This window comes from Equus asinus, chromosome 17 (assembly GCF_041296235.1).
Source record: "Equus asinus isolate D_3611 breed Donkey chromosome 17, EquAss-T2T_v2, whole genome shotgun sequence".
Classification (NCBI taxonomy): Eukaryota; Metazoa; Chordata; class Mammalia; order Perissodactyla; family Equidae; genus Equus; species Equus asinus.
Genome location: NC_091806.1, coordinates 32,719,391 through 32,841,286, shown reverse-complemented (window position 1 = coordinate 32,841,286; position 121,896 = coordinate 32,719,391). Strand labels below are relative to the sequence as shown.

The following is a 121,896-nucleotide window of genomic DNA, read 5'->3' as shown; positions in this document are numbered from 1 at the left end:
ACGCACAAGTAAAACATTGTCCTTAAACAGAAATATTCGTGGGCCTGCCAGGTGGCGCAGCAGTTAAGTTCACTCCTTCCGCTTTGGTGGCCCAGGGTTTGCTGGTTCAGATCCTAGGTGCAGACATGCCACTGCTTAACCAGCCTTGCTGTGGCAGGCGTCCCACATATAAAGTAGAGGAAGATGGGCATGGATGTTAGCTCAGGGCCAGTCTTGTCAGCAAAAAAGAGCGGGATTGGCAGCAGATGTTAGCTCAGGGATAATCTTCATGAAAAAAGAAAAGAACCCAGAAATATTCAAACTGATCACCTAGCTGCTTACTCTTGGTTCTGAGTTACTTCTAGCTTTTAGAAAATAAACCTACCTTTAAGGACAGGGGTTTTCTACCAGTGAGTATATATATATATATATATATGAATTTGCTGTAGACTGGGAAGATTCTCAAAGAGGAATCCCCCAATTAGTTTGACCAATTATTCTTTGGAATAAGTGTAGTGTCCTCCAAGGTGATATTTTCATAAAGACAGCAATTATTTTTCCAAATAGGTTCTAGCATGCACTTCTAGGATTGTCAGAAGGCTGCCAGCCACATGCTCCCTTTTTTGTGACCAGTAGAGGGAGAAAGAGTATTTTTCTCTAGCTTCGCAAGCAAAAGTCCTGAGATTCGTCCTCACTGGATGAGCTTAGGTCACATACCCACCAGTGATTTTTGCCCGGGGAATGGATTGTGCAGCTTGGCTTAAACCAAACTGGACAATTCCTGACATTAGAGGCAGAACTAAGTTCCTGAAAACACAAGGACTCTGTGGGCGACGTGAATTCTTAAATCTGAGTACTGATAAGGGGGGTAATGAATCTTGAATTCATGTAACTATATGTTCAAAAATGAAAGCACTATTAAAATGTTTCTGAGTTTCAAGGTAATACAGAAGGTAAGCAAGTAGATATTTCCAGTGCCCCAAGGGAACACGTCTGAGAACTCTACAGAATTCTAAAGCAGAGGAAAACCAGCAATGATGGTGTCGTGAGGAACATGTGGCAGAGCTGCCGTCTTCCCTGGGCCCCCAGGGGCACAGCGTTAACAAGTATGAAAAACAGCTTCGGTCTGGTAATCTGAAAAGGGAGATCTTCCAGCTGAAATAAAGGTGAGAAAAAGTAACAGTTTTCTTTAAAGGGAAGGGTCTTAGGGGTAAGCAGGTCCTTAATAAGGGCAATGGTGGCAGCCACTAAAATACAGGACTGAAAAAGCGACTGCCTGCCTCCAAAATACTGCCGGGGCTGTGTTACTAGATAAAACTCCCTGTCAGGGCAGCATGTAAGTGCTGAATATCCAGAGCTCAAAGTACAAGTGGAAACCTATTGGGAGTCACTGGATGAGAAAGAAAGAAATCTCAGATAAGTTCTGGTGCTTGCTTGTGCTTGTTGCAAATATATAACTTTTCCAGGAGGCAACAATGTCTCAAATCTATCCTGTAAGAAAGAAGACAGTTTATGCAAGAGGTTCTTCCTCCCTGGTTATGGTAAATGTGATGCGGGGTCTGTGAGCTGAAGAGTCGAAAGAAAGATTTCTTGGACTCTCAAGGTCTGGCAGTAGCGCTCTTTTATTTAGAGAATAGTGTGGAATAGCATGGGGACAGGACCCATGGACAGTGAAGAGCTGCTGCCACTGCTGCATGGGAACAGGACCCATGGGCAGTCAGAGCTGCTGCTGCTGCTGCATGGGGACAGGACCCATGGGCAGTCAGAGCTGCTGCTGCAATGTGTTGAGGGTTAGGGCTAAATTTATAAGGCGTGGGTACGTGACTTATTTTTACTGGAAAAAGAAAAGATGATGTAAAAAGTCATTAAATGGTTTCAGTGCAGATGGGGTCTGGTTATTGCGTGGTCGTATAACTTTAGATATGAATCTGGTCATATAGATCGGCATGTAGGCGAGGATGCCCTGGGCTTCTCTCCCTGGGGCAGCCTTAATCCACACCATAAAATCCATTGGGTCATATAGATCAGCATGTAAGCCACATCACCTTGGGCTTCTTTACCTGGGGCAGCCTTGATCCACATCAAATGCACAGTGCCGAAATCAGTTTCCTGTGGGAAGATAGCTCCTAACTGAGTTTAGTTTCATAGACCAAGGATTCTGGACAATTACATAGATTCAGTGGCATTCTGGCGACAGCAACCCATCTTCCCTTGCTATTTTGTAGATCAAAAAATCTCAGCAAGTACTGTATTCTAGGAACCATGTTTTTGCCTGCATAACTTCCCCATTCCAGTGAGAGATATCTCAGATCAAAGGTGCTGATGAAACAACTCCTGTAGCTGAGAATGAACAAAGAAATCAAAGAGGATTTAACTTCCTTTAAACTTTAACTTAGAGGAAGTGAGACAATTTGATGTTGGATTTTAATGCCTTTGGACTTTGATATGCTATGTTAAATAACATGACTGAACATAATTGGGGATGTGAAATAGAATGGGAGTAAATTTCTCAGCATTATTTTTTTTCAGTCTAGTTTCTCCACAAGGAACCATATCTCTCCCATTTTGGGTCGATGTAGTTAAGTGGGGCTGACTTTACCTATAACTCCTGGGATGCACTCAAATCTCAGGCTGACCAGTACATTCGTCTTCTGGACCAAAGTGATTGGATCAAGGGTAGACATGTGACCCTAGAAAAGCCAATCAGATTGCTCCCCAGAGCCTTTGCTAGATTTATTGGGAACAAGTTATTCTCATTTTGTTAGGATTCTAGCTGTAAGGACAATTTTAAAAAACATTGCTGCTAAGAAGTATATGTATTATCACTTAGGGGCAACCTGCCCAAGAAAGAAGCCAATACAGAGGACAATAGAGCTGAGTCATGAAAAGGTGATGTCTTCTTTTTTATGAGCCACTCAGTCTTACCGTGTTAGCATCTTAACCCCAGACTGGCAAGTTATGTGAGCAAATAAATTCTTTTTTTTCTTAAACCGATATGAGTTGGAATTCTGTCACCGGTTAATTGAGTGAGCAGAACAGACAGATTCTCTCTTTTACAAACTTAAAATATTGTGAAAGAATGAAAAATGAATGAGCAAATAAAGTCAGTCGTGGCACAGAATGTACATCACATGTCACAAGGAAAAACAAGTAGACATAAATACTATCTGACCACTTCCCAATGCTTTTTACTTTAGAGCACAGTAAAGAAGAATCCTTGCTCTATGAACGTAAATGGAATGAGGAGCTATCTTTCCACAGGAAATTAATTTAGGCACCATGCATTTACCAGAACCAAGGAGGAGGAACCTCCTGCAAAAACTGTCTCCTTTCTTACAGAATAGATTTGAGACATTGTTGCCTCCTGGAAAATTACAAGGAAACATTTTGTAATTTAAGTCTGAGGCATCCTGTGGATAGCTCATATATTTAGAAAACAAACTTCATGTTCCTGTCTAATTCGTTAGTAAAGTTGAGTCATGTATATCAATATCACTAAGCGGAAAAAAAGGAGGGTGAGTGCTGTTATCCTCTAAGACACAAAAATGTGTTGGAAATCATGTTATACATGCTGCTTTATCTAGTGTGCCTCCGTAGAAAACTATTAAATCTTTAATGTTATTGTAATGCTGTGTATTTGTAGTGAAAAATAGTTTAAAAAAACCTCAGTGTCCTACTTGCAAACAAAAAAAGAAAGATAAATTAGAAAATTATAAGAGAATTGGATTTCCACTTATCCTGAAAGTTGGTAGTTGAAGAAAATGGGTTTACAAGAGCTTGAGTAAGAGAAAGAAGATATTTATAGTGATTCTGAGAGGAGATCTTAGGGACATTTTTCAGTGCTTTGGAGAATGAGGGTGGATTTTCATTATGTCCAATAACACTTGGAAAATATGACTTTCCTCTCCAGGGGCTCTTGCATTTTCAGACATGAGATAAGAAATATCGGAGGCTCAAAAGTAAAATGAGGAACTTAGATGGAGAGAGATTTTCCTAAAATAATCTGAAAATGTTGAAAGAGATGGAAAGTGGAAGGGGAGAAAGTTACAGGATATTTAAGAGAACATGTGATCTGGGCAAAGTGAAATTTCCAGAGCTTCTAGCAAAGGAGGAAACATGGGAAACAAGAAGGGTGACATAGAACACACTCTCTGTGAGGAAAAGAAAAGGAGTGGTGGCAGAGGGTGGAGTCTGTCACTCAGGTAATCCCCTTACTAACTACTTATGCTGGAGTGTCGCTTACTTTGTGTTTTCCTAGAAGTGGACCCTGAGACTAGGATTTGTGCACAATAGTCTATTCAGGAGGGGATCTCTGGATGTACAGGTGGGAGAGTGGGGAAAGGAAAAGCGAAGGAAGCAGGCCAATTCAGTGTGCATTAATGAGCAGGTTACTGCTGTGGGAAGTTGGAGATCAATATGCTTGAGGCCGTCTGAGATTTGTTGTAGAACACATGGATATCAACCAATCCCCCTACCCCACCTCTTCCTCCTCTAGCCTGCCCTGTCTGCAGGCTGGACATGCTTCTGTGGCCAAAGAAAGCCCTTAGTCTAAGTCATAGGTGCTTGAAAACATCAGTGTGCTTTCAGGAAGAATCAGTGTGCATGCACTGGTGAGTGACAACACACATGGGGTGGGGCGGGTTGGGGGGACTTACAGCATCTCTTGGGGAAAGTTATGAAGGGGTAAGCATATCAAAACAAATTCATAGGAAAGGTCTTCAAATCATTGATAATCATGATACTTTGAATGTGTGGTAAGCTATTCATTTGCAAAGCTTTAAAATATTCTCTGCTATAGGAAGCTTAATGCATTTCATCTTGTGTTGTAATGGTGGAGACGATTGAGGAAGGAAGGGAGTGAACAAGAATTATTATTTCCATTTTACTTATGGAAAAAGTGACCAATTACATGAATAAGCCAAGATCACTCAATTTTAGTGATAGCATTAGAACCAGAACCAAAGTTTGTTTAGTCCTTACCTGGGGCACTTTCTCTTATGCTCCACCCTAATAATCTAAAGGACATCTCAGAAATATGGTGCACGAGGTGAATTTTCAAGGGACAAGTCAGGGTACTGGGGCAGGAAAGTGATCCATGTTGTAGTCTACACTGTTTTTGAGTATAGTGGGAAGAAAGTAGCCTTGGCACCAGGCAAATCAAAGTTCAAATGTTGATTCTGCCACTTACAAAACTGTGTAAATCTTGGTTAAGCCATCTTAACTCTCCAAACTTCAGTTTCATAATAATATGCTAAACGTGGGTAATAATACCTCCCACGTGGGTTTGCTGTGGGGATTAACCAAGATAATAAGTGAGAAAGGGTTTTGTAAACCGCCAAGAATCATACATAAAAGGCATTAACAAAATAGTCCAAGAGATGTGTGAAGAAGTCAACATAGCTTCCATCTCTAGCATTTCCATGGAGACTGTGAAACTGTAGCAGGCTTATAGTTGGTTTTTTTTCTCATTTTAGAAATCTTTTTTAAGGCTCAGGATGAAAGCTGTTGGAATTGGAAATGCTGCGAGATTAGGACAAGAGCTTGAGTTTGAGCTCATAATCTTTCTTTGCAGCAACATATTGACAAAGTAATGCTTAAGACGGAATGATTTCCATGGCACAGGAAATCCATCCAGTTGGCTGCTTCCCACAGATAGGAAACAGCTAACCCAGGTTAAGGAAGCAGAACCATGGGAAAAAAGTTTAGGAACCTTCCAATATTGTGACTTTCACTGCCTGTGAATGCCCTAACCATAATTTGAGGGAAATTCCCAGGCAAATCCTTGTCATCATTATTATTTGTACTAGTCTGCTAGTCCACCACAACAAAACACCGCAGACTAGGTGGCTGAAACAACAGAAATTTATTTCCTCACAGTTCTGGAGGTTGGAAGTCTTAAGATCAACAGATTTGGTTTCTCCTGAGGCCTCTCTCTTTGGCTTACAGATGACTGCCTTCTCTGTGTCCTCATGTGGCCTTTTCTCTGTACATGCGCCTCTCTAGTGTCTCTTCCTCTTCTTAAAAGGACACTCATCCTGTTGGATTAGGGCCCCTCCCTTATGACCTCATTTAATCTTAATTACCTCTTTAAAGGCCCTATCTCTAAACACAGACACATTGGGGATTAGAAGTTCAGCATATGAATTTTGTGGGGACACAATTCAGTCTATAACATTACTTAAAAGAATGCAGTGGCAAAGGTACAAGTCCACATGCTTTCTGATCACCAGCTAGGTCGTGTCGCTCTGTTAGCTAATCCCAAACTCACCAACAGGCAAATTTTGGTTGTTTTTTAAAAATAGACACTTTTTTATATCCACAGCCGATGTTAGGCATGTAAATATAGACCCTGCTAAATATTTAATATTATTAAGCTTCTGTGACACAAGTATGGTTTTGAGGCCAGCAACCTCAGCGTCTGTCTTCCTGTCTGTCTGGGTGAGAGCCTGATCTTGTTGGGTAATGCACTGCCACCATTTGTGTCTGCATTTCTAGCAGCTTCTTTTTGGTCAAGGAATATAGTTCTTTTACTCTGCCCTTTTCTAGATTGACGTCTAATTTGATATCTTTTTGGACTTTGATCAGTTCATCCATCACTTGTTATTTTAACTGATGTAGTTCAAGTTTTATTTTCTCATTTTATGCTCTGAGAAACGAAAATTTGCTCTTCTCCAAAATAATCATACCCTTTTTCACATTAGCAATCTGAGACATTATTTGCTGTGGAATTATATGCTACTGCATGGCGACCATGGTGACCATATCTTTTGTAGGCGATATTCATGTTGCCTACCATAATCTTGACCAATTCACGCTGGGACTTAAGATGAAGATTAAGATGAAGAAGAAGATTTAAGATGAGAACATGATCAAACTGGGTTCTAAAGGAGACAGATGAGATGGAAGCAAGAGCCCAGATGAGAGTGTTATCCTTAGGAATCAGGATGGTCCATCTTTTATGATTATATATGCAAATGTGCTGTGATGCAGCTGATGGGTGCTGGTTTCTTTCTCAAAGGTGGGAGGGAGATATATTTCAAGGCGCCAATTTAAAATGTTCCTTTTTATTTTTCATTAGCAAGTAAACCCTCAGGGTTTACAAACCTACAAATAGATAATCTCCCATTTTTGTTTCTAATGAGAAGCATACAGTGCTTTTTTTAAACTACCACATCTGGTGATCTAAATGCTAGTTTGGTGAGTTAAGGGCAAATAAATTTTCCTTAAGTGAGCTCCTCCATTAATATCTCTGTGCCTACCCCAATTTACTAAATAGAGTATAAGATGGTATTTGCATAATTTGGTAGGCTCATACTGTCTGCAGGCACTGTTCCGGGTTCCAGGAGAAAGTCTAAGACAAGTAAGACATAGTCTCTGTCCTCAAGGAGCTGACGGTCTAGGAAGAGTCACCCCTTAGGAGCTTGTCCATAGAGGATGATTCCCTCCCTGGCAGCAGAGCTCAGGGTAGCGAAAGACATAGAGACATGTGAGGAGTGAAAATATTAGGTTCTGGGAAAGGAAACAAAAGGAGACAGATAATTTATAGAACCAAATACTATAAGGCAATTTGAAAAAATATTATAAATAGGACACACATTTATTTTTCATAACCTCAGAGAAAAACTTCTCAGTGGAGATGACTTTAATTTAATCTTCAAGTGAAAGAGATAAAAGGAAGATATAAAATTTGAGCATTCCAACCCCAGGGAAAAGCATGAAGTAAGGCAAAGGGGAAAATGTGTATGGTGTGGCAGGAGGAGAAAGGATCTTGTTTATTTAGGATCTACCATGTGCCAAACACTGTGGTGGGTGCTTTTGGGCACGTGTGGATAGAAAGGTATAAAGAGCAAATAAAACTGGAAAAGTTGATTGGGGCTAGTTTGCCTTGAATGTCAGGCTGGCAAGGCTGCACACATTATCCTGTAGGCAATAAGTGATTCATTGTGGTTTTGAACATGGTGGATTGAAAGAGAATGAGAGGCAGTGGGAGGTGTGAGCATTCATGAGCTGAAGTTCCAAGCTTCCTGTGCATGGTCCATTACCAAGATTTTACTTACAAACACAGCTTCAAAGATAAAATTATTAATAATTTGAAGATGGCAACTGCAGAGCACTAAACCCAGAGTATGGAGTGCTTCTGAGTATGGAGCCCTGTGTGACCACACAGGAGCATATCTTTGAAGCTGGCTCTGGAGTGACCTTTAAGAATATTGTTTCAATAGAATCGGGGTAGAAATAGTTGAGGCTAGAGTGCAGTGGACTTAGGATAGAATGAGAAATGATGGGGACCACTCTTGATAATTTTGATGTTAGAAAGAAGGATACTGGTATAGCACAAGGGTATACTGGAGTGGGAGAAAGCCTTTGGAGGGTTTTAGGGGAAGGGAGGGCTAACTTAAGCATGTTTGTGGATAAATGGGGTAGGAGTGAGTAAGGGAGGTTATAAGGGACGGGGAGTAATTGCTATAGTAAGATCTCATACTTGTAAGTAGAGATAGAGTCAACAGCATAGAACAGAGGTGCAACCTGGGAAAAAAAGAGGGAGGTTTTGAGATAAGAAGGCAGAAGTGGCTTAAGTGAAGACGCTGAGGTGAAGTTAACATTGGATGGCCCTAACCCCAAGGAAGGAGATGAAGATGTCATCCACAGAGAATACAGATAGCTGAGTGCAGGAGCTGAGGCACCAACAGAAGTTCAGGAAATTCCGGGGAAATTGATGGATAGAAACAAGTCAGGAGTCTTAGAGCCACGAGTTTCAATTATGCTGCTAATCAGCTTAGTGGCTTTAGGCAGATCACTTCACCTCTACGAATCTGTTTATTCCTTCTAAAATTAGATATCTACCAAATAACACATATTTATACGGTGCTTAGTATGCTAAGTACTTGACATCTATTAACTTAATTCTCACAACAACGCTATAACGAGAAAGAGAGGAATGGAGAAGCTAAGTGACTTGTATGAGCCTTCCAGGCACTAGTCGGGAGAGGTGGGATTTGAACCCATGCATCTGGCTGAGGGGACTGTACTTGTCACCTCTGGGCTACAGCATCTTGTGTGCCTTAACGCCTGGTGATTTCTTAGGTCTTAAAAAATGCTGACATATAATGTGGACATGAAATTAACTTTTTCGACAGACTAGTAGCTTCTTGATTCGTCTTGTAAGTCCAAGCCATTTCTCCTCCATGAGCTTACTGGTCAGTGCTACAGTGGAAGACAAACTCTCATTTTTCCCAGCCAGCACCACTAGGAAGGGCTCATCACAGGAAAGGTTTGAAATGGCCGCAAGGTGGCAGCATTAACTCAAAGATGGACGGACAGAAACTGCTATCCGGACTTGAACTAACCCCAAAGTCACAATTGGCCCCTTTCTTACTCTTAATTTTTCTAAAAACCCAAGATATAACTACTTGAAGGTGAAGTTACCATTTGGTCTTATGAGGAGACCAATAGTGAAGGAGCCAGAGAAGTCAAAGTGGAAGTGTTCCCCCAGGAATTAAGAGCCTTCCGGAGAGAAAATAAAGAAGACATTTTCAGTGCCAGAAGAACTGATGAGGCTCAAAGAGATTAATAACTGACCTAAGTCATCTATTCAGTAAGGATCACATTCCAGGCCTCTCACTCACCAAACCCAGGACCATCCCACTTTTTCTCGCATTGGTTAAACAAAGTAATGAGGAGGAAATATAATCTTTGAAGTTGGATGCATGGGATCAGGAGATTAGATGCTACGAAATTCCAAGAGCAATGAGAAACATCCTTAGCCTCATATCACTTAGCTTGCCACCTACTCGGCCACTTCTCATTTCTTCTTTTGTCAAATATATTTTAATTTATTCCAACAGGAAATTTTTCCATGAAAATATTTTCATGGAAGAAAAAGAGAAGGTAAATAAGCTTCACTTATTACATTTTTTGTAGAGTTCTGTGAACATTAAGATACTACGTTTCTCATAGAGTTCTGTGAACATTAAGTGAAATAACACACACATAGTACTTAACAAAGGCCTGAAATATAGGAAGCATCCAATACATGGTCATTCAGTAGGGATTGAAATAGAATCCTTTGCTTCCTGTGAGCACCATGTTAAAGCTAATTTAAAACCAAGTTGATTGGAAAAAAATTTCCTGAAAGTGTTTTGATCCATAAAGCTCCTTAGAACTTGGGGTTCTTTGGTCAGAGTTGGTTTTAGACAAAATGGAGATTCTGATTAACTTTATTTTCTATATTTGGTATTTTAAAATTTCTCCCAATTTAGTATTAAAGAGCCAAATCCCAGAACTCACAGGAAGTCTTCCGTGGGCGGAGTGGGGATGGTTGGACCCTCCAGCAACTTTGAAGGCATTTTTGATGGAACTTGATCATCCATAATCTTAGCGTGCGCTTGAAGAATCGGGGCTCCCCCTGGCCTTTAAGGCTCTTCCGTATCGCAATAATGTTTCATTCCCTCAGGAAAGTGATGTTTTGAGTGGTTGTTTGCATGTCTCTGAGCTCTGGACTGGGGTAGGGGCCTTAGGGAACTTCTCTCCAGAGGGTCCCGAATCTACATACGTGCCAGGCAAGGCAACTGGCCTAGCTGATCCCAGCCCATCATACGGTTTGATATAACTCACTCAGGCTCTGAAACACACTGCAATGGCAGCTGAACTGCCTTTACACTTTTACCACACAGCCTCAGGAAATCTTTCAGTATTTGAAATCTGAGGTCCTCAGAGACTGAACAGCTTTTCTTTTCTTTTTCAGACTTCAAAAAGTCCGGTAGTTGAAGGCAGTTCTGAATGGAGATCTCATAATTCCCAAGGAAGTAAGTATGTTTTCCCTGACCTTTTTTAAAGAAGTATTCTTCACTTTGTGGGAAGAAATAATGGGTTTATCTAGGAGAAAGGGGCTCAGAAATAGGGATAAAAAATGACTCAATTCCATTTTTTCCCACTCTCTTCTGTCACGTCTCATAAAAAATTGAGACGGACAGAGCCTGCCATAGGTAATTTTGGGTCACTGTTTCTTTGACAGCCACTGACATAGTCATTGCTGAATAGAATGTTCCTGCCAACTGGTGTTAATAAAATCCAGGAACCAAGTTCATATGATTGACTGTTTAATAGCAAGACAAATACGCTAGTTCGTATTGAGCACCGACTATAGACTACACAGTGACTGGATTTTCCTATATTTTGTCTTAATTAATTTTCTATTGATGGAGGGAAATTGACTTGCTTACAATGACGCAGCTAGTAAGCATTAAAGCTATTATTCTAACTCAACTATTGAGCTTCTAGCCCATTCATTCAAATATTTAACAAATATTTAACAGTCTCTTATGTGCCGGGCACTAGTTTGGGTAGTGAGTAATGATGCACAAAACAGTGACAGATCTTGTCTCTTTCTTCATGGAATTTAATCCAATAATCGTCTGTTGAAAGTCTTCTTTGGAACTTCCCAAATGGGATGTGATGGATGGGGGTGATTGTTCAAACCCCTTTAGAAACAATTTTGATGAAATGTCTATTTCATCTATCTTGGTGGTTTAGACTTCTCTTTCTCTCTTTAGAACTATAATAATCCATAAAATTAATGTTTTCCAGCTTTCAGCACACTTTCTCATTTGTGAAATATTAAATAAAACAGTCTTTCACATACTGTCTTTAAATGTTTAAAAAGTGTATTCATTTTTCCAAGACTCTTTCTGATATTTATTTTAGGCCCATGCAGAAAAGCTTGGCCATTGCAGGACTTGGGTGGGAGGCAACATAGCAGCATCAGCAGCAGCAGCAGGATTTGGATTCAGGCCTTGCAACCCTTCAGGGATGCTGCCTGGCAAAAGAAGCCTTTCCTGTCTCTGCACTGACTCCAAATTTCTCTTTGCTGCTCTGGATCCAGACACGTTTATTAACAGTGACTGCAATGCATACTGGAAAGGGTTGTCCATCAGGAGAGCATGGAAAGTACCTTGACTGATAATTGCTAATGTATGAAGACGGCAGTCTGGGATATTTCCATATTGGGAGCATGTGATAGCTGCTAGAAATCAGACCTACAGCTTAGGAGACTATAGTCAGGCAGTCAGTATTAACCAAGGAAATTGATCGACTCAGCGTTTGAGAAGGTGTTTTAGAAAATAATTCAGAATCCACACTAAGTCAGCTGTCTTTGATTCTTGGAGTTTTTCTTGGTTGTTTATCCGACCTTGTGTTGGGAAGAGGCTGGTTTATGAGATGGGAGGGTGTACATCTCGTTAGTCAAAGGACCACAGTGCTTGGCAAGCAGTTTTCTCTTCCTGGACTCCCCCTACCAGTGAGCAGTAATATTTGGCTACAGCTCTAGACCCTGAGTTAGCCATTTATCTCACCAAGTCTCAGTTTCTTCACATATATATCTATACACAAATATAGGTATTAACATATATATGTATGTTGTAATATTTATAATATATGTAATTCATGGAATTGTGATTAAATGAAGATGTGAATGTACTAGAGTTTTATAAACTTTAGAACAGTGGTTCTCAACTGGGGCCAATGTTGGTCCCCCAGGGAGGTTTGAGACATTTGGCAATGTCTGGAGGCATTGTTGCTGTCACAACTGGGGAAGGGGGTGTGTTACTGGCATCTAGTGGGTAGAGGCCAAGGATACTGCTAAACATCCTGCAATGCACAGGACAGCCTCCTCACGCCCACACCAAAGAATTGTCCAACCCATAGTGTCAGTAATGCCAAGGCTGAGAAATCCTGCTCTGGAGGATTATACAGATTGTGCGATTAAGTATTTGTGTGACCTTGAGGGCCACCACATACCTCAGTTTCCTAATATGTAAGATCAGGAAACTGCCTATTATAGATCACAGAATATTGTGTCTACTAATTTAGAGAGTGCACACACTTGCAAAAAGTCAAAAGAAAGAAATCAAAAGAACAGGATAAATGTAATGGGAAGGACTGTTGGTTGGGAAGTCAGTTGGTACATTACTGGTTGGAAAACTGTCAATAAGCAAAAAAGTGACCCAAAATGGGAAATTCTAAGAATTTATCCTCAGGACAAAAAGAGACATGAGAAGACATCAATAAGGGTATTATTCACTAGAGCATTGTTTGTGAAGGTGAAAAATTGGAAACGAGGGAGTGGAGTATCATCATGGTTCTTGTCCAATAGTGTTTCACAAGCTGTTTGAGCCAATTCTTGTGAGGCCACCCACAACTCGTGTGTGTAATGGTCATCCAAACAGGATGGGCTGGCTTGTCCCCTTCTTCTTGTGGTATAAAAATGGCTTCTTACCACTGTGATCACTGCAGTTGCTTTCCAAGGTAAGCCAAGTTCAAGCAGAGCTGTGGCAATTTTCTCCTTCTAGGCCCTTGTTTCTTCCTGTCTCTCCTTTCTCCACACTTTTTCTCTCTTCCCTTGGTTGAGCCTGTTCCCACTCACTCTGCTTCCAGGGACACGAAAAGACTGTAAAGACCTCAGGCGGAGGAAAAACAATAGGAGCGAGACAGGGCACTAGAATTAGGACACAAGCCTTTCTCCATGCCTGCTTGTCCCCAATCTCACTGTTCCTTCTGAATGGTTTTCATACTACAAGTCTAAGCTAATATATCTGCAGGAAACACCAACCCAGCGAAACAAGAGAACAATAAGCTGTTTGTTGTGGGGTTAGGTAGCTTGAAAAAATATTTAAACACTTTGCTATTGATGTTCTTTTCAATTCACCCAATATTTATTTACATGTACAAGAGGCCATGGGATGCTGGGTGGGCGAGAGGGGATGAAGACAGTGACCCAAGGGGCTAGAGCTAGTTAAGGAGCTTGGTGTTTGCCCAAATAATTGTATGAATCAACTGAGACTCAAGTGCTTTTCAGAGAAGAGAGGACTTAATTGTAACCAGGATCAATAAAGAAGACTTCCGAGACGAAGTGGAGATATATATATCTCCATGTAAATGTATAAATATAAATTTCTATTGAATCACTGTTGAAGGACAAACTCATAAAGACATTAAAAGTTGTAGTTAAGAGCTCTAGATTTAATATCAGACAGACCAGAGCTTTAATTCCACTTCCAACACTTCCCAGTTATGTGACTTTGGGCAATAGTTACTATATTATTATTATTTATAATAATAGTTCTTCAGTCCCCATCTAAAAGATACTAGATTTTAGGAGCAGATAGTAGCCAGGAAAAGGAATCCAAGTATAAAATATACTGCCAACTGGAAATAATCCACATAAGAAAGCAAAATGTTGTGTTTGCTTATTTTATATCATAGAGCATTGTTTATAAAGATGAAAAATTGGAATCGAAAGAATGGAGTATTATCATGTATACAGTTTATCCTTGTGTAAAATGAGGAAAACAATAAAATCAATCCCAAAGAGCTGGTGTGAGGATTAAGTGGGTTATCTATAAGTAAAGCCCTTGGAGAAGTGCCTGGCATATTGTAAGATATTATGATTTCTATGATTAATACCGTATAATTATATGTGCATAGAATATGTCAGGTAATATCCATAGAGGCTATATCATTGGGAGTGAAATAAGAAGACAAGAAATGAGGGATTTCTACTTTTTACTTCATACTGTTGTCTTTTTGGTTTTTTAAAATTGAATAAATAAACCTTAAAAACTATCCTACCAGACTCATCATAATTTTTATATGATGTAAACAGAATAATTCAGGCTCTGAGCATATAGATTTTGGATTCAGACATATAAAGGTGTGAACTTTGATTCTGACCCCTACTAATTAGGTTATTTTGGTTAATATTAAGCTCCCTGAGCCTTAAGTTTCTCATCTGTAAAATGAGCATAATACCACCTATCTCACAGGATTAAATGCTGTAATATAATGGAGGGGTCCAGGATGTGCCTTACACATAGTGCATTCTTCATATATATTAGTTTTCTATTTTTATATCATTCCATTATTCCTCTTATACTTTCATCTGAGTTTCCTTGACTCCTCTTCTTTAATCATCAGGCTAAATTCAACTTGACCTTAATGGAGAATAGCACAGAGATGGTAGAGTTCATCCTCTTGGGATTAACAGATGACCCCAATCTTCAGGTTCCTCTCTTCCTGGTATTTTTGTTTGTCTAACTCATCACTCTTGTTGGGAATGCTGGGATGATGGTGATCATCTACTCAGACTTTCGCCTCCACACTCCAATGTATTTCTTCCTCAGTAACCTTTCCTTTGTAGATCTGTGTTACTCATCAGCCATAGTTCCTAAGATGGTGGCTGCATTGCAGCCAGAGAACAGAGTCATCTCCTACAGTGGATGTGCTGCTCAGTTCTTCTTCTTTGCGGGTTTTGGCACTGTTGAGTGCTACCTCCTGGCCTCCATGGCCTATGACAGTCATGCAGCAGTATGTAGGCCTCTTCATTACACCACCACCATGACAGCAGGTGTGTGTGCCCTCCTGACGATCGGCTCCTATGTCTGTGGTTTCCTCAATGCTTCCATCCACACTGCAGACACCTTTAGACTCTCCTTCTGTGATTCTAATGAGATTAATCATTTTTTCTGTGACATGCCTCCACTCTTGGCTCTCTCATGCTCTGACATACGCATCAGCGAGTTGGTTGTCTTATTTGTTGTGGGCTTCAATGTCTTTTTCACCCTCGTTGTCATCCTTATTTCCTACCTCTTCATATACATGGCAATTCAAAGGATGAGATCTGCCAAAGGAAGGAAGAAAGCCTTCTCCACTTGTGCATCCCATCTCACTGCAGTGTTCATCTTCTATGGCCCAATGATCTTCATGTACTTACATCCCAGCTCCAGCCAGTCCATGGACACAGACAAAGTAGCATCTGTATTTTACTCTGTTGTGACTCCTATGCTGAATCCTTTGATCTACAGCCTTAGGAACAAAGAAGTTAAAAATGCTGCCTGGAAAATGCTCAATAAATTTTACCCCCAATCTTTAAGTGTGAACAGGAAGTAGGCAGGTAACTAAGGTAATCCCTCAGATCTAGATGCCATCCTGACTTTTTGAAGTTTGGCAGATTTCATTTCTTTCTTCTCCAAGAATAGTGGTTGCTTCTGCTATTAGGAGAAATCATAAAAGCAGAAGATAATCTTATATTTATTGAGCAATACCATGAGATGTTTAAACTCCTCTTGCATTTAGTTTCTTGACATAGTTTAAAGCAGAAGATCAAAGTATGAACTGAATGCCCTGAATTTCCCCTTTCCTATTTTTATTTGGAAGAAATTTCCATTCACTATTAAAATTTGGGGTAAGAATCACATCTTCATTGAATAATATTTATCAACTGGAATGCATAGCGTTATGCTTTTCAGTTTTTTGGTCCATGGGTTTGAAAGTTAAAGTTTCTAATGCTGATGAAGGGTGTTTCAATATTTTTGAAAATGTCTCAGAGAAGGTTGTAATTTAAAGGACAGGGCAGTGGACCAAGAGTCAGGGTGACCCTGTATTAAATTCCTACAATCTCCCATCTGTCTGTGCCCACCCACAGTTGCACAGCCACTCATCGGTCATGCACCTCTGTATTCTTCATCTCCTTCTGTTAAATTGTTGGAGCAACTTTGGTAGGAAACTATTAGCATGTTGTGTACGTAACAGTTTCAGTAGATAAATTGCTTAAACTTTAACCTGAATAAACATATCTTTCTTTAGAGAGCTCTCACTCTGTTCTATACTTTTGGCCTTTGTCTAGCATAATTACCAAAACTTGCAGAAGGTTTGGAGAAAAAAAGTATTTTTCCCCCCAAGAACTGTAAAAGAGGATGTTTGCCTTCTGAGTTAAATGGTTGCATTTCTCAACACCCTTAAGTTTGGTAGATCTATTATGAATAAACATAATAGCATTCCGTGCCCTTTTTGCTTCTGTTTTTTCAATAATTCAGTTCACTTCTGGATCCCTGTTGCATTATGAGTCTCTGTAATTAGATACTCAAGAATAAAAAAGCCTGTGGAATTTTACTTCGTAAGATGTGAATGTCATGATGATGCACAGCTCAAGTCCATCTTCAGGTCTGGTCTCATGTGCTAGATTGTGTGAGCAAATGTGTGTGCGTGGGAAGGGAGTGGTGATTAATTTTACTTTTCACATATAAACTCTTAATGATGTTTATAGCTACAGTTAGTCTAAGTTACCAGATATTTCATGATTTCAAGATCTCAAAAAAAAAAGGAATTTTTATTTTAAATGTGAAAACTGGAAATCTTGATGGGCTAAATCAGGGGGCTTAGAAGGTCAAATTAGTTTTGAGATTATCAAACTTTGTTATGCATAAGACAGCCTCTGTCTGAAGAGGGTTGATCATTGGTCTTATGGAGAGAGGAGCAGAAAAGGGGTTTGGGAACATGAGGCCCACCTATAGGAAAAACTTTTTCTGGTACAAGGCCATCATCACTTAAAGAGATCAGGAGCATCTCCTGGATCCAAGACCTTGACAACCTAGACTTGCCTCATATATCCTCTCCTTCCCTATTTAGTAGTGAGGCCTAACTAGTCACATACCTAGAAGAATGGCCTTTAAAGACCAGGATCCACTTCACATAGGAGTCCGTCTCAGGGACTTAGAGAAGTTACAGAGTTCAAGGGTGCCCAGATTTGGAAATGAGTCTGGGAAGCTTCTATCAACCTCTGAGTACATTCCAGTCTTAGATTCTTTTCCTACTTGATTGATATAATTGACTTCTTTTCCTCTTCTCCTGTTCCTCCTTTTCTACTTCCTCATTTTTCCTTCTCCCCCTTCTCTTTTTCTTCTTTTTCTTTTCGACATTTTCCTATCCTCAGCCCAAACAAGAACATTCCTCACCACTAAGCTATTAGTTCCCTGTGAAAATTAAAGTCTGTGGTTTGTAATCATAACTAATACAGTACACTGTAAGGTGTGTTTCTGGGTGCATTTCTTTATGCCTCTACACCCCAGTTTAGGCAGAAAAGTATGTGGATATTCTAAGAATTAAAGGCCTAAAGTCTACATATTTTCTGTTGAAGTCATCTCAAACTAGTGTTGGAGTTGACTGCAGATGGGTGTAAAAGAATACTAGATCTAGTATCAAGAGCTGGATGAAAATCCTCACTTTTCTTACAAGTTGTGTGACCTCAAGAAACTAGTTTAATGTCTTTGAACCCAACATATACGATAAACTGTGAAGATAACATGAAATAAAGTATGTGAACATGCCCTTCATAATGAATGCATGTTTGATACAACTGAGATTCCTGTAACAGCTCTCACTTATCTGTCCTTGTACTTCCCACTTCGGGCTCCTGAGCTCCCTCACTCTCCCCACCCCAACCAAGTCCAAGCCTTGATTTCCACTCATTGTTTAGCTTCCTGTCCTCAAATCTCCCAGTTCTCCAGCAGACACAGTTCAAGCTGACATTACACAAGAATTCATTTACAGAAGCTACTCAGAAGGAGACATCTCGTCGCCAGTAAGACATCAATTTACAGAATACACATTACTGTGGGGAGCTTTTCATTTCTACTTGGGAAATCTGTCAAATGGAGACTAAATGCTGATTTGGTTATTAAAAACGCCCACCCTCTCCCTGCAGAAATGGTCTGGTGAATGAGAGACGCTGTGAGTAAGGCTGATAGCTCAAGATAGTGCAATAAAGGCACACAGGAAGATTTCCTTTCTGAAATGTCCAAAAATAGAATGTGAAAACAAAAATCAGGACAATTATTTATATCAGGATAGATTATCCTTTTTTTTTTTTTTTTTAAAGATTGGCACCTGAGCTAAGAACTGTTGCCAATCTTCTTTTTCTTCCTGCTTTTTCTCCCCAACACCCCCCCACCTCCAGTATATAGTTGTATATTTTTAGTTGTGAGTCCTTCTAGTTGTGGCATTTGGGACACCACCTCAGCATGGCCTGATGAGTGGTGCTATGTCTATGCCCAGGAGCCAATCCAAACCGGTGAAACCCTGGGCCGCTGAAGCAGAGTGTGCGAACTTAACCACTCAGCCACAGGGCCGGCCCCCCTAGATTATCCTTTTGAAAAAAGATTCAAGATTGAATTGTTATGAATAGCAGGCTCCCTTTGTGAACTAGATGACTTGTTTAGCTTTATGTATAGGGAAAGGTAAATTAAAATATCAGCAGTCCTTAACAATTGAAGCTAAAATTACAGAATCATTGACTCTTTAGCCCTCCAAGACTCTTTAAAAATAGTCTAAACCGAGCCTCTCATTTTACAATTGAAAACCCTGATTCCCACAGTTTAACATGCTTAAACTCACAGAGAACCAAATCTTACCTGACTCTTATTCATCTTTTACGTTCTGCACAGTTCTTGATGTATCAAAAGACATTTTTGCTTTCATTTGTTCACCATGAGGTAGACTTTTTTTTTTTTAAGGAAGATTAACCCTGAGCTAAGCTGCCAATCCTCCTCTTTTTGCTGAGGAAGACTAGCCCTGGGCTAACATCCATGCCCATCTTCCTCCACTTTATATGTGGGACGCCTGCCACAGCATGGCTTACTGAGCGTGCTGTGTCCCCACCTGGGATCTGAACCAGCGAACCGTGGGCCACCCAACTGGAACGTGTGCACTTAACCACTGTGCCACTGGGCCAGCCAATCACCATGAGATAGATTTTTGTGCTTCAATTTTGCAGTTGAGGGAACCAAAGCTTTGAGATGTTAACTTACCTTCCTATGGTTAACAAGAGGAGCCAAGATTTGAACTTAAGTCTTGCCTTCCCTGCTCAATTCTCTGAGAAAAGAAAAGTACCCTTATATTTTAGTAAATTTCAATACAGACTTACTTGATGTATAAATCATTTACAGAGAGTTTTTCATAAGTCCCTGCCATAAGTCCCTGTGGAAAGGCCCTCTGGAGAATACAAACAAATGTAAGATGATAAGATGCAATTCCTACTTCAACCAAGCAAATCCTCCTATATATATGGTGACTGATGTAATTCACTTTGAGTTTGATGACTCGGTGTTCAATAACTTTATTGGCAGGAAGTTTTCCTATACTCTATGGAACATGAATGGATCAGGGCACATTTCTTCTCAGTCTCAATGGTTGGAGTTGGTTCTTTGAATGCCGTGGCCCACAGAGGAATAGCCAATGTTTGCCAAACACAAGCTGCAAGAAAGGCATGGTGTGAGGTCTCCGATGGAACCAGGAAATTTACAACATTGCTCTTCCTTCAGGAGCAGCTTGCAAACGGTGCAGTGGAACAAGGCACACAATTCTAGATAAATGACTATTCAAGGCATTTATGGTAATTGACAAGTAAATGGTATAGAAAATAATGATTGGACCTCTCCAGAGATGAGAAAGAATCCCATGGACAGGAAAAGCTCCCTGGAGGAGGTAGAACTTGAGCCAGGCTGTGAAGGAATAATGTAGAAGGAGTCTGTTATTCCAAGATAGAAGACTTAGCTTCTGGTCAAAACTCTAGCACTTGCCGGCTGTGAGAATGGAAAAGCCATTTCTGTATGAGCCAATTTCCTCATCATCAAAGTGGAATAACAGCAGTAGTTACACCTTCCTCAAGGGTGTTGTAAGGGTCAAATGAGACAATGGGCAGCAAAGCATTTTTAAAATTGCTACCTTCTTTCTAACATTCGTATTGGTGCTGGTAATTATATTACAAGCAGAGCTAGATGAGGAGTTCCTGACTAACAGAGACACACTTGAACTGAGGTATGGAGATGGGATTGCACATGGCAGGAGCTTCTGTTGGCAAGAGCTTGTAAGAAAGGTAAACCACTCAGATTAGAAATCAGTGAACCACCAACTCCTCAGTTCATTACTTTTATGGTAATTAGGACTCGTTCTCATCAATGGATGAAGAGCCTGTACCTATGAGAGCAATTGTGGTCCTATAGAGATGTCATGCTTATAGAGAGACTTCTGTAGGATCCCACCACTCAACTATCCAGATCCAAGGCAAGAATCCTACCTCCTGTTTATAACATAGAATTTCTCAGTTGTTGGTCTGTGTAGTGGGATAAGATATTTGTAGCATATTTAACCAGCAAAAAGTTAGTGTATACGCATGTATGACATATATATATATATATATGTTTTTTCATATATATATATATATTTTTAAAAACTTGCTACAAATAAATGAGAGAAAGACAGATGACTCAATAGAAAAACACAAAATTTAACCAGACTATTGTTGATGTTAATTTGGCTTATTTCTAGTCTGAGGGTAATGATGAACAATGCTGAGGTGAATATTTTGGTCATGTACCTCAGTGCACATATGCATTCAGCTCTCTTGGGTATATATATCTGAAGGTGGAAGGGTTGAATTGTAGGTTATATACATTTTCGACTTTACTAAATAATGTGACACTCTTTTCCAAAGTGGTTGTACTTCCATCCATCAACAGTGTGTGAGAGTTCCCACTGCCAACGCTTGCTATTACTGGGCTTTTAAATTATGCTGATTTGGAGAGAGGCTCATGTTTTTTATTGGTGTCTTAACTTGCATTTCCCTGATTAGTGATGAAACTAAACACACTTTTGTGTTTTTTCCTAAGTGTTTCAGCTATTTTTCTATTGTTGTATAAAAATAAAGCAAAACCACTAACAGTTACAAAGAGAATGTGTGGGAGTGAATATATGGAGGCCTCTGCTCTATTCCTGTCTTGGATACTTGGATGATGGACACATTGGTGTTTGCTTTGTAACTATTATTAAACTCAACCTAGATGTCTTATGTACTTTTTTAGTATGTGTGTGTGTATTTATATATATACACACACACACATACATATACATATATATCTATATATATCAGAGTGAATATATATATCACATTAAAATGTTTAAAAAGGTAAATCAAATATAGCTCCTGTATTCAGAGTTTATATAAATTTCTATTATGCACTCTTCTGTATAAGATGTATTTCACACTACAAATGTTAAAAAAAAAGATATATCCAACAGAGCTCCTATATTTAAGAGACACTCCTGCAAGGACTGTAGAGTGAATAATAGACAAGCCCTCAGCCTCAAGAAATTGAGATAGAGTAGAAACGTAAGATGTTAAAAGATCAGGGGAAAGAAAACCCCTCAATAATACAAGAGAAGTCCATAAGAATTTCAACTAGTAAATCAGTAGGAAAATGAATAATGCATATATGTAACTTTAATTGTATGTAGAAAAGGGTAAAAATCAACAGGAGACATATATAAAATGCTATGATAGAATAGAGAAAGAATAGATCCTGAAAGGGGGAGGAATTGAAGAAAATAACATTTGCCCTGGACAAGATAGGTAGATACAGTGACAGGGGAAGAATGCTATACAGATCTATTTGGCCAACAGTCTTCTGTTTGCCTGTAGTGTAATATTCATGAAGAGAAATAATGGAAAATAAGTTTGGAATCCTATAACTTGGTGTCCAACTTGTTGGGTATTCTCTTTCAGTTTGAGATTTTCAAATTTAAACTACAGATTCAAACTCCAGAGCTAAAGGCAGAATCCCAAGTATTGTAGGAGAACATTTAGAACAGTTCTGCTTATGTATCCATGTTAAAGTAAAACATTTGTTTGTTTCATGCAAATTATTCAGAATTTTATGTGTGAGCACATATCCACCTAAAAAGTTATTTAAGCACCTGTTGTAGCAGACATTGGTCAGATTTTGATGTATCTAGAATCCATTTTACTTCTTAAAGTCATTCTAAATTCCTTGGAGACTGATCTCATAATCATTGGGTTGATGGGAGAAGAATTGCCTGTGCCTGCCCAAGTCTATGGAAGCCACGGTGAGGAGAATCCTTCATTCTCTGCCCCTATAGAGAAATCCCTAAGGAGAAAAGCATTCAGGTACATAGAGGGGCAGTCATGAGTCCTTAGCTCAGCCAATAACAAGTTCCCATGCTCCCAAATTTGAATCTGAAGCATATGATGCAAAGACATCATGAAGGCTTGGAGCTCATTTGCCCTAGTGATGGGATTCTGGTTGGGCCATTCCAGACAGGAGATGGTTTCTTTGCCACTAGCTTCTGTTCCTTAGCCCTCTGAAATGCACTTGGTTCCTGCCTTTTGCCCAGTTTCCCTTTGATTCTGTGAACTTTTGGATATCCTTTCAGTTACCTCCTTTTTTCTCTTTAGCCTGAGTTGGTCTCTGTAATAAAACATAACTGATATCTCAAGCACAAAAAAAAAAAAAAACCACCCCTGCAGGGACTGTAGAGTGAACAATAGTCAAGTCCTCAGCCTCAAGAAATTGAAAGATAGAGTAGAAATGTAAAATGTTAAAAGAGCAGGGGGAAGAAAACCCCTCAATAATACAAGAGAAGTCCATAAACATTTCAACTAGCAAATCAGTAGGAAAATGAATAATGCAGAGAAAGTATTGTTACAAAATTTAACTTACTTCAGAAAGTGAAGAGATTACCAAACCATACATTTTGTAATCATTTTTCCTTGCTAACAGTGCTGATAAAGATCTGGAGTTATTGGCACATAGAGATGAAAGAGACCTAAGGGCTATTTTTGTTCCACTGTTGCATGCTGCGTGTTACAGACAAGGCAGCTGAGGCCTTGGGAGGGGAAGTGGCCTCTGAAATTCTCACATCCAGGAAGTGCCTGAGACAGGTCTTTCACCACTGCAGACCACTGCATATACCACAGTTGCCCTGGCTGCTAGCCACAACCCATTTCGTGCTTGCGAGCACCCACTTAATTTGCTTCTCCCTGAGTGTTTCTGATAGTGACACCCTTTGACCTTACAAACACATTACTGCTTCTCTCTCCAGATAATGGTCACTTTATACCTGAATGACGTGTGGACCTGGTTACAGCTGGAGAGAAAGTCATATCCAAGAGCCAAGTTAATTGCAGCAACCTCTTCTCTTTAGGTCCCTACTTAGCCACTCATCACATTTCCCCTCTTCAAATCCAAGCATCTCTTATGTCAATAACAGTGTCTCCCATAGAAGATGCCATGATGAGCTTCCCGGACATCATAGCTGAACTCCCTCCAGAAATCATCTTCAGCTGAAAGGAGCCACCTCACTCAAGGTTACAACCCCTCCCCCAGGTAACCTGCATCCAAGACTTGTCAGTGAGGGATATGAAGGCCTGGCCTCCTTGTCTTGTCTCCTTGAGACAGGTTCTGAGGGCCATCCCAGCTCCAGAGTTCTGAGGGATTGGCTGAGGCTGTTGTTGTGACTGCATCATAGCCCTACTTCTCACTCTGTCTGATCCTGCTGCCACCTCTCCCTCACAGGAGCTGTTCCCAAGACTATTCCTCAGTGAGCCACCTGCATGCAAATATCAGTCTCTTATATCCCAGCAAATATGATCTAAGTCACGTCACCCCCTCTCAATTCTATGAGAAATTCTGCTGGCCAAATAATATGTTTTACTTATTTTAGTATTGTGATTTGTGTTGCTAACAATCTTAGAGATAAAATCTTAAATCTTCAGACTTGTTTTCTGAAGTAGGCAGAAAAGAATAGCCCTGAGGTAGTGCACACAACATTCATATTCCCTAGAGGTGTACAGAGTCTTAGAGGCTACCTCCTACCTTCCCCAAATATTTCCTGAGGGTTTCCTATATGCTAGGAGCTCTGCTGGGCACTGCCACTTCGGTTTCTCACAATTAGTCTCTTAATATTTAATTTATTGTCCTAGTTTTATAGTTGATAAAACAAAGGCTCAGGTATTACTGAAGGTCAATTAGCTGGAAAAGTGTCACCATTTTCCACTAAGTGATAGTGGTTTGAGAACAGGCAGTCTGTCATCTTCACCTTTATATCCATAGCGCCCAGCTTTGTACCTGGCACATAGCAGGTATTCAATGTTCTTATTGAATGGATGAATGATTGCACATCCAAAGAAAGGGAATTATGATTTCACTGAGCACCTTTATCATGCCAGATATGTTTTCTATATTTTAATGTACATTATCTCCTAAAAATTCACAACAAATCTGTGAGGGGTGTATAAAATTTCCCATTTTACAGATGGTAAACTGAGGCTCAGATACATAGGTGCTAAGTGGTCAAATCGGGATTCTAATCCACTCTGTTTTTTGACTCTACAGGCCTTCTACTGTATCTTGACCTCCCACCATCTCCTGTTTCTCAGATGAAGAAACCAAGGCACAAAAGCTTTAAGTGGCTCTACTTAAGTCATATTGCCAGAAGTGGCAGCGCTAAGGCTAGATCCCAGAACCCCAGATGTTTCATGTCCCACTCCACAACATGAACTAGCTCTCCTGCTCAGTGTGCTCAGAATCAGCTGGACTCTGGCTGCCTTTTCCAAACGGGATCAGTGGAATGACATTCTCACTTAGATCGCAGAACTCCTCACCAAATATAAAACTGAAAATGTAGGCCACCTGCCCATGTGATTGTATTTCATAACTCAGAACTAACAATAGCTTTCAGCTTGCTTGGCCTGTTTATAACATATTAAAAACTTATATTCAAATTCATTCGCCTCTTGGATTAATGTCAAGATTATGGCTTTCCAGGTTTCTTTCTCTCCCTGTCTCTCTCTCACCCAGCAGGGCGTGGATTATGCTTGTCCAAGTTATTTTCCCCATGAATTACTGACTGCTTATTTTCAAAGATGAATTTCATGACCTTATTCTCTTTTCTGTACCTGCAGAATTCATTTTGGGAGGCAGAAGAGAGAAGCAGTTAAGAGAGCAAGTTCTAGAGCCAGATGGGGGTTAAGGCTGTGTCTTCTTGGGCAAGGCATGAAACCTGTGTCTTAGTTTCCTGATCAGTGAAATGGAAGCAAATAGTGCCTACTTCCTAGGATTGTTGTGAGGATTAAACAAAATAATTCATGGCCAGCGTTTAGCTCAGTTTCTGCCACAGAGAGAGTACACAAATAGGATAACTGAAAACAAAAATCAACAAAACGAAAAATCACCACCACCTATCATGACCAATTTGTCCCAGTTTACCTAGAGCTTTCTGAATTTAGCACTGAAATCCCAAGTCCCAGGAAACCCCTCAGTCCCGGGCAAATTGGAACAGTTGGTTACTCTATTCCCTATTGATGAAACCAAGAAAAGGTTTCGAGTTATTCACTTGTTCATGAAGTATTTATTGATAACTCATACATTTCAGACATCTAGATAGCCAAAGGACAAAAATGAGTCCTTACAGAATGCTCAAGCTAACGAGAGAGTCATGAAAATGGGTAAATTGCATATGGCTCTCCTGAGAGTCGGCACAAAATGTTCAGAGAGTATAACTCTGAAATGCACTGCTCCCAGGAGGACACTTTGTAGGAATTTCATGGACTAGACACTTCTGTCTAATAAAAAATATTTTTCCCAAACACTACTGCTATGGGGAGGTAATAGGTTTATATAGGAAAAAGCATTTCCATGAACAAGTAAATGAAACAGCTGTTTTTTACTGTAGGACTTCTCAGTGTCTTTAATAGGCTAATGAGCATTTGACTCTCTAGGATGGGGGTGTTTTAAATATTTTTTTCCAAACCTTTAAAATTTTTTGATAACATGGACTTATGTTTAGGACTTATGGAATGATACCAGCATTCCACAAAACTTTGACAGAAAGAAAATCTTGGTGGTTATCTGGCATTAAATGTAGAAAGCTCAGACTAGGGAGAAAGGCACCAAATTCTGGCTCCTTGTAAATAGAGCAGCAATGCTTCAGTCATAATAGTCTGAACTGTGGTTCTTAACCTTTTTGGGGTTCATGAACCTCTTTTGGAATTTGAGGACCACATAATACACAGAGGATCAAAAACTCCAATCTAGAGGCTTGATCTTTGCAGAGCACACTGGAAAGATGCTATGTCTCCTTAGAAATTGAAAAATTTTGCTCTTTAAGAGAATTTTGAGCCTTCATATCAGCAGAAATGGAAAAGACCTCTGCAAAGACTGAAGTAAATTCTGACACAAGACAGAAATATTCAAGTGTAGACTAGAGTAAAGGATAGTGTGGAATGTACAAAAGCAGTACGTAGACAAAATAATAGTCATCACTTTGATATATTGAGTGCTAGCTATTACATGCATTACTTTATTTAATCAGGAGGTAGTTTATCATGGTAGTTTAGGCTGTGGGTTCTGAAATCAGACATCCCAGTTTTGAACATTCTTTTCACCATTTACTGGTGATGCAACTCTGGGGAAATTAATAAAATCTCTCTTAGTCTTAGAATTCCCATCTATAAAATGACAATCATAGTTGCATCTTTTTCTTAAGACTTACAGAAATTACGTGACAGAATTCTTCCAGCCTAGTGCCTAGCTCAGTAGACATTAGCTATTATAATTATTAATATTTTTATTAGGCGAGTACTATCATCATCTATATTTCATAGAAGAAGTAACTGAGGACAAGAGTGATCTCTAGTAAATTAATCCTATCAACCACACTCGCCTCAGAGATAACCATAATTCATTAGTGAGGAGGAACTAGAAAGCAGTGTCATATTTCAGCCATATTTTTTCCTCAGAAGGAATATTTAAATAGAACAAAGTAATGTAATTATCTCCTTCTAAGTTATTTTTATCTGAATCGCCACTTACCTATGTGAATCCTATTTATATCTTTGTGAATCACATGTTTATCTATAGGAATCATATCCACAAGTGTGTGGGTTCTCTCCTTGAGTCAGATGTGACTTAAGGGTATCTCTACACTTTGGGGACACTCAGAGTTGTTCTTAACAAGAGTTATATAACCTTAGGATACTCTCTTCCGATTTAAGAGGCTTTCTTGTGTTTCTAGGACTTGATGCTGATGTCATTCCTCACGGGCTTAGGCTTCCTCTGATCTCTCTTCTGTTCAGTCTACATGGCAGAAGCAAAAAAGAGAGTGAGTGAGAGAAAAAGAGAGAAAGAGAGAGAGTGAAAGGAGGATGAGAGAGAGAGAGAGACAGAGACGGAGAGACAGAAAGAAGGAAGGGAGCCGCTGAGATATAAATATTTTGTGACTATTTTTTTGAAAACAATTAGTATGAGAACTAGCCTAATAAAAATTTTTAAGTGCACGATACTTTACTGTTAACTATGGTCACTGTGTTGTACAGCAGACCTCTAGAATTCATTCATCTTGTGTAACTGAAACTTTATACCCATTAAACAGCAACTCCCCAATTCCCCCTCCCCCAGGCAACCACTGTTCTACTCACTGTTTCTATGAGTTTGACTGTTTTAGCTATCTTATATAAGTGGAGTCATGCAGTATTTGTCTTGTGACTGGCTTATTTCACTTAGCATAATGTCCTTCCTGTAGTCTCATATGGCAGGATTTAGTTCTTTTTCAAGGTTGAATAATATTCCATTGTATATATATACACCATGTTATCTTTATCCATTCATCTGTTGATGGACATTTGGACTGTTTCCATATCTAGAGTATTGCTTAGAAGCAGAGAATAGAATGGTGATTGCCAGGAGCTGAGGGGAGGGAGAAATGACAAATTGTTTCTCAATGGGTATAAAGTTTCTTTTATGTAAGATAACTTCTAGAGATATGTGTACAATGCAGTACCTATAGTTAGCAATATGGTATTGTTGACTTTAAAATCTATTCAAGATAGATTTCATGCTAAGTATTCCTAAGAAAACAAAACCCACAAAAGAACACAAGCAAATTTTTGGAAGTGATGGTAAATTTAGTGGTGATATTATCATGGGTGTATGCATATGTTCAAACTCATCAAGATGCACATATTAAATGCATGCAATGTTTATGTATCAGTTATACCTCAATAAAACCAAAAAGCAAAAGTAAGATCATGTAAGAGCAGGAGAATAAAGCAGTCTCAGATTTGTCAAGTATTGACTGTGACGAGCCATCACTCTTGGTGCTTTACATTTTTCATTTTATTTAATTTTCATAAAATCTTTCTAAAGTTTATGCTATCCGTCCTATTATTTAAATGTGTAAAATAAAATTTAAAGGCAATGAATGACTTGCTAAACAGCTGGTACAGGCAAATCCAGCATTCAGACTTGCTGTCTGACTTCATAGCTTGTGTTCTTTGCAAATTGCATTCCTCATTTCTTCTAAATGATCATTGCCAGATGAAGGTGTAAGTTCCTTGACATCAGGGAACAGTCCAGTTCATCTCTCCATCTCTTGCATCTAGCCTGAATGAAGAAGATGGTCAGTAAATATTGGAATGAATATGTGCAGTCAGTCGCATGCCAGTCTGAACAATATCAGTTCTCCATTGAAATGCTATGGAGCATTCACTTTGCCATTTGCCCTAATCTACTAATGTCTTCCAAGATATGTATTTTTGGCTGCTTCTGAGGACTTATTTCTCTAGAAGAAACAAACCTCTAATTTAGAAAATGCCTAAGAAATGAAGGAAACTCCCCTAGAATTTGCTGTTGGCTTTTCCTCCTTCTGATAGCATGGACAAACTTCATTGGAGTATGATGATTGTCTGTCTGAGTGGATCCTGTGTTAAGGTATTTCTTTCATATCAACTTTCTGATTTATCTTGGGCTGACTTAGTTCCATTGTTGGGAAAAAAGTTGCTTCTTCTCCCTTATCTGCCATTTGAGCTGCACTCTGTAATTCATTCCATCTTTTTTTTTTTTTTTTGAGAGAGGAATACCGTTTACTCAAAGAATTATACTGTGTGGGTGCTCATGTATTGAGTGTTAAACATGATTGTACGAAAAGTGTGTACTGGACAATTTTTGATGGTGAGGATCACAAATGATTGCTTCTCTTTTATATGCTAGGCAGGGTAATTACAACTCAGAGATGAAGCTAACCTATGGAACTCTGAGATTGAAGCAATCTCCAATATAGGACTTTACTTTTGTGCGGATGGGGAATGTAGGTTCATAAAGTTGAGTTAATCATACTCTTAGTTCATGGCACTCTATTTTAATTGGTATTTGAAAATCCCTCTATTCTATTATTTAACTACTTTCCTCCTTAATTTCAACCAACCCCACCCCTATTTTCTTTGCTGTAAAGGCACTAGCTCTAATATATTTAGACATATGACTTTCCTTGAAAATAATACAGTGTTGATTTACATGTATGATTTAAATTTACTAAAACAACAGTAGCATTAGGTAACACCTCTATCATGTCACATAACTATCTTTTCTTGTGGTAAGAACAATTAAGATCTAGTCTCTTAGCAACTTTGAAGTTTAATAATACAGTCTTGTTGACTATAATCACTATGCTGTGCATTAGATCTCCAGGATTTATTCATCTACTGTGGCAAGTTTGTACCCTTAAACAACATCTCCTCAATTTCCCCTTGCCCCAGCTCCTGCTAACCACCATTTCACTCTCTGTTTTTACAAGTTCACCTTTTTAAAGTTACACATATAAGTGATATCATAAACTATTTGTCTTTCCCTGTATGACTTATCTCATTTAGTGTAATGCCCTCAACTTCTAGCCTTCTTGTGCAAATGGCAGGATTTCTTTCTTAATCATGGCTGAATAATAGTCCATTGTGTATATATACCACATCTTCTTTACTCACTCATCAGTTGACAGACAATTAGGTTGGCTATTGCAATAATGGTGCAATAAACATGAGAGCACATATCTCTTTCATATTCTGTTTTCATTTCTTTTGAATATATACCCAGGAGTGGAATTACTGGATCATAGTTTTATTTAGTTCTATTTTAATTCTATTTATTTCATAGTTCTATTTTTTAACTTTTTATTTTATTGAGGTTGTAACACTTTATAACATTGTAAAATTTCAAGTGTACAGTATTATTTATCAGTCACCATACACATGTGCCCCTTTATCCCTTTTGCCCACCCCCCAACCCCCTTCCCCTCTGGTAACCAATAATCTGTTCTCTTTGTCCATGTATTTGTTAATCTTCCACATAGGAGTGAAAGCATGTGGTTTGTGTCTTTCTCTGTCTGGCTTATTTAACACTACATAATACCCTCAAGGTCCATCCATGTTGTTGTAAATGAGACCATTTTGTCTTTTTCTATGGCTGAATAGCATTTCATTGTATACATATACCACATCTTCTCTATCCAATCATCAGTCAATGTGTACTTGGGTTGCTTCCACATCTTGGCTGTTGTGAATAATGCTGCAATGAACATAGGGATGCATAAGTCTCTTTGAATTGTTGATTTCAAGTTCTTTGGATAAATACCCAGTAGCGGGATAGCTGGGTCGTATGACACTTATATTTTTAATTTTTTGATAAGTCTCCATACTGTTTCTGAATCCATTTCATCGTGCTCACCCCTAGTGGCCTAATTTTTTATCCATCACCATACATATGTGGCCCTTTATTCCTTTTGCCCACCCCCTAACCCCTTCCCCTCTGGTAACCACTAATCTGTTCTCTTTATCCATGTATTTTTTATCTTTCACATATGAGTGAAATATACAGTATTTGTCTTTGTCTGGCTTATTTCATTTAACATCATACACTCAAGGTCCATCCACGTTGTTGCAAATGGGACAATTTTGTTTTTTTTTCATGGCTGAGTAGTATTTAATTGTATATATATATACCACATCTTCTTTATCCACTCATCTGTAGAAGGGCACTTGGGCTGCTTCCACATCTTGGTTATTGTGAATAATGCTGCAATGAACATAGGGGTGCATAAATCTCTTTGGATCATTGGTTTCAAGTTATTTGGATAAATACCCAGTAATGGGATAGCTGGTCATATGACATTTCTATTTTTAATTTTTTGAGAAATCTCCATAGTGTTTTCCATAGTGGCTGCACGAGTTTGCATTCCCACCAGCAGTGTATGAAGATTCCCTTTTCTCTACATCCTCTCCAACATTTGTTATTTTTTGTCTTGGTAGCCATTATGACAGGTATAAGCCACTATCTCATTGTAGTTTTGATTTGCATTTCCCTACTGATTAATGATGTTGAATATCCTCTCATGTGTCTGTTGGCCATCTGTATATCTTCTTTGGAAAAATGTCTGTTCACATCCTCAGCTCATTTCGTGATCTGGTTGTTTGTTTTTTTGTTGTTGAATTGTATGAGTTCTTATACATTTTGGAGATTAATTTCTTGTCAAATAAATGATTTGTAAATATTTTCTCCTAGTTGGTGGGCTGTCTTTTCATTTGTTCATGGTTTCCTTTGCCTTGAAGAAGCTCTTTAGTCTGATGTAGTTACATTTGTTTCTTTTTTCCTTTGTTTCCCTTCCCTGAGTAGACATGGTATTCAAATAGATGCTGCTAAGACCCATGTCAAAGAGCGTACTGCCTGCATGTTCTTCCAGGAGTTACATGGTTTCACCTCTTACCTTCAAGTCTTTAATCCATTTGGAGTTAATTTTTGTATATGGCATAAGATAATGGTCTACTTTTTTTTTTTTTTTTTTTTTGCATATGGCTGTCCAGTTTTCCCAACATAATTTATTGAAGAGACTTTCATTTCTCCATTGTATGTTTTTGGCTCCTTTGTCAAAGATTAGCTGTCTGTAGATGCATGGCTTTATTTCTGGGCTTTTAATTCTGTTCCATTGATCTGTGTGTCTCTTTTTGTACCAGTACCATGCTGTTTTGATTACTATAGCTTTGTAGTATATTTTGAAGTCAGGGATTGTGATGCCTCCAGCTTTGTTCTTTTTTCTCAGCATTGCTTTAGCTATTCAGGGTCTTTTGTTGTTCCATATGAATTCAGGATTCTTTGCTCTCTTTCCATGATGAATGTCATTGGGATTCTGATCGGGATTGCACTGAATCTGTAGGTTGCTTTAAGTAATAAGAACGTTTAAACTATGTTTATTCTTCCAATCCAAGTGCACGGAATATCTTTCCATCTCTTTATTTCATTATCAATTTCTTTCAATAACGTCTTATAGTTTTCATTGTATAGTCTTTCACTTCTTTGGTTAAATTTATTCCTAGATATTTTACTTTTTTTGTTTGTGATTATAAATGCGATTGTATCCTTGAGTTCTCTTTCTGTTAGTTCATTATTAGAGTATAGGAATGCAACTGATTTTTGTAAGCTGATTTTGTACTCTGCAAGTTTTCTGTAGTTGTTGATTGTTTGTAACAATTTTCTTGTGGATTATTTAGTTTTCTATATATAGAATCACGGTGTCTGCAAACAGTGAGAGTTTCACTTCTTCCTTACCAATGTGGATACTTTTTATTTCTTTTTCTTGCCTAATTGCTCTGGCCAAAACCTCCTGTACTATGTTGAATAAGAGTGGCAAGGGTGGGCACCCTTGTCTTGTTCCTGTTCTCATATGGACTACTTTCAGTTTTTCACTGTTGAGTATGATGTTGGATGTGAGTTTGTCATATGTGTCCTTCATTATGTTGAGGTACTTTCCTTCTATACCCACTTTATTGAGAGTTGTTATCATAAATGGATGCTGTAGTTTGTCAAATGCTTTCTCTGCATCTATTGAGATGATTATGTGACTCTTATTCCTCATTTTTTAAATATGGTGTATCACATTGATTGTTTTGCAGGTATTGAACCATCACTGAATGCCTAGTCTAAATCCCATTTGATCATGGTGTATTATCCTTCTAATGTATTGTTGTATCTGGTTTGCCCATATTTTGTTGAGGATTTTTGTGTCTATGTTCATAAACTATATTGGCCTGTAATTTTCCTTCTTAATGTTTTCTTTGTCTGGCTTTGGGATCAGGGTGATGTTGTACTCGTAGAATGAGTTAGGAAGTGTTATGTCTTCTTGAAATTTTTGTAATAGTTTGAGAATGATAGGTATTAAATCTTCTTGAAATGTTTGTTGGAATTTTCCAGAGAAGCCATCTGGTACAGGACTTTTACTTTTGGGGAGGTTTTTTGTTTCTGTTTCAATCTCTTTACTTATGAGTGGTCTATTCAGATTCCCTACTTCTTCTTTATTCAGTTTTGGGAGGTTGTATGAGTCTAAGAATTTATCCATTTCTTCTAGATTGTCTAATTTGTGGTGTATGGTTTTTCATAGTATTCTCTTATAATCCTTTGCATTTCTGTGATATCCACAGTAATTTATCATCTTTCATTCTAATTTTACTTATTTGAGCCTTCTCTCTTTTTTTCTTAGTGAGTCTGGCTAAGGGTTTGTCAATTTTATCTTCTCAAAGAAGAAGCCCTTCCTTCACTGATCCTCTCTACTGCTTTTTTGGCTTCTATTTCATTTACTTCTTCTTTAATTTTCATTATTTCCATCCCTCTGCTGACTTTGTGCTTTGTTCGCTCTTCTTTTTCCAGTTTTGTTAGGTGTAGTTTAAGATTGCTTATTTGAGGTTTTTCTCTTTTGTTAAGGTGGGCCTGTATTGGTATGAATTTCCCTCTTAGGATGGCTTTTGCTGTATCCCATATGAGTTGGTATGGTGTATTTTCATTTTCATTTGTCTCCACATGTTTTTGTTTTCTCCTTTAATTTCTTCATTGGTCCATTTGTTTTTCAGTAGCATGTTGTTTAATCTCCACATATTTGCCACTTTCCAGCTTTTTTCTTAAAGTTGATTTCTAGTTTCATAGCATTACAATTGGAAAAGATGCTTTATATTATTTTGATTTTCTTAAATGTATTGAGGCTTGCCTTGTTTTCCAACATATGGTCTATCTTTGAAAATGTTCCTTGTGCAGTTGTGAAGAAGTCATTTTCTGCTGTTTTTGGATGGAGTTACTATATATATATATATATATTTAGTCCATCTGGTCTAGTTTTTCATTTAATTAAACTATTTCTTTGTTGACTTTCTGTCTGGATGATCTATCCATTGATGTAAGTAGTGTTTTGAGGTCACCTACTGTTATTGCATTACTGTTACTTTCTTCCTTTAAGTCTGTTAATAGTTGCTTTATTTACTTTGGTGCTTCTGTGTTAGGTGTGTATATATTCATGAGTGTTATGTCCTCTTTGTGGAATGCCCCTTTTATCATTGTATTCTGCCCCTCTTTTTCTGTCATTGACTTTTTCTCTTGAAGTCTACTTTGTCTGATATAAGTATGGAAATACTTGTTTTCTTCTGTTTGCCATTTGCTTGGAGTATCATCTTCCATCCCTTCACTCTGAGCCTGTGTTTGTCTTTAGAGCTGAGATGTGTTTCCTCGAAGCAGCATATTGTTGGGTCTTGTTTTTCAATCCAGCCAGCCACTCTGTGTCTTTTGATTGGAGAATTCAACCCATGTACATTTAGAGTGGTTATTGATATATGAGGGCTTAATATGGCCATTTTATCTCTTGTTTTCTGGTTGTTCTGTATGTCCCTTGTTTCTCATCTCCTGTATTTGTGACTGCCATTTCAGTTTGCTGATTTTCTATGATGGTTTTCTATGTATTTTTCATTTGTGTCTCTGTTCTGATTTTTTTGTTTAGTGGTTACCATGAGGTTTGTATAAATTATCTCATAGATGAGATAGTCCATTTTCTGATAGTCTCTTATCTCCTTAGCCTAAGCAGGTTCCATCTCTTTCCACTTCCCTGTCAAAGTTATTGTTGTTGCAACTTATTCCGTTTTGTGTTGTGAGTTTGTGATTAAAATGAAGTGATAATAGTTATTTTTGATGCTTTCCTTCCCTTTATTTTTTATGTCATAATTAAGTGTTTGCTAACCTGTTCTGAGGGAGAGTTGCAATTTTCTGATTTTGTCTGCCTATTTATCTCCTTGCTCAAGGCTTTTTAAATCTTTTGTTTTTTTTTCAGGTTGAAGGCCTTCTTAATCATTTCCTGTAGAAGGCGTCTTGTGGTGATTAACTCCCTCAGCTTTTATTTATCTGGGAAAGTTTTTATTTCTCCATCATATCTTAAGTGTAGTTTCACTGGATAGAATGTTCTTTGCTGAAAGTCTTTGTCTTTCAGTACTCTAAGTATATCATTCCACTCTTTCCTAACCTGTAAGATTTTTGCTGAGAAATCTGCTGAAAGCCTGATAAGTGTTTCTTTGTAGGTTATTTTCTTCTGCCTTGCTGCCTTTAATGCTTTTTCTTTGTCATTGACTTTTGCTGGTTTTACTAATAAACGCCTCTGAGAAGGTCTTTTCACATTGATGTAATTAGGAGTTTTATTGTCTTCATTTCGTTAGGAGTTTTATTGTCTTCCTTTTGTAATTCCAGCTCCTTCCCCAGGTTTTGGAAGCTCTCACCAATTATTTCTTTAAACAAGCTCTCTTCTCGTCTCTCCCTCTCTTCTTCCTCTTGAATACCTATAATCCATATATTGCTTTTCCTAATTGAGTCATATATTTCTCAGAGAATTTCTTCATTTCTTTTTAGTCTTAGTTCTATCTCCTCCTCCACCTGAAGCAGTTCTATGGCTCCATTCTCTAAACTACTAATCCTGTCCTCTGTAATGTTAGCTCTGTTTTTTAAGGATTCTAGATTGTTTTCTATCTCATTCATTGTGTTCTTCATATCTTGAGTTCCTGCTTAGTTTTTTTAGAGTTTCAATATCTTTTGTGAAAAATTCCCTCCATTCATTAATGTCTTTCCTGAGTTCGTTGAACTGGCTTTCTGAGTTTTCTTGTAATTCATTGAGCTTCTTTATGAAAACTTTCTTGAATTCCTTATTTAGATGGTAAATTTCTATGACTTCAGGGTTGGTTTCTGGACACTTGTCATTTCCTTCTGATCTGGAGTGTTAATGTATTTCTTCATGCTATTTGATGGGGTGGACCTTTGCCAGTGCATAGTGGTAGTGTCTGGTTGTGTATTTCACTTGCCATCACTTGAGGCGAAGGAGCTGTGTTTTCTGAGCCTGCCACATCTGCTGGCATTTGTTCCCTCTCTGTTGGAATCTGTGCTGACCAGGCCTGCCTGCATTTGCCTGCTGGCTGCTGCTGTCTCACACATGCAGGTACTGGCACTCTGATGCAGATCCCTTGCCCTGGCTGACAGGCCAAGGTGGTACACCAGGTGAAAGGGGGAAGGGGACACTCTCTTTCCCATGCTTGCTGCATCTCTGCACTCACTGGCAGACCACCTGGGCTGCTCAACTGGGTGGGAGCAGCCCATGGTGACTGAGCTGGGAAGCAGGGGCTGGGAAGCAACTCTGAGAATGAAAACTTTACTGGGGAGGTCTGCCTTTTACCCTATATCCTCTCAGAGTTGCACACTGGCTGTTGTGTGAGTTCCCGTGCCCTGTATCACTGCCACTGAGGAGGGGGAGGAGAGCTGCTTGCCTCTTTCTACTGCTTCTTGGAGGATCCAGTACCCTCACCTTTAAACATATTGCTGTGTGGATCTCTTCAACGTCTATTGTGTGATGTGGATGTCCAATGTTGGTTCATGGGTGTCTTTTTCATTGTACCTTATGGGGTGGTACTGAATGGGATAGTTTTCTTTATTTCTTTTTTCAGATATTTCATTGGTAGTATACAGAAAAGCAACTGATTTCTTTATATGCTGCAACTTTACTGAATTTTTTGATTGGTTTAATGGGTTTTGATTGAGTAATTAGGATTTTCTAAATATGAGATTGTATGTTTCATCCCTTTACTCATAGGTAGTCTGATACTGCAGTGGGTTGAAAGAGTGTAAGTTTCTTCTCTTTACCACTGGACTTTCAAAACTTTTATTTATTTATTTTAAAGATTGGCACCTGAGCTAACATCTGTTGCCAATCTTCTTTTTTTTTTCCTTCTTCTCCCCAAAGCCCCCCCAGTACATAATTGTATATTCTAGCTGTAGGTCCTTCTAGTTGACCTATGTGGGATGCCACCTCAGCATGGCTTGATGAGTGGTGTTAACGGTCCATGCCCAGGATCTGAACCGGTGAAACCCTGGGCCACCAAAGTGGAGCGTGCAAACTTAACTGCTCAGCCATGGGGCCAGCCCAGAACTTTGATTTTTAAAAATCCTTTCCAAAAACGTTATTTCAGATGTCACTAATGTTTTAAAATGAGAAAATTTGTGCCCCACAAGGTTACAAGTTTTGAAATTATTCAATTAGTGAGCAGTGAACATAAATCTTGAAATTAGGTTATCTGATTCCACTTCCAATACTTTTTCCGCTAACTCAGTAATACTGCTATACAATTTGTAAGTTATTGTTGAGTTTTTCTTAACAGAAACCAAGATACTAGTGATTTAACTAAGAAGGCTATTTCTTTTTCACATAAAAGTCTGATCTATTCCAATTAATATGGTGTTATATAAAAAATAATTTTTCCGGTCTTTGTCCTGCATTCCTGTCATGGAGCTTCTAAAACCCTTGGAATTTTCTGATAGGAGTATCTTTGTTATTCGTGAATACCTTGGGTCACGCTTGAGGTTATACTAATGAAATGACTAAGGAAGAAAGGTCAACTTGGGGCTCTGAGCCAGCCTGAATTCCATGGCATGGAAGAGAGCTGGAGCTTGAGTTCAATCACATGGCCAATATTCAACCAATCACGTCTACATAATGTAACCTCAATAAAAACTCTGGGCATTGAAGCTCCATGGAGCTTCCTGTTTGGTGAACACATTCACCTGCCAGAAGAGTGATGTGTCTTGATTGAACAAGGAGAGAGCCCAGAAGCTCAGCATTCAAACTTTAACTTACGTGCAAAATTTATTTCTCTCAGTCTCTTATTTTGGCTGGTCCTGATTTAAATCCTTTATGATAAAACTGTAATCATAAGTATAGTGCTTTCCTGAGTTCTGTGAGTTGTTCTAAGGAATTATCAAACTTGATGGGCTTGTGGAAACCCACAAACTTGTAGCCAGTCCGTCAGAAGTTCAGGTACCCTTCTCTGGATAACACTGCTTCTCTAGTGGGCTCCACACCACCAATAGCAGGAGTAAAAAGGGAGCATGGGACTCTGCATGCTCCTATCAAAGACCTGCACCCTCCCTTTCCCACACCAATCTCATGCCTGGTTGTCACTGTCAACCTGGAGAACTTGGGACAAATCTCATTATTATACTTATATCTCTGTCACTCACCATGAAGCTGAGAATCTCAGATCAACCCTCGACCTCTAGTAAGTCATGTCCATATCTCTTTATATCCTTTTTTCTGACTACAGCTTCCACTCCTGCCCAAATCCTGAGATTGTTCCACTACACTATCTGGATTTTATAGTCCGTCATCAATATAACCCAATATACGCTTAACCTCTCCTCTGAAAGTTCCCTTTACCTACTTAGTCTAACTGAAATCTGTGTCTTGGGGCAGTGCTCCCCTTACAGTCATCTCAAGTGGTGGCAATTTTCATTCTCACTTTCCTTTTAGCACTATATTGCCTCATATTCTTGATTTTGTAACATTATAATACTTTGATTTTTTGTTTTCTCTAAACTCCTATGGTGGTGTTAATTTAGTCTTGTGGATTTAATATATCTGTAGTTTGAGCCATTAGAAACTGCGAATATAGTTCAAATTAATATAATCTCTTTTTTTTTTACTGTTCTATATCTTTCTTTTTAAATTATTTTTAAAATTTTAATTTTTTTTCCGATGTACATCATATTTCAAATTCTGGATACATTACATCATGTTCACCACCCGAACACCAATTATAGTGCATCCCCTCACATGTGACCCTAATCACCCCTTTTGCCCTCCCCCCTCCCCCCTTCCCCAATGGTAACCAACAGTCCAATCTCCAATGCTATGTGTTTTATTTTTGTCATTTTTATCTTCTACTTATGAGTGAGATCATATGGTATTTGACTTTCTCCCTCTGACTTATTTCACTCAGCATAATACCCTCAAGGTCCATCCACGTTGTCACAAATGGCTGGATTTCGTCATTTCTTATGGCTGAGTAGTAGTCCATCGTGTATAAATACCACATCTTCTTTATCCATTCGTCCCTTGATGGGCACCTAGGTTGCTTCCAAGTCTTGGCTATTGTGTATAATGCTGCAATGAACATAGGGGTGCAAGTATTTTTATACTTTTGTGTTTTCAAGTTCTTAGGATAAATACCCAGCAGTGGAATAGCTGGATCATATGGTAGATCTATCCTTAATTTTCTGAGGATACTCCAAACTGCTTTCCATAGTGGCTGCACCAGTTTGCACTGCCACCAGCAGTGAACAAGTGTTCCCTTCTCTCCACACCTTCTCCAACATTTGTTGTTTACTCCCTTGTTAATTATAGCCATTCTGACCAGAGTGAGGTGATACCTCATTGTAGTTTTGAAAATCAATATAATCTGATGAAGCCAGTCCAATTGTTTATGTAACTCTTTACTTGGATAGCCAAAAGGATTTGCAAACTCAGCGTGCCTAATATTCAGTGGTCTCTTGTTATTTCCCAAACATCCGCTTCTTCTATACCATTCCTTGTATCATTATACAAAAAAAAAAATGGAGTCATCATTTTTCCCTCTTTCTCTGATGCCCTATTTTCTTTTTTCCTTTTTTTTTAAAGTGTGCTTTTTTTTTGGTGAGGATGATTGGCCCTGAGCTAACATCTATTGCTAATCTTCCTCTTTTTTTCCTCCCCAAAGCCCAGGTACATAGTTTTATATCCTAGTTGTAGGTCATTCTAGTTCTTCTATGTGGGACGCCACCACAGCATGGCTTGACAAGCAGGGTGTAGGTGCGTGCCCAGGATCTGAACCAGGGAACTTTGGGTACCGAAGTGAAGGGTGTGAACTTAACCCCTTGGCCACAGGACTGGCCCCTGATACCCCATTTTCAATCTATCAGGAAACTCAGTCAACTCTACTTTTGAAGTATAATATATCTGCAATTAGATAATTTCTCATTACCTCTCTCACCAACACCCTGATCCAAGCTAGCATCATCTCTTGCACCAATTCATGAGATTAATGCAAATGATAATGAAATAGGTGCAATCACGGGATCCCAGATTTCATTCTCACATAGAGGCCCTCCTTAACCTCACCTATGATTTGGATCCCTAGATAGAGCCTGTCACTATCTTCAAACAATAAGAATAAGTACGTTTATTGGATGTTTGTTTAGGCAGGCGATATTGTTGGCTCTATTTTACAGATGGGGAAATTGAGGCTCAGACACCTTAGTTAATGTGCAAGATGACTCAGAAAATAAATGAATTCTTACTTGGCATAGCTAGACTGGACACTAAATAGGTAGGCGAGGAATATTGTGTGAAAAATAGATGACGTTATTAAAGGAATATGAGTAGAAAGAATTGTGCACAGAAGAAAATGGAATGAACGAGGATACAGGATATTAAATTTCACACGTATCTGGAATCCTTCTATTACAACATCCCACTAATCCATACATAGACCAATAACTCTGTCCTAGTGATAATGTGTAAAAACTTACAATGCTAGTTTGCATTATCAATCCATTTTGATAATCAGTTCAAAAGAAAACTGATGGCTGACTGATATTGAGCAATACCCGAAATCAGCCATTCAGTTTATGGTGGGGCTAGAAATTGAATCCAGCTGTCCCGAGTCTGGACTCACACTTTTAACTTTTATTCTCTAGCCGTCTTTATTCCTTGTACATGAATTTCTATAAAATCTCATTGTGTAGTAATTACACATTCTATGTATCCTATTATCCTGTGAGATATTGGAGGCTAGAACATGTTATATTAAATGATCTTTCGCTAGCATATAATAATGAGCTTGATACAATGGTTATGATGGCAAAGTGGTGATTGAAATGAAATGAATTGATTCACACTAACATATTTTATCGCATGACTATTTTGCATCAGTGTTTGAAAATCTGATTTGGGAGGCCAAAATATCCTAGTCATTACTGATCCTCTGATTTTGCATGTCACTTTCCTTCCCTGCACTTTAGTTCAATCACTTGTGCAGATAGAAGATTGGGTTATATTATCTTTAAAATCCTTTTAGCTAGAACACTTTTATGTTTCTATCAATAATTAAAAATTGCATTTTGTTGTTATGCCCGTGTTAAATTCAGAGAATACTGATATAAGTTATACATTGGACATGATGGCGCTAAGCACAGTTACTATCCAGATCCTCTTTTCTCATTGCTATAGGGCATTCACATAATCTACAATGACCCCAATGGAGACCAGTTCAGAGGTGGCTGAATTCATTCTTATGGGGATAACTGATGACCCAGAACTGCAGATCCCTCTTTTTATAATGTTCACTCTCATCTACCTCATCACTCTAGTTAGGAACTTGGAGATGATCCTGTTGATCCTACTGGGCTCTCGTCTCCACATTCCCATGTACTTCTTCCTCAGTAGTCCCTCTCTGGTGGACTTTGGTTACTCCACAACTGTTACTCTTAAAATGAAAGCTGGATTCCTTGCAGGCAACAAGGTCATTTCCAACAATGCATGTGCTTCTTGGATGTTCTTTTTAGCAATCTTTCTCATTGTAGAAAATTTTCTCTTGGCCTCAGTGGCCTATGACCACCATGCAGCAGTGTGTAAACCACTACATTGTACCACTATCATGACAACAAAGGTGTGTCCATGTCTAGTCATCAGCTTCTATGTCCTTGGTTTCCTAGAGGCCTCTGTTCACACTGGAGACATGTTTAGTCTCTTTTTCTATAGATTGAATATGGTTTATCACTTGTTCTGTGATGCTCCTCCTCTCCTGACTCTCTCTTGCTCAGACAACTACATCAGTGAGATGATTATATTTGTTTTGGTAGGAATCAATGTCCTCTTTTCTAACTTGGTCATTTTGATCTCCTCCCTGTTTATATTTGTCACCATCTAGAGGATGTCTTCATTTGAAGGATGCCAGAGGCCTTTTCCACCTCTGCTTCCCATCTCACTGCCATCTCTGTCTTCTGTGGAACAGGCATCTTAATGTACTTACAGCCCAGCTCCAGCCATTCCATGGACACAGAAAAAATTGCATCTGTATTCTATGCCATAGTCACTCCCATGCTTAATCTGCTGATCTATAGCTTGAGGAACAAACAGGTCAAGAATGTCTTTAAAAAAGCTGTGGGGAAGGTAGTGTCTTCTATAGGATACATATATAGAATCAACAATAAGACATTCATACAGCTCAGATCCATCTAGGGGAAATGTTAACCTGCTAGACCAACAATTTTGTAAATTCCTGAAGTACTTTTCCCCAGTTCTTTATTAAGTCTATAAAGTGTATGTCTTGACAAATATGAGATCTCAGGAATAATAGCTTAGGAAGAATAAACCACGAATCTAGAATTCTTATTTCAAAATTTCTTCTTAATTACTTTTCATTATTTCATTTGTTTACATAACATCCACACTCCCATATGCATACTTACAGTCACATACATATTCAAATACATTTCCACACACACCTCATTCGTGCAAACCTTGTGTAACTCACACACCCATGAAGAGACAGAAAAATGAGTTCAACAGATAAATGAGATTAGTCTATTTTTATAGTCTAATTTAAAGAAATTATTTTGGTCCATGATAATACATTCTTAAATATGAACATACACTTTTTTAAATTAGAAATAGTCCTTATGTATACGATTTTTAAATTTTATTTTTAAAAACTCTTTGTATGAAAATATTTTATTTTGTCACTTAAAATTGGTGCCAAACACATTGGGCAGAGGTTTGTTACTGATGGTTTTGTTTGTTTTGTTCCTTTTCAATGATAAAAAATGTCATTATGTGGGCATCTTTATATAACTCAATCAATTCGTTATCAAGAATCAACATCTTTATGTGACAATTTTAATAACAGAAGCAGACAAGACTATAAGAAAAGGGAAACAATAAAAGGAAAGCATATTTTAATTCACTGACATAAAAATAACAACATTTCATTTTAAAGTAAAGCTTGACTCTTTGTCTTCAGATAGGACACATTTTGTGCTCTTTCCTTCACGTATACAGTCAGGCCATCAACTTATAGGTCGCTATTCAGACTCAAATTAAGTGTTCACCTGACTGTATTTGCTGGTCTCTAAGAATAATCTAGCCTAGCTTTTTAATTTTGGTATGTTAGAGTGCTAAGAATCATTCAGAGGTATGATAACAATTATAAAAAAAGTCTTTAAAAAAGGAAAACATTATTTTATTGAGTCTAAAGAGGATGTATTTAAATTATCAATACTCTGTATATTGTATTTTCTTTGAATATTTCCTTTCTGGCTAAACAAATTGGAACAAATTTAAAGAACATATAAAAATATATATATTTCTAAATCTTGGACTCATGTGGGATGAGTGAACTATACTTTTTTCCATGGGCCATCTAGAATCTAGCATTTAGGACTCCTGTGGTTTGATGTGAAGTGCCAACATGTCTTGTAATGGCATGGTAGAGATATTTAAATATATGGGACATATCCTTCAAAACCAAGTGAAAGATCATAGCAGCAAATTGTCTCTCTTGATAGAGAAGGGTTTTTCTTTTGTAGAAATGGAAATGGGATAACCTCTTTCTCCAAGTAATCCTCGTAAAAAGCTAAAACACACCCAGAGTAATTTAAATGTAAAGAATGAGGGCTGGCTACGTAATTTACAGAGCCTAGCATAAAAATAAAAATGTAGAGGCCCTTGTTAAAAATTTGTAATAATTTCAAGTTGGCAAAAGTGGAGCATTAAACCTGGTGCAGGGCCTTCTATGCACATGGGCCGTGTGGCTGCACAGGCTGTGTGCTCATGAAGTCAGCTCTGAAGAGCCCTCCTCTTCTTAGATGTGCTCCTTTAAAAATTACAACAAAAACAGTATATTTAGCTTATACAGTGGTACTCCCTGGCAGGATTAGGCTCTTCCCATCTACATGGTTATAAACTCTGGCAGTCTTTTAAACTAAATTATGTGCCAAATTTCTTAGTCATAAACTAACCCATAAGTGAGTTAAGATCACTCTATATACATCTCCCAATTCAATCTACTTCTCTTTTTAATAACAATTATCACAAAATAACTCTATTTGTAGTGTAACTTCTCTTATTAACTACTCTATGTTAGGTTATAGACAGCTTCATGAGGGCAGTTAGTTGCTATGTTTGTCCAGTGATCTTTTGAAATGAATCGACTTGAAAATTCCCTTATATCTGAAAGAGGAAGGAAAGATGGGACACTTTTTAAAAATTAACTTACTGGATGACTAAGTATTTCAGATTATCACCTTTATTTAGCAAATATAAATTTGCTGAAGTAAACCCAATTTTCTCATACTGCTAGATATTATATCCATATATTGTCTGCCAAATATCTATTTATCTATCTATCCATCTATCCATCTATCTATCTTCTCCCAACTATATCTCATCTCATTCAATCCTCTCAACTATGCTATATATTATCAAACTGTGATGTAGGTAACATTTTTATTCCAACTTTACCACGGGTGATTTCCAAGGGTCCCACAAGTAGAAAATTGAGAAGTCTGATATTTAAAACCAGATGTGTTTCTCTGCGCAGTCTATGCTCACCACTACTACACTATACAGATGCCAGTAACAACATAGATCTAGAAAAAGAAAACGGTTCCAATTCACTTACGGTAGTAAGAACAGCAGGTATTCCTTCCAGGACAAGAAAAAAACATGTTAGCCGTGTGGGATGGTGATGACTGAGACAAGAACAGGCTGAATACATTGGTGTGGGAGTATACCCCTCAGTCATGTCTCAGTAGAGTAGAGAGCAATTATTCACAACCTCTAGGTAAATCATAGGAACTACTCACAGTAACATGGGTCTTTAAACCCCCAGACTATAAGTAATTATTTTTGGGTATGATGGATACTCCTTAAGAAATGGTAATGAGTTTTCGCACAATGCCACATGTTCCCAAATTAATGGGAAGAAACAGTTTCCAATATGAAGCTAATTTTGAATCCCAGTGGTCATTGCTTCTGACAGGAAAGTATTTGAGCTATCCTTATAACCTGTCTGTGCTGGTCATGTGATCCAGACCAATAACTCTGATGATAGTTTTGGTGTTGGAGATGAGTGCTTATGTTTTGTTTTGTTTTGTTCAGGTTTTGTTCATGGAGGACGCTGAAATGGAAACTGTCAAGGAAGTGGTCTCGCTACGTATGCTATAGCCACACTGGCTTCTTTTAGATTCTGCTGACTTCCTTGAAATATGGAGTCTTTACTACTACACTCTTTATTTTGCTTGGAATGATCTTTCTCACACTGGCTCTTTGTCTTTTTGGGCCTGACTGAAATGTTAACTTTCCTGAGAGAATATTCTGAGCAGCCAATGTAAAGTAGACTTCTTCTTTTCCCTCTCGTTTTCTATGTATATGTACATGATTATTCTATAAATAAATACATGCACACACGTATACATGGCATTTTGTTCCACATGTAGTTTTATGGTTCCTACAGTGTTCACTTGTTCAGTGTCTATCTTCTCCATTAGACTTAAGCACCAGGAATGCAAGAATGATGTTTATTTTGCGTGTGTCTGTATTCTTAGGGCTCATCGTTATGGCTGAAACACATTTGAGATCAACAAACAGTTGAATGAATTATTTCTTCTCAATGGTACAAACATTTAAGAAGAATTAAGCAAAGCACTAATTCCTGGGCTCCAATTGTCTTGTTTAATGACAGAACCTTCCTCTCCATCCTCCAATATTTATGTCAAATTGCAGTCTTGGAGGTTATGCTGTGGCTCAAATTGCACATTATCAAAGAGAATAACCGCAAATAGTGTAAATGCACCCAGGATCTCCCTCAACAAGCAGAGCTGGATCCCCATAGACTCTTTAATAACTTGTTCCCTAGTTATGTGAGATAAAAAGTTTTGTAGCCCTCATAGGATATTTGTCTCCTGAGAGTTCCATGACCATATAACTCCCTCCTGGATCCTGTTATTTAACCTTTCAAACCCCCACAAGACTTCCTTTGGTCTCATGTTAGAAGGAGCAGCCCAAACACCACAGTTATTTTGGCAATTCACTTATTTATCCCACTTGTTAATGGCTGTCTAGTAGCAGCAAGGCCTTCCCCCAAACTGTGTCAATACTAAGAGCAAGCATCAATTTCCAGGGAAAACAACTCCAAATAACAGTGATCTTGATGGTGATTATGATGATCACTCCTTACCAAGTATAAGGCATTTTAAGGATTTGCTCATTTCCTAATCATAGCAGCAGTCTTCATGGAGGACGTCCTTGGGGTTGCTTTTTTATTATTTCCATTTTATAGATGAATATATCAAGACTCAAAGAGTCTAAGTGATTTATCTAAGAAGACTGAGCAGCAGATCCAGAGCTAGAATTATCGTTAGCTGATTCCAAGACCAATAGCGTTGATTTACTTCAGTTTCTTCCTGCCTCTTGAGAACTTCAAACATTTTGGCCAAACACTAAAGAAGAACATTCCAGTAGGGTGTTTACTTTCTTTCACAGGCTGAATTTCTGATTTGAGATGCACTCACATAAGAAGGTACTGGACTTACATGTTGTATTGTTCAGGGAGTAAGGTAAGTCTACTTCTACTAGGTCACATCTACTGTCTGCATAAATTTTCATGATTGGAGGTAATCAGGAATATGCTTCAAGGAAGTGATTTCTCCTTTGATTTATTCAGAGCTTGTGCTTGAATGTTTTGAATATGTTTCATATAAGCTGAGGTTATATGTCTAAACACTCTGGAGATCCTATTAGAATATGTATATTTATCATGTGACATAGAGGAAAAGCACAGGGAGAAATTGAGTCTCTGCTAAGTATAAGCTTGCTCAACTTTGAACAAATTGGCTCTTTCAATCTTAGTTTTCTCTTTCAGGGAATGTAATAAAGTAGTTGTTTTGACTAATTTCAGAGTTGCTGAGAAATGGGGTATTAATATAAAATTTTATTGTAATTGGGGAGCTAATATAATATTTAAAAAGAGAGGGGAAAATGGAGAATAATGATGGGGGAAAATTAAGCCTAGAAATCAGTTAAAAATGCACTGAAATGAGATACGTAAAATTATGCAAGACACAACCAAATGTGGAAATGAATAAGTCTAATCTCAAGTTCTAATTCTGCCACCAAAGACTTACCTGGTGTTGGACATCCAATTTACTAACTATTACATCAACTGACTAGTGGACTATAGTGCAAATGAGATCAAGTACCATCACACAGTTCTGAGCAAGTGAGAAAGCAATGTTCTTTCTTGGGAACGGAGAATAAGAAAAGTACATAATATTCATCAGTTTATATATCTGTCTCAGCGCACTAAGTATCCTGAGGTCCAGGAACATATCTTGTTCATCACTTAGGCCTGCAAATTAGCACACAACCTAGTACACCATAGGTACCGACTTAGTGCTTATAGAGAGAATAAGGAATGGACAGCATTCAGCACTTTATGCAGCTTATTGGTTGGTGTTACTAAAAGGTCATGTTCTTTCTTCACTATTTGAGGATTTTTTGAAGAGGTTGAAGTGGGTTGTAAATATTTGTGGATCCAGTTCTTGTTATTCAACTAAGATCCAAAAAGGTAGTTTATTTGCACTGTCACATAACTGGTAAGTATATTTGATTCCCAAGTTTGTGCTTTTTAATTATCCACATTGAATTCCAATGATAGATTTAATCACTCAACCTGTCAATCAACCAGTCAATTAAATGAGTTACTTTGTTGTGCCCGGTTTAGGTTAAATATAAAAAGCTTAAAAGAATACATCTTCATGATAAAGACCTAAGACTTAAATTCAAAGTAACTCGGCTTCAAATCTCTGCTCTGCTACTTTCTGCAGCCCTAAGAAAGTCACTAAATGTCAAAAATCTTCAATTCTTATACCTACGAATTTGGGATAATATCTCATGAGTATGACAATTAACTGAGGTAAAGTATCACAGTCTCTGGCTTGGTGATGGAAATATAGCAAACGATCAAAAAGTAATATCTATTACAGCTTAAGTCATTATTAATCACGTCTTCCACTTACACAAAATGGTAAATTATGATAAAATTTAAAAATTTAGAGTAACAGACTGATAAATTCTATTGATTATAATGGCATAATTGCATCTGAAGAGGAAGGAGCTGCAGAAGACTTCAGGGAAACTTTGGAATTTTTGTTATTCTTGGAAGAATATGTGAGATTTGTATGGGGGGCAGAGAGCATTTTGTCATGAAGATTGCATTTTTTCTTTTGAAGATTAACCCTGAGCTAACATCTGCTGCCAATCCTCCTCTTTTTTCTGAGGAAGACTGGCCCTGAGCTAACATCCGTGCCCATCTTCCTCTACTTTATACGTGGGACGCCTGCCACAGCATGGCTTGCCAAGGGGTGCCTAGCTCATACCTGGGATCAGAACCAGCGAACCCCAGGCCGCTGAAGCAGAACGTGTGAACTTAAGTGCTGAGCCACCAGGCCGGTCACAAGATTGCATTTTTTAGTTTTCACTGAGTACCAACTCTGTGGTGGTCCATTCCATAAGAAGTTTCCATCTATGGAGCAGAGAATGATAAGAGATCAATACATGCCTAAAAGAACCACTGTAGTTCCTAATTTCTTTTCAATAGAGTAAAACAGGTTTTAATTTTCTTTTTCCTCCAGAAAGATGTTAGATTAAAACCTGAGATTTTGCATGTGGAGAAGAAAGTTGGTAAAGTGTTTTGAAAAGATATCCAGTAAATTTTTTCCCCCAAATTTGAGAAGTCTATATCTGTGCTATTGATTCAAGCGAGTAGTTTTTTATGGAATCAAGAGGGTATCCTAGTCACCCTGCTCTAAGTAGCCCTCATTCCACTAATAGCAGAAGTGAGCTCTGTGCAGAATTTCCATGCTTCTGTCATGATCCTCACCTGTATAATCACTTTCCAACCCCCAACCTCACCTGGAGACCCAGAGGATTAATCTCATTATTATATGTATCTCTATGTCACTCATAGTGAAGCTGAGGATTGTCATATCAGCCTTCAACGCCTACAAATAATGTCCATACATCTCTGTATATCCTCTATAGTGACCCCAACTTTCACCCCTGCCAACCTCCTGAAATCATTCCACTCTGGAATTTATAGTCAGTCATGAACATAATTTAATATGTACTTAACCTTTCCTTTGAAAGTCCCCTTTACCACCTTGGTCTAACTGAAATCTGTTTGTGTCCTGGGATGGTGTTTCCCTTGTATCTATCTCAAGTGGTAGCAATTTCTCCTCCACATCCTCCTTACCACTGAATCTCTTCAATTTTTTTTACCTAAAACATTAGAGAACTCTGATTTTTGTCTAAACTCTTACTTAAGTGGTGTTATTTAGTCTTGTGGATTTAATATGATCTATGTATGTTGAACCATTAGAAACTGCCAATGTAGTTCAAATTAACATAATCTGAGGCAGTCAGTCCTCTCCTCTAAACTCCAGATTGTATTTCCTACTATTTATGTAACACTTCTACTTCATGGCCAAAGGGATATCAAACTCTTGAAGAGAAAATGATCTCTTTTCTCCCTTTTTCCAAACATCTGCTTCTTTTACACTATTCTGTGTATTGCTATACAAAAATTGGAGTCTGCATTAACCCCTCTTTTTCTTTCATGCCTCTTTTTCAGTAATCAGGAAATCTAGTCACCTCCACCATCCCAAAGTGGGTAATTTCTCATTGTCTCTCTCACTACCATCTTGGTCCCAGCAATCATCATTTCTTACCTAGAATATTATAATAGCCTCCTAATTTTTTAGCACCTTCGTCCTTATCCTTCTAAATTCAATTATCGACAGTTTTTCTAGAGTGATCCTTTTAAAAAAGAATTCAGGTTGTGTTACATTTTTGTCTAAATCCTTTAATGCTTTTCAATCTTACTCAGAATAAAAGCCTAGCAAATTAAAGTAGTGAGTGAGGTCATAACAGCTTCACCTTGCTGTACCTCTCTGACCTAAACTTTCTTTCCCCCTGCAGGCTTTTTGGTTTTCTTGCTGTCTCTAGAACAACCTTGGTGTGCTCAAACCCCAGCACCATGCATTTTCTGTTCCCTCTGCCTGGAATGCCCTTTCCCCAAATATACTTGAGATCTGCTCATCTGCTTCCCTCAGGTATTGCTCAAAAGTCTCATTTTAGGGATAAGGGTCTACCAGATCACCATGTGTTAAAATGATTTCTAACCTTCCCAGACCCCATTCAGCTTTTTAAAAGGTTTACATTTATACTAAACATTTTCCCTATTCATTTTATTTTATATCTGCTTCCCTTTCCAAAATAGAAATTGCTGTTTTCCTTTTTATTTCCAGTATATATGCGGTGTCATGCTAATAGTAGCTACTCAACAAAAATTATTGAAAAAAATGCATCACAGAATCGAATATCTAATTGTTGCAGTGGGAATTCATCTCTTAAGGATCCTTAATCTTTAAACTACTCAGCTAAAATTTTAGAGTGGATAAAATTTTCAGACTTCATTTTGGGAAGATTCTTGATTTAGACAAACAAGTGGTAATTCCATAATAAGATTTTATGTAGGCTTCAAAAAGTGCTCTTATACTGTTCCTAACATCCGTGATAATGTATCAAAATTTGTATTGTTCTTATGTGTGATGGCTGCATCCAAGCTTTTTCAGGTTCTGAGAAATTAAGGATAATGGGACAAAGAAAATCTCACCTACACTTTGAATTTCCCAGAATAGAGACATTTATTGAATACTTATTAAGTACTAGACAATATTATTATCCCCACTTTATAGATGAGGAAACTAAGGCCTGGACACTAGTTAGTATTCAAGGTGAGTCAGAAAATAAATGGATTTTTCTGGCACAGTTGGAATTGCCACTTGTGTAGATAGACAGAAATCTTTTGTGGAAAATTGGAGGAGAGTATATGAAGAATAGGAGAGCAGAGGAGTTTTAGGGGAAAGTAAATGGCATGAGTGATGTTATCAACTCTTTGATTTCATCCTTATCCGAAAGCTCCGTCTTATATTATCCACCTGTCCAATATCAGATAGACCAAGCCCTCTGTCCAAATCATATTCTCAAACAGCTGAAATTATTCCAATTTGCATTATCAGCCCAGTTTCATAACTGATTGCTGAGTGAAGTTGCACACTCTCCCAAGTTTATCTATTCTGTACATAGTGGAGGTGGGATTTGCATCCTTTTAGCCTGGCTTTAACATGGCTCCAGATCAGGGACATCTGAAGGCAAAAGTTAAAAGCCATGTTAATGAAATAAAAGTGAGAACTGTTATTTTCTGGATGCTTTGAATCCTTGTACGTGAACTTCTACTGTTTTTCCACTATATGGTAGGTTACACATTCTGTGTACTGAACTGTACTGAGACCATTTTAGGCTAAGGGCAGGTTTTATTTAACTATCTTTTACTATTATATAACACTGTTCTTGACACAATAGATAAGACAAAAAAATGTCAGTTGAAGTAAAATTAAATCAATTTCACATTAATTTCACTAAACTATTTTAACATAAAGAATAGTTTGTGATCGTTCTGTAAAATTTGAATTGGGAGTCTGAGCTGTTCCAATTGGCGACTAATCTGATGATCTTTCACAAATCTTTTCTTTACTTCAATTCGGACTTCTAGGAAGTTAGGAGATTGGGTTGCATTATCTCCAGTTCTTTTATCTGGGATGTTCTATGATCTATCAATAATTTAAAATTTCATTTAGTTGCCGTAGCCATGCTTTAGGTCTAGAGACTCCTGGAAACAAGTTATTGCAATACTGAAATAAAGCACGGAGTGATCATGCTGATTGATTTCAGCAGAGTCTTCCCTCTATTTGTCATTCTGATTCATATTTCTCATTGCTACAGGGCAGCCACATGATTCCCAATTGATCTCCATGGAGAACAGTACGGAGGTGACTGAGTTCATTCTTTTGGGGTTAACTGATGACCCAGAACTGCAGATCCCACTCTTCATAATCTTCTCTCTCATCTACCTCATCACTCTGGTTGGGAACCTGAGGATGATCAAGTTGATTCTGTGGGATTCTCATCTCCACACTCCCATGTACTTTTTCCTCTGTAATCTCTCTCTGGTGGACCTTGGTTATTCCTCAGCTGTCACTCCCAAGGTCATGGCAAGATTCCTCACAGGAGACAATATCATCCCCTATAATTCTTGTGTCACACAGTTTTTCTTTGTAGCCTTTATCACTGTAGAGAGTTTCCTCTTGGCCTCAATGGCCTATGACCGCTATGCAGCAGTGTGTAAACCCCTGCATTACACCACCACCATGACAACAAGTGTGTGTACTTGTCTGGTCATAGGCCCCTACATCTGTGGTTTCTTGAATGCTTCCATCCACACTGGGAATATTTTCAGGCTCTCCTTCTGTAGGTCCAATGTAGTTGATCACTTTTTCTGTGATGCTCCTCCTCTTCTGACTCTCTCATGCTCAGACAACTACATCAGTGAAATGATTATTCTTTTTGTGGTGGGCTTCAATGATCTCTTTTCTGTCCTGGTCATCTTGATCTCCTACCTGTTTATATTTATCACCATCCTTAGGATGCGCTCATCTGAAGGATGCCAGAAGGCCTTTTCCACCTGTGCTTCCCACCTCACTGCGGTCTCCATCTTCTATGGGACAGGCATCTTCATGTACTTACAGACCAGCTCCAGTCATTCCATGGGCACAGACAAATTGGCATCTGTGTTTTATACTATGGTCGTCCCCATGCTGAATCCACTGGTCTACAGCCTGAGGAACAAAGAAGTCAAGAGTGCCTTTAGAAAGACTGTGGGGAAGGCAAAGTCTTCTATAGGATTAATGTTTTAATTACATAAAATCTACAATAAGGCAGTTTCATCCACCACAGATCTATCTAGGGGAAACATTTACCTGTCTGGTCCACAAATTTCTAATTTCTTTTAGTTCTTTCTTCAGCTATTGATTAAGCCTACAGAGTGAAAGTCTTAAAAAAATATGAGACCTAGGAACAAAAATTTAGGAAGAACCACTCCCGAACAAGGACTTCTTATTTTCAAATTCTTGTTAATAAACATGCTTTCCTGCACTCCCACATGAACATATCCGCTCACAGTTGCATATATAAGCATATGCACACACATACATCATTCATGAGAAACTCATGAAAACCACACACCTATAGAAGGAAAAATTAGTTGAGACATACATGAGGTAGGTCTATTGTTATATTAGAATTTAAAACAATTATTTTGGTGCCTGAGAACATGTTCTTAATATTAATATTTGATTTGCTATAAATATATATACATATATGTATATATCTAACATGTTTTTGGTTTTCAAAAATTATATTTCACTTTATCTTTTTATATATGAAAAAGCAATAGGTTTTATATATTTTTAAACTAACCTTGATAAAAATACTTCCAAAGTTTCTTGATTGTAGATGTTTTATTCTTTGTTCTTTCTTGTTTTTAATGTAAATACATGCCTTTACATGGGCATTTATTTTGCTATCCAAATTTCCATATTTGTGAGTTATATCTAAAATTAATATGTTTATATGACAATTTTAATAGAGCAAACATATCACAATATAGAAAAAAGAAAAGGATGATAAATGTATATTTTAATTTATTTAAATAAAAACATAATATTTAATTTTTAAACTTAAAACACCAAGAATTACAGTAGTATTAATAACTTATTTGTATATAAATGGTATGAGTTTGTTAATGTACATATCTGCTAATGTTTTGAAGTTCATTTTGTTAAAATTTCAATCTATTTTCATTCCATTCTTTTTCTCAGATTTAAGAAGTTTTTGGCCATTATATCTTTAGATATTCCTTCTCTCCCTCTCTCCGTCTCCTTTTGGCACTCCCATTATGTGTATGTTGGTACTTCTGATAGTATCTCACTTGTTTCTGACACTCAGTTTACTTTTCTTCATTCTTTTTTATTTCTGTGCTTCATGCTAGATATTCTCAACTGACCTATCTTAAAGTTCATTGATATTTTTCTTCTTTCAGCTTAAATCTGCTACTGATCCACTTTAGTAAATTCTATATTTTATTGATTATTCTTTTCAACTCAAGAATTTCTATTTGTTTTTTAAAAAATAATTTCTGTATGTTTATTCATATTTTCAATTTGGTGAGACATTGTTCTCAGGCTTACCTTAATTCTTCAGACTTGGTTTCCTTTAGTTCCTTGGCCATATTTATATCTGTTTTAAATCTTTTTCTATTAAGCCCAACATCTGGGTTTCCTCAGGGATGGTTTCTATTGATTATTTTTTAAAATCTATGTATTGGTCATACTTTCCTTTTTCTTCGTCTGATATATATATTTTTGCAATTGAAATATGGACAATCAAATTAATAAAATGTAGCTTATCCTGAGATCTCTGCTCCCACTTAGTATTTGTTGTGGGTGGGGATACTGTTTGTTTGTTTGTTTATTGATTTTCCTCGATTACTTATGTTAATTCTGTATCTGTTGTATGTCACCACTGAAGTTTCTACTCACTTAGGTTAGTGATCACCTAATGATTGGGCAGATTTTCTTAAATACTTTATAGTATTAATTCTCCCTTGCCTTGCATAAGGATTCTGTATGTTTGTGTTGGTGCATGCCTTCCAACAAGAAAACAAGATTTGGATTTACAAATCAAGGTTAAAATAACACTTCCTTCCAGACTAATAACTTTTTTTTCTTTAAATGTATGTCCCTTAAATCCTGTAGAAAACAAAAATTAGTTACAAACCATTGTTTCAATAAAACTAGCTTTAATCATTGTCCACATAATTACCTTTATTAAGATGTTTTTCTCTCCGTCTTGTTTTAATTTACAGTCTAATGTCTTTTCATTTCACATTTGAGGACTCCCTTGAGCATTTCTGGCAGGGCAAGATGTGCAGGGCAGGTCTAGTATTAGCAAACTCTCTGAGTTTTTATGTATCTGAGAATGTCTTAATTTGTCCCTCATTTTTGAAGGACAGTTATCCTAGATGTAGAATTCTTGGTTGACAATTATTTTTCTTTTAATAATTTGAATATATTTGCCTACTGCCTTCTGGCCTCCAAAATTTCTGATGAGAAATCTGTTGATAATCTTTTTGAAGATCATTTGTATGTGATAATCTGCTTCTATCTTTCTGTTTTCAAGATTCTCTCTTTGTCTTTAGCTTTTGAAAGTTTGAATATAATATGTCTCAGTGAGCATCTCTTAATTCATCTTACTTGGAGTTCTTTGAGCTTCCTGGCTGTTTATATTCATATCTTTCATCAAGTTTGGGTAGTTTTTAGCCATCGTTTTTCAACGTTCTCTCTATTTTTTACTCTCTTCTCCTTCTGAGACTCCCATAATGTGAGTGTTGGTCTGCTTGATGATGTTCCTCAGGTCCATAGGCACCATTCACTTTTTTTCTGTCTTTTCTTTCTGTTCCTCAGAATCACTAATCTTCATTGTCCTATCTTCAAGTGGCTGATTCTTTCTTCTGCCTGTTCAACTCTTCCTTTAAATCCTTATAGTGAATTTTTTATTTCAGTTATTGTACTCTTTAGCTCCAGAATTTCTTTTGGTTTACTTTTAGGTTTTCTATCTCTTTATTGATATTTCTATTTTGTTCATACATTGTTTCTTGACTTTCTTTACATCTTCCTTTAGTTCTTTGAGCATTTTTAAGAAATTGTTTCAAAGCCTTTGTGTAGTAATCTGCTGTCATGTCTTTTTCAGGGAGAGTTTCTGTTGATTTATTATTTTCCTTTGAATTGGGCATATTTTCCTGTGTCTTTGTATACCTTATGATCTTTTTGTTTAAAACTGGACATTTGAATCTAATACTGTGTTAATTCTGGACATCAGATTCTCTCCTTTCCCCAGAGTTTGCCCTTTTCTTTTATTGTTTTTGTTTTTTGATTGCCCTGTCTGTTTTGAAGACCACTCTGACATATAAACTTACAGTCTTCTCAGGTCTTTTCTGAGCTTTTTCCTGGGCATGTGTGGTCACTTTCTAATTGTCCCCATATATGCAGTTGTTTTTAATGTCCTAGACTTTAACATCTGGCTCCCACAAGAGGAAAAAGAGAAGAATTAAGGGATATAAAGAGGTCACTAGCCATTTAAATCCCATGGAAGTCATTTCAGCTAAATGGAGAGAGGCTTAAAACCATAGTGCAGATGCAACAGCAGTGGCTGCCTACCTCTTTGTTTGCACCTCATGGTTAGAAGCAGAAATCAGAGTACAAATTCCCAATTTGGAAGACAGAGTCTTTTTTGCCACCTTGGCTCTTGCAAGTTGTGTGCAAGCTGCTGTAGGCAAATGTGCACTGCTGCTTACCATGTGGCTGAGGGTGGGAAAAGTGGTTGGCTGCCGATGGGAAATGGGTAACTGCTACTGTGCTAAGAGCTGAAATTCAAAATTAACCACAATTTATCGTCCAAGTTGTCCCCTGGAAATTCCAAGCCTTCAACAGGCTCCAGAGTTCCCAAAGAATTATGTCAGACAGATTCTGCCAGTGTAGTTGTCTAGTTGAGGAGACAGAGTCTGGTGCCTCCTCTTCAAGCGTCTTCCCAAAGTCCTATCCTCTCTAATTCCTTCTAATGAGAATATATGGGATTTTATTTGGGGTACAGATAGAAAATTCAGAATAACCTCTCAATCTTAAAATTCTTAATTTAATCACATCTTAATAGTCCCCTTTTGCCATATAAATTAGGGCTCACAGGTTCAAGGCATTAGGCCACGGATCTTTTGGCAGCTATTCTAGCCTGCCACAAGATTATATAGAACCATTCTGTGTTATTTTTGAAAATCTTCTGTAACCTGAAATAGTTGTAAAATTAAAGGATCATTTAAACTAAAAATCAGAAATGGTTCCAAGAGGAGAAACGTTACCATAAAGAATGAAATGAATATTTGTGTCAAACTATACTGACCCACAAGTACCACCATAAGAATCCTAGCACATTCAAGCACAATCCTACAATTATTGAGATGCTGAAGTCTCTTATCTTACAGAGACAACCAATTAGAGATTAGTGCACATTACCATAAGTAGGTTTTGTACAGTATTGAGCTCCCTGAGGATCAAAATTAAAAGCATGAAGACTGTGTGTTATACCAGCATAATGAATGCATACTGTCTTTATTACTGACAGATACTGTCATGTTTATATTTATATGGGCATTTGGAATAATTTCAGTTAAGTCTAATTTGTATGTATGCAGTAATTTTCCAATTGGAAAATGTTTTTATTTTTCCTCCATTTTTCTTGTACTCTGGCTCTTGAAAATTGTAATGTGAACATGTTGGTTGTATAAAATGACTCAGTCAAGATGTAAAAATTAATTTATTTAAGGTGCTATATTTATGTATCTCTAGATAAAATGTGTCAATGGAAAGGCAAATACTTTCACTTAAAAGTGTATCACTTTATTTTCAAATTAGGACCCTTAGAACGTTTATTCAATAAAATAAATAATATTTCATGTAAACTGATGTTCAAATACTCCATTTAATTATTTAAATTATTAAAATAAAAAACTAGCCACATTTCATTACATATGACATATTTCCCACTCCCATGTACAAGTACCCATGTGAGGCACAGGCACGCACTTCTTCCTGCTCATGAGATTGCTTTTGCCCCTGCTTTACATGTATGTTTGTAGCGGCATGTGGTAAAGGAAATCCATCTAGAATGAGCGAATGAGTCAAATATCCTTAATAAGGTATTCAACATGCAGGACACAAGATGTCTTATGATTCATCTTAGCCATTCTCATTTAGGAATTATATTTTTTCACGTTTCCTTTTTTCTAGACAGCAAACTTTTGAACAGGGAAGGGTTTACTTCAGGAACTTAACTTGAGTGTGGACCTTAAAATATGACTCAGTAAGTGGAGAAGATCTGAGAGAAATTAAACTTGGTCACAGGGAATGCTACAGCATTCCTAAACCTAGAGACAATTTTGCCTGCAACAGAACCTTCTTGAATGCACTCTTGACCTCCTTGTTCCTCAGGCTATAGACCAGAGGATTGAGCATGGGGATGATCATACTATAGAACACAGATGCCATTTTGTCTGTGTCCATGGAATGGCTGGAGCTGGGCTGTAAGTACATGATGACAATTGTCCCATAGAAGATGGAGACTGCAGTGATGTGGGAGGCACAGGTGGATAAAGCCTTCTGGTATCCTGAAGATGACTGCATCTTTAGAATGGTGATAAATATGAGGAGATAAGATATGAAGATAATCAGGAGAGCAAAAAAGATGTTGAAGCTGGATACATAAACGAGAACCAGCTCACTCATGTGCCTATCAGAACAAGACAGAGCTATGACTGCTGGAATATCACAGAAAAAGTGATGGACCACATTGGACATACAGAAAGAGAGATGGAATGTGTTGCCAATGTGGATGGAGGCATTCAGGAAACCACAGACATAACAGCCTATGATCAGACGTGCACACACACTCATCGTCATGGTGGTGGTGTAATGCAGAGGTTTACACACTGCTGCATAGCGGTCATAAGCCATCGATGCCAAAAGATAATTTTCCACAGTGGCAAAGACTGCGAAAAAGAACATCTGAGCAGCACATGCATTGTAGGAGATGACCCTGTCTACTGTAACAAACCCAGCCATGACTGTGGGAGTGACAGCTGAAGAGTAACACAAGTCTACAAGAGACAAGTTACTGAGAAAATAATACATAGGACTGTGTAGATGAGAGTCCATGAGAATCAGTAGGACCATCCCCAGGTTTCCAATCACACTGATAAGGTAAATGAGAGTGAACATTATAAAGAGGGGCATCTGCAATTCTGGGATATTGGTTAGTCCTAGGAGGATGAACTGTGTCACTTCTGTCCTGTTATCCATCGGTGTTATTTGGGAATCATGAGGTGTCCTGTAGCAAGGTGAAACAAAGGACAAGAGTGTTAAGTGGAATAGAGATTAGAGTGAAATTGAAATGTTTGTTTACCATGTGCATTATTTCATTACAGCAATAACATGTATTTCAAGATTCTCCATATCTAAAGCATGAGGTTAACCACAAAATATAGTATATAATTATCTATAGAGTTAAAAACTGTTGACTTGAAAGAATTTTCATGGATCATCTCCCCAGTTTTTAAATTTTTTATATTTGTAAACTGAGATTTGAAAAATTTAATGACTTGTCCAAGACGACATGTCCAGGATTCTTTTTTCGTGCCAATTCAGTTTTTCCTACACTAGTAAAAGCTTATATATGTTGCTTAGATGCCAGGACTGCTCCAGACACTTTACACGTAAATCCATTGATTCCTCTCAACAATATTATGAGGTCAATTAGTTGTTATTTTCATTTAAATTGTGAGGCAAAGATGTTGAGCAATTTATTCATGTTTATACAAGTATTAATGGTTTTGAGTCCACGTAGAGTGGTTCCTAAGTAAAACGGCATTAATTGAATTTAAATCAAATCAAATTTAACTCAGTTTACAATTACTCATTGTTTCCATTGGTCCAAGCTCAGTGTTTGGGGTTTCACAGTGAAGCAACTGAGACTTATATGCATAGCGTGTGTGGTGGTATAAGTGGAACAGTGGGGGCAAGTACAACCAGCAGAGACAATTCTGAGGGGAAAACACAGCAGCAGGTATAGAGCTTGGGCTCTGGGATGAGGTGCAGATCAGCTCTACCATTCACTACCTAGGAGTCATTAATCCTAACTTAACTCCCCTGAACCTAATTTTTTCCATCTACAAAAAAGAAGATAGTAATGAGATCTAACTCAAGGTATTATTGTAAGAATTAAATGAGATAATGTATTAAAAAAACAATGAGTAGGGGTTGGCCTCACAGTGTAGTGGTTAAGCTTGCATGCTCTGCTTCAGTAGCCCAGGGTCCGTGGGTTCAGATCCTGGGCACAGACCTACCCACCGCTCATCAGGCCATACTATGGCAGCATCCACATACAAAATAGAGGAAGATTGGCACAAATGTTAGCTCAGGCACAATCTTCCTCAAGCAAGAAGAGGGAGGTTGGCAATAGATGTTATCTCAGGACCAATCTTCCTCACCAAAAAAAAAAAAAAAAGAACAATGAGTAAATTGTTGGGTGTTTAGCATAATCTGATTAATGTTAGCTATAATACTATTCTTAGGATGGAATCATGATCTCTATGTTGTTTTGGAAAAGGTGGGTAGCAGCATGCAGTGCGTTTTGAAGTCTTGCAGCCTCCTTCTTCAGTTTCCCTTTTCTCACACCATAGGACCGTGAGATTTTCTGTGCTCTCCAGTAACTTTCACTCTGTCCTTGCTCCACTCATACAATTGGCGGCTTTAGTTCTTCTGTGTAGTTATTTTTTCTCTTAACTTTTCCTAGAAATTTATCTTTTAATTTGCATTGAAAGAGTCTCCTTCTGTTAAACTCACTCTTTTTTACATTACTGTCATCCCGTATTTGAATCACAGAGATGGAGGGTGAAAGTTCATAGTTTGTGGCTTGCTTTTGACTGCAGATCTGTTTTTGTGGCAAACTCTGTGGTGTTAAATATTTTATGTGAATCACTTCTTGTGTAGGAACAGAATTTTATTTTTTTAAAGATTGGCACCTGAGCTAACATCTATTATGAATCTTTTTTTTTTAACTTATTCTCCTCAAAGCCCCCCAGTACATAGTTGTATATTCTAGTCATAGGTCCTTCTGGTTGTGGCATGTGGGATGCTGCCTCAGCATGGCTTGATGAGCGGTGCCATGTCCGCGCCCAGGATCCGAACTAGTGAAACCCCAAGCTGCCAAAGCAGAGCCCATGGACTTAACCACTCTGCCCCAGGAACAGTATTTTAATTCTTTTTATTTGAATATGAGTCTTTTGGAAGGCCAGCTATCCAATGCTGACTATTATTTCTTGCCATCTTCCTCCTACACCTTTAGCAACTTCACTTTAGAAGCCTAGCCCGTGAAGGTTGTGTTTGCCTCTGTTGACATGCACAACCACTTTTAGCACATACTATGTACTACAACCAATGCTAAGAGGTTTATATATAAAAACGTATGTGTGTGTGTGTGTGTGTGTAAGTTAGGTATTCTTATTCTTATTTTACCATTAAAAAACTGAGAATTTGTAAATTTATGTAATGATCTACAATTACACAGCTAGTATGAGGATTTAAATCCATTTTTGACTTGATCAGAAGCCTTTTGCTGTCAATGTGTGTAGGTATGCTGGAAATAATATGGATGAAATTGTGTGGAAAATGTTATAATTAAATTTGAATCTTGTTATTTTACTTTGGTCCCTTTGTAGTTTAAAGAAGTGTCATTTCACTCTCCTGGTTTTTTTCTTTGCCTCCAATAAGAGGCTAACAAATAGCGAATAGAGAAAATTACCACCTACCTGTAGCATGACCTATACTATTTTTTTGTTAATCTTTTCATAGGAGCAGCATGATCTTGTTTCATGAGTATCATCTAACTTTCTACTGATGAAACTGTTGACATTTACTTCCCAGCTTCAATTTTTAAGGAAAATATTCAAAACGTATATTTCTGTGCTAAATAAATCATAGTAAATGTAGCTACCCCACTGCTTTTGCATGAATTACAGTTTTCACTAAAGGCATATATTGATTATAGAAGCTTACTTTGTTGCTTGAAAACAAGCGACAGTCAATCCTGGATAGTGTGTTTGAAATTAAAAAATCAGCCATGGAATAATGCATACTGTCAGAGAAACTCTCAAATAGAGGCCAAAGCCTCCAAGGTCTCTAATGCAGAGAACAATGGAAGAAAGAACATTAACATGAGTTCAAGTCCTGAATCTACCATGCATTCTTTCTGTGCCCTTGGAAGGGTCACTTCCTTCCTCATTTGCAAAATGAATGTAATAAAATTACCTCTCCTACATAATCCACATAAACGTATCTGTAAATAGCAAATAAAGAAATGCCTATAAAGTAACTTGGTAAGCTGAGGAATTATCATTTTAAAGTCATTCAATATAATTTTTACCTTGGAGTGTTTCCTTGGCCATCACTGCAGACTCAGAGGAAATATCAAGACAGACAGAAGGCCTGCATGCTCAAACAGCTATCAACATTCAGATTAATACATGATGATCAAAGAGGCTAGGACCAAAGTCTGGTCCCTCTAAAATAAAGTCACCTGGAGTCATGGATTTCAGAGGCTAATGCATGGAAACCCGGAGGGACTTATAGAGACATGGAGCTGTCAGGAGCTGTCCCCCAGGAGAACATCTACAGCTTCTCTTCCTACTTTCCTAGGGAAGAAGTTATTAAACTCCCTGGTGGGACCAAGTTGGATATTTTGAGTGTGCATATATGTTTTCAGATTGTTATTTTATTTTTTAATAATATGTAAGTTCAAAACAGTAATATGCACACTTTTTAGTATATTGTTCTAATAATTTGATAATTAATTTTTATGTATAATCATGTATCCACTACCACAGTTACACATAATAAATTCCATGAGCTTCTTTGTAGTCAACCCTCTCTCTGAACCACTCCCCCTCATAGTGACTAAACTGGTTTCTTCTATATAATTTTGCCTTTGTAAGAATGTCCTTAACTAGAATCATAGAATATGTAATCTTTTGATTCTGGCATCTTTCACTTAGCATAATTCAGCTGAGATCTGTCCATATTGTCACCTGTATCTATGGTGGAAATTTTTAATTGCAGAGTAGTATTCCATAATATAAACTTTATACGTTGTTTTTTTGTCTTTCCTCAGTTGAGGGCCTCTTCTATTGTTTCCAGTGTTTAGTGATTATAAATAAAGCTGATCTAAACATTGGCTAAAATTTTTGTATGAACATATGTTTTTATTTCCTTTGAGTAAATATTTAGGTGTTAGATTGCTTGGTCATTTGGTAAATATAATTAATTGAATAGAAACTGCCAAACTGTTTATGGTGGTGGCTCTACCATTTTGCATTCCCAATTGCAAACACATTTTAATTTCTCCACATTTTTGCAGCACTTGGTACTTTAAAATTTTAAATTAAATTAAATTTTAATTTCATTTTCATTTCTGCTCATTTTTAAAGATGTCTCAATAAGTATCTTTAACAAAATCCTTTTTTTAATTCCACCTGCTTTACCACCACAGTTATGGCCTGGAAGTTTTTTTTTTTCCTAACAAAGGAGATAGATTCATTCTTTCCTCTATACAGTCTCCTTGGAGGCAACACTCGTAGCAGAATTATTACACCTTTCCCATTACATGTGCAGTGGTTACAAGTTTGTTCTGCGTACTAAAGTGGCTTGTCCTCAAAATGGGTGAGTAATTTATCCTCATCAAACTTCAGCTTCTCATCTGCAAGGAGGGAGATCATGATATCATGCCACCCTCATAGGATTGTCAAGAAGGTTATCAGGTCACATACATACAAAGCAGAAAATAATTTCTAGTGCATATCAGGTGTTCTCTAAGGTTAAATATCAATATTCTATTTATAAATACTGATACAGCATGAGTCACCAAAACAATGATATTCAAACATTCCATCTACTTCCCCACAGGTGCCTGCCCATTATAGGTAGGCTGAGACATTCATTAGTTTTAGACAATGGACTGTAGAAAGAACTGATATATATCATTTCTCGATGAATTGAAGCATACAGATTACTCTCTTGTTATCTTTCTCCTTCCACAATAATTGACGAGGCTTCATGTTCGAGCAGATGCAGCTATGCATGGTGAAGCCTTCACCAGCCCTGAGTGACCACATAGAGAAGGCTTTCCACTTTGCCAGACACTTGTGTGATGGATATGTATTTGCATAAGTGAGAAATAACTCTGTAGGGGCCTGAATAATGGTCCCCAAACATATCAAGTCCTAATTTCTGGTATCTGTAAATATTACCAGCGGCTTTACAATTGCAATTAAGTTAAGGGTATTAAGATGGAAGATTCACCTGGATTATTTGGTGGGTCCTAAATGTAATAATCAGTGTTCTTACGAGAGAGAGAGGAAAAATGGCAGATTAGTGTATTTCAAGAGCCCATTCCTCTAAAGAATACTGAAAAATCGAGCAAAATTTCTCAGAAACAACTCTGTTAGAACCTGGGAAATAGTCAAAGGCTTACAAGTGAGTGCTGAATCAAGAAAGGCCTGTATCACTTCCCTGAACATGTAACATTTAACCAGCAATCTAAAATGATTGTTGGAGTCTTCCAGGAAGAGGAAACAGCAAATATAAGTTCCTGAGACAGGGGCATGTGTGGAGTTGTCCAGGAATAGCATCAAATAAGTGAAAATGAAGTGGAGTGAATGGGTAGGAGGGTGATAAGACATGATATAGCTCAACTAACATATCAATAGTGGAAGTAGCATTTCAAAACATTTCTGTTAAAAAAAGAAAATAGCACTATTAATATCAGTGCACTATTTTTAACATAACATGAAGAGCTGGTAGTCATAAGGTTAAGGTAAAAAATGACAATATTCTCCCCACTTTAGTATAATATGGCATCTGTGTTTTAGAAATTGTCATGTGAACATGCTTTATCTTACCAAAAATCTCAGGAATGACTGAAACATTAATTTATTAAGATGCTGCAACTACTTATATCTGGATAAAATGTGCCCCTAAACCACACAAACTTTGTTAAACAGATTTTATTAAAAATAGTTAAAATATTTTTCTGCATTTTTGAGGCTTGGATTTGTTCTAAAACTAAAGAAATAAATAATATCAGGTAAAATTTTATGTTCTACTATCTTACATGGCCATGGACATTGAGTTATGACATGAAGTAGATCTAATGGGATGAAAGAACTTCTGTGGATTCTACATCATTAAAAGACTAAACCTAGAGAATATTTTGCCTTCTCAACAACCTTCTTGACTGTATTTTTGACCTCTCTGTTTCTCAGGCTATAGACTACAGGATTGAGCATGAGGATGAGCATAGTATAGAACACCGATGCCATTTTGTCTGCATCTGGGCTGTAAGCACATGAAGATAATAGTTCCATAGAAGATAGAGACTTCAGTGAGTTGATAGGCACAGGTGGATAAAGCCTTCTGGTATCCTGCAGATGAGCGGATCTTTAGGATGGTGATAAATATGAATAGATAAGATAAGATAACCAGGAGAGCAAAACAGATGTTGAAGCTGGACACAAAAACAAGAACCAGCTCACTCACATGCCTATCAGAACAAGATAGAGCCATGACTGCTGGAATATTGCAGAAAAAGTGATGGACCACACTGGACATACAGAAAGAGAGACAGAACTTGTCTCCAATGTCAATACCAGCACTCAGAAAATCAAAGATGTAAGAGCCTATGGCCAGACATGTACACACACTTGTCGTCATTGTGGTGGTACACTGCTGCATGGCGGTCATAGGCCATTGAGGCCAAGAGGTAACTTTCTACAGTGGCAAAGACTACAAAAAAGAACATCTGAGCAGCACATGCATTGTAGGAGATGACCTTTTCTATAGTAAGGAACCCAGCCATCACCTTTGGAGTGACTGTTGAAGAGTAACAAAAGTCCACTAGAGACACGTTACTAAGGAAAAAGTACATAGGAGTGTGGAGATGAAAGTCCAGCAGGATCAACATGATCAGCCCCAGGTTCCCAATCAGAGTGATGAGATAGGTGAGGCTGAATGTTATAAAGAGTGGAACCTGGAGTTCTGGGGCATTGGTTAGTCCTAGCAGGACAAATTCTTTCACCTCTGTATTATTTTCCATGGATGTTGTTTGAGAATCATAAAATGCTCTGTAGCAAAGAGAAGTAAAGGAACACATTGATGAACAAAAACCAGTTGCACAGAAATTGGAATGTACAAGCATTATTTTATGATAGCAATAATTTATTTTTAAATATTCTCAATTTCTTAAGCATGGGTTAGACAACACAATTTAGTGATACTTGTCTATACAGTAATAGACTTTTGAAGAGGAAGGGTCTTTACAGATCACCTTTCCAACCTCTTGATTTTGTATATGAAGAAATTAAGTTGTGGGAAGGGATAATGAGTTGTCCAGATTCACATGCCTGGAATGAATCCATTTCCTAAATCAGATGTTTTGAGTCTTCTAACAGCTTACACTTCTATAGAATCCTCTTATCAACTCTATTAGATCAATTATCTATTTTTTCCACTTATATGTCTGGTATAATTTGTCCAGAGAGATTGAGTAATTTATTCAAGGTTACACAGCTATTAATGGAGAAAGCCAAGCTTCAGACCGAATCAGAGTTGTTCTCAGCCTAAATGCTGTTAATGAATTTGAATTTTATTCAATTTGCACTTAATTGTCTCTATTGTACTGAACTTAATGCATGGAGTAGCATAGATAAGTAATTCACAAATAAATGCATAGTAGATGCAGTGGATAAATGTGGTATTAGAGGCATGTACAATCAACAAAGACAATTCTGAAGAGAAGTATAGCATTGGTTCTAAAAGCTTTGGCTCTGAGAAGACAAGTGTATGCATTCACGTATCAGCCCTACCGTTTACCACCTGGGAGACATTGGTTCTAGCTTAACTTTCCTGAGTCTCCTTTTATCCATCAGCAAAATGAAGGCGATGTTGGGACCTACATCAAGGGATTATTGTGAGAATTAAAAGTAATGATACAGAAAAACAGCACAATGTGTTAAGCAAAATCTTGATGAGTACTTCCTATAATATTATTATTAGCATAGGATGATGGTCTCTATGTTGGTTTAGGAAAGTCAGGTGACGAATGCAGATGGGTGAGTTTTGAAGTGGTAGCCTTAATCTTTCAATTGTCTTTTCCTACTGTGCACTCAGATATTTTATTTTCCCCCATATTTCTCACTCTATCTTTATGGCTGTGTCAATTATTTTGCACGAGAACCCAGGGTCCTTCAAGTCTTCTTTTTCTTAATATTTTTCTTGAGATCCACATTTTAGCTTGTTTTGAAGTACTCCTCTTCTATTGAGATAGAATGAGTCAAAGAAATCATTTTTACAGTAACTCCTATCAACACTCAGCTGGAGCACAGAAATTGAGGTACTGAGGGTGAAAATTCATGGTTTGGAGGTTGCCACTAATCTGCTTATCTATTCATGAGAAAGCACAAATATTTGTAATTTTAGTTGAAGCCTTGTAAAAGATATCCATTCTTCGGTAACCACTATTCTCTACCATCTTTCTCCTGGCCCCTAAACACATTATTATATGTGTCTGCACCATAAATTGTGTTTGTCAAGATCTCACAACATAATAATATAAGTTTTGTATATATATATTTGTTATTAGTGCCATCGAGTTGGTTCTAACTCCTAGTGACCCTGTGGACAGCAGAGTGGAACCCTGCCTCATCTTTTTGCACCACCCTCTCATCTTCTGACACTATATTAGACAAGGTCCTGCTACTATTCATAGGATTTTCATGGCCAATTTTTTCAGAAGTGTGTGGCCAGGTCCTTCTTCCCTGTCTCTCTTAGTGTGGGAGCTTTCCTGAAAGCTGTCCATCATTGCTTATCCTGCTGATATTTTAAATACTCATGGCATAGCTTTCAGCAACACAGGAACATGCAGCAGTCACAGTATGACAACCAACAGACATATATATATGTATATATATATATATATATATACACACACACACACACACATATACATACATATATATACACACACACACATATCAATTGCTTTGTTCTATGATGAGTAATAGACATCCTGAGGTTAGTAACTGCTTAAACTTATTGCTTATGTGTAGTTTGTCTCATAGATGGAGAGATGGATACATAGATTATAGATGACACTGATGATGAGGGATGGGCAGATAGGTAGGTAGATAAATAGATAGATAGATGATAGAAATAGCAGAGGAGAAAGGGATATATATTGTGTATGCACACATACTCACACACACATATATACACATAATCTAATTTACATGGAGGATTTGAGAGGTTATGTGCCTTCCTAAAAGTCCACACCTAGTAAGAGATATTTAATATACAAACCCACAGCTAACTGATTTCAATGCCTGTGCCTTTAGTCACTGCATTGCCAGATTTTCTAGATAAGCAAGTAAAGAAAGCTTAGATTGTGGGGAAATAATGGTGAAAATGGAATAAGGGCCTTGGTAGCTTCATGGTCATCCTTAAGGAATCTAAAGTGTCCTTTCACTCTGGCTAGCTGTCCCTTCAACGACAAGTGAACAAATAGTAAACAGTAGGAATTTGCTACCTACTCAATCAGAGTACCATCTATCATAGATTTTCGCTGTCTTCTTAAGGAAAGCAGCATGGAATTTCATAAATATGAATTCTACTTTATGCTGATTAAAATGCTTTGCATTTGCATCCTATACTTATGGCAATGTTTTAGGCAAAGTGTTCAAACAACCAGATATGAACTCAAAAACTCATAGAAGTTGTAGATTTCCCACTGCTTCTGCCTCACATTTTTCACTGAAAACGTATGTTGCATATAGAAGCTTACCTTGCTCTTGAAAAGAAGGGAAAGACAATCCTGAATTGTGAGGATGAAATCAGAAATACATCCCTAGAAGAATAGATAAACAACATAGGTGAAATTCTCCCTCATGTACTGGTCAAAGATTCCAAGGTTTCTAAAAGCATGAAGAGGTGGAGAAAATATCATTAACATGGAGCTAGGAAGGCAGGATTTAAAAACTTATCTATCATGGATTTTCTTTGTACTCAGAAAATTATTTACCTTCTGCTGATCTCTGTTTCCCTGTTTGTGATACAGAAATAATAAAATTATATCTTCCACATACTTTTGGAATTGTATCTGTGAATAGAAATGAGTAGATATATGAAAGTCCTTAGTAAGGGTTTAACTTTTCAATATGAATTAATTTAACTTTTATCTTAGGTTTTTTCCCTGCCTGTGGTTGCAGACTCACTGAAATACTCGGTTTTGGTAGAAGCTGGCGTATACTAAAAGTATACATCATTTCAATGATTGATGACAAAATTGGCTGTGCTCGGTCTGGTCCTTTTGAAATAATGTATGTCATGCAGAGTCATGATGAGATTTTGAAGCCTAATGAAGGAGAACAAGGAGAAAATTGAACAGGCATGGAATGCTCAGGGGAACAGAGCTCCTGTGGAACCAATCACTTCTCTTTATCCCACTTATATAGGGAAAAAATAATTAAACTGTGTGAAGGAGCATAATCTGATATATTGAGTAGCATATACACATATTTGCATTCTTTCTGTTTTCTTTTTCCCCCTCATTTAAAAAATTAAGGTGCTTTTTACATACCAAGAGTGGTTTTGTTTAACTAATTTACATTTATTGTGATTTTTGATATTTGAAATATATTTCCTCTCACATGAACTCTCACAAGAACTACTTGAGCTCAGATCACTGACTCCAGAGGTCTGCTTCTGGGGAATCTCATTTAATATGTATCCCAATATTATAGATTTCTCCTTTACACAGGCAGGGCAGATCTTGTGCCATTATCCTTACCACACAAAGGGAGAAGGACAGAGTGACAGAAGACACCCTTGCTACAGATAAACAAGACCAAAAGAGAAAAAGAAAAGTAAAAGAACAAAACAAGCTCTATTCCTTCTTCCAAATTCCTCAATCTGGTATATTGCATCTCTTCTCTCTTGTTGAAACACTTTCACTCTACTTCTGCACCTGTGGAGACTAAACCAACTTTTGATTTTTGTATATCTGATAATGTCTTGATTCACCATCTCATTCAGATGGTAGTTTATCTGCCAATAGAAATATGGAATGATATTTATTTTGCCTCAGGCTTTTGAAGATATGTATCTACTGCCTGCTGACTTTTATTCTTTTTTTCTGATGAGAAGTCTGATTATTATTACTTTGTTTATTTCTCTGGTAAGGTAAAAGTGTCCTTGTCCTTGTTCTTCTGCTTGCACAACAACATGATCCAATACAAAAGATTTAAATGTGTTTCTCAGAAATTAGTGTGATTCTTCAAATGGGGGCTTAAATTTATTCAAGTTGCAAATTTTGAAACATTTTCCATTTGCAAATTTATTTCGTCCTGTTCTCTGTATTTCCTTATAGAGTTCATACGATCGTATGTTGGAATTTCTCAATCTATTTGGCCTGTTTCTTAAATTGTCTTTTGTGTTTTTCTCTCCTTGCTCTCTAAATTTTATTTTGAATATTTTTAAGTTCTAGCTTCTATTGATTGATACTTTATACAATATGTAATTTTATTTTATTTATATAAAACTATAAGTGTTATAAATATTATATGCATATACATTTTTCAAAAGAAATTTTAAGTTCACAGCAAAATTTAGAGTAAAGTGTAGAGATTTCCAATGTACCCCCTGCCCATATACATGTACAGCCTATGTCATTATCAGCATCCTCCACCAGAAGTACATTTACAATTGATGCACCTACATTGACACACCATAATCAGCCAAAGTCCATAGATTACCTTAGGTTTCTTCCTTGGTGTTGTACCTTCTATGAGTTTGGACAAAAGTGAAATGAATTTTATCCATCATTATAGTATCATACAGAGTATTTTCATTGCCTTAAAAATCCTCTGTGGTCCACCCATTCATCCCTCTCCTCCCTCAACCGCTGGAAACCACTGAACTTTTTACTAGCTACATTGTTTTATATTTTCCAGAGTGAGATATGGTTGGAATTATACACTATGTAACATTTTCAGATTGGCTTCTTTCATGTAGTAATATACATTTAAGCTTTCTCCATGTCTTTTCATGGCTTGATAGCTCATTTCTTTTTAGTGTTGAACAATAATCCATTGTCTGGATGTACCAGTTTGTTAACATATTCACCCATTGAAGGACACCTTGGTTGCTTCCAAGACTTAGCAATTATGAAAAAGCAGTTATAAACATCCATGTGAAGATTTTTGAATGGACACAAATTTTCAAACCTTTGAGTAAATACCAAGGAGCAATTGCAGGATCTTATGGTAGAAGTATGGTTAGTTTTGTGAGAAACTACCTAACTTATTTCCAAAGTAGATGTACCAATTTGCATACCCACCAGCAATGAATGAATGTCCCGGTTGCTCCACATCCTCACCAGCATTTGATGTTGGCAGAGTACCAGATTTTGACCGTTATAGTATATGTGTAATAGTATCTCATTGATGTTTTAACTTGCATTTCCCTGATGACATATAATGTGGAGCATCTTTCATTATGCTTATTTGCCCTCTGTATACCTTTTCTAGGGAGGTTTCTGTTAAGTTCTTTGTCTCTCTTTTTAAAACAGGTTGTTAGTTTTTTTATTGCTGAGTTTCGAATGTTCTTTGTATATTTGGATAACAGTCCTTTACCAGATGTGTCTTTTGCAAATATTTTCTTCCAGTCTGTGGCTTGTATTCTTATTCTCTTGACAGTGTCTATCATAAAGCAGAAGTTTTTAATTTTAATGAATTCCAGCTTATGAATTATCTCTTTCATGGATTGTGCCTGTTGTGTTGTATCTAAAAAGTTATTGCCACACCTAAGGCCACCTAAGTTTTCTTCTTTTTATCTCATAGGAGTTTCATAATTTTGTATTTTACATTTAGGTATAAGATCCATTTTGAGTTAATTTTTGTGTAGGAGGTCAGGACTGTATCTAGATTTATTTATTTATTTTTTTGCATGTGAGTGTCTAGTTATTCCAGCATCATTTGTTGAAAAGATTATTTTTGCTCCATTGTATTATTTTTTCTCCTTTGTCAAAGATCAGTTGAGAACATTTATGTAGATGTATTTGTGGGCTCTCTTTTCAGTGCCAATTATCTGTTGGAATCTTTGCCAATACCACACTATCTTGGTTGTTGTAACATTAAGTTATACTAAGTCTTGAAGTTGAGTAGTGTCAGTCCTCCAACTTTATTCTTCTCCTTCATTATTGTGTTGGCCATTCTGGGCCTTTTGCCTCTCTATATAAACTTTAGAATCAATTTTTCAATATCTACAAAAATAACTTGCTGGGATTTTGTTTGAGTTTGCAATGAATCTACAGATAAAGTTGGGAAGAGCTTACATTTTGACAATATTGAGTCTTCCTACCTACAAGCGTGGAATATCTATCCATTTATTTGGTTCTTTTTGTTTTGTTCATCAGTATCAGAGTTTGTGGTTTTCCTCATTAGATCTTGTACATGTCTTGTTAGATTAATAACTAAGTATTTCATTTTGGGGTGCTAATATAAAAGGCCTTGTGTTTTTAATTTCAAATTCCACTTGTTCATTCACAATATATAGGACAATGATAGAATTTTGTATGTTAATCTTGCATTCTTACAACCTTGCTACAATCACTTATTAATCCTAGGAGGGTTTTTTGTTCTATTCTTTTAGATTTTTTACATAGACAATCATGTCATCTGTGATCAAAGACAGTTTTTATTTCTTCCTTCCTAATCTTTCTCCCTTTTATATCAATTTCTTGTCTCACTGCATTAGCTACGACTTCCAGTACAATGTTGAAAAGGAGTGGTGAAAGAAGACACCATTGTCTTGTTCCTGATCTTAGCGAAAAATCTTCTAGATTAAGAATTGCCAAACTCAAAGCAACCAGATGCACAACTGAAAGTGAATAGTTAAATAAACTCTGTTACATAATTAAACTGGAAGATGATTCAATGATAAAATGGAATATTATTAATTCATGCTTCAATATGGATGAATCTAAAGTGGATTTTAAAATGAAAGAAGCAAGATATAAAGGTTCCAATTGTGTGATTCCATTCATACAACATAGTAATGTAAAAAACTCAAAGATTTCCAATGGTTGGGGGAGAAAAGAGTGGTTTTCTATAGAAGGGATGGAAAGGGAAGTTTTAGGTTGATTCAAATATTCTCCATGGTACTGGGCTGTATATACATGACTCTGCATTTGCTAAAACCCATAAAACTATACATAGCAAAGAGTGAAATTTAGTATGTACAAATTAAAAAGAATCAGCCAGGAGAATCTCAGGAGTGAATATAGGCTGTTAAAAAAAATCTAATTGCACTACAAATGTATGACAACCTCATCGGAAGAAGATAGGGAAGAAAATGAGCTGACTTAAGTAATGTTGGAAAACAGTGTATTGGTTGGAAATTGCAAGGCTAAAAATAAAAGAAACTATAAATATCCTATACTTTAGTTGCTAAAGTTGTTTTTCATGGGAGTATAGATTAACAATTATGGAACTGCTTTATTTGCATACTGGAGTCACAAGACTAAGTTAACAATTGGGGATTGTTAAGAACCAAGTTTCTCACTGTCAGAGATGAAAGTTAGGAATAAGAAAGGGGGAAAGTTGCGATGAAATACGGTAAAGTCAGAGGCATCAGATATAATGGATAGGTAGAGAAAGAAGTAAAATTATAAATGTATACAGACTCCTAAATATACACCTCCTACTGCTGTCGACAAGAGGGCCTAGAAGTAAAACTCCAGTATAAGCAAGCACACTCAACATCCAAATCTTGGCTTTTACATACCATTCTCTAATAAAAGAAAAGAAGGCTCTTTGTAGAAATAGTTGATTCTGTGGTGGGAGTAGAAAAAATACAAGATGAGCCTAGAGCATTGTGTGGTACCATAAAATAAGGAAGTGCTCATAAAACAAAAGGATGAACCTATGTGAAAGGGACACAGGAGAAAACTGAAAGAGCTTCAAATGGTGACAGTGGAAAAATTTGAGCAAAAAATAACCTAGTATTGGTTATTTCCCATAATGTAAAATAAATAAATGAGAACATACTAATATAAATAAATGAGTAAATAAATAATCGAGGGAAAAGAGACAAATTTTGCTAACCAACTCCAAATAAGTTATTTAAATATTGGCTTCTCCCAGAGATGGAGCTTAATTCTCCACCAGCTAGACTTTGTGACTTATTTCTGAGGGTAAAGTATAGAAAAAGAAGGGAAAGTAACTCTACAAAATGGAGGAAGCTTGCATACTTTATCTAGGACTTGTGATAAAGGTTAACATGATTAGTGATAATTTATGGTGATAGCATGTACCATTGATGTGATATGATAAGAAGAACACTTTACCTTAGTGGTATTGCTCTCTAAAAATTACAACCTCAGTCTAATCATGAGAGAACACCAGAAAGTCACAATTGAAGGACATTCCATGAAACACCTGACCTGTACTCCTCAAAACCATCAAGGTCATCAAAAACAAGGAAAGACAGAGAGCTTGTCACAGACCAAAAAAGATTAAGGAAACATGACAACCAAATGCAAGAAGAGGAAAAGGATATTAGTGGAAAAACCAATGAAATCTAAATAAAATCTGAAGTTTAACACACAATATTATGCCCATCTAGGTTTCTTAGTTTCACAAATTCACCATGGTAACATAAGATTACACTCCAGGGAAAAATTAAAGTTTTGCTGGCTTCCTATAGCTGCTATAACAAATTACCACAAACTTGGAAACTTAAAGAACACTTATTTATTCTTTCACCGTCTGGAATCTAGAAGTCCAAAATCAGTTTCCCTAGACAAAAATCAGTGTGTTGGAAGAGCAATGATCCCTCCATAGGCTCTGAGGAAAAATCCATTTCTTGCCTTTTCCATCTTCTAGTGGCAGCTGGCATTCCATGGTTTGTGGTCACATCATGTCAGTCTCTGCTTCTAAGGTCACATTGCCCACTTCTCTTTTATCTGTGGTTCAATCTCTCTGGTTTCCTCTTATAAGTACACATGGAAGCGACTTTATGGTCCACACAGATAATCCCAGATGAAATCCTTAACTTAATCATATCTCTATAGTCCTTTTAGGCCATATAAGTTAACATTGGAACGTTCCAGGAATTAGGATGACCTTTTGCAGGCCATTATTCAGATGGCCAGAAGGTTACAGTGAACATTCTACACTGTTTTTTTTTTTAAAACTCTAAAATAATTCTAAAATTAAATAATTATTTAAAATACAAATTAGAAATGGTTCCAAGAGGAGAACATCACCATAAAGGTAGAAGTGAATATTTGTGTTATATTACCCTGTCCCATAAGTACCAGAATGAGAATATTAGCATATTCAAGCATAATCTAACAAATATTAAAATATTGAGGCTTCTTATTGTATAGAGATAACAAATTAGATAAGGGTACATGTTTATGTGGGTAGTTTTTGTATAGTATAGCACTCCCTATATATAGAGGATATATATAGAGTATATATATATATATATATATATATATGTAGAGAGAGAGGATCAAAATTAAAAGTATAAAGGTTGTGTATTATACTATCATATCGAATGTACATTATCTTTGTTGTTGACAGATACTGTCATGTTTATATTCCATATAAATATTTAGAATCATTTTAGTTAATTATATTTCATATGTATGAAGTAATTTTCAAATATAATGATACTAAACCTTTAAATAATCTCATATTTAATGTTTTTTTTTCTGATTTACTAAATAGTACTTATTTGAAGTGTTACTTGCCACTTAATGAGACATCACTTCTAAGTAAAAATAATGACCTTGTTTCAGATGATTCTCTTGATTATGGGATCCAGGAAATCATTGTGTCCAAACACCAGAGTGCAAGCACTGAATAAGAATACAGATAAAAGTATTTCGGCAAAAGAGAATTAGCCATGCTTCTTGAAATGCACTATACCTATATCTAGAACTTTTATATTACGGATGATACACTATAGTCATCAATGGTTTAGAGATTCAACATATTGATACAGTTGGACTCAAAGTTTAATTATTTTATTCATTCATTTAACAATTATTTATTGAGAATCTACTATGAAATAGACACTCATTTATCTACTGAGGATCTTGTTGCAAACAAGACAGACAAAGCCACTGCTTTTATGGAGTTTAAATTCTAGTTGGGGAAGATAGATAATAAACAAGTGAACAAATAAATATACAATAGGTGATGGCTTATAAGTACTGTGAAGAATAACACAGACTGAAAGGACAGTGCACATGGTGAGTAAAGAGTGACTATTTTATAAAGGTGATCACAAAAGAAATCTATAATAAAGTAACATTTAAGTAAAAACCTTAATGGAGTAAGGGAACATTCCACAAAGGGAAGAGTAAGTACAAATGCCTTGAGGCAGTAATGTGTTTGGAGTTTGTCAGATTGTGAAGAAATGGGAAGAACATCAGTGTGAACAAAGTAAGGTAAAAGAACAAGGTAGTAACAAAAGATAATTTAAATCAACAAAAGTCAACATGAAATACCAGCATTAACAATTTCAAAGCATTTCCAGAAGCAAAATGTACAACATTATTGGTTCTTAGTGAATTATTTAATAGCGTGAAAGTTAGTAGTAATATCTGAAGAAATTGAAAAATACTTTTATCCTTCCTCCATTTTTCTTATACTCTGGCTATATTATCCTTTTGAAAATTCTAATTTGAGCATGGTGGTTCTATCAAATGACTCAGTCAAAACAAATATTAATTCATTTAAGACGTTATATTTATGTATCTCTCAATAAAATGTGCTCCTAAAAAGCACAATTTTATTTAACAGTATATCACTTTTATTATCAAATTAGGACTCTTAGAACAACATTCAACTAAAAAACAAAAAATCTTAGACATAAATTTATATTCTAATATATTGCAAATATGTAAATTATCATTGTTATTAAAATTAGCAACATTCCATTTAATTATGGCAAATTTCCCACTCCAATGAATATGTATCCTCATGGGGCATATGGATGCACTTTGTTCATGGTCTCATTTGTGCCACTATTTTATGACTATTTGTATTGATGTGGTAGAAAAAAAATGCATGTAGAACAAGTGAATAAAGTAATATCCTTAATAAAGTTTTGACAAACAAGCCCCAAGGCATCTTAGGGATTTTTCTTTAGGTATATTTCTGGACATAATGTTTCCTTTTTTCAGGATGAGACTTTTTTTTCCGCTGAGAAAGATTCACCCTGAGCTAACATTGGTTGCCAATCTTCCTCTTTTTTTTTTCTTGAGGAAGATTAGCCCTGAGCTAACACCTGTGCCAATCTTCCCCTATTTTGTATGTAGATCACCGTCACATTACGGCAGAAGAATGATTTAGATCCACCCCGAGGATCCGAACCTGAGAATCGAGGCCACCAAAGCAAAGCACGTGAACTTAATCACTACACCATGAAGCCGGCCCTGACAAGAGACTTGAATAGATAAGAATGTCACTGTGCAAACTTAATTTTACTGTGGCCATAATGAAATTAGGTTACTTCACATTGTACAACATTAAAGTCACAATCCTAAAGACAATTTTGCCTCTGAAACAACCTTCATGAATGCAACCTTGACCTCCTTGTTCCTCAAACTATAGACCACAGGGTTGAGCATGGGGATGATCATACTATAGAATACAGATGCCATTTTGTCTGTGTCCATAGAATGACTGGAGCTGGGCTGTAAGTACATGAAGATAATAGTTCCATAGAAGATGGAGACTGCAGTGAAGTGGGAGGCACAGGTGGATAGAGCCTTCTGATATCCTGAAGCTGAGTGCATCTTTAGGATGGTGATAAATATGATTACATAGGATATCAAGATAACCAGGAGGGCAAAAAAGATGTTGAAGCTCACTACATAAACAAGAACCAGCTCACTCACATGCCTATAAGAGCAAGAGAGAACCATGACAGCTGGAATATCACAGAAAAAGTCATGGACCACATTGGACATACAGAAAGAAAGACTGAATGTGTCTCCAATGTGGATGGAGGCATTCAGGAAACCACAGATGTAGGAGCCAGTGGTCAGGCATGCACACACACCTGTTGTCATGGTGGTGGAATAATGTAGGGGTTTGCACACTGCTGCGTAGCGGTCATAGGCCATTGAGGCTAAGAGGTAATTTTCTACAGTGGCGAATGCTACAAAAAAGAACATCTGAGCAGCACATGCATTGTAGGAGATGACCTTGTCTACTGTAATAAAACCAGCCATGACTGTGGGAGTGACAGCTGAAGAGTAACACAAATCTACTAGAGACAAGTTACTGAGGAAAAAGTACATGGGAGTGTGGAGATGAGAGTTCAACAGAATCAACATGATAATCCCCAAATTCCCAATCAGAGTGATGATATAGATGAGGGTGAAAGTTATAAACAGTGGGAGCTGCAATTCTGGGGCATTGGTTAGTCCTAGGAGGATGAACTGTGTCACTTCTGTACTGTTCTTCATCAATGTTGAGAATCAAAAAATGCTCTGTTTGTGAGAAGATAGAGTGATACCAAAGAAACCTAGATTGAAAAGTGTATATACAATAATAATTATTATTTCATTATGGCAATAACTTGTATTTCAAGACTCTCCAGGTAAAAATGGGCTTGATAACAGAACTTAGTGCATTAATTATGTATAAATTTACGTACTGTTGAATCCGAGGGATCATCACGGATCATTTTTCCACAACTTTTCAAGTTTATAAATCTATAAACTGAGATATAGGAAATTAAATAAGTTGACCAATGGCTTGTCCAAAATGAATATATCTACCAATTCACTTTTCCCAAACTAATAAAAGCATATTTACATGTTGCTGACCTGCCAGGGACTGCTGTTGACACTTTAAATGTATATTCATTACATCCTCTCAAGAACATTATGAGTTTGATTTGTTATTACATTCATTTAGATGATAATTCACAAGAGATTGAGTAAATTTTTCTAATTAAATTAGAATTAATTGACAAGCCATGCTTTGGACCAAAGTCAACCTTTGCATCCACATGGAATGTTTTCTAATGTTCTTAATTGTATTCAAATCAACTTGAATTTAGCTCAGTTTATAATTACTCATTGTCTCGATTGGTCCAAATTCAGAGTTTGGGGTTTTGCAGCGAAGTAACTGAGAGAAATGTGTGTAGTATATGTGGTAGGATAACCGGAGCAGTGTGGACATGTGCAACCAACAGAGGCAATTCTGAAGAGAAGGCAAAGGATTTGGTATAGAGTTTGGGTTCTGGGATGAGGAGCATATCAGCCCTGCCATTTACTACCTATGAGTCATTAATCCTTACCTAACTCACCTGAACCTCAAGTTTCTGTCTATAAAATTAAGACAGTAAAGAGACCTGCTTTACAGTATTATTGTGAGAATTAAATAAGGTAATGTATTAAAAAAACAATAAACTCCTGGGTGTTTAGCATAGTCTGATGAGCTTTATTTATTTATTATTATTAGGATGGAATGATTGTCTCCATGTTGGTCTGGGAAAAATGAGTTGTACCCTGCAGGGCTTCTGGTGTGCATGAGTTTTGAAGTCTTAAAGACTTCCTCTTCAATTTGCCTTTTTTCACACACTAGAGTAACTTAGATTTTCTGTGCTCCCCAGTGTTTCTCAGTGTTTCTCACCTTTGCCCATACAATTGACTGTTCCAGAAATTCCATGTGAGCATTCATTTGCTTAATTTCTCCCTTGAAATCCATATTTTAGCTTAAAAGAGTTCCTTTTTCTTAAACCCTTTCTCTCACTACTCTCATCTCTTAACAGAATCACAGAGATCAAGGGTTGAAAGTTGCTTGTTTGTGGGCTGTCTTTAGACTGTAGATCTGCTGTGGTGGCAAACACTGTGTTGCAAAATATTTTATTTGAATCTGCTCTTGTGTAGGAACAATATTTTAAATCTTTTTATTTAAATTGGAAGCCATTGGAAGGGTATTGGTCTTCTGCTAACTAGTGACATCTTCTTCCTAAAACTTTTCCAACTTCACTTTACAAGCCTATCCCATGAAGACATTATGTTTGCCAACCTTAACACACATGACCACTTTTAGCATATACTACATTTTATAACCAATACAGCTTCATATATAAATGTGTGTGAGTGTGTGTGTGTGTGTATAAGGTAGGTTGTATTATTATTTCTACCTTATCACTAGGGAAATTGAGGATTTGAGAAGTTATTTGATTCTCTAAAATTCCACAGCAAGTATGAGAAAGAGTTAAGATTCAAGAGTTAAATCCACTTTCCATCTAATCAAAAGTCTATGCTTTTAGCCATTCATTGTCAACATGTGTAGATGTGCTAATAATAATAACAATGAAATTATACGGAGAAGTTTAAAATGCAATTTGGATCTTTTTGATTTATATTAGACACTTTTGTACTTTAAAGATCATTTCACTCCTCTTCTTTTTTTGTTGTTTTTTACCTCCAATGAGAGGCCAACATTTAGTGAACAAGATAAAACTGCCAGTTGATCAATCAGAGAATCATTTGTTAATTTTTTGCTCATATCTTTAGGAAAGCAGGATGATGTTTCATAACTATCAGTAAACTCCCTATGGATAGAAGTTTTGACATTTATACCCCAGTCTCACCTCGGTATTTTAGAAAAACATTGAAAATATCTATTTCTGTTCTCAAATAACTTTAAGTATAGCTGCCCCACTTCTTTTGCATAAATTAAACTCCGCACTAAAAATGTTTAAGTAATAAAGATGCTTACCTGTATGCTGGGAGAGAAGGAACAGTCAATTCTGAATAGTGAATCTGAAATCAGAATATCAGTCAAATAATGCATAGATACTATTAGGGGAGCTCTCTCTCAGGTAGCTGTCAGAAAGTTCCAAGTTCCCTAAGGCAGGGAAAAATAGAGGAAAGGATAGTAACGTGGTTCAATTCCTGAACCTACCATACGTTCTCTCTGTGTCCTTAGAGGAGTCACCTACCTCCTTTTCGTTTGTAAAATGAATATAATGAAATCACCTTTGTTGTCCTAGAGGATATGTCTGGAATGAATATATCCACCAACTCACTTTTCTGAGCCTAGTAAAAGCTAATACTTTCATTTAGCTCATCTGCCAGGAACTTCTCTATATACTTTACATGTATATTCATTGATTCCTCTCAATAACACTAGGAGGTTGATTAATTATTATATTCACAACAATTATGAGGCACAAGGAATTGAAAAATTTATTCATGTTTAAACAATTAATAACTGGCAAGCCACACTTTGGAATCAAGCCAACCTTGAGACCAAGGCAGAATGGTTCATAACTATGTGCTGTTAATTTAATTTAAATAACATTGAATTTAACTCAGTTTACAATTTCTCATTGTCTCCATTGGTCCAAACTCAGTGTTTGGGTTTTGCAGTAAAGTAACTGGGAGATATATGCATAGTAGATGTATTGGGATAACTGGAGCAGAAGGGGCATGTATGACGAATAGAGAAAATTATGAGGGAAAAGCAAAGCATCAGGTATAAAACTTGGGCTCTAGGGTGAGGTGCATATAAGTCTTATCATTCACTACCTAGGAGTCATTGGTCCTACCGTACCTCCCCAAAACCTCATTTTTCCATCTGCCAAATGAAGACAGTAATGAGATCTATCTTAAGGTATTATTGTGAGAATTAAATAAGGTAATGCTTAATAATAATGAATAAAAAGCTAGCGTTTAGCACAGCCAGATGAGTGCTAGCTATAAAACTATTATTAGGATGAAAAGATAGTCTTCATATTTGTTGGGAAAAATGGATAAATGGTGACATACAGGACTTAAAGTATGGATTAGTTCTGAAGTCTTAAAGTCTCTCTTCTCAATTTGTGTTTTCTCACACACTATGGCCACTGAGATTTTTCCGTGCACTCCAGTGTTTCTTTGTCCATACTCACTCATGCCATATGATTGGCTGCTCCTAAAATTCTGCCTGAGCTATTCTTTTGCTTAATATCTTCCTTGAAATCTATATTTTAGCTTGAGCGATCATTTTTTCTGTCATTACTATGATCCAATTGTTGAATCACAGAGATTAAAAATTGGAAGTTCCTAGTGTGGGGGCTAATTTTGGCCTGCAAACCACATGTTGTAAAATATGGTGTAGGGACAGTATTTTAGATTTTTTCATTTGAATTTGAAGATTTTGAAAAGGCAACCATTCTCTGATAACTACCATTCCCCCTCTTCATCTTGCTAAACCTTTCGCAACTTCATTTTATACCCCTAGCCCATGAAGATACTACGTTTGCCAATCTTAATATACATGACCATTTTTAGCATATATTACCTTCTACAGCCAGAGGTGTATATAGTGCTTTATATATAAATGATGTGTGCATGTGTGTGTGTGTGCGTGAGTGTGTGTGTGTGTGTGAGTACAAGGAGTTTACATTATATTATTATTTTACTATAAGAAATTGAAGGCTTGCGATGCTCTAAAATTGCACATCTACTATGAGGAAGGGTCAAGAATCAACGTTAAATTCACTTCAACTTAATCAAAATCTGTTCTTTTAGCCACATCACTGTCAACTTTTGTAGATGTGCTATTAATAATAATCGTGAGATTATGGGGAAAGTGTTAAATGCAGTTCAGATATTGTTAATTCATTGAAGACCCTTTTGTCATTTAAAGAAAGAACATTACTCTTTTCTCTTTTCTCTTTTTTTGAACCTCCAATGAGAAACCAGCAGAGAGAGAACAAGATGTAATCATCTCTTATTTAATCAAAACATCACATATCTTATTTTTCTGTTCATTTTCTTTGGGAAAGCAGCATATTTCATAAGAATCACTAAAACCCACATTGATGGAAGTTTCGACATTCATATCCCAGTCTCTCTTCAGTACTATAGAAGAATGTTGAAAAAAATCTATTTCTGTGCTTAAATAACTCATAGTTGGTATAGCTGCCCCACTGCTTTTGCATAAATTACACTTTCCATTAAAAATGTTTATGGAACATAGGTGCTTACCTGTCTGCTGAGACAGAAAGAACAGTCGATCTGAATAGTGAGTCTGAAATAAGAAATTCAGCCATGGAGTAATTAATAAGTACTGTTAGACAGGCTCTATCTCAGGTAGCAGTCAAGATGTTCAAAGGTCTCTGAGGCAGGGAAATATGGAAGGAAGAATATCAACATGGTTGAAGTCATGATTTTACATGCATTCTTTCTGTATCCTCAGAGAAGTCACTTACCTCCTCATTATTTGTAAAATAAACACAATAGAGTGACTTTTCACATAATTCACGGTATGTGTCTATACATAGCAAATAAGGGAAAGTTTACAAAACATCTTACAAAGAAGTTATCATTTTAAAGTCTCTTGATGTTATTTTTGTCTTGGTTTGTTTTCTTTGGCCATGGTGGAAGGCTCACATCAAATCCTCAGGTTGGGAGAAAGCCTGTGTGTACTAAGTACTATTAACAGTTAGATGAATGCATGATGACCAAATGAGGTTGGCACGCAGTTTGGTCCCTTTAAAATGATGTCGCCTTGAGTTCTATTGGGACTTCAGATGCTAATTTCTGAGAACCATGAGAGAATAATAGAGACATGGACTCCATGAATGTCCCCCTTGAGGACATTTACAGCTTCTCATTGCACTTTTCTAGGAAAGAAGCAATTAATCTGCCTAGGGGGACTAAGCTGGTTATTTTCATACTGCACACATGTTTTTTTGTATGACTTGTTTTATTTATTTTCTCATTTTCTAATTAATGTATATAAACATACAGTAACATTCATACTTTAATGTATAGTTCCAAGAATTGTCAAATTATGGTCTTGTGACTTTACCACAGTCATCTGCACAAATTCAGCCAACTTTCTTTTCAGTAAACTTCTCCCACCCACCGTCCCTAGCAAACACTAAACTGTTTTTGTGCAAATAATTTGCCTTTAAAAGAAGAGCCTTAATTATAATTCTAGAATAAGCAGTCTTTGAGTCTGGTGTCTTTCACTTAGCATGATATGTTTGAGGTCCATCTATATTTACATTTATATTTACTGTTACTTGTATAATTGGGGAATATTTTTTTATTGCAGAGTATTATACCATTACATGGACATTATGGATTGTATTTCTTTTCCTTCTGTCTTTTTTTTTTTAAGGAAGATTAGCCCTGAGCTAACTGCTGGTAATCCCCCTCTTTTTGCTGAGGAAGACTGGCTCTGAGCTAACATCCGTGCCCATCTTCCTCTACTTTACATGTGGTTATATGTGGGATGCCTACCACAGCATGGCGTGCCAAGTGGTGCCATGTCCGCACCTGGGATCCGAACCGGCAAACCCTGGGCCTCTGAAGCAGAAGGTGCACACTTAACTGCTGCGCCACCAGGCCAGCCCTGGATTGTATTTCTTATTCCATAGTTGAGGAACATTTGTGTTTGTTCTAGTGTTTGGTGATTACAAATAAAGCTGATGTACACTTTTGCCTAAAGATTTTTGTGTGAACATAAGTTTTCATTTCATTTGGGTAGACACCTACCAGTTGGATTGTTTGGTCATATGGTAAGTATATGCTTATTTGAATAAGAAACTGCAAAACCATTTTCTGAAGTGGCTCTACCATTTTAAATTCCCACCAGCAATGAGTTCAAATAGTTTCACATCCTTACAGAGCTTGATATCTTAAAGTTTTTTTTTTTTGCAGGAACATTGGATTATAACATTGTATAGCTTTCAGATGTACATCATAATATATTTCGAATTCTGTGTAGATTACATCATATTCACCACCCAAAACCTAATTATAGTCCATCACCACACACATGAGAATAATCACCCTTTTGCCCTCCCGCCTCCCCCCCTTCCCCTATGGTAACCACCAATCCAATCTCTGTTGCTATGTGTTTGTTTGTCGTTTTTATCTTCTATTTATGAGGGAGATCATATGGTATTTGACTTTCTCCCTCTACCTTATTTCACTTAGCATAATACCCTCCAGGTCCATTCACGTTGTCACAAATGGCTGGATTTCGTCATTTCTTATGGCTGAGTAGTATTCCATTATGTATATATACCACATCTTCTTTATTCATTCATCCCCTGATCAGAACCTAGGTTGCTTCCAAGTCTTGGCTATTGTGAATATAGCTGCACTGAACTTAGGGGTGCAGGTATCTTTATGCATTTGTGTTTTCAAGTTCTTTGGATAAATACCCAGCAGTGGAATAGGTGGATCATATGGTAGATCTATCCTTAATTTTCTGAGGATACCCCATACTACTTTCCATAGTGTCTGACCAGTTTGCACTCCTACCAGCCGTGTACGAGAGTTCCCTTCTCTTCACATGCTCTCCAACACTTGTTTCCTGTCTTATTAATTATAGCCATTCTGACCAAAACGAGGTAATATTTCATGGTAGTTTTGATTCACATTTCCCTGATACCTAATATAGTTGAGCATCTTTGCATATGCCTGTTGGCCATCTGTATATCTTCTTTGGAGAAATCTCTGTTCAGATCTTTTGCTCATTTTTAAATTGGGTTGTTGGTTTTTTGTTGTTGAGATGTATGAGTTCTTTGTATATTTTGGATATTAACCCTGATCGGATATATGGTTTGCAATTATCTTCTGCCAGTTGTTAGTCTTTTCATTTTGTTGGTGCTTTCCTTTTCTGTCCAAAAGCTTTTAGTTTGATGTAGTCCCATTTGTTGATTTTTTCTACTGTTTCCTTTGCCCAGAATAAAAGGGATCTAAATTGGAATAGAAGAAGTAAAACTGTCACTAGTTGTAGTTGACAACATTTTATATGTAGAAAACCCTTAAAAAGCTACAAAAAAACTTTTAGAAATAATAAATGAATACAGTCAAGTCGCAGGATACAAAATCAACAAACAAAAATCGGTTGTGTTTCTATACACTAACAACGAAGTAGCAGAAAGAGAAATTAATACAATCCCATTTACAAGTGCAACAAAAAGAATAAAATACCTAGGAATAAACTTGAAATATCTGTACACTGAAAACTGTAAATCATTGTTGAAAGAAATTGAAGAAGACACAAAGAAATGGAAAGATATTCCGTGCTCTTGGATTGGAAGAATTAACATAGTTAAAATGTGCATACTTCCTAAAGTAATCTATAGATTCAATGCAATCCCTATCAAAGTTCCAACAACACTTTTTCACGGAAATAGAGCTAAGAATCCTAAAATTTATATGGAACAACAAAAGACCCCGAATAGCCAAAGGATTCGCGAGAAAAAAGAACAAAGCTGGAGGTATCACACTCCCTGATTTCAAAATATACTACAAAGCCATAGTAACCAAAACAGTGTGGTACGGGTGCAAATACAAACACATAGATCAATGTAACAGAAATGAGATCCTAGAAATAAACCCACACATTTATGGACAGTTAATATTTGACAAGGGAGCCAAGAGCATACAATGGAGAAAGGAGAGTCTCTTCAATAAATGGTGTTGGGAAAACTGGACCGCCACATGCAAAAGAATGAAAGTAGACCATTCCCTTACACCATGCACAAAAATCAACTCAAAATGAATTAAAGACTTGAATGTAAGACCCCAAACCATGAAACTTCTAGAGGAAAAGATAGGCCGTATGCTCTTTGACATCAGTCTTAGCAGCATATTTTTTTTTTAAAGATTTTATTTTTTCCTTTCTATCCCCAAAGCCCCCCGGTACATAGTTGTATATTCTTCGTTGTGGGTCCTTCTAGTTGTGGTATGTGGGATGCTGCCTCAGCGTGGTCCGATGAGCAGTGCCATGTCCGCGCCCAGGATTCAAACTGATGAAACACTGGGCCGCCTGCATCGGAGCGCGCGAACTTAACCACTCTGCCATGGGGCCAGCCCCTTAGCAGCATATTTTTAAGGAACATGTCTGACCAGGCAAGGGAAACAAAAGAAAAAATGAATAAATGAGACTACATCAAGCTACAAATCTTCTGCACCACAAAGGAAACCATCAACAAAACTAAAAGACAACCTAACAATTGAGAGAAGATATGTTAATGTTTTTAACAATTTAATTTTTATTTCATTATTATTTTTGCCTTTTCTCAAAGATATCTCAAGACATTTCTTAAGCAAATCTTTTTCATTAAACACCCACCTACCTTACCACCACAGTTTTGTCCTTGGAATATTTTTTCCAACAAATGAGATGGATCCATTTTTCCCTTTGCACACTCACCTCTAAGTCAACACTCCCAAGAAGTCTTATCACACCTTTATTAGAGCAGGCAAGTGTTGTGGTTACAAATGTGTCCTGTGCATTTGGGTTGCTTTGCCTAAAATTTGGGTGAGTGATTTAGCTTCAATAAACTTCAGCTTCCTGAAGAAGATAATAAAATCATATCGTCCTCATAGGTTCATCAAGAAGGCCACAAAATGACATAAACGCAAAGCTTAATGAGATGTCTAGCACATATCAGAAGTTCCATAAGGTTAAATATTAATATTTATTATTTTTAAGAACTAATATTCATAGGTCACAAATATAGTGGTGCTCACACAATCCATACATTTCCCCACTAGTGCCTGCTCCATTGCAGTTAGGCAGAAAATATGTAATAGTTCTAGATAATGAACTGTGGAAGAAATTGATATGTTGGTTGAAGAGTACACACTACCCTTCACTTGTCTCCTCTCTAGCCACAGTGATTTAGGAGGTATAATGTTACTACAGTTGCCGCTATAGCTGGTAAACCTTCATCAGCCTGCGTCTTTGAGTGACCACATAGAGAAAGCACCCCCCTTCACCAGTCAACCTGTATACACATGGTAGCCTAAGTGAGAAATAAATATTAGGGGGCTAAATAATGACTCCCCAAAATTATCAGGTCCTGTTACTTGGCACCTGTAAATATAACCCTATGTGGCAATGACTTTGCAGTTGTGATTAAGCTAAGGGTATTGAGATTGGAGATTAATCTAGATTATTTGATGGGTCATAAATGCAATAACCATGCCCTTATAAGACATAGCAGGAAAAATGGTAGACTAGGGTATTCCAAAGAACTGTCACTTCATAGAAACAACAAAAATATAAGAATATACTGTCAGAGAAAACTTTGTTAGAACTCTGGAAAATAGTCAAAAGTTTACAGAAACTCAGTGAATGCTGAATCAAGTTCACTGATTCTTTCTTCTGCTTAATCAAGTTTGATTATAAAGCTCTCTATTCAATTTTTCAGTTCAGTAATTGTACCCTTCAGCCTCAGAATTTCTGTTGGGTTCTTTTTCATTGTTTCTACCTTTTTGTTGAATTTCTCATTTTGTTCATGTATCAGTTCCTGAATTTGTTTAGTTGTCTATATGTGTCCCCTTGTAACTCACTGAGCTTCTTTAAGATGATTATATTGAATTCCTTTTCTGGCAATTAATAGATCTCCATTTCTTTGGGTTCAATTACTAATTCTTTTTTTTTGTTATGTTATACTTCCCTAATTTTTCTTGTTCCGTGTAGCTTTTGTTGTCTGTGCATTTGGAGAGATAGTCAACTTTTCTAGTCTTTATGAACTGGTATTATGGGGAAAAGCCTAGATAGAGACTCTGAGAGCTTCTTAAGCCTTTTCAATGGATGTGTATATGCCACTCCTCTCTGTCTCTCCTGGAGAAGTCTCATGTTTGTGAACCTTCTCCCAATCTCATGGAACTGTTCTGGCTGCAGTAAAACATTTACTGCTTTTCTCTAAGGCAGCACACTAATAGGCCAGGGCATTGGATGTACACTCCACTCTTCTCTGTTAGTCCTGGAGAAAAGATTCAGGGTGTGTGCCTTCTCCCAGTATCACAGAGTCATTTCAGTTGTAGTAAACCACTCACCTCTTTTTCCTTGGACAATGCACTATGAGGCTGAGTATGTTGGATACACACTCTCCCTCCCCCCTCCTCCTGTGGGTGAAGTTTAGGGATTATGTGGCTTCTCCCAATTTTATAGAGCCATGCTAGATGCAGTATGCTGCCTGGCCTTTTTCCATAGAGTAGTGCACTGAAAGTCTAAGGACTTTGTATGAATGCTCCACCCTCTCTTTTCTCTGAGGCAGAAGTCACAGGCCAAGTCTTTCTCTCTCAGACCTGAGCTGGGCCTGCTTGAAGGAGGGGCTGCCATGGGTAAAATGAAATATCTCTTTTCCTCTGTTCAAGTGTGGCTATTTTCAGTTTTGTGCTCCTCTTAGTTACTGCAACTTCTTAACCAGATTTTATCCCTCTCATAAAGAAAATTTGGTCCATATGTTATGCTAAGTTGGTGTATCTGTGGGAAGATGAGAGCTGGGACTTCCCATTCTCTATATTGCTGGCATCAATCCAATAAATCAGTTTAATAGAATGAAGGAAGAGAAACACGTGGCCATCTTATTAACTAAAAAATATTGGAAAAAAATTTATATGCTATTCTAGTTTCCAGTTCTGCATATAGGGAGCTTGTAAGCAACCACTCCATTCCTAACAACAAGTAAAACCTAAACAGACTGAAAAATCCACAACTTTTCCAGGATTCATAAGAGAGGTAAGGACACAGGGCAAAACACTGCCCCCAAGATTGGAGAGACAGACAGGTGAACACAGGGGTAAAGTCTCACTGGAAGAGACACTTAGGAGCAGAAAATGGCAAGGGAATCAGCAGCAGGGTAGGAAAACATAAACCATATTGACAAATTGTTAGAGGCTCCTTTGGGATGTCTCTGAGAATTAAAAGCTCTGGGGGGGGGCCCAGTGATAGGGGGTACTCCACAATCTTTTGAAGGTTATCACAGTAAATACTAAAGAAAAATCCCCTTGGGCCTCTTGAAGTGGGAGGAGGAGAGGAATCATTTTGAAGTATGCTAAAGCACTGTTCTTCTTAACAAGGCCTGCCCTGTGAAGGAATTAGTCAATCAGAGCCTAACCTGCTGGAGTATTATTAGAGGAAATTCCCAACTTCAGCCAACTCTATCCATCCTCTCCCACCTGAAGGGGGAGGAAAAATGGAGAAAAAGTTGTGAAGTTCACAGTACAGGGGCACAGGCCCACTGAAAGACTGAGATCTAATAATAGGACTACACATTGCTTCCCCTCCCCCACACTTCACACCACATTATTTAAGGACTATTTTCAAAAGTTTCTTTTATCTGATACATCATCTCTGGATATCAAGAAAAAATTGCAGCATACACCAAAAGGCAAGAAACACAATTTGAAAAGACAGGAAAAACATCAGAATTAGACATGATAAGAAGATTGGAATTATCAGACCACAAATTTAAGATTACTATGATTAATATGCTAAGGACTCCAATGGATAAACTAGGCAGTATCCAAGAATAGACAGGAAATGTAAGCAGAGAGACAGAAATCCTAATAAATGTCCCAAAAGAGATCCTAGACATTGTAACAGAAATGTAGAATGCCTTTGATGGTTTTGTTACCCCATGGCTACAGAAAGAATCTTTCAATTTAAGCATATAACAGTAGAAATCTCCAAAACTTAAAAGTAAAGAAATAAAGACTGAAAACCCCCCAACAGAACAGAATATTCCAGGACTGGGACAAACACAAAAGGTGTAACATATGTGTAAGGGGAATACTAAGAGAACAAAAAGAGAAAAAAAAAACCAGAAGAAATATTTGAAACAATAATGACTGAGACTTTCCTAAAATTAATGTCAGACACTAAACTACAGATCCAGGAAGCTCAGAGAATCCCAAGCAGAATAAATAATAAATAAAACTATATGTAGGTAGATATATACAATGGAATACTACTCAGCCTTAAAGAAAAAAACAAAATTATGCCATTAGTGACAACATGGATGGACCTTGAGGGATTATGCAGAGTGAAATAAGTCAGAAAGAGAAAGACAAATACAATATGATTTCACTCATATGTAGAAAATAAACAACAAACACATAGATAAGGAGAACAGATTAGTGGTTACCAGAGGAGAAGGGGATAGGGAGACAGCAAAAGGGGTAAAGGGGAACATGTGTATGGTGACAGATAAAAACTGGACTGTTGGTGGTGAACACGATGCAGTCTATACTGCATAAACTGAAATATAGTGATGTACACCTGAAATTTACATAATGTTTTAAGCTAATATGACCTTAATAAAATAATTTTTAAAAAATCTTTAAAAGACTATATCATTTTCAAACTACAAATAATCAAAGATAAAAAAGAATATTGAAAGAAGCCAGTGTTAAAAAACACTTTAGCCCTAGAAGAACAAAGATAAGAATTACTTCCAACTACTCCATAGAAACCTTGCAAGTAAGAAGAGAACGGAGTGAAATATTTTTTTAAAATGAGAAAAAAACCCAACTAATATACAATTACATAACCTGTGAAATTATCCTTCAAAAGTGAAAAAAAATAAGGACTTTCTCAGACAAACAAATATTGAGGAAATTTGCAGCCAGTAGGTACACCTACCTTGCAAGAAATGTCAAGAGAAGTTTTTTAGAGAGAAAGAAAATAATATAGGTCAGAAATTTGGATCTGCGTTAAGAAAGAAAGAAAGTTAAAGATGCAATAAGTGAAAGTAAAGTTAAAACTTTTATTTTTCTTATTCTTAAATAAATGGAGAGATATTTCATGTTCATGGATAGGAATACTCAATATCATCAAGATGTCAATTCTTGCTAATTTAATTTACAGATTAAGTCAATCTAATCCACAGAGTCAATGCATCAAAATCAAAATCCCGGCAAGTTATTTTGTGGATATTGACAAACTGCTTCTACAGTTTGTGTGGAGAGGCAAAAGACCCAGAATAACCAACACAATATTGAAGGAGAAGAACAACGTTGGAAGACTGACATTACCTGATTTTAAGACTTGCTATACAGCTATGTAATCAAGATAATGTGGTACTCGCAAAAGAATACACAAATAGATCAATAGAACAGAATAGAGAGCCCAGAAATAGACCTACATAAATATGGTCAACTAGTCTTTGACAAACAAGCAAAAGAAATAAAATAGAACAAAGATACTCTTTCTAACAAATGGTGCTGGAACAACCGGACATCCACATACAAACAAAGAAACAAACAAAACGTATCTAGACACAAACCTCACATCCTTCATAAAAATTAACTCAAAATGGTTCATAGACCTAAGTGTAAAATGTAAAACTATAAAACTCCTAGACAATAACATGGGAAAAAACTTAGATGACTTTGTAGATACAACACTAAAGCCACAATTCATGAAAGATATAATAAGCTGGACTTCATTAATATTAAAACCTTCTGCTCTGTGAAAAACAGTGTCAAGAGAATAGGAAAACAAGCCACCAACTAGGAGAAAATACTTGCGAATGACACATCTGATAAAAAATTGTTATCCCAAATATACAAAGAACACTTAAAATGTATCAATAAGAAAACAAACAAATCGATCATAAAATGAGCCAAAGACTTTGACAGATAATAGATACCATTATGCACTTATTAAAACTGCCAAAAATCCAGAATGCTGACAACACCACAGGCTGGTGAGGATGTGGAGCAACAGGAACTTTCATTCACTGCTGGTCAGAATGAAAAACTTTGGAAGGCAGTTTGGAGGTTTCTTGAAAAACTGACCATACTCTTACAATACAATCCAGCTATCATCCTCCTTGGTATTTACCCAAGTGAATTGAAAACTTATGTTAACACAAAAACCTTCACATGAATATTTACAGCACCTTTATTCATAATTACCTATACTAGAAGAAATAAAGATGCCCTTCATCAGGTTAATAGATAAAAAACACTGGTACAATTATTCGACACTAAAAAGAAATGAGCTATCAAGCAATGAAAAGAAATGGAGGAATTTTACATGCATTTTACTACATGGAAGTAGCCAATTTGAAAAGGCTACATAATGTATGATTCCAACTATATGACATTGTAGTAAAGGTAAGATCAGTAGTTGCCAAGGGTTAGAGGATGAGAGAGACTTGACTAGGTGGATCACAGAGGATTTTTAAGGCAGTGAAAGTACTCTGTATGATATATAATGATGGATTCAATTCATTATACATTTGTCTAAATTCATAGTATGTATAACACCAAGCAAGAACCGTAAGGTAAGCTATGGAATTTGGGTGACTATTTTTGAAAATTGTAATGTAAACATGTTGATTCTACAAGATGACTCAGTCAATACAGAAATATTAACTCATTTAAGATCTGATATTTGTGTATCTCTTAAAATGTGCTGAAAGTGTACATACTTTCATTTAAAAGTGTGTGACTATATTCTCCTATTCAGAATTGTAGAATAGTCAACCAAAAACTGTTATGATTAGACATAACTTTATATTTAATATCTCAATTAACTACTTAAATTATTTTTATTAAAAACTAGCCACACTCCATTTACCACTGAAAAATTTCCCAATCCAATGTGTATGTGTCCACATGGGGATTGCTTGTGCTCCTTTGTAACATGCATGTTTGCACTGGCATGTGGTAAACATAAATAGGGCAAGTGAATAAATCAAATACCATTAGTAAAGTTTGACAAACAGGTTCAAAAATTTCTTATGCTTCACAGTAGCCATTCTCTTACAAGTGTTATATTTCTAAATGCATTTTCTTTTTATTAAACAACAGACTTTTGAAGAGATAAGAATGTCACCTCAGGAATTTGAATGTAGTGTGGGGCTTGAAAGGTAACTCATTGAATAGGGAAAGTCTGAGAGGAATTAAACAAGGTTACTGTGCATGCTACAATGTTAACATCCCAAATCTTTAGAAAAATTTCCCTTCTCAACCACCTTCTTGAATGCATACTTGACTTCTTTGTTCCTTAGGCTGTAGACCACAGGGTTCAGCATAGGGATGACCATAGAATAGAAGACAGATGCCATTTTGTCTGTGTCCATGGAATGGCTGGAGCTGGGCTGTAAATACATGAAGATGACTGTCCCATAGAAGATGGAGACTGTAGTGAGATGGGAAGCACAGGTGGACAAAGCCTTTTGGTGCCCTTGAGCTTAGTGCATATTTAAGATGGTTAAAAATATGAATAGGTAGGAAATCAATATAACAAGAAGAGCAAAAAAGACATTAAAGCTCGACAGAAAAACAAGAACCACCTCATTAATGTGTTTATCAGAGCAAGAGAGAGCCATGACTGCTGGAACATCACAGAAAAAGTGATGGACCGTATTTGACTTACAGAAAAAAAGACTAAATATGTCCCCAACATGGATAGAGGCATTCAGGAAACCACAGATGTAGGAGCCTATGACCAGATGAGCACACACACTTGTCGTCATGGTCCGGGTGTAATGTAGGGGTTTACACACTGCTGCATAGCGATCATTGGCCATTGATGCCAAGAGGTAATTTTCCACAGTGGCAAAGCCTACAAACAAAAACATTTGAGCTGAACATGCATTATATGAAATGATTTTGTCACCTATAAGTAATCCAGCCATGACTTTGGGAGTGACAGCTGAGGAGTAACTAAAGTCGACCAAAGACAGATTACTAAGGAAAAAGTACATGGGAGTGTGGAGATGAGAGTTCGATAAAATCAAGATGATAATCCCCAAGTTTCCAGTCACATTGATGAGATAAATGAAAGTGAAAATGATAAAGAGGGGGACCTGCAGTTCTGAGGTGTCAGTTACTCCTAGTAGGATGAATGGTGTCACTTCTGTCCTATTCTCCATGGATGCTATTTGAGAATCATGAGACGTCCTGTAGCAATGATAAATAAAGGGGAAAAGTGACAAACAAAAAAGAAATTGTATTGAAATTGAAATTTATAAATACCATGTGCACTATTTCATTAATAATTGTACTTCAAAATTACCCTGAAAAAATGTTAAGAGCTTTATATATAAATGTGTATACACATGTGTCTTTGTGTGTACAACAGGTAGTATTATTATTTTTATTTTAATATTAAAGGCATTAGGGATTTTAGAAGTTATGTGATATTCTACAATCATATCATTGGTATGAAGAATGTTCAAGATTCAAGATTGAAACCCAGTTTTGACCTAATCAAAATCTGTGTGCTCCTAGCAACCTCACTGTCAGCATATTTAAAGGTGCCAGTAATAATAAGAATGAGATTACAGGGAAAAATTTAAACTGCAGTTCATTTCAATCTTGCTAATTAATTTAGTTCTCTTTATAGTTTAAAGAAAGCTCACTTCATACTTATGCTGCTTTTTATTACCTCCAATAGGAGACTGACTGAGAGTGAACAAGATGAAATTACCCCTTACTCAATCAGAGCATCATCTATCTTGTTTTTTTGAACCATCTTCTTTAGGGATGCTGCAGGATATTTCATAAGTATCACTAAACTCCATCCTAATGGAAATTTTGACATTTATACATGATCTCAACTCACTATTTTTCAAAAAAAATGTTCAAAACATCAATTTCTGTGCTCAAATAACTCATAGTATGAATAGCTTCCCAACTGCTTTTGAATGAATTATGCTTTTCAGTGAGAGTGGATACGGAATATAGTAACTTACCTTGTTCCTTGAAGAGAAGGGGCAGTCAATGCTTCATGGTGAGTGTGAAATCAGAAATTCAGCCATGAAATAATTCACAAATAATTATAGAGAAGTTATATTTTAGGTAGTGGTTAAAAGGTTCCAACTTCTCTGATGCAGGAAAAGAGGGAGAGAAAAACACTGACTAGGGCCCATGAACCTGGGTTCAAGTCTTGAATCCACCATTAATTCTTACTGTGCCTTTGGAGGAATTGCTTATCTTCTCATTATTTGTAAAATAAACATAATAAAATTACTTCTCCCACATAATTTACAGAATTGTGTCTGTAAATATCAAATAATGGAAGGTCTATAAAACAACTCAGTAAGGGGTTATAATTTTTAAGTCACTCAATATAATTTTTATCTTGGGGTGATATCCTCAGCCATGGTTGCAGGCTAATAGCAATTCTTCAGGTAGGGAGAAGGCCTTTGTGTAATGACAACTATTAACATTCAAATAAATATATGCTGATCAACGTGACCAGCAGGCAGTCTAGTCTCTCTAAAATGATGTCATGTGAAGCATTGTTGATATTTCAGAGACTAATAAAAGGGAAGCAGGAGAGAATTATGGAGATATGCTGCCCTCAGGAGATACCCCCATGAGAGCATCCACAGCTTTCCTCACCTTCTCAGGGAGGAAGCAATTCAATTGCCTATGGGGACCTTGCTCCATATATTGAGTGTACATGCATATTTTGGTATTACATGTTGCTATATGGTTTTTTCTTTGCATTTTGTGAATGTACAATTTACAAACAGTTAGATTCACACTTTTTTGTGTATAGACCTAAGAATTTGATCAAACGTGTATGGGTGTGTAACTACTATCACCATCAGGATATAGAACACTTCCATCACATAAAAAACCCCCTGAGGTTCTTTGTGGTCAACTCACTCTCCCACCCACTCCTCTGGAAACCACTTAACTACTTTGTGTTCTGTGTTCTTTGCCTTTGCAAGAATGCTCATCTGCAAATCAATCAATGTGATACACCACATCAATGAAATGAGGAATAAGAATCACATGATCATCTCAACAGATGCAGAGAAAGCATTTGGCAAGATCCAACATCCGTTTATGATAAAAACTCTCAATAAAATGGGTATAAAAGGAAAGTAACTCAACATAATAAAGGCCATATATGACAAAAAAACAGCCAACGTCATGCTTAATGGTGAAAAACTGAAAGCCATCCTTTTGAGAACAGCAGCAAGTCAAGTGTGCCCACTCTTGCCACTCCTATTCAACATAGTACTGGAGGTATTGGCCAGAACAATTAGGCAAGAAAAAGATATAAAAAGAATCCAAACTGGGAAAGAAGAAATGAAACTTTCTCTATTTGTAGATGACATGATTCTATATGTAGAAAACCCTAAAGAATTCACAAAAGAACTATTAGAAATAATCAACAACTACAACAAAGTTTCAGGTATAAAATCAATTTAAAAAGATCAGTTGCATTTCTATACAGTAACAATGAACTAGAAGAAAGAGAAATCAAGAATGCAGTCCCATTTACAGTTGCAACAACAAAAAAATAAAATGCCTAGAAACAAACTTAACCAAAGAAGTGAGAGACCTGTACACTGAAAACTATAAGATGTTATTGAAAGAAATTAAAGGAGATATAAAAAAGTGGAAAGATATTCCATGTTCATGGATTGGAAGAATAAACATAGTTAAAATGTCCATACTACTTAAATCAATCTACAGATTCAATGCAATCCCAATCAGAATCCCAATGACATTCTTCACAGAAATTGAACAAAGAATCCAAAAATTTATATGGAACAACAAAAGACCCCGAATAACCAAAGCAACCATGAGAGAAAAGAACAAAGCTGGAGGCATCACAACCCCTGACTTCAAAACATACTACAAAGCTATAGTAATCAAAACAGCGTGGTACTGGCACAAAAACAGACAAACAGATCAATGGGTCAGAATTGAAAGCCCAGAAATAAAACCACACATATATAGACAGTTAACATTTGACAAAGGAGCCAAGAACATACAATGGAGAAGGGAAATTCTCTTCAATAAATGATGTTGGGAAAACTGGAAAGCCACATGCAAAAGAATGAAAGTAGAGCATTATCTTGTATCATACACAAAAATTAACTCTAAATGGATTAAAGATTTGAATGCAAGACCTGAAACCATAAAACTCCTAGAAGAAAATATAGGCAGTACATCCTTTGACATGGGTCTTAGCAACATCTTTTTGAATACCATGCCTACCTGGGCAAGGGAAACAAAAGATAAAATTAACAAACAGGACTACATCAGACTAAAAATCTTCTGCAGAGCAAAGGAAATCATGAACAAAACAGAAAGACAACTCATCAACTGGGAGAAAATATTTTCAAATCATTTATCAGACAAGAGATGGATCTCCAAAATATATAAAGAATTCATACAATTCAACAGCAACAACAAAACAAACAAACCGATCAAAAAATGGGCAGAGGATATAAACAGATATTTTTCCAAGGGAAGATATACAGATGGCCAACAGACACATGAAACGATGCTCAACATGACTAATTATTATGGAAATGCAAATCAGAACTATGATGAGATATCACCCCTACACCAGTCACAATGGCTATAATTACCAAGAGGAAAACAATAAATGTTGGAAAGGATGTGGAGAAAAGGGAAGGGTCATACACTGCTAGTGGGAATGCAAACTGGTGCAGCCACTATGGAAAACAGTATGGAGATTTCTCAAAAAATTAAAAATAGAAATGTCATGTGACCCAGCTATCCCACTACTGGGTATTTATCCAGATAACTTGAAATCAATGATCCAAAGAGATTTATGCACTCCTATGTTCATTGCAGCGTTATTCACAATAACCAAGATCTGGAAGCAACCCAAGTGCCCTTCTACAGATGAGTGGATAAAGAAGATGTGGTATATATACACAATGAAATACTACTCAGCCATGAAAAAAAGACAAAACTGTCCCATTTAAGACAATGTGGATGGACCTTGAGGCTATGATGTTAAGTGAAATAAACCAGACAAAGATAAATACTGCATGATTTCACTCATTTGTGGAAGATAACAAATACATGGATAAAGAGAACAGATTAGTGGTTACCAGAGGGGAAGGGGTTGGAGGGTGGGAAAAAGGGATAAAGGGCCACATATGTATGGTGATGGATAAAAAATTAGGCTACTGGGGGTAAGCACGATGAAAAGGATTCAGAAATGGATGAACAGTAATGTATGCCTGACACTACACAACGTTATAAACCATTGTAATCCCAATAAAATTACTTGGAATAAAATGAGTTAAAATGCAGTCAATGTTGCTTCCAGTCAAAAAAAAAAAAAAAAAAAGAATCTCCTTAAGTAGAAATTCTAGCATGTGCAGTCTTTGAGTCTTACTTCTTTTACTTAATATAATGCACTTAAGATCCATCTATGTTGTTATCTTTACCAGTAGGGGAATATTTTTTTTGAGTAGTGTTCCATTTTATAGACAGTACAGACAGTACATTCCTCAGTTGAGGAACAGTATGTTGGTTCTAGTGTTTGGTGATTATGAATAAAATTGATCTAAACGTTTACCCAAAGGTCTTTCTGTGAACATAGGTTTTCATTTCATTTGAGTAAATACTTGTGAGAAGGACTGCTTGGCCATATGGTAAATATCTTCTTAAATTAAAAAGAAAGTGTCAAACTGTTTTCTGAATTTGCTTTACTATTTTGCTCCCAGCTGCAATGAATTCCAGTTGTTTCACATCTTTCCCAGCATTTGATATTTTAATGTTTTTTTTTTTAAATTTTCTTTTATCTAATTTCTTTTCTTCCTCTTTTGCAAAGATGTCTCAAAACATCTCTTCAGAAAAATCTTTTTAAAAAACCCCCATTTGCCTTACCATCACAGTCCTGGCCTAGGAATTTTTTCAAACAAAAGAAATAGATCCATTCTTTTGTCTGTACATTTGTCTCTAAGCCACACTTCCCAAGAGATATCACACCTTGCTCAGAACAGCAAGTTTAGTGGTTACAAATTTGTCAGATGGCTTAGCTCCAAATTCAAGCAAGTTATTTAACGCCTCCAAATTGCAGCTTCTCATCTATAAGGATGAAGACAATAGTATCATGTAATTCTCGCAGAATTGTTAAGATTATCAGATGACATATATACAAAGTGAAGCACAATTTCTGCCATGTATCAGGTGTTCATAAGGTTAAATATTACTATTTTATTTTTTATCAAAGATTGATATGGCATGTTTCACAAGTATATTGGTGCTCAAACATTCCATCTGCTTTCCTCACATGCGACTGCCCCATTGCTGCTCAGCAGAGACATTTACTAGTTCTAGAAAATGGGATATGGGAATAATTGATATGTGTAATTTCTGGGTGGGTTGAGGGACATATATAACACCCCAGTTGTCTCTTCTGCCACAGAGCTCAAGCAGGCTTAATATCCCAGCAGGTGCGGCTATGGATGGTGAAGATTTCAGTAACTGGCATCTTTCAGTGATCATGTTGAGATGGCCCTCTCCCTCCAAAGACAAGATGTGTGATGGACATGAGGGAGCATAGTGAGAAACAAATCTGTGAGAGGCTGAATAATGGCCCAAAAGATTCTTAATATCTTGAACCTTTAAATGATTACTGCTATGGACTGAATTGTGTCCCCCCAAAATTCATATATTAAAACCCTATCCTCCAATGAGACTGTTTCAGAGATAGGCATTGTAAGGACGTAATTAGGATAAATGAGGTAATAAGGATGGGGCCCTGATCCAACAGGGCTGGTGCCTTATAGGAAGAAGATGAGACATCAGAGCTCTTTCTCTCCACCATGTTAGGACACAGTAAAAACGTGGGCATCTGAAAGGCAGGAAGAGAATCCTCACCAGAAACTGAATTGCCCAGCACCTTGATCTTGGAATTTCCAACCTCCAGAGCTGTAAGAAAATAAATTTATTTTGCTAAGTCACCCAGTCTATGAGATTGTGTTACAGCAGTACAAGCTGACTAATACAGTTACCTTATGTGGCAAAGACTTTGCAGCTGTGATTAAGTGTTAGCAGTATTGATATGGGAGATTTCAGTGGGTCCTAAACTGAAGTGTTCTTATAAGAGAGAGGCAGGAAAAATGGCAGACTAGGGAATTCCACAGAAACACCAAAAAAGCAAGCAGAAACTTTCAGAATCAATTTTATCAGAATGGGGAAGAATCTGATGTCTAGAATTACCACACTATGTATTTTAAAAGTCCAATTTTCAACCAAAAACTAAGAGGCATGAAAAGAAACATGAAAGCATGTCTTGTTCACACATGAAAAGAAATAGAAATTAACAGAAAGTGTCCCTGAGGAAGCACAGATATTGGACTTACTAGTCAAAAGCTTTAAATCATCTGTCTTACATATGTTCAAAGAACCTAAGAAAATTTTTGATAAAGAAACTTGGAAAATGATTTTTCAACGAATGGAGAATATCAGTAAGCAGATAGAAATTGTAAATGGAACCAGATAGATTGGAGCTGAAAAGTACAATAAGTGAAGTAAAAAATTTGCTAGAGTGTTTCAATAGTCAATTGAGCAGTTTGAGGAAATAGTGATTTGAATGATTTGAATGATTTGAGGAAAAAGAAGTAATGAGTCAATTTGAAGATAAATCAATAAATGTAACCCAGTCTGAGGAGCACTCATTTTAATAAAAGAATAAATAGAAACTTTAAAAGCCTAAGACGCCAGTTGGACACCATCAAGCACATGAAAATACGCATAAAGGGAATGCCAGAATGAGAGGAGAGAGAAAGAAAAGGACGGGAAGACTATTTTAAGAAATATGGCCAAAAACTTGTCGAATTTTGAAAATTCACATACAAGTTGGAATTAAAGAACACACTCTTATACATCCAATGAGTTAAAGAAGAAATCAAGAAATCAAAAAGGAAATAGAAAATAAAACAAATGAAACTGAAACACTACATATCAACATTTGAAGAGTTAAAAAAATAGTGATAATAGACAAATTTACAACTGTTTATTTTAAAAATGAAAAAAGAACGCAAATCAACAACCTAACGTTACACCTTAAGGAAATAAAAAAGGAAGTACTCACTAAAACTAAAGCAGAAGAAGGAAGAATATAATAAAGATTACAGGGGAGATAAATTGGAGAGCAATGGTATCTTCCTAGAAGGTCCAGAAGACCAACATTTTTCATTCTGCCTCCAGCTACCCATTACAACTCTTGGTGAGTGCAACCAAGAGTTGATGGCTTCCTTCTTTCATCTATTTTTGAGGTGCCATTTTTGAGATGGAGGATTTACCATGAACAAAGCAATAAGAATTCTAGGACATAAGGCAGGAGACCTAAGGCTATTGTCCCCTTCTCCCCAAGTGCCCAGTTCCTAAATGAGGGCTGTGACTCATAATGAAACATGCCACTTTCCCCACCTCCGGCTTGAGAGCAATGGATCAGTGATTTTTCCCAGGGGAGAGATTCGAAGCTCTTCCCAAAGGAACTAACTTTATAGCAGAGTGTGAGGAAGTTCAAGCCTAAGGATATTTTTAAAAAATGGAGATTTGGATAAAAAGCAATCAAGAGAAGACTGGTCAATTTACTAAATCTTAGGTCAGCTAACTTACCAGAAGAGACAGGGGAAAGAGAGACCCACGAAGAACCCTCTTGGGGTCAGAACAACCTCAAACAATGGTCTTAAAATTACCCTTAATTCAATCACATCTGTCTGTTGAGCAATTTATTGTGCAGAACATTGTTGGAAAAAATAGAGCAGTGTGTCAGCAATAAGTGGATCTTGGCAGCTCAGTGTGTTTAGGGAAATAGAAAGTCACAAAGAGCCTAAAACCACTGTCCCCCCAGGTGACTGTGCTTGTGCTAAAAGATACATTCTCCAAGGAGCAATATCAAAGACTTCATACTATGGGGGGGGAATATATATCAAGAAAATTTTCCAGCAAGTCACTGAACAAATAAATGATTAAGTTTCAACAGGAAACCCTGGAGGTGGGGGGGGGGGACCAGTACTCAGAATTGTGGCAATAAATAACAGCATATACATGAACCCTATGTGTGCATATCCACACAGAAGTGAGAAACTCGTCCAAGGGGGTAAGTGTAGTGTGAATAGAATTTATTATTCTTTTTAATAAAATAATTTTAATGGTCAATTGCAACATCAGAATATAAAATTATGTCAAATACTTATTTACTTAGTTGAAGAACTTCTAAGAGTGAAAATGCAGAAAAAATGTAATATATTAAATGTAGGTATACAATTTTTGTTGCCACATTTTATCTAGCACTACAGAAACATAACATTTTAAAAGAATTAACATCTATGTTAGCACTGATTCATTTGTTCAAAACAGCATGTTCCAATGATAATTTTTAAAAGGAAAAGATGCCAGAGTCTAAGAAAAAAGGAAATAAAATAAAGGCTTTTTTCAATTTATGCACATATGACTACCAACTCTTCGCACTGTGCTAAACCAGTTTAATGAGAACTATAATAACGTGATGCATTGTTGTGTCTAAATGCTTTGAAATGGTGAATGCAACTCATTCATTCATATTTTAGTTGAGTTACATCATTTCCTGTTATTCCACCAGGCATTCAGCTAGCTGCATTAACACTGATTTTCTTTCTACTCTATGACAATTCCAAACATACTGTCACTGCAGGACATTTTACTCTTTGTTCCCTGTACCTAAGATGTACCCTCATTTCATTATTTGCCTGATTAAATAATACCATATCACAGAGGCCTTCCTTAATCACTTTCATAAGCTTTCTCCTTTACATGGGTCCTTATTTATTGCTCGCATAGCTCTTATTACCACTCATTTATTGTATATTTATATGTTCACCTGTATATATTTATCCCCCAATTGCAATGTAAACCTCATAAGAGCACTGACTTTATCTGCTTTGATCACAACTCTGTCCCTAATACCTAAAAATAGTGTTGAGTTCATAGGAGATTCTCAACAAATATTTGTTTAATGAATGAATAAATTAATTAGCTTTTAGTCCAACTATATCAATATGTTGAATTTTCTTTTGTGAATACTTATTTTTTCTTTTTATATCAGTAACATTGGATTATAACATTATATAACTTTCAGATGTACATCATAGTATAATTTGAATTCTGTGTAGATTACATCACGTTCACCACCCAAAGACTAATTATGATCCATCACCACACACATGTATCTAATCATCTCTTTCCCCCTTCTCCATCTCCCCTTCCCCTCTGGTAACTATCAATCCAACCTCTGTTGCTATATGTTTGTTTTTATCTTCTACTTATAAGTGAGATCATATGGTATTTGACTTTCTCCCTCCGACTTATTTCACTTAGCATAATTCCCTCAAGGTCTATCCATGTTGTCACAATGGCTGGATTTCATCCTTTCTTATGGCTGAGCAGTATTTCATTGTGCATATATACCACATCTTCCTTATCCATTTGTCCTTGATGGGCACCTAGGTTGTTTCCAAGTCTTGGCTATTGTGAATAATGCTGTGATGAACATAAGGGTGCATGTTTCTTTATGCTGTAGCTTCCCCTGACGCAGGAAGGGTTAATAATCACTGGAAAAAGCTTGCCAACAAACTGTGACCCAGAGGTGAGAAGGCTGGTCAGCCAATGACGGGTAAGACCTCCAGGGTGGGGCAACCTAAGACAGGCACGGTCGCCTGGGGGCACAGATGGAGACACGATATTGATATTGGGAGCAGCAGGGATTGTTGCCTAGGAGACCTTGCCTGCTCCGAGATAAAAATATACGAGCACAGCAATAACATGATAATATCAAAACAGAGGCCGAGGGAGGGCTCCTTGAGAAATCACTAAGAATTCTTGGCATTCGCTAATTACTTCATCCAGAACACCTGTGTATGTTTGACAGATGTAAGCTATGTATATATTGAAATGCTGGTTATAATAAACTCAGAGTGGCCATCAGCCCTCTCCGAATCTATCCTGATGTGTACATTGGATTGCGACACTGACATATGCCTTTGTGTTTTCAAGTTCTTTGGATAAATACCCAGCAGTGGAATAGCTGGATCATATGGTAGATCTGTTCTTAATTTTCTGAGGAATCTTCTTACGGTTTTCTGTAGTGGATGCATCAGTTTATGCTCTCACAAGCAGTGTACAAGGGTTCCCTTCTCCCCACATCCTCTCCAACACTTGTTGTTTCCTGTCTTGTTAATTATAGCCATTCTGACCAGAGTGAGGTGATATCTCACAGTTTTGATTTGCATTTATCTGATGGTTAATGATGTTGAACATGTTTTTGTGTACCTGTTGGCCATCCACATATCTTCTTTGGAGAAATCTCTGTTCAGATCTTTTGCCCATTTTTTAATTGGGTTGTTGGTTTTTTTACTGTTGAGACATATGAGTTCTTTGCATATTTTGGATATTAACTCCCTATCCGATATATGGTTTGAAAATCCCAATTGCTGGGTTGTCTTTTTGTTTTGTTGATGGTTTCCATTGCTGTGAAGAAGCTTTTTAGTTTGATGCAGTCCCATTTGTTTGTTTTTTCTTTTGTTTCCCTTGCCTGGTCAGACATGGTACTTGAAAATATGCTGCTAAGACTGACGTCAAAAGTGTGCTGCCTATGTTTTCTTCTAGAAGTTTCATGGTTTCAGGTCTTACATTCAAGTCTTTAATCCTCTTTGAGCTGATTTTTGTGCACGGTGTAAGATAATGGTCTACTTTCATTCTTTTGCATTTGGCTGTCCCGTTTTCCCAAAACCATTTATTGAAAAGATCTTCCTTTCTCCATTGTATGCTCTTGGCTCCCTTTTCCAAAATTAGCTGTCCATATATGTGTGGGTTTATTTCTGGGCTCTCAATTCTGTTCCATTGATCTATGTGTCTATTTTTGTGCCAGTAACATGCTGTTTTTGTGGCTATAGCTTTGTAGTATATTTTTAAATCAGGGAATGTGACACCTCCAGCTTTATTCTTTTTCCTCAGGATTCCTTTGGCTGTTCGGAGTCTTTTGCTGCTCCATATAAATTTTAGGATTCTTTGTTCTATTTCTGTGAAAAATGTTGTTGGAACTTTGATAGGGATTGCACTGAATCTATAGATTGTTTTAGGAAGTATGGACGTTTTGGCTATGTTAATTCTTCCAATCCAAGAGCATGGAATATCTTTGCATTTTTTTGTGTCTTCTTCAATTTGTTTCAACAAAGTTTTATAGTTTTCAGTGTATAGCTTTCACCTCTTTAGTTAAGCTTATTCCTAGGTATCTTATTCTTTTTGTTGCAATTGTAAATGGGATTGCATTTTTTATTTTTATTTCTGCTATTTCATTGTTAGTGTATAGAAATGCAACTGATTCTTGTATGTTGATTTTGTATCCTGCAACTTGACTGTATTTATTTATTATTTCTAAAAGTTTTTTAGTGGATTCTTTAGGGTTTTCTATATATAAAATTATGTCATTTGCAAATAGTGACTGGTTCACCTCTTCTTTTCCAATTTAGATCCCTTTTATTTCTTTTTCTTGCCTGACTTTCTGGCTCACACTTCCCAGACTATGTTAAATAAGAATGGTGAAAGTGGGCATCCTTGTCTGGTTCCTGTTCTTAGAGGGATAGCTTTGTTTTTCATTGTTGAGAATGACATTTGCTGTGGGTTTGTCATATATAGCCTTTGTTACATTGAAGGTAGTTCCCTTCTATACCCATTTTATTTAGAGTTTTTATCATAAATGGATACTGCATCTTGTCAAATGCTTTCTCTGCATCTATTGAGATGATCTTGTGATTTTTATTATTCATTTTCTTAATGTGGTGTATCACATTGTTAGATTTGCAGATGTTGAACCATCCCTGCATCCCTGGAATAAAATTCACTTGATCATGATGTATGATCTTTTTAATGTACTGTTGTCATCAATTTGCTGGTATTTTGTTGAGGATTTTTGCATCAATGTTCATCAGTGATATTGGCCTGTAATTTTCTTTTTTTATGTTGTCCTTGTCTGGTTTTGGTGTCAGAATAATGTTGGCTTCTTAGAATAAGTTAGGAAGCTGCTCTTCCTCTTCAATTTTTTGGAGGAGTCTGAGAAGGACAGGTATTAAGTCTTCTTTGAATGTTGGCTAGAATTCACCAGGGAAGCCATCTGGTCCTGGGCTCTTATTTTTTGGGGGAGATTATTGATTACTGTTTCAATTTCCTTACTGGTGATTTGTCTATTCAAATTCTCTACTTATTCTTGATCCAGTTTTGGAAGGTTGTCAGATTCTAAGAATTTATCCATTTCTTCTGGATTATCCAATTTGTTGGTGTCTAGATTTTCATAGTATTCTCTTATACTCTTTTGTATTTCTGAGGTGTCTTGTTGTAATTTTTCCTCTTTCATTTCTGATTTTATTTATTTGAGCCATCTCTTTTTTGGTGAGTCTAGGTAAAAGTTTGTCAATTTTATTTATCTTTTCAAAGAACCAGTTCTTGGTTTCATTAATTTTTTCTATTTTTTTTAGTCTCTATTTCATTTATTTCTGCTCCAATCTTTATTATTTACTTCCTTCTGATGATTTGGGGCTTTGTTTGCTCTTCTTTTTCCAGTTGCTTTAGGTGCATGGTTAGGTTGTTTATTTGGGATTTTTCTTCTTTGTTGAGGTAGGCCTGAATTGCTACAAACTTTCCTCTTAGAACCATTTTGGCTGTATCCCATAGATTTTGGCATGGTGCATTTTCATTTGTCTCTAGGTATTTTTTGATTTCTCCTTTGTTTTCTTCATTGACCCAATCGTTGTTCAGTAACATTTTTTTGTGTTTTTTCTGGTTTTATTGCTGTAGTTGATTTCTAGTTTCATACCTTGATGGTCAGAAAAGATGCTTGGTATTATTTCGATCTTCTTAAATTTATTGAGTCTTGTTTTGTGGCCTAATATGTGATCAATCCTGGAGAATGTTCCATGTGCATTTGAAAAGAATGTGTATTCTGTGGTTTTTGGATGAAGTGTTCTATATATATCTACTAAGTACATCTGATCTAAGGTGTCATTTAAGGCCAGTGCTTCCTTATTGATCTTCTGTTTGGATGATTAACACTGATTTATTGTATATTTTTGTTCAACTGTATACATTTCTCCCCCAATTGCAATGTAAACCTCGTAAGAGCACTGACTTTATCTGCTTTTCACAACTCTATCCCTAATACCTAAAATAGTGTCATGTCCATAGGAGATTCTCAACATATATTTGTTTAATGAAGGAATAAATTAATCTAGATTTTAGTCCACCTATATCAATATGTGGAATTTTGAACCACTGATATTATAATGAATTAGCTATAATATAAACCTTTTGATTAAATGTTAGAGTATTTAAAGAGTGATGGATGATTTTCTGTATTGCTGACATTTTTTTTTCTATATTTTTACTTAGTTTTTGCAGTCTCCACCTTTGACACAATGATTTTCTGGAAAACACATTATAAGTTGGATAATCTCAAAATATCTCATGCTTTCATTAAGAATGGTGTCTAATTAATTCATAATAACATGTCACATAAATTATATCTATAAAACCATAAAAGGACATTTAATATGAAGTTATTTTAAAAATATTCAAAACCCCCCTCCTGAAACAAATATGTGACTTTAGCAAAGTTTATCATGAATAAATTGCTTTCCTATATTCTAAGAATGAACAAAGGGGATTTGAGATGAAAATTAATACCATTTATTATAGCACTCAAAAATAAAGCACCTGGGTATAAATATAATAAAATAAGGCTATACCTGAATGCTGAAAAATATAGAACACTGATGAAAGAAATTTAAAAAATCTAAATGAGTTTAAAGGTGTACCATATTCATGGATTGGGAGACTTTATGATGACTGTTTCCAAACATCTTGGAATTCTAATTGAAACTCAAGCAAGCTCTTTTTAGTAAGTATTGTTAAGATGAATCTAAAATGTATGTGGAATGGCAAGGCTACCAGAATATATATATATATGAAATGAATATATATACTAATATATATATGTGTGTGTATATATATATATATATATATATATATATATATATATAATGAGATACTATTCAGCAATAATAAAAAAGGGTTCACTATTGATATATTATGGGTTGAATTGCATCCCCTCAAAAATTCAATTCTCAAAGTCTTAGCCCACAGTCTTCAGAATGTGATCTTATTTAAAAAACGGATTGTTGCAGATTTAATTAGTTAGGATGAGGTCATACTTGAGTAGGGTAGGCTCAAATCCAGTATGATTCATGTCCTTTTAAAAAGGGAAAATTTGGACACATTCAGGCACAAAGGGAGAACACTATGTGAAGATGAAGATAGAGATCCAGGTGGTGTAGGAAGACAAAAGCTTGCCATCAAACCACTCAGAAGCTCAGAGACAGACACGGCACAAATTATTTCTTGAAGAATTCACAAGGAACCAACAAAACCACCCCTGCCAACACTTTGATCTCAGACTTCTAGCTTCCAGAAATATGAGACAATAATTTTCTGTTGTTGAAGCCACCCAGTTTATGGTACTTTTTTATGACAGTTATAGGAAATTAATATAGGTAACAATATGAATGCATCTGAAATACACCATCCTAAGTAAAAGAAGCTAGACATAAGTCTACATACACTGGGATTATATTTATAGGACATTCTTACAAAGGCAAACATATGAACAAAAACAGTTTAGTAGTTGTCAGCAGCAGGAGGTGGGAAAAGGGATTGACCACAAAGAAGCTCATGGGTTTTATTTAGAAGATGGAAACTCTTCTATACTGTGATTATGTTGGTGGTGGTTACGTGACCATATAAATTTGACTAAGCTTTTAGGTTTATACACTAAAAACTATGAATATTATTGTTATTTGTAAATTGTACTTTAGGTAGAAAATGGAAAAAAGAAATAACATGTGTGCATCCACATTGTATCGAGTTGGGTCCCTGCAGGCAATTTAATTGCTTCTTCCTTAGGAACATGCGATGAAGGCTAGAGATATCCTTGTGGAGGTCATCCCCTGAGAACTCTGTGTCTATATAACTCCGTCCTCATTCCCATGCTACCCTCTGAAATCCCAATATGACTCAATGTGACACAATTTTAGAGGGACAAGACTGTGCTGAGCCCCAGTGGCTATCACTTTAGTATTAACAGTTGTTAGTACATAGAGGCCTCGCTCCCTGACCCCTGAACTCAGGATTTGCTATGAGCTCAGCCTACAATCATGGTAAACATCTCAAGATGAAAACTATATTGATTGACTTTAAAATGATAACCTCTCAGCAAGGTATTTTACAGAGCTTCCTTCACTTGCTATTCCCAGACACAATTCTTTGAATTATATGGAAGAGGTAATTTCCTTCTTTATTTTATGAATAAGAAGAACAGAAATGACTCCTCCAAGAACATAGTAAGAATTACTGGTGGATTCAGGGCTTGTATCCAGGTTTCTGACTCCAAGTTGGGTTCTTTTCTCCAACTTTACTTGTCTTAGAGATATTGGAATCTTTAGCTAGAAACTTATAGAAAATGTGGCTAACAGTATGTATTCGTTATTCCATGGCGAAATGTCTGATTTCAGATTCACTATTCAGGATTGACTGTCCCTTATTCTCCACAGCAAGGTAAGCTCCTACATTCCATACATATTTTTAGTGAGAAGCATAATTCATGAAAAATCTGTGGGACACCTATACTTACTATGAGTTATTTGAGCACAGAAATGGGTGTTTTGAACATTTTTGTCTGAAACAGCGAGTGGAAGTTAAGGTTCAAATGTGAAAACTTCCATCATTAGGGAGTTTGGTGGTATGGAATATCATGATGCTGCTTTTTAAAAAAAGATTAGCCAAAAAAAAAAAAAAAGGATAAGTGATGCTCTTATTGAGTATGTCTTAATTTCGTCTTATTTACTATCTGTTGTCTTCTCATTAGAGGTTAAAAAAATAGAAGAGAGTTAAGTAACCCTTCCTTAAACTCCAGAAGTATTATAATTGAATTAGCAATATCCATATTCCGTTGTAACCTTTTCCCCATAATCTCATCCTTATTATTACTAGCACATCTACAAATGCTGATGGTAAGGTGGCTAAAAGCATAGGCTTTTGATTTGGTCATAGGTGTATTTGAGTCTTGAATTTTGAATCTTCCTCGTACTAGTTGTGTAATTGTAGAGCTTTACATGGCTTCTCAAATTCTCAGTCCTCTCAGTAGTAAAATGGAAATAATAATACTATCTGCCTTACAACTTTACTGTGAGGATCATATGACAAGATATGTGTATTTATGCACATATATAAGTAGAGGTAAATATATGTATAAATATATATCACAGAAATGCATAAATATAATTATACATGCATTTAGCTCTTCTTATTGTTTGTAGAACATACTACATTATACAAGTTGTTATGATTGTCAAAAGTTGGCAAACCTAATGACTTTAGAGGCTGGTGAAGTGAAGACAAGAAAGAAGTAGGGTGATGGTAGAGAATAATGATTAATGGATGATAGATATCCTTCATGACCACAAATTCAAATAGAAGAGATTTAAAAAGCTCTTCATACAGAAGATGGTATTCATGTAGAAGGTTTTAAACATGCAGGCTAAACTCAGCCAACAAACTATGAACTTTTAACCTTCAATCTCTGTGATTCAACTGTGAGATGATAGTAATGAGAGAAAGAATGAGTTTAAGAAAGGAAACTCTTTCAACTCATGCTAAAATATGGATTTTAAGAAGAAATTAAGCGAAACAATGCCTCATATGGAATGGATAGAACAGCCACTCATGCTGGCGGAAGACAGACTGAGAAACACCGGAAGGCACAGAAAATCTCAGTGGACCAAGTGTGTGAGAAAAAGGAAACCTAAGAGAGAGGCTACAAGATTTCAAAACTCATCCACACCTAAATCTTTGAATTTCACCAGCCACCTTTCTCAAACAAACATGGAAACTACCATTCCATGCTAATAATAATATTATAGCTAACAATTATTAGGCTATGCTGAACATCCAGCATTTTACTTATTGTTTTTAATACATTATCCTATTTTATTCTCACAATATCTTGAGGTAGACCTCATTACAATCTTCATTTTGTGGATGGAGAAGATCAAGTTCACGTACTTGGTTTGGAACCAATGACCCTTAGGTGGTAAATGGTAGGGTTAATATGCACTTATTCCCAGAGCCCAAGCTCTATACTCGATGCTATGTCTTCCCCTCAGAATTTTCTCTGTTTGTTGTGCAGGCCTCTATGGCTCCAGTTATCCCACTACACCTACTATGTATATATGTCTCAGTTACTTCACTATGAGACCCCAAACACTGGGTTTAGATCCATGAAGATAATGAGTAATTGTAAGTTGAGTTAAATTCAATTTTATTTAAATTAAAACCAAAGGACTGAAGAACAACTTCCCTGGGTTCAAAAATTGGCTTTGGTAGTAATAATTTTATAAACTTAAATACATTACTCAAATTCTGTGCTTCATAAGTTAAATAGGGGTAATAACTAGTAAATCTTATAGAGTTGTTGAGAAAAACAAGAGAATATACATATATTGTCTAGAGCAGTCTATGGCACACAAGCAACATAGAAGTATAAAGATTTACCAGGCTCAGGAAACTGAAATGACAGATATATTCATTCCAGACATGTCATCTTGATCAAAACGTCAGTTTTTCCACATCTCAGTTTACAAATTTACAAAATTTAGAAGGTTGGAGATGATCCGTGAAGATCTTTCAGTTTCAGCAATGTGTAACTTTATAGATAATTTATGTATTAAATTTTGTTGTCAAGCATATACTTTAGATCTGAATAATATTGAAGTAAGAATTATTGCTGTAATAAAATATTGCACATCTATCACTTATCTATCATCTGTCTACCTATTTCAACTTACTTCAATAACCTTGTTTTTTATTACTCTGTTCTTTACTTCTCATTGCTACAGGGCATATTGTAATTCCCAAACAACACCCATGAAAAACAACACAGAAGTGACTGAATTCGTCCTTCTAGGACTAACCAATACCCCAGAACTTCAGATACCCCTCTTTATAATTTTCACTCTCATTTATCTCGTCAGTGTAGTTGGAAACCTGGGGATGATTCTTTTGATTGTCATGGACTTTCATCTACACACTCCCATGTACTTTTTCCTTAGTAACCTGTCTCTGGTGTACTTTTGTTACTCTACAGCTGTCACTCCCAAAGTCATGGCTGGGCTCCTTATAGGAGACAAGATCATCTCCTACAATGCTTGTGCTGCTCAGATGTTCTTTTTTGTAGCCTTGGCCACTGTTGAAAATTTCCTCTTGGCATCAATGGCTTATGATCGCTTTGCAGCAGTATGCAAACCCCTACATTACACCACCACCATGACAACAAGTGTATGTGCTTGTCTAGCCATTGGCTCCTACATCTATGGTTTCATGAATGCCTCTGTTCACATAAGGGACACATTTAGTCTCTCTTTCTGTATGTCCAATATGGTCCATCATTTTTTCTGTGATATACCGGCAGTCATGTCCCTCTCTTGCTCTGATAGACATATTAGTGAGCTGATCCTTGTTGTTGTGGCAAGCTTCAACATCTTTTTTGCTCTCCTGGTTATCTTGAGTTCCTACATGTTCATATTTATCACCATCCTGAAGATGCACTCAGCTGAGGGATATCACAAGGCTTTATATACTTGTGCTTCTCACCTCACTACAGTTGCCATCTTCTATGGGACAGTCATTTTTATGTACTCCCAGCCCAGCTCCAGTCATTCCATGGACACAGACAAAATTGCATCTGTGTTCTATACAATGGTCATCCCAATGCTAAACCCCCTTGTCTATAGCTTGAGGAACAAAGAGGTTAAAAATGCATTCAAGAAGTTGGTTGAGAAGGTAAATTTTTCTCTAGGCTTTGCCTTTTAAAGTTGTGAGATCCACAATGACCTAGTTTCATTCCTCTCAGATCTTCAACATGCAATGACTCACATTTAAGGTCTACTCTACACTTAAATTACTGAGGTAATACCATTTCTTCTTCAAAAGCCTATCATCTAGAAAAAAGAAAATACTATGTCCAGATACTTGATATCTGAATGAGGATGTCCTGAGTGTGGATGACCTTAAGAATTTTGAGGCTTTTCTTGTAATAAACTTTATTAATTATATCTCATTTACTCATATGTTGATATTTTTTCTATCATGTGGCAATTCAAGCATATATGTAAGACATGGCATACAAAAACCCATGAATAGATGTGTATATAAGAATCCCACGTATGCACATACACATTGGAGTGGGAAATTTGTTAATAGTTTTGGATGAAGTGTTGCTAGTTTTAAATGAAAAAGTTAAAATAATTAATTTATGTATCATAATATAAATTTATTTCTGACATCATTTATTTCTCTAGTTGAAAAACTACCCTAAGAGTCCAAAAAGAAGAAGAATGTGACATGGATTTTCAAATAAAAATATGTGCTTTTCGTTAGCACATTTTATTTAGAGCTACATACATACAGCATTTTAAAGAAATTAATATTTCTGTCTTCATTAAGTCATTTGGTAAAAACAGTATGATAATATCATAATTTTCAAAAGCAAGAAGGCTAGAGGACAAAAAAGGTGATCAGATGACAAAGGAATTTTAAAATTTTTCTGAATATGAATACCTTCTCTTACATTTTATTAAAAAAAACCCCACACTGAGTAGTGATAGTGCTATCTCTTTTTCTCTCTGTAAATACTGTGAAATGGCTAATGTCAGTCATCTATGGATACTTTAGCTTTAGATGAGTACATCATGTCTTACCACTCTCCTATTCATTCACTCCACTTCAATCACACAGTTCCTTGCTATTCCTGGACAACTCCAGGCATGCTTCTGTCTCAGAGTCTTTGCACTTGCTGTTGCCAATGCTCAGAAAGCTCCCTCACTTCCTTCAGGTCTTTGCTTAAATATTACCACGTCATAGTCACCCTACCTGCTGATTGACAGTGTTTCCTTCTTGTTCTCCGTGCTTTATTTTTCATAGTCCTGGTCACTATTCAACTATTATTAATTAATTAATTGGTTAACCTTTTCATCTATTTCCCCACCAAGAACATACTCTACACAAGAGGAGTGACTTTGTCTTCTTTGCTAAAAACATCATCCTCAATCCATAGATTATGGCCTGGCTCATACTAATTTCTCAATAAACATCTAATTAATTAAGCTTTGAGTCATTATTTCAACCACTGATAATTATAGTTCATTACCCAAGATACAATTCCTTAGAAAAGAATTTTCAAGCTTTTTATGAGATGTGGCTGGGTTTTTTCTATATTCTCACTCACTATTCGTATTTCCTCATTTTGGACAAATTAAGTTTGTGGAAATCACACTGTCAAGTAGATTATATCAAACCTTTACAATTTTTTTTATTAAGAATTGATCATTAAGTAGGAAATACATGAAATCAACTCTCAATGAACATAATAAGGAATGAATAGTCTGCTTTCATACCTTAATTTATTTATGTCTCATTTTCAAATGATGCATTCAATCAATTTATACATTTATTGAGTCATTATTACACATCAAGCCCTGGAAATGCAAGGGAGAAACAATACTGACAAGATCTTGCCCTCACAGAGTTTGCAGCTTTATAGGAGAGAGAGACAAGGAGACAACTAAATATGGAAATAATTTAAAAATTTTATTACTGCTATAAAATGTTCAGGGATTTGTGATAGATGCTAACAAAAGAGAATGTTTTCAGTACGAATATTTGAAAGGCTGAATGAGTCAGATTTCTCTAGAAAAGCAAAATCACTGTTAGGGGATATGAGATTATTTGGAGGAAGTAGACTTTTAAAAATTCTGGGAAGAACTGGGGACGTGAAAGTCTGAAAGGGAGAGTTCAGTCCTTACAGAAAATTTATTCACCAATCCCACTGAAAGACTGGTAAGGTGATCAAGTCGGAGTTTTCAAGGGAAGCTTAGAAGTTAAGAAGCTAAGAAGAGAGCTAAGGAAGCTAAGTTAAGCCACCAAAGAGAGGCAGCTAAGGGTTTACTAGTGAAGAGATCTAAGGAATGCTCTTCTTTTGTGGAATGAATGCCTCTGTGTAGCTCCATGTTTATGTTTCCTGCTCCCCGTAAGTGTCCAATGGTGGTCCTGGAGCCACTGATGCTCATCAGAGCTGATAGTCAGGAAGACCTAGACTTGGAGCAGAAGAGAAGGGAGGACAAACTAAACCTTCTCAAGTGCTTATGGATCTGTCATTATCATATTTAACCACAAGACCTGCAGATAAAAATGGCTGTCGCTTTATTCCCCCTCCCAAATCTTCACTGTATCCCTCTTTTGGTCAGTTCAATCTCAGAACCATTAAGGGAAAGGAATTCTGGGAAACATAATTCCCAGATTAACCAAGTTGACGACAGTGAAAATCCAATAGAATGGGATTTAAGGTGCACATTTTGCCGGAAGAACATTTGAATTTTTCAATTTTTTAGCCTCATTTCAACCAAAATGAGACAGAGCTATTAACATTGAGAGATGCAGGTAGAGCACTTCAGGCAGTGAGAACAGCAAGAGCAGAAATCTTGTGAAAGAAAGAAATTCATGTGTTCTAAGAACTGATGAAGTTCAGTGGGATTGGAGCACAAAGACGAAGGGTGAAAAGACCAGTTTGAAGGTTATGGTGGTGAACAAGATTATGCACGGCAGTGGCTTGGACAAAGTACATAGCAATGGAAATGAAGAAAACGGATATTCTAATGACAAACATCTGCATGCAAGTAAAATTTAAATGACATGCTGGTAAATAGGACGCAATGAGTAAGGAAAAGGAAGCGCTCAAGAATGACAGCATCACTGGGTTAGTGTTGCTGCCATTTACCGATAGAGAAATGAGTACAGGAGAAACAGTTTTAGAGGCAAAAAATAGAGTTCCATTGGATTTGGTGTATTTGAGATGCTTCTGAAATAGCAAAGTGGAGCTATCAAAGGAGACATCATTAGGTATCTTTTCCTCAGCAGATAAATCTGTATTCCATGTATTTAGTTCATTAAACAAATGTTTACTGAGTATCTATTATGGGTCAGGGTCTGTTCTAGGATTTGTGGCTAGAAATAGTTTAAAATTCTTATTTTCCTGAGGTTATATTACTGAGGGAGGAGATTGACAATGGAATAAACAACTAAATATATACACTAAATCAGATGGTAGTAAATGTAAAGAAGAAAAAATTAATATTATATTTTAGAAGACTCTAAAAGGAAAGTAGTTGAATACATTTCAGGGGCTACTATGATAATTAATGGTGAATAAATCACTTTGTCCTCTCAATTTGATTTAATAATATATGAACAAAGGTGGAATTATATTATGGGAGTCAGGGTACCTGAGTTCTACTCATAAATTTCCACTTGAGACTTGTACAACTTGAGCAAGTCTCTCAAAGTTACTGGATATCTGAATCTAGTACTATTGGAATGGATATTAGAACACAGGAGAGCCTGAAGTGGGTATTTTTAGAGAAAAAATCACCAATGGACACTCATGGAAAGTTGGAAGATGCACTCAATATGGATAGCAGAACTCACAAAGTCTCAAGTATAGCAGCCAATTGTCAGCTGAGCATGCATTTTCCTCTCTCATAGTACAAAGGTGTTTGATAATCTTTAATATTCCTTCCAGATCTGAAGCTGATTGGACCAACTTTTTTGTCAATAATGTGCTATTCTTTCTTGGATCATAGTGCAGTTCTTTCCATAATTCTGAATTTAGTCAGTGATGACTGCCTGCCTAAAAACAAGCAAAATGCTGACTTTAAATTCTTCTAATTCTTGTGCAGTTTGACTCTACTAAAGCAGTGATATTTGAGTTATCTCCTCTTTAATAGTACTATAATATCATCTCAACTTATCATTTCTTTCCTCATTACAAGTTCTAGGAGTGAAATAGTCACACCGAGAGAATGAGATGAAAATATTTCTTTACCAATGTGCAATTTTTATTCAACTTGATTTAGGCTAGACTATGTCTGTCTCACTCTCAATTATAACTCAGATGAACCCAAATCCTCCAGTCTTCTTTCCTTTACGTGTTAAATTAAATAGCAACTAACTACAGAAAGCTTGGTACCTTCCCAAATATTTCTGAGGTGTCTTTGAGTAAGGATTGTGTGTATTTTTTTTACTTGTCTCTCAATGCATATTCCAAATCTCTGCCTTTATCTCACTTCTTCATCATTCCAGTATCACAGCACTTCCTGCACATATTCTGTTTCAATCTCTAGGCTGCTTTTCTCCAAAAGTGACATAAATCACTCATACTTCTTCAATTTTCCAAAGAAAAATTTATACAATAATCTTGTGTTCAGAAACAATGGGAGGGAAGTAAAGCCCAGAGCTATGAATTGTTGCAAAGTGAGTATTTGATATAACTAATCCTCAGCTTCATGAAGGATCATCTACTGCCAAAGCATCTCTTGCCAGCCATCTCTCTGCTAAAACTTTGGCTGCCAATCACGTTTTTAGGATCTGTCCATCTTCTCTCCTCCCCAAATTAAGAGTCTCAAAGCCCTATCTCTCTAACTGCTTTGGGAGAAGTACAACATGCATTTACTCTATTATACTGGTTGGCAAAATATTTAATAACTGTGCAAAGCAATGAATGATCATGGACTAGAACGTTGAGTGTACATTTAATGAGATTTTTATCCCCATCACAGAACAAAAACTACTCAAATTCATCCATCAACTTCATATTGCTGTAGCTTATGGCAAATTCTTGGTCTTGATATTAAGTTTGACACATATATTCCCTGTTGAAACATTTCTCGTCACTTGGCTTCCAGTAACTCATCTCTCTTGCCACTATTGGAAGAAGTTACCCAGGTCTCAGTCATTGAACCACTTTTCTTCTCTCTACCTATGTTCTTTTACAGATCTCATTCATTCTCATGGCTTAAATACTATCTATATGTTGATAACTCTTAAATTTGTAACTCCATTTCCATGCTAAACTTTACTGACAGTATTGTGGAAATTAATAAAAGAAACCTTAAATAAATTGGAGTCAGGAAGGCCTATGGGGGAGCTCTCACACCCTAGCATACATCTTTAATTACACACCAAACAGGAAGAGAGGTAAGCATCCATCTTAGATGGGAAGTAAAACTACTTTACTACTGAAGGACGATTTCTCTCCCCATCCAGCAACAGCCCAACCAATGAGAAGCCACTGAAACACTGAACTGTTACTTCCCCTAGGGGATTTTCCTTCAGAACAGCCTCTCCCTACTCCCCTTTTTTCTATATAAAAGCAGCTTTCCTTCTTTGTTTGCTGGATTTGCCTATGGTTGGCCATAGTGTGTACATCCCAAATTCCAATTCTTTTGTCTATTCCTGAATAAATTCATCTTCAAATAAAATAACAGGAAAATTTGCTTTTTAAGATGACAGTATCCAAGAAACATCTCAAGCTTCGTATGCTCAAAATTAAATTCATGGCCTTCCCTCACTCCAAACTTCTTATTTTCATAGTCTTCCACATCTCACATAGTAGTCATTTCATTCTTCTAGTTCCTTAGGCAATTAAGCTACTATTTTTCTCACATCCTACATCCAATACATCAGCAAATTATACCACCTCAATGTTTCAAATACATTAAAAATAATCTGGGAGGTTAGCATCATGGTGGAGAGAGTTGTTCCCTTTATTTCTCCCCTATAAGTTACAGCTAAATGGGTATCTATTTACCCACAGAGGATTCCCTACATAGCACAACAGGATGCCTGAGAGACCCCATGCAGGTCTATATCTGAAGGTGGATGGACTGGACTTTCAGGAAGTAGTGGAACTAGGGGAGCAGCCCCCTCCTCCTCCCCAGTCAGCAATCCAGGTCACAGATCCTCACATAGTAGCCAGCATGACCGTGATGTAGGCAGAGGCAGTCCGGCCCACATCAGGACACTTGTGGAGCAGCAGTAGTTTGGCCCAAGAGAGCACCTGCCATTCTGTGGCAGCTCCACTTGTGTGAACGTCCCCCTCCAAGTGTTGGTGGCTCAGTTCCTCAGCTAGTGTGAAGGGGTTCTGCCCAAGTGGCAGCACTGCTTGCACAAGTGTAACCTGCCCACCAAGTGTAGCAGCTCAGCCATTACAGAAAACCACCAAACTGAAATGACAGTCAGAAATACAAGAAAAAAGAAACAATGGAAATAAAGAACAACCAGAAAATAAAAGATAAAATGACAGTATTAAGCCCTCATATATCAATAATCACCCTAAATGTAAAAGGGTTGACTTCACCAATCAAAAGACAAAGAGTGGCTAGATGGATTAAAAAATAAGACCTAACAATATGGTGCTTCCAGGAAATATATCTCAGCTCTAAAGACAAACATAGGCTCAGAGTGAAGGGATGGAAGATGATAAAAATCACAAGCAAAAGAAAGTGAAGGTAGCCATATTTATATCAGACAAAGAGGACTTCAAGATAAAAAGATAGTAAGAGACAAAGATTAGCATTATATAACAATAAAAGGGACATTTCACCAAGAAGATATAACACTTATTAATATACATGCACCTAACACAGGAGCACCAAAGTATATAAAGCAACTATCAACTGACCTAAAGGGAGAAATTGACAGCAACACAATCATAATAAAGGACTTCAACACCCCACTTGCATCAATAGGTAAATCATTCAGACAGAAAATGAACAAGGAAACAGAGGCCTTAAATGAAACAGTGGGCCAGATGGACTTAAAAGATATATAGAAAACATTCCACTCAATCACACATGGAACATTCTCAGATAGGCGACATGTGGGGAAACAAGGCAAGCCTCAATAAATTTGAGAAGATTGAAATTATATCAAGAATCTTTTCTGACCACAATGCTATGAAACTAGAAATCAACTATAAGAATAAAGCTGGGAAAGTCACAAATATGTGGACACTAAACAACATGCTATTGAACAGCTATTGGATCAATGAAGAAATCAAAGGAGAAATAAAAAAAATATCTGGAGATAAATGAAAATGAAAACAGAACATACCAACTCTTATGGGATGTGGGAAAAGCAGTACTATGTGGGAAATTTATGTAAATTCTGAGAAAAATGAACAAAGCTAGAGGTATCACAATCCGTGACTGCAAAATGTACTACGAAGAGATAGTAATCAAAATAGCATGATACTGGTACAAAAGCAGACACACAGATCAATGGAACAGAACCAAGAGCCCAGAAACATAAATACAAATGTATGGACAGCTAAACTTTGATGAAGGACCAAGACCATACAGTGGAGAAAGGGGTCTATTCAGTAAATGGAGTTGGGAAAATTGGACAGCGACATGCAAAAGGAGACCATTATCTTGCATCATACACAAAAATTAACTCAGAATGGATTAAAGATTTGAATGTAAGTCCTAAAACCATAAAACTATTAGAAGAAAATATAGGCAGTACACTCTTTGACATTGGTCTTAGTAGTATCTTTTCAAATATCATGTCTACTCAAGCAAAGAGATACACGAAATAAACAAATGGGACTACATTATACTAAAAAGTTTCTGCACAGCAAAGGAAACCATGAACAAAATGAAAAGACAACTAACCAACTGGGAGAAAATATTTGCAAATCATATACCTGACAATGGATTAATTTCTAAAATATATAAATAACTCATACAACTCAGCAACAAAAAAATGAACAACCCAATTGAAAAATGGACACAGGATATGAACAGACATTTTTCCAAAGAAGATGTACAGATGGCCAACCGGCACATGAAAAGATGTTCAACATCATTAATTATTAGGGAAATGCAAATCAAATCTACTATGAGATATCAACTTAGACCTGTCAGAATGGCTATAATTAACAACACAAAAAATAAGTGTTGGAGAGGACGTAGAGAAAGTGGAATCCTCATACACTGGTGGTGGGAAGGAAAATTGGTGCAGTCACTAGGGAAAATAGTATGGAGATTTCTCAAAAAATTT

General features: G+C 36.7%; 6 protein-coding genes, 1 long non-coding RNA gene and 2 pseudogenes across 8 annotated transcripts; 5 read left to right on the top strand and 4 right to left on the bottom strand.

The window, feature by feature from the left end:
• The first annotated feature begins 688 nt into the window (after positions 1-688).
• On the top strand, positions 689-46,045 carry LOC139040471 (uncharacterized). 2 transcript variants are annotated; one of them, XR_011494980.1, is made up of 3 exons: positions 689-1,145; positions 10,724-10,784; positions 45,745-46,045. It is a non-coding gene; the product is annotated as an uncharacterized lncRNA (long non-coding RNA). The 2 variants fall into 2 exon arrangements; XR_011494981.1 differs by lacking the exon at positions 45,745-46,045 and adding an exon at positions 24,999-25,390.
• On the top strand, positions 14,968-15,921 carry OR5B21 (olfactory receptor family 5 subfamily B member 21). Its single transcript, XM_014827195.2, is given in 1 exon segment — positions 14,968-15,921. A coding segment is annotated over 1 exon segment (951 nt). The 5' UTR covers positions 14,968-14,970.
• Positions 41,843-42,825, top strand: LOC106822153 (olfactory receptor 5B12-like; annotated as a pseudogene).
• Positions 46,046-52,514: 6,469 nt separating the features above from the next.
• LOC106822156 (olfactory receptor 5B12-like) lies at positions 52,515-53,459 on the top strand. Its single transcript, XM_014827197.3, has one exon. It carries the CDS (start codon positions 52,518-52,520, stop codon positions 53,457-53,459), a length of 942 nt encoding a protein of 313 aa, XP_014682683.2. The 5' UTR covers positions 52,515-52,517.
• A 5,103-nt stretch (positions 53,460-58,562) lies between these two features.
• On the bottom strand, positions 58,563-59,513 carry LOC106822152 (olfactory receptor 5B3-like). Its single transcript, XM_014827194.2, has one exon. It carries the CDS (start codon positions 59,508-59,510, stop codon positions 58,563-58,565), a length of 948 nt encoding a protein of 315 aa, XP_014682680.2. The 5' UTR covers positions 59,511-59,513.
• Positions 59,514-65,446: 5,933 nt separating this feature from the next.
• On the bottom strand, positions 65,447-66,354 carry LOC106822157 (olfactory receptor 5B3-like; annotated as a pseudogene).
• Positions 66,355-77,862: 11,508 nt separating this feature from the next.
• On the bottom strand, positions 77,863-78,801 carry LOC106822155 (olfactory receptor 5B3-like). Its single transcript, XM_014827196.3, has one exon. The coding sequence runs from the start codon at positions 78,799-78,801 to the stop codon at positions 77,863-77,865; it is 939 nt and encodes a 312-aa protein (XP_014682682.3).
• Positions 78,802-94,046: 15,245 nt separating this feature from the next.
• Positions 94,047-94,994, bottom strand: LOC106822151 (olfactory receptor 5B2-like). The gene is given in 1 exon segment (XM_014827193.2): positions 94,047-94,994. A coding segment is annotated over 1 exon segment (945 nt). The 5' UTR covers positions 94,992-94,994.
• A 17,872-nt stretch (positions 94,995-112,866) lies between these two features.
• On the top strand, positions 112,867-113,811 carry LOC106822150 (olfactory receptor 5B2-like). The gene has a single exon (XM_014827191.3). It carries the CDS (start codon positions 112,867-112,869, stop codon positions 113,809-113,811), a length of 945 nt encoding a protein of 314 aa, XP_014682677.3.
• The last annotated feature ends 8,085 nt before the right edge of the window (positions 113,812-121,896 follow it).

Bases quoted from the DNA above. Each gene is read 5' to 3' on its own strand.
- LOC106822156 (XM_014827197.3), top strand. From the start codon at position 52,518: ATGGAGAACAGTACGGAGGTGACTGAGTTCATTCTTTTGGGGTTAACT.
- LOC106822152 (XM_014827194.2), bottom strand. From the start codon at position 59,510: ATGGATAACAGGACAGAAGTGACACAGTTCATCCTCCTAGGACTAACC.
- LOC106822155 (XM_014827196.3), bottom strand. From the start codon at position 78,801: ATGAAGAACAGTACAGAAGTGACACAGTTCATCCTCCTAGGACTAACC.
- LOC106822150 (XM_014827191.3), top strand. From the start codon at position 112,867: ATGAAAAACAACACAGAAGTGACTGAATTCGTCCTTCTAGGACTAACC.